At 39.8% G+C, this 144,179-nt stretch overlaps 2 protein-coding genes and 1 long non-coding RNA gene across 20 annotated transcripts; 1 reads left to right on the plus strand and 2 right to left on the minus strand.

The window, feature by feature from the left end:
- Positions 1 to 2,835: 2,835 nt before the first annotated feature.
- Positions 2,836 to 21,921, minus strand: agpat2 (1-acylglycerol-3-phosphate O-acyltransferase 2 (lysophosphatidic acid acyltransferase, beta)). 2 transcript variants are annotated; one of them, XM_047373275.1, is made up of 6 exons: positions 21,151 to 21,921; positions 12,734 to 12,867; positions 8,558 to 8,733; positions 8,357 to 8,452; positions 6,222 to 6,294; positions 2,836 to 6,138 (listed from the first exon to the last, which is right to left on the minus strand). In XM_047373275.1, exons 1-6 carry the CDS (start codon positions 21,330 to 21,332, stop codon positions 5,981 to 5,983), a joined length of 819 nt encoding a protein of 272 aa, XP_047229231.1. In that variant the 5' UTR covers positions 21,333 to 21,921; the 3' UTR covers positions 2,836 to 5,980. The 2 variants fall into 2 exon arrangements, with proteins under 2 accessions (XP_047229231.1, XP_047229232.1); XM_047373276.1 differs by lacking the exon at positions 21,151 to 21,921 and adding an exon at positions 15,314 to 15,425.
- A 9,690-nt stretch (positions 21,922 to 31,611) lies between these two features.
- Positions 31,612 to 109,635, plus strand: LOC124872371 (formin-binding protein 1). Of its 17 annotated transcripts, XM_047372275.1 has the most exons (20): positions 47,277 to 47,444; positions 57,692 to 57,807; positions 64,373 to 64,429; positions 65,497 to 65,644; positions 72,986 to 73,048; positions 75,706 to 75,810; positions 80,443 to 80,571; positions 80,830 to 80,976; positions 86,119 to 86,310; positions 88,442 to 88,630; positions 92,665 to 92,757; positions 94,981 to 94,995; positions 95,300 to 95,335; positions 100,679 to 100,788; positions 100,881 to 101,013; positions 102,375 to 102,496; positions 102,613 to 102,788; positions 104,508 to 104,666; positions 105,497 to 105,548; positions 106,353 to 109,635. In XM_047372275.1, exons 1-19 carry the CDS (start codon positions 47,292 to 47,294, stop codon positions 105,505 to 105,507), a joined length of 2,154 nt encoding a protein of 717 aa, XP_047228231.1. In that variant the 5' UTR covers positions 47,277 to 47,291; the 3' UTR covers positions 105,508 to 105,548; positions 106,353 to 109,635. The 17 variants fall into 17 exon arrangements, with proteins under 17 accessions (XP_047228237.1, XP_047228231.1, XP_047228232.1 ...); XM_047372281.1 differs by lacking the exons at positions 47,277 to 47,444; positions 105,497 to 105,548; positions 106,353 to 109,635 and adding an exon at positions 31,612 to 31,919 and having other exon boundaries at positions 104,508 to 105,488; XM_047372282.1 differs by lacking the exons at positions 47,277 to 47,444; positions 105,497 to 105,548; positions 106,353 to 109,635 and adding an exon at positions 54,936 to 55,248 and having other exon boundaries at positions 104,508 to 105,488.
- Positions 109,636 to 123,968: 14,333 nt separating this feature from the next.
- On the minus strand, positions 123,969 to 125,865 carry LOC124872253. Its single transcript, XR_007039234.1, has 3 exons — positions 125,728 to 125,865; positions 125,590 to 125,647; positions 123,969 to 124,555 (listed from the first exon to the last, which is right to left on the minus strand). It is a non-coding gene; the product is annotated as an uncharacterized LOC124872253 (long non-coding RNA).
- Between the last annotated feature and the right edge of the window lie 18,314 nt (positions 125,866 to 144,179).

The raw sequence follows: 144,179 nt of genomic DNA on the forward strand, positions 1-144,179 counted from the left end.
TGAAATGGTTTAGATCAAAGTATGTTAATGTACTATAATGGCCCGGTTAAAGTCAAGACCTAAATCCAAATGAGAATCTGAACCAATACTTGACAATTGACCTTTATCTCTTTATCTAATCTGACTGAACTTGAATTATTTTGCAAACATATATGGGATAAAAATTTAGTCTCTTGATATGTGCAGTTTATAGACATACATGCATGTACCTTCTTGCCAGTTATTCACTACTCATTTGCTGCTCCATCATGTAAAATCCCACTAACACACAAGTATGTGGTTGTAGTGTGAAAAGTTTAATAGGTATGAACAAGGGTGTAGGAACGAGTTAAACATGGGGGGGGGACACACACATTTTGAAAACCTTACAGATCCATAAAGGGTTTAACATGTTTTATTGGTCAAAAATGCCTCAAGCCCTTCATGTCCCTGCATGGCATTACATTACATATGGTACAAAAGATTAAAAAAAAGCAGCATCTCTTGGTTAGTTTGCTGCTGAAAATGTGGACAAACCAGGGAAATACTGGCAAAATATAGTCTGGTCAGAGGAGTTCAAAGCTGAACTTTTTGGATGTACAAACCATGGTTCTGCACATCAACCTGAAAACAAGAAGACAAAAGGTGAAATCTGTAGGTAGGAACATCATTGTGTGGGCTGTCTTACAGCATATGGTACAGACAGACTTATTACAGGTCCTTCTCAAAATATTAGCATATTGTGATAAAGTTCATTATTTTCCATAATGTCATGATGAAAATTTAACATTCATATATTTTAGATTCATTGCACACTAACTGAAATATTTCAGGTCTTTTATTGTCTTAATACGGATGATTTTGGCATACAGCTCATGAAAACCCAAAATTCCTATCTCACAAAATTAGCATATCATTAAAAGGGTCTCTAAACGAGCTATGAACCTAATCATCTGAATCAACGAGTTAACTCTAAATACCTGCAAAAGATTCCTGAGGCCTTTAAAACTCCCAGCCTGGTTCATCACTCAAAACCCCAATCATGGGTAAGACTGCCGACCTGACTGCTGTCCAGAAGGCCACTATTGACACCCTCAAGCAAGAGGGTAAGACACAGAAAGAAATTTCTGAACGAATAGTCTGTTCCCAGAGTGCTGTATCAAGGCACCTCAATGGGAAGTCTGTGGGAAGGAAAAAGTGTGGCAGAAAACGCTGCACAACGAGAAGAGGTGACCGGACCCTGAGGAAGATTGTGGAGAAGGGCCGATTCCAGACCTTGGGGGACCTGCGGAAGCAGTGGACTGAGTCTGGAGTAGAAACATCCAGAGCCACCGTGCACAGGCGTGTGCAGGAAATGGGCTACAGGTGCCGCATTCCCCAGGTCAAGCCACTTTTGAACCAGAAACAGCGGCAGAAGCGCCTGACCTGGGCTACAGAGAAGCAGCACTGGACTGTTGCTCAGTGGTCCAAAGTACTTTTTTCGGATGAAAGCAAATTCTGCATGTCATTCGGAAATCAAGGTGCCAGAGTCTGGAGGAAGACTGGGGAGAAGGAAATGCCAAAATGCCAGAAGTTCAGTGTCAAGTACCCACAGTCAGTGATGGTCTGGGGTGCCGTGTCAGCTGCTGGTGTTGGTCCACTGTGTTTTATCAAGGGCAGGGTCAATGCAGCTAGCTATCAGGAGATTGTGGAGCACTTCATGCTTCCATCTGCTGAAAAGCTTTATGGAGATGAAGATTTCATTTTTCAGCACAACCTGGCACCTGCTCACAGTGCCAAAACCACTGGTAAATGGTTTACTGACCATGGTATCACTGTGCTCAATTGGCCTGCCAACTCTCCTGACCTGAACCCCATAGAGAATCTGTGGGATATTGTGAAGAGAACGTTGAGAGACTCAAGACCCAACACTCTGGATGAGCTAAAGGCCGCTATCGAAGCATCCTGGGCCTCCATAAGACCTCAGCAGTGCCACAGGCTGATTGCCTCCATGCCACGCCGCATTGAAGCAGTCATTTCTGCCAAAGGATTCCCGACCAAGTATTGAGTGCATAACTGTACATGATTATTTGAAGGTTGACGTTTTTTGTATTAAAAACACTTTTCTTTTATTGGTCGGATGAAATATGCTAATTTTGTGAGATAGGAATTTTGGGTTTTCATGAGCTGTATGCCAAAATCATCCGTATTAAGACAATAAAAGACCTGAAATATTTCAGTTAGTGTGCAATGAATCTAAAATATATGAATATTACATTTTCATCATTACATTATAGAAAATAATGAACTTTATCACAATATGCTAATATTTTGAGAAGGACCTGTATACTTGGAAGGACAGATGAACAGAAATTCAGGAAATACCGGGTTAAGAACCTGATGAAGAAGTATGTGTGAATTTACATACAGGTATCTTGAAGTTGACATTAGGAAGGGCTTTTCCACAAAGTGGTTAACAAACTTCCTTAAGTATGTTCAGTACAGGGCGTGGCATGGAGGACTCAGTCCTTGACTCAGCCGTCCCAGGTTCAAGTCCCGTCCTCTGACACCTGTGCTGCATGTTTTACCCCTCTCTCCCACCCCCTCGCTGCATACTTTGGAAAAATAACAAAAACAATAGCTACTAGTATCAATACTTTCCTGCATCATTCCAATTTTGTATACACACATTGTCATATGTAATCAAATTTTCTGATAAATGAAGATTATTCTTGATGTCATCATACATTTAACCACATTAAAGAGGGTATGTTCACTATTAAAATTGAAAGTCATTTACAGAAACATGTCACTCTACAGTTTCGGTGCACTTGTTTAGAGAGATGAATGCAAAGCAATAACTTCCATAGAGCCACCTAAGAAAACATTTTTTATTTTCCTTCAATGCAAAGCATTCACTTTTACCAAGAACAGGGCAACAGAACACACATACATCCATCGCACAAGGCTCTGTAGGATGTCTGCTCCATTTCCCCTAGGCATCCCATTTTCCCTTTGGTTCGAAAAAAAAAAAAACAAAAGGAAAAAACTTTTTTTTTTTCCCATTTCCAAATCCAGAATGAAAAATGCTTTAATCAAGTTGGGAATACTTAAAAGTATTTCCAGTATCTTACATATTAAAGAGGTGCCTAAAAATTGCTGTTCCCGATCAACATCGAGACACGAACAAAACAAAAAGAAGGAGTACATTAAAACCAGGAAATCCGCTGGAAATTAAACACTAACAGAATCTATAGGATATACTTCTGATTTTTGGAACAATCCAGTTTGGTAGAGTGCTGTTCAACATTTGGACAAGTTGCTGCAGAGTTCAAATATTCCATAAGAAAAAGCAATCTACACTAGTAAAGAAAGAAAGATTAGTTATTAGTACTACTGGAGTATATTCTTCACTGACCTTCAGCAACAAATACCATCCTGACTTCCTCATGTAGTTGAAGCAGGAATTCCTAAAACGACCTCTCCACTCGACTATAAACATCAGTGTAGACTTAATATCTGCTTGTATAAACCCATTGAGTTCCTCTGATGAACTGTGTGCACAAGTTGGTTTGAAATCTACAGCTCAAAGAAACAACTTCTAGATTTTACTAAAGAACAGAATGATCCAGCACCCTCCGTGTTTATTGGCACCCTTCTTACAGATGTGCAAAGAGCCTTAAGAAAAACCCAACTTTTGAGTACATTTATTTTATTATTTTACCTCCAACAGATCCTAGATCATCCAGAATTTGGACAGTACCTACATGGCAAGAGTCACCCCAGAAAAAAAAAACCAAAAAAAACCTTTTCTATCATCACAAACTTAAAAACATTGAGTTCGTTAAACTCTACTGGGACTTTAAATGGAACACAGTGATTTAGTCAAATTAGACCAAGATTGAATTTTTTTGGTTTAAAACAACACCTCATTCACCCTATGAGCTTTTGGTAGAGGACTTGTGATACTGTGGGCCTGTTTTTCTTCCAAATGTCCTGGGAATCTTTTTAGAGTGCAAGGCACCATGAACTCTGAAATACCAAGACAGTTCAAATAAAAATCCTATGGACTACCTGTAAACTGATCTTTGGGTCTTTCGGCAGAATAATGATCCAAAATATTTGGGTAAAATTAACAAGAAAGGTTTCAGACACAAAGCCAACCTTTGTTCAGGTTCAACTCAGCCTCAAGTCCTAAACCCTACAGAAAATCTGTGGGATGACCCATAATTCTGGTCAATCTAGAGACCGTTTTCAAGGGGACTGGTCAACGATTCCTTACTCTGAATCCTCAAGCCACGTGAAACGTTAGAGTAGGACTTTCTTAAAATTTATGTTTTACTGGTTTAATACGGTGAGAGTGCTGAGGAACTTTCATGAGTAATCCATGGCCTTCTGTTTCCCTGGTGCATAAATACGATGAGACACAGTGGGACATTTCGACAAGCCACTCTTCAAAATGGGAACAAAACAAAACAAATAAATAAAGCGCCATTTTTAAGGATTTCGAACCTATTTTGGGGGGTTGCCAATAATTTGGAGGGTGCCACAACTACAAAAAAAAACAACAAAACCAAAACAAGATCCTGAACGCTGCAGTACATTCTTAAACCATGTTTGACGGGCAAAACTGGTGATAGTGTGAAGGCAGTGAGTAAAACCTGGATGAAGAAAATGAAAGGATCTGGTTAGCAGTTAATGTCAGTACATAAGACACTTAAAAAATATACAGAAAATTCCAAAGTGCGGCAGCAACAACCAATCAAACATAAGGCCAAAATCTTCACAATTTCTCTAGTGAAGTCATAACTTAATAAAAACATCCAACTAAAACATTTTTCGGATGAATAAAATAAAGAAAAGTTGACTTCAGTCAATTGAAATGCATTTTTAACTTACTAGGTACAAGTTGGCTAATCAAGTGAGATAATAATTAGTGAAAACACCCATTAGACTCGCTTCATATTATTGGTAAAAGGTAATTAATCAGGATTTTATAGGAAATGTCATGGCACAGCAGGTAGCTTGCACTTTGGAACTGTGATGCTAAAACGGCATCACTTCAAGACACAGAGTCACCTTTTGACACATCTTAAATATGCCCTCAGAATTCTTCCTAAGGAACGAAAACATGCGGCTGCTTTTAAAAAGCAAGAAAACGGTCTAATCCTATGTGGAAACAATAAAGCAAAACACAGAAGACAGCCAGAGGAAACGTGCCGCTAATCGCTGCATGACGGGTATTTCTGCTGTTTTGCAAAGAACACAAACACAGAACACTGATCAGTTTACCAAGCTCATTAATTCATCACAGATGGGGTGTGATTGTTAAATACGGCGTCTCGCATTCCTTGCTTTCTGACGCCATTGAGCCGAAAGGCAATATGAATGTAAAGTAATGAATTTGTAGTGTTTCTTCCGCTCACTCCACCTCTCATGGAGATCCCGCTCCGCTGGCCGCTTTAGCAAAGAGACTGGAATGCAGAAAAGTCAGAACACACTAAAAAGCCAAGGATGGAAGAAGAAGGGGTACTTTGAGTATATCCTTGCATCTGAAAAATAACTAATACTAATATGAGTAATATGAGAGGAAGACATAAATATCTAGAGACATTATGAATAGCAGAAATAAAAACTGTCAACGTTTATCCACCAAAAAGAAGGCAGATTGCTACAAAAGAGGGGAGAAAGACAAAAGAACGTAAAAAATAGTTATAAATCGGGTAACCTAAGTAGAAAGCAACTGTAATGGTGGACAGAGTCATCCAAAAGGCATGCATGAACGACACACAGCCATACTGTTCGGCTTGCCGTCCGTCAATCCGCTCGCGTCGTGCAGAGCAGCGCTGAGGGTCAGGACTGACTGAGCTGTACGATCGGGCCAGAGGCAGACTGGACGAGGACAGACCCGTCCTCACATCGTTTCCTGGTCAGGCCATGGGCAAACCTGGCGAAAGCAGAAAGATCTGGGGGAGGGAGGGGTCTCCGACAGGGGCAGGAGAAGGACTATAGAGTCCAACATTCAGTGCTTTAGGGGCCCGTTGCTCTGGGTTATGGAGCCAGAGATTTCCAGGAAAGCGGTGCGCATCAGGTTATGCGATTGGTCGGACAGAGATGACACGTCCTCTGAGGTCATTCCTTTAGTCTCGATCTTTGGAAGGATCTTCAACCTGATGGTCCCTGCAAAGGCACAGACTTCAAACATAAACTGTCTCTTTAAAAGCTGGTGCACCAGTGCTGTGCAACGTTTAAAGTGAGGATACCTGATTTGAACTGCTTTTCTTTCTGAAGGTAGAAACTGCTGTAGGAGGAGAAGACTACGGGTACGATAGGAACCTGAAAAAGAGGCAATGAAGACAGTACAAAAAAAGAGCAAGAGATGTCAAAATATTGTCACAACACATTCTATGTAGACAAAAAAAACTCAGCATGACTCTAGCTATTTTTATTTCTATCGCTAAAAGGAGGCAGAGAAGCTCTTGAGGCCCCGAGAGGTCCTTCGACGAGACAGCCTGATCCAAACGTGTCTCCCCCTGGGGGCTGTCCTGCTTCCTCTCAATCTGGCAGAGTACAAACAGAAAGACTACAGAACGCCTCAGCAAAGTCCAATAAAGAAATCAGACTGATCTCAGGTGTTGATGGAAAAGTACAAACCCGGTTTTTCACAGAACACAAATAAAGTCATTCTTCCGCCACAGTTAACAGAACCTCATGAAAGCATTTATACTCAAACTTGTTCACATTCTGCCAGGTTAAAGCCATTAACTTCAATGTACTTTATTGGATTCTTATGTAATAGCTCAACAAAAACTAATGCATAATTGTGAAGTTAATGACACATTTTCATTTTGAAGATTGTGGTGTGTAGTTGTGTCCGGCCCCCCTTTACTCTGAGAAACCCAAATAAAATCCAGTGGAATTACCTCCTCTGCATGGCATCAAGCCCTGCAGAGGCCTGGCAATCAGCCTTTCCTTCAGGTGTTCTGAGCCAGGGAAACATCAAAAGCACATCAGAATTCAACTAACACTTTTCACATCACCCCTACACAATCCCAACAGTGAAACATGATGGTGGCAGCATCATAGGTTTCACGTGAGGATGGATGAAGCCAAACACAGCTCAGTCCTTGAAGAAGACCTGTTAGAGGTTGCAAATGACTTGACTGGGACAAAGGTTCATCTTCCAGCAGGATAACCAGCCTAAACATACAGCCAGAGCTACAGTGAAATTATTTCAAGCAAAGCGTAGCTGGGTGGAATGGCCCAGTCAAAGTCCAGACCTAAATCCAACAGAAAATGTGCACAAGACTTGACAATGACTTGAGAATATATCTAATGGGACAATGCAAAGATGAAATGGAAAAAACTCCTCAGCTTCCAGGTGTTCAGCATGTAGAGACATGCCCTCAGAAGACCTCCAGCTATAATTGCAGCAATGTTTTAACACAGTAGGGCAGAACAAAAATGCATACCACACTTCAGATTGTTTTTGTAAAAACAAAATAAAAAAAATCGAAACAAAAAATGAAAACATGTATCCTTCTGACAAATAATCAAATAAAACTCTAATAAGCTGTCCTCAAGTCTGTGGTGGTGGGAAAATATAAAAACAGCTTAAAGAGGTGTTAATACTTCTGCAAGGCACTGAACTTGCATAGACCAAGTAGTTTCTTTTTAACCAAAAAAAGAAATGTCTCAGTCCTGATGCACACGTAGAGTCAACTGATACCAACCCTTTAGCAGAAAGTTACAAAACTTTTAGCTTCACACACATATTTAATATCATTTTAAGGGTGAAGAAACCTGTGCTTTCAGGTCAGATTTTATTCAATGTGTTTTTTAATTCATTCCATCTGTGTGAGCCTGCATGTTTGCTATGAAACACAACAGAACAGAGACCTCCCACCTGCAGGCATGCAGAGATTAAAGTTCATAGGCGCACACAGCTGAGCTGTGAATTACACGGCAGTCAATCTGCGCTGAAAGCTTCGTTCACCCTTCCTCTAAAAATCTGGGGTAATAAACGCATAGAGCACAATGTGCCCGGCAATCAAGGCAAAGATTCCTTAACAAAAGTACTGCAAAAAGATTGAGCATAATGTAGATGCTGTAACGTATGGAGTCAAAAAGGCTGAATTATAACTTGGCTGTGCTCCACATAGGGCTTCTGGCTCCCCCGTGTGTTGGTGAGCAGCCTATTGCTCTTTTGTGAGCCAACATTTGAAAGATGTTTCCTGGAAGAACGCCACAGCTGTCTCAGCCCCTTCAGTCAAAGTCAACAGAACAAACAGGATGAGGGTGTGAATACCAGCACAGACAGACTGACTTCAGTCAGTTTGAGAGGACACATGGGACAACTCCAAAAGGAAACAGGAAATCTAATGTGAAATAGACTTACTTGTGCCTGCACTGCCAGGTGGAAAGCCCCCTTTTTAAAGGGCAGCAGGTCACCGTTCTGGTTGCGTGTTCCCTCTGGGAACACCCACAATATAAGCTAGAGAGGTCAAAAGAAGGGAGAGCGTGACTTAAAACCAAATCTCTGCCAAAAAAAACCCTCAAGATTAAGACATGCCCCGTGTTGCCTGAACTGTTTCATTACCTGCTCGTCAAGCATGGTTTTGGCAGTGTCGACCATGACGCTCTTGGCATCGCTCGTCTTCTTGCGGTTGATGAACACGATGCCAGAAAGCCAGCAGATGAGGCCCACCGTTCCGGCGTAAACTAGCTCCTTCTTGGCTATCGTGGTGCAGCGGTCAGGTAGGATCTCCATCATTCCTGAGAAACATAGGTTAAAAAAGATTGTTGTTCAAAGACAGAAACACTACATAATGTTTTATTTACATTCAATAATGTGCAAAATGATACTTAGAGGAGAACCAATAAGTTGATTACAAATACCTGACTTCATGTGTCTGCATGAGCACAGGCTGTGTTTAAACACCTCTTACTTTAATAAAAAAAAAAAAAAAACACAACCATCGAGCCTGATAAGTTAGGCCGACTGGGAAAGGTTTTCAATATTTTCTTTAGATAGCCAGCAGGGGGCGACTGGTGTGACTTTTAATCACAACCCAGTCCTTACATGATTTATTACCCCAGCAAGTATTTTCCTTCAAAGTATCTGGTGTTCATCAATAATTTCTACATCCTCTTCCATAGAATGTGATCTTAAGCATCACATATAGCGCACTTCAAAAGTATTCATTCCCCCACTCTGATGCCCCGAAATCCAGTAAACAGAGCCCCACCTGTGTGCAATTCATTCTCAGTATAAATACAGCGGTTCTTGGGTTTGGAAGTTAGAGAACATTAGTGAACAAACAAGGAACACTATTGACAGGTCAGGGATTTAGTTTAAACCAGGGTTAGCTTAAAGTGGAAATAAACCTGATATAAAAGCATAACCCCACCTCCAGACAAATTTGGAAAAACGCCACCAAAGTGGGCAGCACCAAGAGACACCGAGGGGCTCGGCCAAGTGTGGGGATGAGGGGGTTGAGCGGGGGTGTGGTCGGGAAGACGACGGAAAGTGACAGCTAGCTTAATTTGACATATTGAACGTTGGAGAGTGAGCAGAGCGACTCTGGTAGTTCAATAAAGTACAAAACTTTGCAAAACCCTTTACTTAAAGATTACAGCATATTTAAGTACAGCAATATGCAATAAATCAATAAATTACATCCAAGGGTCTGGAATGAACTTCGCCCTTTCCTACTTGGAATCTGGTTCAATGAAGCTAAATATCTGGTTAAAGTACGCTGAATGTGAAAACACAGCCCATATCTTTATTGATGGGAGTTATCCTCATGCTTTAACAACCTATCTGTAGTGAGTGATATGCCAGAGCCGTAAAACCCAGAAAAAGGGAGACCGCGTCGGGTAAAGAAAGGATAGGAAGCAGAGAAGAGTGAATTTCTGCCAGCATAGAGAGAAGGAAAACTGATCACGGAGAGAGAAAATTACACAGGAGAGAGCGGTTGTTTTAAAATGCAGCCCCATCTGTGGAGGTGAGGTGACTATTTCAGCAACAAACAATCTCACAACACCTGCTCTAGGAAGCGCTCTGCTATTAATGACCAAGTGTCGCTGTTGGCATGGTTACTTGGACACCGAATCAGCCTCCTGCCGAGCTTTTTTCTGAACTAATGAGATGCCTGGCTCTCCTCCTGCTCTCACTACCCTGGCCATGAGTCTGCGCTCATCCCTCACCGGCACAGAGAAACGCTCCTCCTGGATTGTAACGAGAAGTAAACACACCTCTATTAAATTAGCGTCACTTCGCACTCAAGATTTAGGACTAAGCTGAAAGTTAAAAAGGCATTCAAACTGACAAATACAGCAGCGGGACCAAGATGATGGAAATCACATTTATAGCCAGGTATTTTAGATCGCTTGTCTTACTAAATACATCAGTTTCTATGTGTAGCAACGTAAAGCCAGAGAGAACAAAAATATTCTCTGCCCTGATTTTAGTAAGATTGTTGCCAAACTGACCCTACAATCTGTCTTCAGAGGGGCAAACAGCAAGGGTAACTGTTACAAGAAAAAGCAGAGGTCTAAAGTCTGAAAGTACTTGGCGGGCCTCGAGATCGGATTCACGAAGTCACGGTCTGCACTGTGTTTCTCTGAATGAACAGACAAAGATATTAAATCTCGGATGGTTACAGAAATGATGTATTCAGCAGTCCTCGTTGTCCTTAGTCTACTTTTCTACAGTTTAGCCGGAGATTTAAAGCAGACTGTGACGACGTGCCGGCCTCCACAGGGTCGGGATGAGTTGCGCTCCAGATCTGCAGCGGTTACAGCAGACAGCAATGGCCGCTCTGATCACAAATGTTTTCTACTGCAAGAACGTTTGCAAAGAAGTTGTTGAAATATGTTTCCGAGCACGTTTCAGAGCGAAAGACAAACGCTAAATTTGGTCCCTGCAAATACCACACCACAGCGTGACACAGATGGTTATTTCATAATCATACAATTTTTGGACGGAAAGAAAAAAAGAATTGTTGGAAAAATACAATCACTTTAAACAGAGAAGTGTTCTGGAGGGCTGACCAAAAAAAAAAAAAAAAACCTGAAACAAAGCCATGGCAGCATTGGAGGGGAACCAGTGGGTGTGGACTTGTTTTCACATAGACTAAGATTTTCAAACCATTAAACTTTCCCATACAGGTTCTATAGTTTCAATGAGAAGCCAGAAAAAGAGGAGGGATCAGAGTATTTCTTTCCTTGTGTTTAGAGCTTGGAGTAACAGGGCTACCCCTCCTCCACCTGTTGATGTGCAGCGTCTGTCAGCTGGCTGAAATGAGGCTACTGCATTTACCACTGGCTTAGATGAAAGATATATTTGATTATGTGGAAATATTTGCAGTCACTAATATTACAAACATCCAACCCAATACTCTTATTGAGGAGTGACTGTTTTAGGAAGCCATGAGAGGCAGGTATTTCAAGCATCCAACTGCAAACTGGCTACCAGAGCAGATAACTCCACTAACTAACCTGCTAATATCAGATCATATACTTGTGTTACTCTGTAACCATTTCACACAAGTTTGTTAACTCAACAAATTAATTGCCACCTTATATTCAGCTTACTTAATACCTTAAGCAGCTTAATTATGCCTTTTATCCACTTCAATGTGTGTTTTTCAGCTGGGGGGTGTCCCCAGTCCTTTTTCCCTTATAAGTAACCCAACTTTAATTCCCTCCATCACAGTCTACAGTAAACTTCACAACTTAATGTCAACACCCATAGTCTGGACATATTTAAGACGTTTGAGATATTTTATTTAATACTTTTAAAAACCCAGAAAACCTCTGATAACAGAAAATTGATCCGAAAACAGCAACCTTTAAGGTTAAATGCTTAAAGTGTTAATACTGTATTTATGATTCAAATTCAAGCTTAGAGATAAAACGATTATAACTGTAACAATCCCTGTGCTGTTATATTTTTGAAGCAGTGAAAAAAAAAAAAAAAAACTCCCTTTATGATTTAAATAAAAACAAAAGTGAATCACGTTACATTTTTATTAACATTTTCAGTAAATCCGGTGAAACTGAGGTATTTTAACTCAAGGTTATCATGATGATACCATCTTAATAAGCAGAACACAGAGCAGCAGTCTTGGCTTAATGCAATCATCTACCAATAAGAAAGAGATGTAGTCCTTATTTACTTACCTACATTAATATTAAGGACCAATTTTGTTGAAGCAGGTCAAACTGAAATATAATTGTACAGTTTACAAATTATAACCCATGCCTGAAGGTTGAAAGAAAAGAAACGCTCCACGCTGCCTAAAACGAGCCAGTGGAAAAGGGGCATAAGGTCTAACCCTTGTTATGAAGCATCTCTTGACTTAAACTTGACAATAGAGCCTTTAGCATCATTAGAAGTGCAGTCTTGAAGTGGGACCTCACCACTCACTGGTCAGAACAAAAGCCACGTGTCATACAAGCCCTCAAACATGATTTATTTCAAAGCGTAATCAATTGGCTCAAAGTGCTATAATAATAATAATACTAATAATTGGCTTGTACCATAATACTGATCTTATAAAAAAAAAAAGACACAACTGAGAAGCTACTGTCTGCTCAACCATCTTGGATGACTCTTCATTACAGACCAAGTCTTATAGCCTGTGGTTAAGACAGGCCGTCTTTAAAATTTAACTGGCTAAAATAAACCAAGTCCTGGTTCAAAGATGATCTGCATCAGAAAAATATATGAACAAACTTTTATGGTCAAAAAGGAACCACAAGTACCTACCCAGAACATCCAGGGAGCTCTGGTGGTTGGAGATGATGACATAAGGACTTTCTGTCTGCAGATGTTCCCAGCCGCTGACTTCAATACGAAGGCCAAGCAAGTACTTAACATGGCGGACCAAGGCGCGGATAACCCTAAGGTGGCAACGGGGACAGAAAAGGTAATTACAGTGCTGGTAAGGTGCAGTTTTACTGTTGGCATCCGACTCGTACAGGCTTCCTTTTTAAGCTACTTTCAGAAAAGCAGTGCTCTTCATTCATCTGATGACAAATGAATGTGTTCGAATCATATCTGAATGAATTTGTGACTATCTAGTCAGGTTGGACCATGAGCTTTCAACAAAGATGGAACAAGTCTGAACCCTTAATGTTTATAAAGATGCACACAAGGCAGCTAATTTGAGAATTCTTTGGCTTTAGTACATAAAAATCTGGTTAAGCAGCACAAGTGCAGTTGAGGGAACATGTTTTCAGGAGGACATACAAGTTCTAGAACATCTTTGGTGTTCAGCCACAGCTGACGTAACGCTGAACAAGGCAAATTAAGAGTCGAGCGTACAAGGCAAAATGCTCAAGTTATGCTGTACTTCCCACTGCCCTGGCTAATGGCTATGTTATCAAGTCAGTTTCTTTACAATCACTTTATTCAGTCCTGTTATAAGAAACAAAGAAAGACAAGAATTCTCAGCCTATTTCTGTTAGATTTATGGCCATAAAGGGTGGAGTATAGAAGCATGCAGTAAATACCACTGTTGTTCCTGGTGACTCAACTTTATAAATAATTAAAATAATAATGAAGTCTCTAAACATAAAGATAACACAGGAAATTAATCACTCTGCTAAACAACTTGAAAACACTCCTTTCATCTCACATAACCACAATTACTACAAATGGCGACACGTACTAATCAGTCGTCCAGGAGTTGGCTGCTCAGTCAGCTCATTCTTCCTGGTATTGTGGCTCATACCAACCCTCCTGTGTATCATCTCCCACTATAGACAAAACAGGTCTCTTTAAACTAATAAAAACTTACCGTAATCACCTACTAATAAAACTTTACAGTAATACGTTGAGCTTCTGTCTGAGTCCCTGTTGTGGCAGCCTATAGGAACAGTTGACATGTTTCTAAACACATTTTTTTGTTTCTTCTGGCTTAATTTTCTAAGACTTCACTGATCCTTAAAATTACATCAGTTTCAGACTAAACAGTGTTAGTAGCAGGAACTGGTGGCACCTCTGTGTAGTGCATTTGCTGATTGGGGTCGAATTACTTGTTTTCTTACCGGCTGATCACCGACCAGAGCTGGTCCTATGTAAAAATCTTCTGGTTTCAGTCAACAGTCAATTTCTTGCTGCATCTCTGGTTAACATTTTTCAATATTGTCTTTAGAAAAAAAGACTAATAAACCAAAGTTCATACTGTCAACTCTGAAAACCCTCGTCTCATCCTCTCAGTGCTGAACTACAGAATTGCTAACAGAAAATGACTATAAAAGTGTTGCAAAATATGTCACAAATATATCATCATCGCAATATCTATGTGTGCAATATTCATATTGGAAAGGAGTGTTTGGAGTGCTATAATGCATTTTACACAATAACGTAATATTTAACTTGTTGGACAGAGTTTGTGGTAGCAGATGCTCACAATGGACACAAATGACATAAGGTCAAGGAGTGTGGAAAGCACAGATGAGAAAGAGAACAAGGAAGAATATTGCTATATATCGCAACTGATATTATCATTGCAATAATTATCAATATTATCGCCATACAAGATTTATTAACATTGTGCAGCCCTCATTTTTACCAAAGGTAAAAAGTTCCCTTAAAACAAAAAGCAAGCTCCTGTGAAGTTTATCTGTAAGAGAAATAACTGAAAGCTCTGTTGTTTCATAATCTGACATCAAAACGTATCAGATTTGAAGCCATGTCTGCACTCAAGCAAAATTTTTTCATGATGTTGAATTTAATTCAGTTTATTTATTTAGCGCCAATTCACAACACCTGTCGTCTCTTTACAAAAGGCACTTAAAGAAAATAAAGTCAAATCAATTGAATCATACAGACAGATTCCAGATCAAGGACATACACTCCAAATTGATCCTAGTTATCAAAGAACGCAGTCAGGACCATGTTGACACCAGGTCTGGTTTTGCTCATTTGTTGAGTTAATTTCACAATCTACACAGCCACCCTGCCAAATTTAGTGGTTCCTCTTCCTCTGCAATCACTTTCTCCAGCTGTAACCTCATGCTACCTGGATGCCCACAAGCAGCCAGGTTTGCAAAGCCATACTTCCTCTATTGATTTTTAGTATTTGCTCCTCAACCTCTGCTCTTTTCCTTGCGACTCTGTCACCGTCAGACGATTCCTCTCACTTTGCATTCTCAGAGGACTAACTGCACCAAATGAAAAGCAAGGACGTGACAACCTGCCAGAGATTATATTAGCCAGATACATACATAAATGCCAAAACAGAAACAAAAAACAAAACTGTTTCTCTGGCCTGTAGCTAGAGACAACCAGGTGATACCAGGAACTAGGAGAAATGCTAATGCAAAGGTAATAAGTTCTGACCTTGCAAGGGTCCCCTGAATTACATCCAGGAACTTCGCATTAAAGCCTTGACTGCATGTACCATCTAAACTGCAACTCATCCCAGCCTGCAGGTATGTTTCACTATTAAATCGTCTGTTGTGATTACATTTTGTTGTTTGGTTATTGCACAATTGCACAAACTAAGTCTGAGGGCTGCATGTAAAGCATGGATGTGACTACAGAACCTCAGATGTGAAGTCAGAGAGGAAGTGTTTCTAAAAGAAGACAGTATCAGATTGTTTCCATTTTTGTTCACTCTGGTTTTAGATGTCACTCATGTCAAATGTGTTTATTTTAGGATAGTTTATTTTGGAAAAAAAGACCAGGAGGGGAAGCCCCATGAAGGCTGTTTACAGACAAACATGGGTATGTCCTTGTAGTAGTTTTTCTCTTTGTTATACTCAGTCCATTGGTCTAAAGACAAACTTTCGTTTAGCAAGCAAGAGAAAAAAAAGATTAGCATTAAAAAACACACACACCAACAGTGGCAACATTTTCTGAAGGCACGGGGTTCTTTCTAGTTAAGAGCAAAAAATATGATTAATTACATGTGAATAAATGTTATCTTCCTTTATTAGGGCAAAACCAATGAGGTAGGGGACAGTCCAGTCCTTGTTTACAAAAATGTATAAGTTTCACTTCTCTGATTGGCCAAACAGCGGACAAAAAAAAAAAAACCATTTAGTATAAAACGGGTTAATTCTAGTTGAGTATTCAAGTAAGTGAAACAGCCCTTAATCCAGCTACCAAATCAGGTAAGAGGTTCATTTTCTGGCTGAACTAATTGACTGCGTTGGGAAGTTTAGAGGCTGTGAAATCCTTTGATCGGCTCCTCCACATTTAATTCATAATACATTTATAGTACAAATATAAACACTGTAAATGATTTAGCCTTAACTGGGAGGATGTAAAGCTGTGTTTCCTCACTGGCAATTTGGCCACGACTTTAAGGCAACCTTTCAACAAGACGGCGTGGTGATAAAGCGCTCAGTACAGTGCAAAAGCCACTGACACGCAATCACTCCCTGTTGCAACAGCTGCAAACAAGAATTTTACGACCAGCCCAATGTGATTTCATTGGGGTTAATTTCTTCATTAGTCTGCAAGTAAGAGCCTTTGAACTTATGAAGTGTGAGTGTTTTTGGTTAAGAACAAGGTTCATAACACCTGGACAGGGAATCTGGCCTGCGACTCACTAAACTAATGAACTGGCAAACGACATATCAGCGCTAAGCTTAGTCAGCTTTTTTTACAAGCTAAAATGGTCAAAGTTGTCCAGGGCAGAGCCGTAACTATGAGGCAGGAGGGACTGAGCAAATGATTACTTTAACCAGAAATGTAAGAATCAGGGTAGTTGACGCAGCTTTGCACGTGACTACAGGATCAGGTCAGATCCCACCCTTTAAACAACTAAGGAAAAAACAAGTATGGGCAATCATCGTACCATTTAGATTTATTGAGTTTTTAAATGTTCACAGTTGGATTTACTGTGACAATGATAAACTCCACAGTGTGATGTTTGTTAACCCCCAAAAGCACTAAAAGCATCGTTGAGCCATTTTTTTCATAACAGCAGCAATAAACATCAAAATTTTCAGAGATAAAACAACACTAAATATTCTGATGTAGTCTTTTTGATGTTTTATTTAATTTTATATATATTTAATAAAAGTTTCTGTACCTCCCATTACAATATTGCCAAAAAAACAGACTCCAACAGGTTTTTTTTTTAAATTATTTTTTCCATTACTTTTATAGTTATAGCAATAAATACAATGAAATATTATGAGCATGGACCCCCAGGTCACTAAATGATGCGGGAAATTTAACATCTACACAATTTGCATGTTATGCTGGTTCCCACTTAAATCCCTCCCTCTGTTGTGCAGCCGGCTGTGTGCAGCATCACTCAGCCTTTACGATGCTTCCAAACTGTATCCCAGTGCTTTCCGTTATCCTTGCAATTTCAGACAACTTGAAGAATTCTTTAGAAAGGAATTGGATGGAGCTAAATACAAGTTAGACCTGGAAGAAAATCTGTTAGAAGGTTGTTGGGACTTGAGACTGAGGTGGAGGTTCACCTGAGTGGTTTAGATCAAAGCATTTTCATGTGTTAGAATGGCCTAGTCAAAGTCCATATCTAAATCCAATTCAGAATCTGTGGTGAGACTTGGAAGTTAGTGTTCACAGACGGTCTCCAACCAATCTGACACGGCTTAACCTGTTTTGTGAAGAAGAAAAGGCACAAATGTCGGTCTCTAGATGTGCAAATCTGGTAAAAACATATCCCAAAAGATTAGCAGCAGTCATTGCTGGCTGAATACAAATGCATGCCACACTTTTTTGATTTTGATTTTTAAAATTTTATGAAAACCATGCATAATTGTCCTTCGGCTTTTCAATTACGTACTACTTTATTAGCCTAACACATACGAGCCCTAAAAAATTACATTCAGGTTTGTGGCTTTAACATGGTAAAATATGATGTTCAAGGGATATTAATACTTTTGCAAGGCAACGTATGTCTGATCATGAACACCAACATCCTCTGTAATCCTCTCCCACTGACTTTAGTAAAATTGCACAATATGTAACTTGAGCTTAAGTGGTGGGTGGGAAAACCAAGCGTCTATCTTTAATTGTTATCATGTTATCATGAGATCCAACGGTGATAATGAAGACTCATCTGATACCCAGAATATAGGAGCCATTCATGGAAATTCCCTGGAGAACAGCACGGAAACAAAAACAGAGGCACATATTAATTGTAACCTTTATGGGTGCATTTAATAGACTGAAGAGATGGGAGATTGTTTCGTCCAGCGGGTTGGAGATTGTTTCGTCCAGCGGGTTGACTGAATACATTCCAGTGCTCTAAGTCAGCTGCAGAGTCCCTAGTCAAACCCAGAATTCAAGCCTTTGTGTGACAGCAAAATGCCTCTGACAGCTTCCTCTGTCCTGGTGAATCACTCGGCCCTTCCTGCAAGGCCTGTGCACGGCGGCAGAACGTGCTCCCACAAAACTCTGTTCACCCTCTGTTCAAGGTATGACCCCAAATGAGTCGCTTTGTCACAGTCAACAAGTCCAGATAACCTTTGAGCCGACTGCACAGTACACGGGTGCAACATGACACCACCTCTACAGCTAAACAGACTGCCAAACAGTTATTTCAAGCACAATGAGGCAACTCTTCGGGTCTGCTGTCAGCACATCAAGACCCAATGAGGTTACGCGGAGGATCAGCCTCATAACTATTCAGTAACTCAAATCTAATCAGGGAAAATTCTCCATCTGGCATCAGTCTCTTTAAGGTAATTCGTGGAATGTGTGCAGGGGTCCACCCGCGTAGACAAACATTAAACCAACTACAAAAAGCTGACCCCCGGTCATATGACCCAGACACTTTGCTCTACTGATTCTTTCCATTGTCAGGGATGAGGTGCGGGTCCCTCCCTGTCTGTGTGAGCTCTAGATGAAGAGATGCAGACTGCAAAGGACAAGATGTGAGAAATTTAAATACAGCCAAGCATTAAACTAGGGCTGAAAAATATCTGAAAAACATGCAGTTGTGGCATTATGCTTGGCTATAGCATTGATGATATTGATTATTAACATTTCTACAACATTTTTCCTTTTCCCCATCATCCAGTGAGAGGTCATTTCTTTTTTTCAGTCAGTGAACACATCGTACCTAAGCACTACCAGCTTTTGCTACCCACAAAACTCTTCGCTCTGGAAGCGGGTACTGCAGGGGAAATACACAAAGTTAGGGATTTTCAGTGTTAGTGATTTTCAGTTAAAGTGTTAGGAAGCAAGAGGTCAGAAGATACTTAAGAGGAAACTACATTTTCTATGCAGGCATGTCAACAAGGAGCTAGACTTTGATTGGCGCTGGTCTTTTTGCACTGATGGCGGTTCGTAATTTTTTAAGTTTGGTCACTGCGTCCCGATATTTTCCAGGTACAAAAATAAGCCATCAAAGTGGCAAAAGAGCAAATTGAAGATAAGATGCCAGGAAAGCTGAATGAAATAAAGCACATTTTTCCCAGTTTTATCATTTTAAGCTTCTCTTCTGCATCTCATACAGAATTTTGGATTTGGAAATGTCGCCAGCCTTTTGGAATGTCCGAGTTAAACTACGTGTCAGCATTCTCTAGGGAACACATACACAGACTGTGTGCACAGCTAATGCCTGGTTCACACTGCAAGATTTTAAAATAGGGGTTTGATTTTCAAAACCTGCAAGACCCTACACAGGATTAAAAAAAAATAAAAAACTTACATATACCAGGTTTAGTCCTACAGTGAGTGGTGTCCAGCCACACGACATGCACAACACACCGCATTCGAACACATTACATTCACGAACATTCAGATGTCAGATGGGAAACCTAACAAAATCTTTCGAGTTCAAACGTGAGTTCTGAGTAATTCTCCTCCTTGTTTGAATCACTTCGCTTCCTGATTGGCTATACATCACATTCAACAGGCTCGTCTGTCCTTAGGGAATACCCCACAGGGTGGGATTTCGGGCCAAGACGATCCAACATGTTGAATATCCCCCAGGTTGGAGCGGTCCCGACGTCCTTCCGAGCAGACTAGATAACTCAACACCACACACACCGCAGGAATATCTCAAAAGATAATTTTAAGAGACAACACCATGATTGGGGCACGTCGGAAGGGGAAGATAGGGTCAAAATTCGGCATAAAAATCCTGCTGTGTGTACCAAGCATAAGGCCAACTTTGTTAAAACCAATCATTTGTATTTAGCTGCGCTTTCTTTTACACACACACACACATTGTGATGCCCCTCTGCTCCAAATATGTAACACAATAATTGTTCATGAAAGGAATGCAAGAAAGAAATATCCTAAATACGTATAATTCCTAAACAGAAATCTGGTCAGGGCTTTACAAATATCAGAGATCAGAAACTGGTTGCAGACTTCTGATCGGTGCATCCCCAGTGTTCACCAGTCTCTGTGCGCTTTAGTTTCTCATTCACTTGAGTCTATATCAGGTGTGGAAATCAAGGACAGTGAAAGTCCATCCAACTGGCCAAATGCATTTATTAGCATGCAGAATAAAGTGCATGGCAACCTCCCAAATATGGCATCCCAGCAGTCCCTTCAGATTGCATAATTGCCCACTGATGTTGGTTGGGATTTGATAGATTGTGTAGCTCTACAACAAACTGTTTGGCACCATGTAGAGGTTCTCTCCGAATGCAACACCAATACTCCCAATTTGAAACTGAAAAGGCAATGAACTCTTTGTAAATGTAGTATGCATAGTAAGTGAAAATATTTAAATGAATTATGCTGAAGAATATTCAGTACACATAAATATCAGTAGCAACATATCTGTGGTATGTTCTTGTTTTGGAAAGGAAACTTTGCTTTCTTAATGTATCAGATATCAGGCAGCTGACTGAGATTGTTGTTGGAAGTTTAAACAGGATCATCTTTCCTGCCTGACGTTGAACCAAACATGAACGTTACATGCCCGAGTTAGCAGCGTCTGCTAACGGGAACACATTCCTCCTGCCAATGTGCGAACCGGGCTAATATAGCATATGTTTGATTCAAATGCACTGACTTTTATTTGGTTTTCCTCTCCAACAGACAAGTTAAACGTTTAAATATATTAAACTTTCACATACGGTATACACTGGTTAATTTGATATTTTCCCAAAACTTTTGGCTAAAATAAGAGCCCAGACAACCTTATCTGAATGTTTCATATCAACAACTGCTGCTGCTAAACGGCTAGCAAGCTAACGCAGGCTAGCTGTCAGACATTTCCAACTCACCTCATGTTTTCCACGTCTCTGCCTCCGCTTTTTAGTAAACAGACGGGAATCCCCAGCAGGGCCAGGAACATCATCCAAGCCACGTAGAAGAAGTTTTTGAAATAGAACACAAACGTGCTGCTGGTCCACATCAGGAGTGGAAACAGCAGCAGCAGCAGCGGCGGCATCATCCACATATCCATAGCGATGGACTGGAGAGACCCGCTGCCAGCGGAAAGCGCCCGCAGGTCGGATGAGGAAGCCGCCAGCTTACGGTCCAAGAAGGGAAAAGGGGCGCACCGCGACCCCGACAAACATTACACAATCCTTTTTAATGCGCAAGTGTGCAGGTAATGCTTTTGACTATGGGCTGCACGAAATGAACATGCAGCGTTGCTCATCTGTTGCTAAATGGCATCATGAGGTGGAGTCAAATCGTCATCACTTTTGCTTATTTTTCTATTTCCGGTTGCTTCATCGCGCCTGCCTGGGTCAGATGTCACCAGCTGCATAGATTTTTACAGCACTTAGACGGATTGTTCAAACGTCAGTCAGCAGATGTTTAACTTTCACCGGGTTTATTCCAAATCATAAAAGTTGCAGGCAGCAGAGCACCTAGTTAAAGTCTTTTAAGGCCCCAATTTCACTTGGCGGGACCCATTTCTACTTAAATTCACCATCTAACTTCCCCTTTTCTTTGATTTAGACACAAGCAGCTCTGTCAAGTTATATTTTCCCTTCACAAGTAACATTAGCGCCAATAAGGAGAAGCCGAGCAATGCATATCCTTTTAAAATGTATTTACTTATGTATCACTTAGTTTGTATTTTCAAACCTAATTCTACAATTTACTTCTATCACTGCTTTTCGCCACCGGTATGTGTCCCTAACAAGTAAGCTTGAAAAAATGCGATCACTGACTGATCAACTAGAAATGGCTTCCCAGCTCAGACACGAGCAACAATGAATATTGCATTATTTCTCTCGGGGCCACCAGGAGGCCCTGAAGAGCCACAAAGTTAACTTTTAGCTTGGGCTGGACCTGTTGGAGGACTCTATACCGTTTATGTGGTTCACCAACCAAAATTACCCTAGTAATGATCACTGATGCCACCCTAAGCATCAGGGCAGATTAAAGCAGATGTGTAATTGGATTAGTGGTAATAATCCGATCCTTGGCCATAATCTGACAGTGTCCAGCAACCCTAACAAAGAGGTTTCAGCCACTTCAAGGAGCTCTACTTGACATGATTTGGAGGATTATGACGAAGTTGTAAATAACCCCTGATCTAATGTGTGCAATGATACTATTACTATTATTGACCTTCATCTGAACACAGTTTAAATACATATAGGACAAAAAAATGCTTCAGATTAGTTTTTTATTTTGAACCATACATAGAATACTTTTGTATATCTATCGCATTAAAACCACAAACTTTAAGGTATTTACTTGGAATTTGAGGAAATAGATCAACACAATGTAGTGCATATTTATGAAGTGAAAGGAAAATTATTCATGGTTTTCAAAACACTGTTGACCAACTATATTGGAGCTAAAGGGCAACCCTGGAAGTAAACATGTTCTCCAAAAGACTTGAAGCTGTGGATGAGGTCCACCTTCCAACAGGAAAATAACCCTAAACACAGCCAGACCTGCAAAAAAATCAAAGCAAATTCATCTTTTGGAATGGCCCAGTCAAAGTCCAGACATAAATCAAATTGAGAATCTTTGCCAAAACTTGAAAACTGATGTTTACAAATGCTCTCCATCCAACCTGAATGAGCATGAGCTTTTTGCAAAGCACAATTGGCAAAAATGTCATTCTCTAGTTGTGTATATATTTGCCTATTAATGGATGTTTTCCTGTTTCATCTTTTATATTTTGTTTCCAGGCAGGATGTACTGCAAGATAAAAAGCAGAAATTCTACAATCCAGATCATAGACAAATTTCAGAATTTCAGACAGATATGAAAAAGGGGGAAATAGGAAATTCTGCATTTTTACAGCTGCTTTGAGGTACAAAAACTATTGACAAAATAAAAGAAAGCAAAATGAGCCAAAAATTAAAAAGAAAACTAAATCCAAAACACATAGATCAAACTTAGAACAAACTCAATATAGCAGGACAGATTGCAAATTTCACAAAACACTGCAGAAAGAAATTTAAGGAAAAGGTTATAATTTCATAAAAACACTAAAAGGAATACACATTTACTGCTTTCATGAGGTGTCGCGATGTTAGATCTATTGTGTTTTGTACGTGGCTGTTGCATTGCATTGCTTGCTTTTGCCAGCATTAATAATCATATTACTGACAAATTATCAAATTATGAACAAATTGTTTTTCAGAAAAATGTTGACAAAGGTGACAAAATAATCTGGGTTTGGCTTGCCGTTGAGGAAATTATCATATGTGTATATTGCCACAAGTTTTGATAAATGGGATGAAAATCTTTGTCATGTTTGTAGGATTTGTAAAGGACCTAAGCGCAGAGACAGACTGCAGTAAATGATTACTTTAATAAATGAAAATAAAAGAATTTAAACAGGGAATCACCAGAACACATGAAACAACAGCAGGAACTAAGGCATAAAAATGGAACTAAGAACAAAGCAGGATACCACACCATAAGGCAACACGACTAAAGAATCCAGCAAGGAACAAATAGAAAACAGGAGCCTATATACAGAGGAAGGGAAGGAAACATGGCAAGCAACCAGAAGAGCAATCAGATGAGATGTGGAGCAGCTGAGGGAGGGAGGCTAATTAACACAGATAAGCAAAGCAGAGATACAAAAAGGGAAAAGATAAACAGAGAACTTACAGAAATAATTCTAAATGAACGAAGGACATAAGAAAAAAAACTAATAAAGTAAATACAAAGAAAACCTAAGGAACATAACAAGGAAATGATCCAAATAAACACACAAAAAAAAAATCAAAGCCCAAACGCCTCAGAATCGTGACAGCCTGAATATATTGAATGAAACAATACAATTTTTTTTCATAGATATTTTTTCTAATAAACAGTTTATTTATTTACTTCATCATTTTCATACATGGAATTTATAGCCTTCAAAAGGAAAACTGCCAAATAATGCTGCAACTCCTCGAGTTAAAGTCCACCTTCTTGAAAGTGAATAAAGTTTTTCAACATAAAACTTTTTCAACATAAAACTTTGATAAGTTGCTCACAACTTATTCAATTTTCATCCTTGATTAACAGATTCTTTACATTATCAGAACTTGCATGCTATGTTGAGGAACTCACCGCTCTACCATTGAACACTGCCAAAAGTTAATTACTTCTTATGATAAGAAGGTTGTCAATAAGATGTCCTAACTGGCAAGTAGTGAATACAACACCTATCTGACTCATGGTGTTACAATTATTAATGCATGCATTAAAATGGCAGAAAGTTATATCTGTCATTGAAACAGGCAACTTAACACCCAAACAAACACAATGATAACTTCAGCAACATTTCTGCATGAGCAGACTGACTGTTACGATAATAATCCACATTACCCATAAATCTTGACTTTCAGACTTTCATTTAATAAATTCAAGGTTAATTCCATACATTTAGACTTATGACATTACATAGAATAATTTCCTGAATGACATGCCATACCTGGGAACGTACATCTTTGAATTGCAAATATCCCAAATACATGCACCTTGTCTGGCCAATAAAAGCAATTGAGGTCCCCCTGTTGGTGTACAAAATAACTGCATGTATCTCGTCATAGTCCTAAAGTCAGCAGTTATAATATAAATTTAAACCAAAGTTGTTATTGAACCCGATGCATAACAGTATGTAAGATAAGGGATTTTCTGCATATGCCTAATATAGTCAGCCACCAAAAGACTGTACAATCACCTTGCTGGCATCAGACTTTAGCCAAGGAACGGTAAAATAAAAGGTACAGCTTGGAGTCTTACGTTGTCAGAAAGTGAGATGAAGGTTCAGTAGCTTTACGATGACAGTGGGACTGACAAATGTATGGAATACATGTCTGAAATCAAATGCAGACCCAGATGGGAAAAATCTAGTTATATTTCACACGTAATGCTATCATAATTTTTATTTTCGTTTGGTATTGTAATGCTTTGGCTACTGGACAAAACAATTGCAAAGCCAAATTTATTCCTTAGTTTTCGATTATTTTGCTATAAGAACACACACAAGTTGAATACAATTTTAAAGTGAAAGAAAAAAGATACACTATTTTCTAAATTGACAAATAAAAAGTTTCAAACGATTCAATGGTTTTGGGCTTATTATGAGATATACCAATAAAAACATTTTTACAAATACAAATCTGAAAGGTGTGGTGTGTATTTGTATTCAACACATAGCTATTTGCATGTAGACCAAATGAAATAATGTTGGTCTCATCTGAACAAAGCACCAATCTTCCACATATTTGCTGTGGTCCAAACATGGCATGGGCCAAACCTTAAGCAGGATTTCTTACAACATTGTCTTTTTTTCTTGCCACTATTGAATAAAAGCTACATTTGCAAGTGACTAAATGTCAGCATTTTTGACGCAGATCTCCCACGTGAGCGGTGGATCTCTGCAGCTCCTCCAGAGTTATCATGTGTCTCTTTGATACATCTCTGAATAACACTCTTCTTGCTCATCCTCTCATTTAGGTGGACAACCATGGCATATTAGATTTGCAGCTGTCCCATGCTCTTTCCTTTGTCAGATGATGGCTTGAGCAGCTCTTTGTGAGACGTTCATAGCTTCAGGTTTTATTTTACAATCCTACCCTGTTTTAAATTTCTCCAAAACTTTATCTCTAACCTGTTTAAATGGTAAATGGACTGAATTTTATATAGCGCTTTTCCAGTCATACAGACTGCTCAAAGCGCTTTACACTAGAGCCACATTCACCCAATCGCACTCACTAACGCTCACACATTCATACACCGATACGCAACTTGAGGTTAAGTGCCTTGCCCAGGGGCACATCGACACACATATATATACTGTGTTCCTTGGTCTTCCTGATGCTGTTTGTTTACTAAGGTTCTCTAGCAAACCTCTGAGGCCTTCACAGAACAGTTGGATTTATACTCAGATTAAATTATACACAGACGGACTTTGTTTACCGAGCAGATTCCCTCTGAAGGCAACAAATTGGGCTGGATTATTGTTCAGAGGATCAGATTAAAGTGTGCTAAATATAAATGCACACGCCAAGTTTCTCATTTTTCTTTGTAAAAAAACTGAATCCACACATCCCTGTCCATCTATCTCACAATCAAGTGTCATTTTGTGTTTGTCACATAAAATCCTAATAAAATGTATTAAAGTTTGTGTGTGTAACATGAGAAATAAGTCATTTTTTTGTGAATACACTTGCAAGGTACTTCCTCTTCGGTGTCAGTTAGGTTTGGTAGAGGATTTTCATTCATCACAAGTTGGAAAAAAGTTGGACTATATTAAAAGAATATTTTCTCAATCTTCATTGGATTTCACAAGGCATAATGTAGGTGCATGCACACTGCTTTGTTTTATTTTGTTATACAGGTTAAATCCAGTCCATAGGCTTAAACATATCCAGTTCATTATAAACTCGTTACAGTAGCTATTGCTACATATACAAATAACAGGTTTTGTGTCATATTAATGTTACATTGCAAAGGCTTTTTCATTACACGGTGGTGAAACAAATTCAGTCTACCTGGATTCTGTTTCCTGTCTAATTTGATAGGTCATGTGCACTTCTAGTCACATGCTCGATAAGTTTGTTAAATGTTTAGGTATTAGATAGATAGCATCTAAGGCAAGGTTCTGCAACCTGTGGCTCCAGAGCCACAAGTTGCTCTTTGGTCTTTCCACAATGACTTTGGCTAAACATAATAAAGAACCAACTAATGCGTTAAAATCTAGATATAATACTTAATGCTAGTTTTAGCAGTTTTTCGTTTTTTCCAGAAAATACTGGCATTCAATTTCCACAACGGAATGACACTAAAAGTATGAGTAATATTTTTATTTGATCTATTTTTTCTTATTATTAGGCCAGAAACTATGTGCTTCTTTACATCATTTTCCACAAATATTAACATCCCGTAGAAGAAAGTGTATCCATCCTCTTTTTGCAAAGGCTTTATGTTTTTCTTTACTTTAAACCTAACAAATGGAAATTAAAATTGTGGTTCTTTAAACATTTTAAAACAGATTTCCTTCAGTAGGTAATCATTAAAAATAAAAAAATTCTTTTTTCAAAAGATCATGTAACATTTTTGGTTCTAAACGAGTTTTATTTAGCAGTTTGGACTGTAAAGTTTGCAGACACCTGGTCTAAGGCAAACCCACCTACAATAACTGTTGTGTTTCTATTTTGTACCACCAGGTGGCAGTATTATTGAAGTTATAAGGGCCAGACCACTGACACCTGACAGAAATGTACTTATTTAACACGTTTCAAGATCCACAACCATCATCAGAGGAAATTAAAGTTCAGGTAATGCTTTGTGATAAGCAAGAGCAAGATAACGCCACAACTTAGGGGCGGAGCTAGAGGGGAGACTGGGGAGGCACTGGGGGCATATATACATGCATACATATATAGTCAGTCAAGCAGTCATTTTCTACCGCTTATTCCATAGTGGGTCGCGGGGGAGCTGGTGCCTATCTCCAGCAGTCTATGGGCGGAAGGCAGGGTACACCCTGGACAAGTCGCGAGTCCATCACGGGGCAACACACAAACAACCATGCATACACTCATTCATACACCTAAGGGCAATTTAGAGTGATCAATTAACCTAACAGGCATGTCTTTGGACTGTGGGAGGAAGCCGCCGGAGTACCCGGTGAGAACCCACGCATGCATGGGGAGAACATGCATGCATGCATGTATATATATATATATACATGTATATATATATATACATGCATGCATGCATGCATGTATATATATATATATATATACATATGCATGCATGTATATATATATATATATACATATGCATGCATGTATATATATATATATACATGTATATATATATATACATGTATATATATATATATATATATGTATATATATACATGCATATGTATATATATATATATATACATGCATGCATGTATATATATATATATATATATATATATATACATGCATGCATATGTATATATATATATATATATATACATGCATATGTATATATATATATATATATATATATACATGCATGCATATGTATATATATATATATATATATATACATGCATATGTATATATATATATATATATATATACATATGCATGCATGTATATATATATATATATATATATATATATATATATATATATCAGTCAGTCATTTTCTACCGCTTATTCCATAATGGGTCGCGGGGAAGCATGTATATATATATATTATATATATTTCAATTGTCAAATAACTGCCATGTATGATATGAAGCAATGATATTATTTAAATAAAAAATTTGACAGTTTGGTTGTTTTTGCAGTTTTTATTTAAAAGTCTGTAGATGGTAAGTGATTTATTGTTCGTCCTGTCCTAATGCAAGCAGCGGCTTTTTATGTCTGTGCACCACCTGTGTAAAATCTCCCAGTCCATTAAATCGAACGCACCAATCTCCTTGGCAACCGTTCTGTTTCTAGGTAAGTGCGCATGCGCTTTCGTGTAGTGTATGTGAAATCTCTGGTCATAAGCGGTGGTTTCGAGCTGTACTGTGTTGTTGTCTCCCTTTGCTTTTAACTGGGGTATTTAGCAGCGAGCAGACAGACATTAAACGTAGCGGTGCTCGTTTTAAACGCTGGCCGTTCACAACAGCCTCGAGCTCCGAGGGGAGAGAAGCAAAGCAAGAGCATTGAGGCTCCAGCATAGCAGAACAGTTCAGAAACAGTCTGGAATGAGGGGAAGATAGCTATATTTATAAACAGATTAAGTCGTGTTTTAGACTGACTATTGGTAGCGGATCTGATCTTCTTTGTGTGCTCGTGAATTTTTGCAGCCGTAACTGGTTCTGGATGACGGCTTCATAGCAGACAGCCGTTCTTCCCTCTTCCCGGTACTGCGTACGGCGCAGAATCATTTAGTGGTACGCAGTACCGGACCGGACAGTTATAGTGATGCAGTGCAGGACTGTAGGGTGTTAAAGTGAAACAGAGAAACAAAGTCAGCGGTATGGTCATTTTTTCACAATGTTCAAAGGGTAGTGAGATATATATGATTTATAAGATCGGAAATATCGTTACATCAGATATTGATATCGGCCTGAATCTTTATATCGGTGCATCCCTATACAAAACCCTTCTGCCACACATGGGATTTTGCATGTAGGCCAAAAGGTTCAGTCACTGATCCATCTAACCAGATCACCTTCTTCCAAATGTTTGCTTTGTGCTCTACATACCTTGTGGCAAACTTTTTTAAAGCCTTTCATCTTACCACTATTTCACAAGATAGATAAATTCACATATAAAGCACAAACTACACACCGCACCGCAACACATATATTGCTGAGTTGCTCAATAAAACACATATTGCACCAGAGCACATACATTCCAAACAACAACAAAGCAACAAATCAGACCAGGACGTCAACATGACAGTAATGTATCCTCATATTATATGCCTACCTTGTTTATTAATCTAAAAGAGGTAGGGAGAAATGAATTTTTCAATGTATTAGGTTTGCGAGTGTGGACTCTGTATTGTTTGCCAGATGGTAGCAATTCATATTGTAAATTGAGGATATGAGCAGTATCAGACTGTACTTTCTGTGCAAGTCTGAGGACAGAGTCTTCATAAATGGACTGCAAGGGAGGAGTTATCAGTTCCCCTATGACCCTCATTGCAGTCTGGACCAGTTGATTTAAGTTTAGATTTTAGTTGCACAGAGAGATTACCATACCATGCTGATGATACTTTGCAGTACAGCCTGATAGAATAAAAACAAAGCTTCTGGTTAAGACCTGAAGACCCTGAGTTTGCGTAAAAAATACAGTCTCTGCTGTAGGCAGGAGCACAACATGTTGACATGAGTTTCCCAACTGAACGAATTATCTAAAAACACCCAGATATTTGTAAGAACAGATCCGTTTTTTTTTTTTTTTTGACCATGAATTAAAAGCAGGGAGTTGTCACCTACTAACTTGGGGTCAAACAACATCTCTTCGGTTTTCCTAACATTAATAATGAGGTGGTGGTCATCACACCACTGAACAAAAGACTGAACCTCATTAAAATATAAAGAGGGTGCGTGCCTCCATGCAGCAAGCAGAGAATAGCAGTGTCAACTGAGAATTCAAAAACACGTTTCCCAGGACAGTTGCTAATCCAGCCATTTGTGTAGATAATAGCCAGGTTAGTGCAGACCATGGACTTCATGGCAGCTCGTAAGATGAATGCTTTCATTGCCCAGCATGTCGGTTTAGGTGGACAGCCATGTCTTGATAAGTTTGTTTTGAGCCATACTCTTTTCATTTTAAGATGCCCGATTGAACACTGCTCCATGATGTTCGAGGAGTTGGAATATTGTTTTAGTACCTAACTCAGCTTCATCCCTGTCTGGTGTGATTTTTGGTCTTCAAGATGCTTGTTCTTTAGCGAACTTATAAAGGCATTACAGCCGTATTTTTGGGATTCAATTACACACAGGTGGACTCTGCTTAATAAGTAGCTTCTGAAGATAATATGTTGCACAGAATTTTTATTTAAAAGTATCAGAGTAAAGGGGGCTGAATACAAATCACCACTCCTTTACACACATGCACACATAAGATTTTACATTCCAAGGATTAAAAAAAATTATAATTATAATTTTTATTTCATTTCACAATGGTGCATTGCTATGTGTTAATCTATCAAATAAAATCTCAATAATATACATTAAGGTGTATGGTTACAACTTGACAAAATTGATTTAAAAGGAACCTCTTGTCTAGCCATATATAAACAAACACAAACCATGAAGTCTGAAGTTTTGAATAAATTCGTAGCTATGGAGAAGTCAGATTACTATCACTGAGTACTCTGCGCAATTCTGTCGCCGAAAATTGTGCAATTTGAATTCAACATCCTGTGCGCGCAATTTGGGACTGTATAGCAAATGCAGGGTAAATGCTGCGCAAATGTACATGGAGCCATCGAACAGCTAGAGAGAAAGAGAGAGCGAGTCCCTAAAAGAGAAAATGGGGTTGCTCTCCAGGGGTTAGCATTTAACCCACTGGGGGTATTCAATTAAACATCTGTCACGGGTGATGACCTCTCTCTGAGCCTCCCACTACCCCCTACCGTCCCGCCAGCATTCATTCAAGCTCCAGCATTTCTAAACAGGGCCTCTCCCCTGTTCAGTTGCGCAGGAGATAGTGAGTGAGCAAAGTATTCGTTGGAGGGTTTATTAGACGGCCCCCGCAGTGACACCTCCCGCCATGCTACCCCCCCCCCCCCCTCTCTCTCTCTCTGCTGGTGCACGCGCAGAACAGCTGTCAGAGTCGCGCGCTGCATAAAGCGAGACTATCCACTTTGAAGATTATTATGCAGCAGCTTCCAACCAGCCAGCGTGATTCAGACACGATGAGGCTCTAAAAAAACCAGAGAGCGGTGATACGTTTCCCACTGCGTAGCGCTGGTGACAATACATCAGAGAGAGGAGGAAAAAAAAAAAACCCGTCTGTGTGCCGCCGTTTTCTCTGTGTGTATGCGCGTGTGTTGAAAGAAACACCTCCATAGTTGTGGATTATTCCGAGGACACCTCGCTGAAACCATGAGCTGGGGGACGGAGCTATGGGTGAGTCTCAGCTACACTTGTGCTCTTCTCTTATTCAGCCTGTGAGACTGTAACGGTTCTGAGATAAAATACACATGCTCCATTTTATTACTTTTGTTCCGCTAAAGCGACGCTTTCATTTATTAGCCTGCGCCGCTTTGCGGACGTCCAGCCTCGGTGACATGAAGGCTCATTTGTCGCGATAGTTACCAGAGCTTGGGTGTATTTTCCCTCCATGTGTCACGGTACTGGTAGGAAGGTACGGGTGAAATACCCCCGCAGCTAACGCTAGCTCACCATCCATTTTAGTTCACATTTGTGCGTTTCAAATCACACACCCCCTCACAACCACAATGTAACAGATCAGTTTAAGGACGGCAGGCTGTTCAGGCTGTCAGCTCAGGCTGCTTGGGTCTGTTGGTGTATGTTGTTACAATGTGATGAACATGTACCAAAGCAGGTAAATATGCACATGTGCCATGGCGTTTCGCAGGAAGTATCTTCACTGTGACTAGAGGAAGTACACAAGGTTCTCCCTTTTATCAGTACTCTGTTGTAGGCTGCGTCTGAGCTTAATGCACTTCAGTAACACTTATGATAATTTTAGCCCGTTTACAGTGCCTGGCAAAACTATTTATACCCTCTGAACTTTTTTTTTTACATGTTGTCAACTCACAAGCACCAGCTTTAATGTATTTTATGGGATTGTATACACTGACACAAATCACATAACTGTAAAGTGAAAGAAAAATGAAATGTTTCTTTTGCAAATAATGATCTGAGAGTGCCGTGGTGCAAAGCACAGCATGCATGCTTTAGCACTCTAAACCATTCTGTTGTAGTGTTGGCTGGATGTTTAGGGATGCTGAGCTGACTTCAGCTGATTCTCCACTTCAGTCTCAGATCTTTTGCAGCCCCTAACAGGTTGTCTTTAAGGATTGCCCTGCATTCAGCTCCATTCATCTTCTTGTTCCTCTCTGTCAAGCTTCCCTAACCTATCAAGTAGAGCAATTCCCACAGCATGATGCTGCCACCACCACATTTTCTAACAAACATCTGAGGCACCTTTACAGAACAGGCATATTTATACTTTGATTTAATAACACACAGCTGAACTTTGTTCACTGATCAGGCGACTTCTGAAAGCAACCGGTTGAACTGGATTTTATTTAGGGGTGTTAGAGTGTACAGGGTTGCAGACAAATTCAGCTATGCTTTAATTTGCGCTGACTGGTCATATAAAACCCTGATAAAATGAATTGCAAAGTGTCAAAATGTGGAAAAGTTCATGGGATACAAATACTTTGGCAAGGAACTGTATGTTTAACAGCAATCAAGAAAGATAACTAAGCGTTTTTATTTAAGTCTCAACTTTTTAAGACGTTATTCTAGGCTCAATATTCCAGATTTGGCCTAAATAACCAAAATTCTCATTTAGTGTCATCAAAATCAAGGCTGACCTTGTGTGACATCTAATATTCATCATGCTTATGCTGGTTCGTCATATTTGCAAACCTTAGTACAGTGCACAGCAGCAGAAGGAGACAAAGTAGCAGCCCGGTGACCTCACTGCAATACATACCTCTGGTATGATGTCACTTTTCATCCCACCGAAATCGACTTTCAAGGAGCCAGGTAGCCCTTTATGAAGCCTGCCTCTTTGTCCCTATTACAGTATTTCACCATATTTAGATGCAGGGTGGAAAGAGACAAACAGTAAATTAAGAAAGCAGCTCTGCGTCCGACTGTTTTTACGAGGTGATAATAAGCAGCTCCGGGGAGTGGAATTCCCTTTGTCTGGGATGTGTTTAAATACATATGGCTGATGTTATTTCATTGGTGGAGTGTCTGCTGTTTGGTAAAATCTTTCACACATTTTGAATAAAGGACATTACGTTTTTTTATGTGAATGTATGTTTAAATCTCAAAATGTTTTTTTTTTTAGATCTTCCTAAAATTCAGTTTCATACATGTCTTCATGCAACACCTGATCTAAAAGTGTAAAGCACTTCTTAGCTTTATGTTGTAGCTTAAACTCAATATTAGGCAGTTATTATGTTCATTTGACCAACAATAACAGTGTCTAAAGATGATTCCCCCAGACCAAAATCTCAGTGAAAACACATAGAAAGGTTGCCTTTGCCTTTTTCTAAACGAATAATGTGTAAATGTGGTTTAAATTTGATACTCTGTCAATATTTCATGTGTAATGATGTCTAGATGTGGTTGAAAACTTGCTAGGGTAGGTAGGGTGGGCTAACTAAGTAAACTCATCATGTAGGTTTGAGCTAAATTTCATACGGAATTGTGTGAAAAAAGCCAAGTTATCAACATTTTTTCCATGCTGAATTGGTCTCTTGACAGCCAACTTGAAATGGATGGCTGTCCATGGAGGGTTAGAAAAGGCATGTTTTTTTATTTAGTGGAAAATAAGAGAAACTCATAATGTGTTTGGGTCGGTAAGGCCACAGCGTTGAAGTCAGAGGTATCCATGTTTAACAACCGCCTCATTGTAGGGATAATTTTCTTTGTCAAACTATTTATCCATTTAAAATCGAAGAAGTAAAAACAAAGAATAAAGCGGTTTCTCACCAGGATATAAGCAATTTTTTTGTCCTTGTTGTACCCGACAGATTAATTATTTAAAGGGGAAAACAGCTTTGAGTCAATTAGGGTCTTATCCAATTGCTACTTACATCACATATCCATCAACAAGCCCTGTCATACTCGTTTACTTAAACCATTGTATACTAGTTTATTTCTCTTGATAATTAAGTATTTTTTATGTTTAGAGATAAATAGTCATGAACATTCTCCAATCGCATGTGAAATTTAATTGCATATTCTTCTGAAGTTTTTAAATTACACCCTAGTCACATTGTTCTGACGTTCGGATCATTATTTGGCCTAGTTGACAGATTATGACACTTATTAAACTAAAGTAACTATGTGTGACCTGTTGGGGGATTGCATTTACTTGACCCATATAACAGAGTACCTCATAAATAGTAAGAAACGTTGTTACTACACAGGTTAGACCATTAGTAGATTACCAAAGATCCCTGGGTGATGAAGCAGGACAGAAATGTCCCCTGACTGGGTTGGTTGCTGTAAAAAATCAGGTGCGAAACGTAATTGTTATTTCTTCTCTCCAGCTCCCGATCTGACTCACAGTTTTCTTTACCTGTGTTTGGCGCCACCTTTGGTTCGAAGTTTTATTGTCACGCTAGGGTTTGCTTGGACGTTTGCAGAGAATTCTGATACTCTGGTGGACAGATACAGACGGCCACATTTATGCCACATTCAGTGAAGCAGAAGATACAGCACACTAAGAGGTACGAATTTGCCCCAAGAAAACCTCTCAGTCCTCCAGTTTTTTTTTTGTTTTTCTTTTTATTTTCCACTGTGAGAATCACCACTGTTGCTTAGTCACAGAAGCCAGTATAGCCCCAAGCTGCTTCACAAGCTTCCACATGTACAGCTAAGTCTGAACAAAGTTTGCAAGTTTTTTCACAGCTTTAAATATTGCCAAGTGTAGTGTATCACAACCAGAAGTTTGCTTTGTTTCCTGAGCCCACTAAGTGGAGTCCAGACACTTGTTCCTTTAATCTCAGTCTGTTCAGTAAGGAAGGAGAGAAAGCTCAGGATATCTCCACAGGTGGCTTGTGCCACTGGAAAGTATGCACAGCTTGGTGTCAAAGTAGCAAAACGTGCAACCGTCATGTGGCAGCATCCATGCTTTCATGTTGTACGGAAGGTTAAAATGAAGTTTAGTCATAACACACGGGGCTGCAGCTAAACAATTTGTAATGTAAACAAATCACCTAATAACTGGCTGAATTTCATATGTAATACAAGACGAGAAGATTACAAGAAGTCGACTAATTGCAATCAACAACTCCAAATGTACCATGCCTTCCAGAATCATTGATGCCCGTTGAGGTTTTCTATATTTTGTTATGTTACAACCACAAATTTGGGATCTTATTTGAAAGACAAACACAAAGTCCTGAATACTTGTGAAGAAATAGAGAAATGAAACATGGTTTTAAAAATGTTTTACAAATACAAATCTGAAAAAGTGTGTCATGCATTTACATTCAGCCCAGATACTACTTTGTAGCGCTGCGACTACAGCTTCAAGTCTTTGTCTACCAACTTTGCCCAAATAAAGACTAAGATTTTGCCCGTTGTTGTTTCCAGAATAACTCAGTCAGAGTGAATGAAGAATCCTTCATTGCGTTTAGATCTGGTACCATTGTAACAGCTGAATATACTGTACGTTTATCTAAACAGTTTCATTGTAGCTCTACTTGTATGCTTACGGTTGTTCTCCCCCAGAAAGGGGATCCCTGAGTCTAAAGCCTTTTGAAGCCTTCAGAGTTTCTTTCTGGGTCACCCTGTGTTTAACACATTCAGTCTCCCATCAACTCTGACCAGTGTCCTTGTTCCTGCTAAAGAAAAGCATCCCACAGCATTATACTACCACCACCATGTTTCACAGCATGGTGAAACATGGTGGTGTTTTTGTGCTTTTGGAGTTATGTGCTGTAAGGACCAAAACGTTCAGTTTTTGGTCTCAGCTGACCACTCCCTATTGGCTTGTGGCAAGCCTTAAACTGGATTTTGTTTAGGTGGAATCAACGCAAAAGCATGGCATACTTTCCAGCTTTTTATCTACTTTATCTGCTTGTGTCAGTCTCACCTAAAATAACTAAAACAGAGGTTTGTGGTTGTAATGAGACAAAGTGTGAAACATTTGACAGGTGTGTTTTACTTTTGCAAGCTACTGAAGTATTTAGACCACTTTGATAACAAGCTCATCACATTTAAACAGCTTTGTTAACACTAAAAGGTAGGTTTGTTGCATATGTTAATAGCTGCATCTATAAGCTAATAATTCTGCTTGTTAAATTATTGTAACAGTTATCAGGCTCTGTTTTCACCGCATGCATAACACATTTCGTTGCACTCGTCCTGTTGTTCCTGTGCTGCAAACAGGAAAGCAAGTGATATTTCAGGAAGTGAAGTCAAACTAGAGCAGGGTTGCTCAACCTCTCACCAACACGACTGTGGTGAGGCTGTGCATACGTGTTGGACTGTGATATACCCTCTGTTTAATGTTTGAAAAAAGCTTTTGCATCCAAGTGAAACGTTCGAATAAAGACTATAGAGGACTAAATCTTAGCTGAATGACGATTACACCAGTGTTTATGGTCCACCGACAAAGAGAATAAATGTAGACGTAGAGCTGATTCTGATAGTTTCCCATCGTCTTCACCTTTTGTGACTTACCCGGAGTAACACAGCGGTCACTCAGCTCCAAAATGTAAAATGCCTTTAGTACAATATCATAGGACTGATTATAGTATTCGCTGGCTTTATAAACACAGGTTGGGCATGTTTGTTGTCTTCACTATTCTGTCCTTGAAAAAGTTGATACCGTCAGAATTGTTGCAAAAAACAACATTTAACTAAACTGTAGCTGTGGCTTGCAACATCAAATTCAGACAGAATTCAGATCAGTAAATTAATACTAAGCAGTTGGTATTAAGCTGAAGTGCACTTGCAGTTGCCATGTTTTAGGAAACTTTGTAGAAAATGCAGTTTGTTTATGTTTTATGCAAGCAGAGAATTGAGAAATTGATCTGAATCACAAGCATACAACCTTTCCTTAATAGGAGTTAGGTACAAATTCAGCCAAAGAAGAAGGAAGTAAAATTTGGTAGCACATGTGACTGGTTTGCAGTGAAACAGCGGAAAAAAAAAAAAATGTAATCGTACCAGAATATACTGTAGCTAAATAGAGACATCTCAGATCTAAAACCGGAATTGTATCAAAGCTCAAAGTATACAACAGCAAATTGCACCTATATGCTCCCCTAGATGTCTCACTTCCCACATGTGGTTCATTTAGTAAGTAGATCTATCTGACTTTTAATACAAATGCATGCAGTTGTCCTCCAACCCTGTGGAATGAAGGTGGATTTCTCTGCAAATCTCAATTTATTGATACAGCAGCATGGACAAGATTGAAACTCTGATCAAAGAGCAGCAGCTTAAGGTGGGTCAAACTCTGCAGGGTTCAAGTTTATTCACTTTTGCAAGTAAATTATGTTGTTAAGCATTTCAGAGCTTCAGAGGCAGACTTTACTGATGTTAATAGAAGCTATTAAACTGTGTGCAAAGGATTGTCTGGAAAGACTCTTGACACACTAGTGGCGTTCAACACTTACCCAGAGGGGCCTGGGCTTATTTTGGCTGTGCATTCCCAGCACTGATATGTCTCAGCTGGTTTCCTTGAGATGTTATTTAGACTTTGAAACAGCCTGGTGTTAGACTTGAGATTTCCTCAGTCTTTTCTGCTTACGTTTATCGTCTCAAGTCAGCCTGAACCCCCTCTGGGTTCAGTTGCATCCCCCCTGCTGCTCGCTTGACATTGCAGGAGTCCTGCAGGACTGAAACGTGAGCTACCTTGTTTCCATAAGAGACTGAAAGCCTTGCCAGTCTTCAGCAGACCTCCTCGTTTAAATCTTACACTCATCACCACACACCTGCTGACTCGGCGATACTACCTCTGGCCTATTTTCTCCTGTCCTCTAACTTCGAACCCATGTCAGTGAAACGAAGATGAACAGGTCCACATTTGATCTGAAGGGCAGTCTTGGGAGTGAAGGGCAAAAAGAAGTAGGCTTTACACGGGAAAATAAGATATGCAGATAAACAGACAACAACAATGAGGTTTGTCCAATTTGTTAAACATTGATCTGAGATTTGTTTTAAAGTGGTATATTTAAAGATTTTTAGTCACTGCTTTATTAAATTGTAAATTGTGTGTGGAGTAAGAACAGACCAGTATGAGATTCTTACTTTATAATAACCCTGGTTAAAAATACTAGAGATTCACTGTATTATGCAAAAAATGGTTTTAATTAAAAACAGAGAAGCAACAATCACCCTTACTGCTGCTGCAATAATCTAACATTAATTACAGTTATAATATCGCCATTATTCACATTTTGACACCTAGACTTGAGCAAAAATATAAAATAAACACAAGTTAAAATTGATTATTGTACATTTCTGTGTTTCTGCACTTTATAAAACAGAGCAGGTTTACCTAGAAAATTTAAATGTCTTGCAAAAAGGCAGTGTGAATGTTATAAGCTAAACATTGGATTCACATTAGGCAAAAAACCTGAAGTGAAGCAGAAATCCTTACCAGGATTAATTAAAAAAATGAATTTTGTTTTTACCGAAAAAAGAAATAAAATCTTAAAATCTAAACTGTTCAAAGAGCAAAGTTAATCTCTGGGTGTGGAATACATTCAAGCTGAAGATAAAGTCTATAGACAGGTGACTGGGGTCTTCTAGCTGCTGAGGCATTCAAATTCCTTTAGACACTGTTATCTAAATGGCAGACTATCTGAAGAGGGACAAATTGTCCTGCATTTTTATATAAACTGTTAAAGTAGTGTTAATGGTGTGGCAGCAGGAGGGATTCATTACTAAAAAAAATTTTGAAATAGAGCGGGTGATATTGTCAGCTTCAGATGGGAGAAAATACAGCATTTGACCAAAAACTTCAACAAATTTATTAGGTAATAGCTTTAAATGCCTTCAAAGCTCATAAGGTATTTAAATTATCTGTCTACTTTTGAGGCTAGGCTTAAAACTTTCCTTTTTGACAAAGCTTATAGCTAGATTGGCTTAGGTTATCTTGAGCTATTTCTGTAGTTATGCTGCTATAGGCTTAGGCTGCTGGAGGACATAATGATCACTTTCACTCTCTTCGCTACATTCTCACACTACTCTCCAATTTTACATTATTTGCTGTTATTTCAGCTTCTAACTTTATGTTCTCTCTTTTCTCTTCCTAGAAGCTACACTTGGCCTGGTTCTGTGTCTACCTGTGACACCTTTCTGGAGAGAGGCATCATCCAAGCTTCTGCTGGCAACAACTTAATGCTCACCTTCTACAGATGATCCACATGGCCCTGTCTTTCAGTGTTTAACCCTTTCTCTCTCCTAGACATAGCTACTGACTGAGCTTCTACTGTGACTAACTATGTGATCTCTTTCAGACTCTAACCTTGGAAACTGGCTCAAAGTTGATCTGTTCTTTCTTTTTAGATGAAACGACTAAAGGAGCTACATCCATCAACATTTACTTTTCCTTCCCATAGAAAGTACTCCTGGATCAGTGCTTCTTTGTTCTTTTTGTGTCTCTGCTCTGTTCTCTCAAACCCCCAGTCGGTTGTGGCAGATGGCCGCTCACACTGAGCCTGGTTCTGCTGGAGGTTTTCTCCTGTTAAAAGGGAGTTGTTCCTCTCCACTGTCACTACATGCATGCTCAGTATGAGGGATTGCTGCAAAGTCAACGCCAGTGACAGTCCACTGTCGCTACATGCTCATCCAGGAGGAGGGAATGCTGCAAGTCACTGACTTGATGCAATCTGCTGGGTTTCCATAGATAGAAAAACTTTTTATCCAATTTGAGTAAATAACTGAATCTGACTGCACTGTTCAATGGTTAGGATTAATTGGAATGTATGTACCTGACTTTTGTGAAGTGCCTTGAGACAACATGTGTTGTGATTTGGCGCTATAAAAGAACAAAAGAAAAGAAAAAAAAAGGCTTTTCTCAGTGCTGTTTCAATGGACAGGCAATCTCCCCCATCCACCCATACCTAATGTACTAAATTCTCCCTTTAGTGGCTGCCTCCATGATACAAACATTCACAGAAAAGCACCCTTCAACTTTCCAAGTTGATTGTAGCCAAAGGTATCGCTCAGGCCCTCTGGAGGAAGGAGAAGAAGATACAACAGAATGAATTGCAATTCACCTGACTTAGGCTCGTTGTGACTGACAGCAAGCACACCTTGATCTCCCTATTTTCACCAGCAAGCAGGTGGTACCAACTCCCCATAGACGGCACATGTATAAAGCAATAGAAAACTTGTTCAGAGACAAATAAATAAGTGGTATTTTTATATGATGCTTGTGCGCCCACTCTTTCAAATGCCGCCCTGGACAAATGCCCATATGACCCACATCAGCAAGTAGCACTGGCTTGGACCCATTTATTTTTGCTAGAAAAAATAATTATTGAAAAAAGTGATACATTTAAAACAAAGTATAAAAAAAAGTTGTTAACACCAGAGGTTATAGCACACATCTGCTGAATCAGCTGGATGTAGTTGATTGCTTAAATGGCAGAGAGAAGTCACATTTGGAGTAAGTGGAGCTGTTTAATCTTAAAACTGAATGATAGCTATACCTGGAATTGATTGGTCATGTTGTCTTTGGAATGACTCAGTCCCTTCCCAGCAGTTTGTTGCAGCCTCTAGTCTATCCTAACTGCCCTTTTCTTCCTGTTGTTTGCAAAGTCATCTCTAAGCACTGCTGTTATACTGTAAATCATACGGCTAATGTCCTGAAGCCACTGATTGAGCATATTTGTCTTCTATGTTCTCCTAATTACTGTTATACTGTTCTACATACTGTCGATGAGATTGGTTCTTTAGGTGGTGACTGTCAAGTTTCTTTAGCACTAGCAGTAGAGAGCATTGTTGGCTATTTATAACCAAGTCAACAAAAAGCTGCAACAAGCTTCTCAGTATAACCTGTAGCCTAAAACTATCCTTTGTCTTAGGCTGGAGTGTTGGTTGTAACTTTGTAGCTTTTAGGCCGAGCAGGCTCAAGAACTCTTGATTTTTTTTTTTTACTCCTTGCGCCAGAAAGAAGGAGGAAAATGTAACAGCAAAGACGTTTGTTGAATTCATCTTAATACATTTTTAACACTTACTTTTTCGTGTGCAACACGACAGCAAGAACGAGATCGCACTGTGATCTCCGTTCTCCATCTGTGCACATTAGTGGTTGGGTCTGAGGCCACACAAAGGTGAGTTTGCTGGTTCTGTAGCCAACTTGGTGTCAGTCTGCTTCCTTAAAATCTCCCTGTTTCCAGTAGGTGCCACATGTGGTCAGTACCTGTGCAAACATTCCACAGTTTTTTTGCTTGTTTTGGGTCAACGTGAAATGATTCGATCCTGTGCTGAAAACTGGAGCATGTCAGCATAGTCTCTTGCTGCCTCTGAGCAGTCGAACTGCTGAAAAGGATTCCTGCATTTACTCTGGCCAACCCTTAACTTTCCTCATGTTGCCTCTGCTTTTCTTTTCTCTTATGTGGCACAACTTAAGGAATTTCTTTATATCTTTTAAAACTCTACTTATCTTTCTGATATTATCCCAAAGACTGTGTGAACTTATAGTAGGATCTTGTCCATGTGCATCATGAGAGATGGTGACTTTTTCTTCTATTTTTTAACTCAAACATATAAAGCAGTACACTGGGTGTATCAAATTTAAATTATGGTAAACAATTGGATTAGACTACGCTTTCATTATTTGCTCTGTTGTCATTACTTGTATTCTAGTTGTTTCCACTGCAGTATACTATATATGATGAGATGTGTCATGTACAACGTACATTACGTGAAACTCATACTGCAAGGAAGAAAACCATCGTTGTTGTGTCAAGCAGTCTCATATTAAGTGCCATCTTTTCTCACATCCTTAACCGAGGCGTGCAAGGGTGGAGTAAAAGGGCTGCCACGTAATTCAAAGAAAGCCTGGGAAACTCCAGTGGAGATTTTGCTCATTTGGTGCAGTGTATTCCAAATTTCTCAAGTCCGTTGCCCCATGCCAAGTGGAAAGGTTTTGTTTACAACTGTTTTAGGTTTTGTTTACATCAATGAAAACCTGAGAAAGAAATGGTGGTACGGTTTCATGCCAGCTTGAGCTGTTAGCAGATTAATATATAGTCTTTTGATACTAGAGAGTTAAGATAAGAGAGCTGAGGGACTATATGGACTCAGTTTGTAGTTTGTATCTCTAGATCTACCATACATCAATTAAAGGTTTGAACTTATTTTTGGATCTGGTAATAAACTGTTGAATTCATGCCATCAACACACTAGTACAAATTTCATGTTTAATGGCAAACATTACTATCCTAAAACTACCATCACATTTCCTGTCATGCTGCATATGTTGATGTATCTAAAAATACATTTTATGGGTCTAAACGTGAATAAATTAAGCACATATTGTATGCATATTGGGTTAAAGGATTTACATTTCACAGTGTGCTCCTGTGTAAGGATGGAGTGGTTACTTTTTGACATGGTGTTTTACTTAATGATCACATGCCCAAGTTGTGTTGAAGGTTCGATGCTCTATACACAGTCACAGTGAGTGCCCCCAAGTGCTCAAATAATGAGGTAAATTACTCAGAAGACAAGGTCATCTCTCCTGAAATGCCAGCCACTCCTAGCCTTCGGCATGGCAAGGTGAGGAAATCTTCATCAGTGCAGACAAAACATCTGCACTATGTAACGGTATTAAGTAGAGTAATTATTAGATTGTGCTTTGGACATTAATGTGTAGCATAATAATTAGATTGAATTTCAAAATTCAACAACTTTCTATAATGCTCACCAAATCATAAGGAGTTTTAGCCAAACTATGTTTTTTATGTAATCTTCAGGAATAGTCTTCAGGCCTCTAAGCTGGTAGCGTTTTAAGACGTTTGCATGGTACGATGTGTTTTAGTGTAAGGTAGAAGATACAAAAAATTCTTTATGTGACTGTAGCCCCTGTGTTTTTTAGAAATGTTGTTTTATGGGATCTTTTTAAAGTTTATATCCTTAGAAACTTTAAACGGCAATGCTGTTCGAGTCAAGACGGGAAACCGACTGAAAGAAAAAAATGAAACATGATTTACTCAGAACTGGCAAACTGTGACTACATTTTTACAGACTGGGTTAACATTCAAGTATACAAGTCAGTAAACAGCTCTGCATGAAGTGGAGTCTGACATGACAGACAGAAACAATATTTCACTGATCTATTTATGGACTGAAACTGTACAGAAGCTTCGCAGTGAACCTTTAGTGTAAAGTGCGTAAAGAACATGTTTTATCAGGTCTCTCATTTACATCCACAGGATTTGCCAGCTGACTTAATTACAATCCAGTGCAGCTTGTTTGTGAGTTGGTTCTTTTTTTCAAGTTGCAAAATCTCAGCTGCAGTCATAGTTGGATTTAAAGACAGCTGTTAATCATAAAGGGTATATTTTAGCTCTGCAGAGGAACATACTGTTCTTTTTTTTTTGTAATTTATTTTTATTTCTTTTGCTGATAGTTTAACATGTCAAAGCAAATAACCCATTCCGACAAACGGAAAGGCTTGAAAACAAAAAAACAAAACAAAAAATGAGTGAGTAAATAGAAAACATTTAAAAAAAAAAACATATTAAAGTGGAACAGAAAGCAATAGAGACTTAGTTGACAACCAGATACCTTTGTACGAACACCTTACTGTGTCATAAAATAAGGGTAATAGGTGGGAGGATGTGGCTCTACATGAAGTCCGACCTTACAGGCTTTACATATTCCGACCATTTTGACCAAATCCTATAAAATTTATCTTTTTGTATACTGAGAGAAAATGTAATATTTTCCATAATATAAATTTCTTGCACAATAGAAATCCATTCCTCAATGGTAGGTGGTTCCGTTTTCAGCCATCTTCATGTGATAGCCTTTTTACTGGCTGCAATAAGTAAACCAAATAATTTTTTATCTTCTCTATCCAACTTTTGATGTACATCACCCATATACATAGTGATACATTTAAAAGGAATCTTAACTCCAAAAACATGTTCTATGTGACAGTGCATCTCCATCCAGAAGTGTCTAATAACCTGGCAGCCCCAAAACAGATGTTCATGTGTGGCTCCCCCAGTCCCACACAGTCTACAACATGAATCTCCACTGCCCAGATATCTTTTCTGGATTGGTGTGATGAAAAACCTCATAATGTTCTTCCAGCAAAACTCTCACCATACATTTGATGCGATGAAGGTCCACTGGAACATACTGTTCTAATGTTTTTTAGTGCAGCCAGGAGTGAAACATGCCACAGTATGGGGTAAGAACACTGTCAAAAACAATGTGTATGTAAAGATGGAAATGTGTGCATATTAGTCAATAGTTGTGCATAAGTAAAATCCAAAAGAGGTAATGTATATTTTCTCTATAAGAATACAAAATAAAATGTTACAGCTTCAAGAAATTACAAACACAAAGTTCAAGTTTACAGTTGTGGTTTGTTCTTTATGAATACAATATGCTATAACAGTTTGTGAATGCGATTTATTTTCTATGAGAATACGAATTTACATCAGCGACTTGGTGTCACGTGATCTCAGGCTGGTTAGTGGAGCACAGAGTTAGTCAATTCGCGTTGCGCATGCGCTGTCACACTCCTCACCGCCAGTAAACGTAGTGCCGGTATGGGAGATAATTTAGTCTAATAGGAATATTAGGAACAGAAGGGAGATAGGGGGGGAATCAAGAGTATTATAAATAAAGCATTGTTCTTATTTTCATGAAATACAAAACTAAAACATAGAATATAGTGGGTGGAGTTATACAATGATGTACAGTAGGTGGCGGTATGCACGTCTGAATTTGTTGCGAACCGCCAGCAGAAGAAGAAGCAGCAGCAGCACTAGGGTCAAGATGACGGATATTAACGATTTTAAGACATGTACAAACTTTTTAACATTACCTGGCTTTGTACCGTAGTTTCTTGGTGTGTCATCTTGGAGAAAATATTCATTACCTCTTTTGGATTTTACTTATTCACAACTATTGACTAATATGCACACATTTCCGTCTTTACATACACATTGTTTTTGACAGCGTTCTTACCCTATATCACAGCAGCATGTGGCTGGACCGCTTGACATCAGGTTTAGAGACACCTATGTAGCAATGGTACTGTAAGTAGGAGGTTCAACCCATTGAATTGCGCTTTAACTGCTCCCTTTGGCTCCCTGTGAGTTTTAGCCATTAAACATATACATGTGCTGTGTAACTCAAGGGCACTAAAATACACTCCACATAATTAGCATGCAGAGCACTAATGAATGGCACTTGAATTATGATATCCTACAGTCTGTTGTGAGCTCTGATATTATAATGTCAATAGCAATAGCATATAGTGTGCTGCACTATGGTCCACCTAAAGTGACAGCCTGTTCCAGGAGAGCATTTATTGAAGAAGCATCCAAGAGACCCATGGCAACACGCTATACCCATGATGAATCATGGCAGTGGCAGAATCATGCTGTGGGGATTGTTTTCTTTCACACATAAAGGGAAGCTGATCAGAGTTGATGGAAAGATAGAAAGAACATTTGTTAGAGGCAGCAAAAGACTTGAGACTTGGGCAGAGGTTCACCTTCCAGCACGGTAGTAACCCTAAACATACAGCCAGAGCTAGAATGGCAGGTGTGTAGATCAAAGCATGTCCATGTTTTAGAATGGCCAGTCAAAGCCCAGACCATAACCCAATGAGAATCTGTGGCATAACTGCAAAATTAAATGGACTGAGCTCATATACATTCACCCAATGACACTCACTAACACATTCATACACTGATCAGTAGGCAACTTGAGGTTAAGTGCCTTGCCCAGGGGTACATTGACATATGGCAGGAGGAAGCTGGAATTGAACCCACAACCTTCTGATTGCAAGACAACTACTCTTCCTACTGATCCACAGTCGCCTCAAAAAAAATCGGTGTTCACAGTTTCTATCCATCCAAATCCGACTATTTTTGCGAATGCGGACACATACCCTCAAAAGACAAGCAGCTCTAACTGCAGGAAAATGGGGTGTTGACCCGGGAGTCCCTAAGGTTGCATCACATTTTCAGATTTTTATTTGTAAAATATGTGTTGTGTTAATCTCTCATATAAAATCCCCCAAAAGACATCTGAAGTTCGTGGTTATAAAGTCATGGTGGTGAAGGGGTAAAGGTGTTGTTGCAGTTGATTGATATCAGGTTAATGTTAAAGTTCAAGGTTTGCTTCATTCCTGAGAGTATATTATATAAGAATTAAAGAGCCTTATCCTCACCAAAAGGAACAAAAACAGCTCAGCAGGAACAATGGCTTGTATGTGCTCGTTGGCCTAGTAGGATTAATCCACAGAGCAACCTAATGGGTGTTAAAGGGGGGTTTGGTAATCAGATTAATAACAGGGTCATTTAATCAACTTCTCTGCTGGTTGTTTCTCTCATTGTCCTTCTAGCTCGCAATCTATTTGGTGAGCTTCTGTTCACCCTTGTTAGATATATAAATATTCTTATTTTATTACATTGATTTATGATTAGCTTTAACATCACACTACTTTTTTTGTGAAGATTTAATCAATCTAGTTCAATCAAGACTTGTTTTTTTTATCCCTCTGAGATGGATTAACTTCATTAAGGACCCTGTTTTTCCTGTGCTCCCCTTGTAAGAAAACCTTGCACCATGTTGCGAAGAAGAAGCCAGTTTTTTGTGTTCATGGACAATGCTCTTTCTGTGAAAGCTGAGAAAGAAGAGGAGCAAAAAGAAGAGGAGCACACAGTGACCCCCTTTGAGGAGAATCTGCAGATGCTCCTCCAGTTGAAGATGACCAGTGCTGTAAGTGAGCAGAGGGGTGAGGAGGTACCCGTCTCAGAGAGGTTTTTCATAAAAAATATAGACTGCGCCGAAAGCTAGGTTTTCCAATTGAATGATTTTGCTGTCTGTAGAGTTTTATTCCTCCTCGTTTGTGCTCCTCAGTTTGTTTTAACCAAGTTACTTACTAACCACAGGGGGGCGTTTATTATCGAAGAAACCAACGACTCAGACATGATGTCTCACAATGCTGCGAACTAGGTAGGATGTTTGAAAGACAGGCGTACACAGGAAATGTGATACACACCACAGGAACCTGCTCTTATAATTTCTGACCAGCTGAGGTGTTGCTACTTGTTTTTCTTTTTTTTGTCAAACTTAGATGTTTTGGATCATTAAAACAGATAAATGTACCTTGGCTAAATATAAAGTACTGCTTTTAAATATTGATTTCATTTATTAAGGTTAGAAATCTGTCCAAATCATCTTTTTAGGCCCTGTGTGAAAAAGTAATCACACCCTAAACCTAATAATTGGTTGTTGCCACAAAGCGTTTGTGATAACTGGGAAAAGGTCTTAGTTTGCTTTACTTTGGAGGAATTGTGCCCAATTCCTCTTGGCTGAATTGTTTAAATTCAGTGGAGGGTTTGAGCATGTTTAAGGTTATGCCACAGCATCTCAGTGGCATTTAAGTCCAGACTTAGACTAGGCCACTTGTTTGTTTTTTTCTGGGCCAAACAGATGTGGACTTGCTAGTTTGCTTCAGATCATTGTCCTGCTGCATAACACATGTGTGCTTGAGCTTAATGTCACAAACTGATGGCTGGATAGTCTCCTTCAGGATTTTCTGATAGCAGAATTCATGGTTGTGTCAATTATGGAAAGTTGCCGAAGTGTTAAAATAGGAAAGCAGCACCAGACCATAACGCTCCCACCACCATGTTTCACTGTTGACATGATGTTGTTTGGGACACTGCTTTTTCAAGAATTTTCATTTTTGTTTCGTCAGTCCACAAAATATCCACCTAAATGCATTGGGAATCAACAAGATGCTTTGTGGGCAAATTTCTGAGTTTTTGTGCTGTTTTTGGTTGGTGATTCCGACCTTGGAACTCTGCCATGGATACACAAACATGATAAAAAAAAGTGACCCTAGGTTGTTTTGTTTGTGTGCGGTTGTTGTCTGATATTAGTTTGATTTGCCTCATTTACTCTGAAGTCACAGAAAGCTCATGACCACTTTGACAACCAGAACTAAAATATCGGATGACATGTGCTTCAGCTGTGCATATGATCGTCATCTGTCTTTGCGTGCGCGAGTGTGTTTGCATGGATCTGTTCTTCCGAATCCTCCCTGAGACAGTAGTTACACTGGCCTACTCAGGCTTTGTTCAGACCACGCTTTATTAGACAAAGCGTGGTGTGTGTTCGAGAGTGGGTTTGGCATCTCCATTAAATATTTTTTCTCGCTGCCGGACGCCCACCATCCTGAAGCGCTGTGAAATGCTGCTGCCGTCAGCTCATCTATGATGGCAGATATGAGAGGTTCTGGGTCGAGCAGATACTGCCTCGCTTTGAGTCTGGGAAGGGTCTGGTCAGGTGTGCTCAGGTGGTTTCTCTGTGTTCTGTTATGAATACTCGGTGAAAGAACAAGTCCAGATTTTCAGACATTTTGTGCACTTTTTGTTCACTGTGGCCAGAAGGGTTTTGCTGGAACTATTCAGCCATCTGTCAGTAATTTTAATAGGTTGGACTCTCACAGTCCAGTGAACAGATCTGGATCATAGCTGTTTATTTCTCTTCATTCTCATTCTCTCTGCAGATTTGGATTTGCCAGCTAATGAGACTACCTGACAAATGTTTAATAAAGTCAATAAAATCAAACTTTTCAAATCCACATTTTCTCATATTACATATACAAATATTTATTAGGATCCTGTGTGATAGACCAACACAAAGTAACTGGAATGAAAAATATGTTTTTCAAACTTTGCGTAAGGAAAAAATGTGAAAGGTGTGGCACGCATTTATATTCTGCCCTCCTGAAGCAATAGTCTGGAGATCCACCTTTTGCTGCAATTATAGCTGCGAACCTTTTAGGGAATGTCTCTTTCAGCTTTGCAGATCTCAAGACTTAAAGTGTTGCCCTTTTTTCTTGGTCATATAGCTCAAGCGCAGTCAGATTGGAAGAAATTTGTATGTAAACATACATTTTTAAGCGTTGCCACAGATTTCTAATTAGATTTAATCATTCTAACACAAGGAAACCGTTCCATTGATGCTCTGGCTGTAAGGTAAGGTTCTGCTGGAAGGTGAACCTTTGCCCCAATCTCAAGTCTTTTGCAGTCTTTAAAAGTTTTGCGCTACACTTAGCTCCATTCATATTTCTTTCAACTCTGAGTACCTTCCCTGACACTGCTGAAGAAGAGCATCCCCACAGCTTTGGATTGCTGCCACCATGTTTCATTGCGAGGATGGTGCTTATACAAGACTTCTTATGTTTTATTTTTCAACAACAGCTTTCTGTTGCCTCCAACCTTTTTTCAGCTGTGGGTTTCTGCAGCTCCTCCAAAGTAAAGAAAGGCCTCTTTGCTGCTTCTCTGAATAATGCTCTCCTGTCCCACCCAGTCAGTTTAGGTGGACAACCATGTCTTGGTATGTTTGCAGCATGCCATTCTCTTTCCGTTTCCGAATGAAGGATTGCACAGTTGATCGATTAAATATCCAAAGCCTGAAATGTTGCCTTAGATTATCACAGTTTTATCCCTGTACTGTCTCCTGTGTCCCTTGGTCTTCACGATTCTAGTTGTTCAGTAATGTTCTTTAACAAACCTCTGAAGATTTCACAGAACAGCTCTAGAATAAATTACACATTGGTGGACTGTATTTAATATTTTCTATTGATCTCTGAATGCATTTTCTAGCACTAGATGGTATTTAAGGATGCATGTTGTTCTTTAACTGAAAAATTGAAAACCATCTATCCTTTTCCTCCAACTTCACACTAATTCTCCACTTTGTGTAGGTTCACAACAGACAATCCCAATTAAATACGTTGAAATTTGTGGTTGTGATGTGACAAGCATAACTATGTCGCGTTTGGGGAAAATGACTCAAATGCAGTGCAACTAAAAGTGAGAATGTTTAACGCTAAAAAACTCCAACTCAAACAAACACAACTTACAGAACTCAAGCAGAACTGTCCGAAAACAACTGAAGTCATGGAGAAACCGAACGTGGAACAGAGAAACAGACCAAATGGCAGATTAAAAGAAGGAACCAGTGAGGGACAAAGACAACCGGTAAGTATCTATACCGGAATGCTAATCAGAAGGAATGAAAACAGCTGGGGCAGAGAGAAGGCAGAGCAATCAGGAGATATGTGGACCAGCTGAGACAGAAGGAAAGAGCAGAACAGAAAAGGGAAGGAAAACAACCAAGAATGGAGCAAAACAAGAAACGCTAAGGAAAAATGTCAAACTGAGATCGAACAGAAAACTAACAAAAATGTTTACAAGAGAAACACAAAGTAATAAACTAAAGGAATACACCTAACAATGAGCACAAGGACAGAACTGATATGGCAAAACACGAACGGGAACAATTAAACAGAATATGGCAAAACCTTTAGAAAGCTGTGGCAGAACCAAAACCTAAAAGAGGCGGACTGTGACAGACTAACCCACCTTACTCCTCACTCCTGAGTCAACATGCTGAACAGATAATAAAGAAAGAAAATGCCTCTTGTTACTACTTTTCTCATTGTTCTCCATCCAGCAGAACATCTGTCTTCTCAAGCCCTGTTGATCTTCCCATATTGTCTTTTTCTTATCTATTACTTGCTTATTATACCCACCCACTGACAGATGGGAGGAGGATTGATAAAGTTCACCACAGTTACATTCATCTAAAATATCCTCACTGTTGCCCTGCTGTTCGGGGAGAAAGATCAGTTTAGAGGGACTTTTCTTTCCTTGAATAATTCGTGAAACACAGGGTCAGAAAACTGAAAATACTATATTTTCTACCGACTTCCAATTGGTACATTTGCATATTTTTTAATTTCCCAGTCAGCTATTTCCCGTTCACAATGTCTGTTCTATCCTTTATGTTAGCCCTCAACCAGCTCCGTTTCCCCCCTTTTCATGTGTTTTTAATAGCATATTGATTATAGCTGTGATCACTAGAGCAGCAGACTGCCCTCTGCAGAGGTGGCTATACCCCATTAAATTTAGATGTCCCCAGAAATGTTGGCTCAGGGGTTCTAAAATCAGTACATTTCGTTTGCCATTATGTTATAAATTGCCTTGTTTCCCTTTAATGATGTAGCACAACATGGCCTTAACTTTCCCACGTCTCTTTCCATTTTTTCCGTCAGCTTTGTTTTAGGATTGAAAAAGAGGAATATCTAAAATTATTCTTATTTTGTGCATTTTTTATATGATCCATTTTTAATGAGACTCAAATGCACTTTTAAGTATTTTTTAAGTAATTTGTAATCTATGTATTTACTTAGTTTTGAGGAATCTACCCTCTACTGCCATCTGTGTTGATTATGGGAATTACAACCACCGTGGCACTCAAATTTAACTTTTTTTCCTGATAATAAACGGAGCAATCATGAAGGCTTTCTTTTATGTCCACCACCAATGACTTGTACAGTGACAGTATGAAACTATATGTTCAGCAGCCACGCCCCAAACATACTGTTTCTTGCTATGGGTTTTCAGTCCATGCTGGACTCTAATAAAGCAACTGAACTCCCTGCATGGCTGTGATTCAGTTATTTGGACTGAACTGGTTGCTAAATAATGAGTGTTAGTTCAGATTAACCACTAGGCTGATACATTAACCTGCACCATAATCCCCATCTCTACTTAGTGGGGAGGTTTGCAGGGTCAGGAGTGTGATCTTAAAACAAACATGCACTTGTTTTCCTTTCTTACAGTTAGTGGGGAACTTACATGTATTTAGCGACTGTTAAAATGTTCTGTATTTTCTGACCTGCTCCTAATTTCCTGCATGATAAAACATTTTTAGCCACAGGCTTCTATTTATTTTCCTTTCATGTTCTAATACAATAGTACACGCATCACAGTGATTGGGGCTGTGGCCTGAAATAACAAGCCGAGAGGTTCTGGAAGGGATCTCCCACATAGTGCACTCCCTTGTTTGTGAACAAGGTTAGGTGTCAGAGGCTGCAGATGAAAGGATGGAAATAAGTCAAGGTCAGGAGAGGGAATTATTAGGAGAGGAAGAGTAAGACTCACTAAATTCTGTGTGCAGGTCCGACTCTATTGCAGCCAAGTGTGACATAGTTACTAACAGTGTCTAATTTGCCTGCATGATCAGCGAACTTTGGATAAGAGAATTGTTTTAATTTTGTACTTGTAGTCAAAATATTTTTAACCACATGCATCACTGACACACTGCTGCATTGCAGTTTAAACTGGAGGCTTGCTGAATTAAAAAAAAAGAAATGAGTCATGTATTATTTAAAGAGTTAATTCTTTCAAGTAAGATTATGTAACAAGTTCATAAACAGTTCATATCTGATTTTCAAGTGGTAATTTTAGATTGGTGATTTAGATTTAAAATTTTATCACAAGAATTTATTAATTTTCAACGCAATCTTTCTGGTTTTAAATCGCTTAATAGAGTCAGATTCATACAAAAACAAATACTGGTCCAACAGTAATACCCAATGTCAAAATGGTATTTCACAACACCTTTTAGAACCGAGTGCAACCGAGCTACGAAACATTACAGAATAATTTCCCTCAGAAGCATGAATATTTACATATGAAATGGAGATAGGAGGCGATTGGAGAAATCTATAAAATCAATATAGTTTTCACTTAAACCGCTATTATATTACACCACTTTGCACAGTTGCTCTGACTGGAAGCAATTTAAATGTTGCACAGTGTGTTTCAAACAGGAAGGTTACTTATGATGCACCGCCTCCAAACTCCATTTCCTCTGTAAATAATCGTTGGGCTCTGTGAAAACACCTGTCCAAAACAAACACGTTGGCAGTGTAAATGTTGATAAAGTCACATTTCCATTAACCACTGTTGCAGTTTTTAGAACTGGAGTTGTTTTATGGCGGTAAAGTCTTGTTTGGTCTCAGACTAGCCGTTAGCTTTAGCCTCGACTTTAGCTAATTCGGATTTATTCTAAATAAAGACGCCAAGGGAGTTTTCCACTGCATGTACAACTGTAACTGCTTATAGCTTTTAACAGAACATCACTTCAGAAATCGATCCCTTTCGATGCCTGACTTGAAACTGTGGCTTGAATTGATGATTTTATTTCATCTAAATATGATTTGATTAGTATTTTTTAAAGTTACAGTTTACCAACCAACTGGTGTGAGGTTAGAGGTGGCCCAATTTTTCTTCATGAGCTCTGATCAGGCAGGTCAAAAATGTAAAAGATTCTGATGGTGTTTTTCTATTCATAATTCCCATCAAAACTAAGAAATATCAGCCATTTACAGTTTAAAAACACATCAACCAATTTCCGTGATTTTGTTTTTTTAAGTTGAAGAAAGGGTTAAGGTCAAATATTGTGTTGCATACATGAGGATAATCTGCTGTTTTTCTGTTGGATTACAAAAAATTATTACCCCTTACAAAGAACCTGGAGCACAATTCTTACATGTTACTGTAATTGAAATACTAGATCTAAATTGGTCAAAATCAGAATTTTGGTTATAAAAAAGTCTGTTAATCTCTATTATTTGTTTGCTTTAATTTTGCATATTGAAGACCCTGAAATTTATTATTTTGATTAAAAAAAGCCTGAAACGTGTTTTTTTCCCCAGCATCCAGAAAAAGAAAGGACTTCCTAATGCTCTTGTGCTCTCCTTTGCTGTTTTGTATGGATTTCTGTCACTGGATCGTCTGTCTATGGTCAGAGAGAGATAGACTCTGGATGGGTTCAAATACTTAACTGGCTGGAATAGCAGGAGGTTGATGTGATAAGGAGGAAGGTTGTAACAGTAGACATCACAATCTCTTCACATAATGTATTTTCTTTTACCACTGCCTGCCTGAGATTCATAAATTAATAACCTAATGTTTCTATTGTAGCCTGGAAATTGCTCCACTGATGGCTTTTCCATTTCCCTTCGCCAAGTGTTTCTTGATTCAGCACATCATAATAACTCATCTTGATCCGAACCAAAAGCTTTGTGCCATTGTTTTTTTATTGGTTTGCTGTATATTTTAGTAGATTTAGACAGTCGGGAAATGTTTGCAAACTTTAAGAGGCCCCCCACCCCCCACCCTGTTTAATCCCCTCGTGAGTAATCCCTCCTCCTCTGTCATCCCTACTCCTTTTAAGCCCCCTCCCTTTGTTTTGCAGCTCTCTCTCTATCACTGTCCTCCTCTCCCATCCCACTTATTCCACCTTACGCCTGATGGAGCATTAAACCTGAACGCTGCAGGCAGCCGTGGACTCATATTCATTTGGTTGTTGGGTGAACCGGCCGTGCTTTGGATCTTTCCCTGCACTCTGATTTTTTTGCTCCTTCCAGAAAGTCAGGAATTACCTAAACCAGTTGTATAGCTCATTTTTTGTGTATGGAATTGGGGGGGGGGGGGTCAGGATACTTTGCTTCCAACCTCGGCACGCTTCTGCTGATTTGCACTTGCTCCCACTTTGGATACCCAGACAAAGGTCTCGTGGATGACCTCTCAGAACCAGCGTTAGCTTTTCACCGTGTTCACTCGGAGGGTGGTGGATTGAATGGGCATTTTGCAGAGTTTGGATGTTTCCACGCTGAGAGCCACTGGATAAGATGGTGCCCCTGCAGAAAAGGGTAATTCAACAAATGTGTGTGGAGGAGGAGAGGAGGTTTTTATTGTGCATGATTTAGCTGCAGTAATGTGAGCTGTCCGTTGTTTTTTATTTTGTTCTAAATAGATGCTTTGTGGTTGTGATAAAGTAAATGAAGTTTGAATATTTGACTTGGAACAAACATTGGGGATTTTAAAGGAGTACAAACATAAATTTCAAAGGTAGTTGCTACTCCCAAAGCAGAGAAAGTCTTATTGTTCAGTTTTATCGAGTGACTTTTCTGACTAGTTGTCGATTGATGAGTGATTTCTCATTGAAACCGGCTAACAATGCAGACTGGAAAGTCCCCCTCATTCTATTGTTTTCTTTGAGTGCTTCAACTGAGAGTTGTTCATTTCCAGAGGGCTTCATTCAGGGGTGTTGGAGTGATTTTTATCACTCCTCCCGTGACAAAATTTAAGAACAGTAAAGCTCTGAAACTTTACCATTCAGCACAAATGTTGGTGTTCTTAAAAAGCTGTTTGGTTCTCTATAGCTACCTGACATTGCTTCACAGTGCTGCAGACTGAAGCACACCTCTTCATCTTTCTCATCACCACAACCGCTTCCTGTATATCAAAAGTGCTTTCAGTGCCGGATGCTTCATGCAGTCCTCCATCATTCTGCGTGGTCTGCTTCGAAAATCATCTAGGATTCTGTTTTGGAGCTGACACCTTCTCAGATTGTCCTCCTACTTGTCCTATTAGTTGGACTCACCGAAGACTAAAGAGATGGTGGAGGAGAGGATGGGGGACTGTTGGAGCCACACCAAGGTTGCTTTTAATTCTCCTTTATGGTTAGATTAGGACAACACTCGAACCGATGATACTGTCTGGTTTTAGACATGGAGTGTGTGTGTCTGTGTGTTGATTTGCCAGATGAATTGTTTGCTCTCTTTACTGAACTGATGACTTTCCCGACGTGACCTTAGCCAAGTCAAGGCTCATACTTTCCCCCACAAGTCACGAGCAGGTCTTAAATAACGACTTGAGTCTGAACAGCTGCTTTTGGTTATCAGCGCTGTAGACTGCTGGGGTCTGGTTTTACTATAAGCCCCTGGAAAATCCCACACTTTTAAAATCATATTTGGATCTAAAGAAGAATTCGCTGGTGAAACTGGTAGCTCTGACTTTCTGCTTACTGAGAGACAGGTGTCACGTCTCTGGTGAGCTGATACATAGCCTTCGAATAGCCTGCAAATGCATTGCGCAGATGTGATGAAACAGGCTACCCCCTGCATATAGCTCAATGATATCAAAAAGTACTGTGAGTGTGCAGAGACAGATATACAGTTTGGATTTATTATAGTGAGGTAATACCTTCCTGACCTGTAGTAGACAGATGTGAGTGGCAGTACGTTTTTTGTAAAAGCAAATACATCCTCAGAGTGGCAAAAGTGTAACAGGTTATCAGATACCCTTTTGTAATTTTGTTGATCTTTTCTCAGCCAAACAATGCCTGTGTTACTATATGAAGTGACATGAGTTGAGACTGAAGGCTAGTTTTAGCTGATAGCAATTTCTATCATTATCAGCATTCATTTTTTTAGCACTTTTCTGTGGTCAGTAATTGTTTTATTTTAAGGGCAGAGGTGACGTCACATCGTGTGTGGCTGTTTGAGAGAGAGCACTCACTGTAAAATAGGGTTTTGCTAATTTTAAAACAAACGCAAAATGATTACAGCGCTCATATTGGAAAGTCTTTTATCTTATATCGACTGTTAGCATTACTAAAAGCAGTCTTCGTGTGTCTTCCCTTGAGACAGTAGATCCATCCTAACTCAAACGTTTACACAAGGTTGTCAAACGTTCGAAATCCAGCACATTTGATGACAGATAGGCTGAAAACTCAAAGGAAAATGACAGAGCAACCTGGCTTCACAGCCTTCCTGTTATCTTCTGAAAGTCTCGCTCTCTCATAGCCTGAATAAACCACAGACAAGTCTCATTGCGTTGCAGAAAATAAAGTTGCCTTTTAAAAAAACACACCATACATCTGTGTTCTTCCTCTGACTTCATTCTAAGCACCCTACTGATCTTGAAAATAGCTGTTTGATTCATTTTTTACTTAGTATCAGTTTTCACGGCCTTTAAATACTAGTCAAGGCCGATCCGGCTGTAAATGGAGCACTGGTTTTCACATTGCATCTCTGTTCTACAGATTCCTCAAAACATAGATTTATAAAATTGTTTTTAGTTTTAACAATTAAATCAAAAATCTTGTCTTCTGTGAAACCTGCTCCGGTGTAATGTCTTGTCTCGTTAGTCGGATGTCTCATTTAACTGCAGCTTAACTGAAAAAAACACGATACTATGCGGCTTTAAAGTATGTAAACTGTGTGGTTTCCCCTTTAAATGTATTAGATGTGCAGTCATGCTAGACTCCTCTGATCTAATGCCATCATTTTGTCCTCTTGTTTTCTACAGGATCAGTTTGATAACTTGGAGAAGCATACACAGTGGGGGATCGAGTTTGTGGAGAAGTACACCAAATTTGTGAAGGAGCGATCAGAGATTGAAGTCAGCTATGCAAAACAAATTAGGTGAGTGCTTTAGCTGACTTTTGACCCCTATTCAATGTTGCAATCTGAAAAAAAAAGTGGACTAATTTCTTTCCCTCAGAAGGATTGCTGCAGTGTCCTTGAAATGAGGAAATGAAAGAAATCTTCTAAGGGAACATCAGAACTCAGAGATATGCCCACACATTTCTTTTGGTTCTGATTATTTTCTTACATTTGAATATCACAAACCCAAATATTTTGAAAAAGCAATTCCGAACCACTTTAACGATGTCTATTATTGTTAGAAATCTTAAAGGTTACATGAGGTTGCAGTTGTAGCTTGTGCTGATGTCATCTTTCACATTACATGAAATTAAATTAGAGGCAACAGCAGGATTTCCTTTCCTTCATATTCACGTAAAACTTTGTAAACAAACCTTGTTATGTTGACCCCTAAATTAGGTCTAATTAGATTCCTCTGGATGTAAGGCCCATTGATGTTAACCTACAGCCGGGTTTGATTAGAGAGGCAATGTGAGGGTCACAGAAAGTTTTTCTTTTAGTTAAAACAAAGTTGATGGTTGTTTTGTTTGGGAGATAAAATACTTAATGATCTGATGAGTTACTAAATCTTATAAAAACACACACTATGCAACTAGGTAAGCTAAAGCCCCCTGTGCATAACTTTGTATGCATGCAATGTGCAATATGTCCACACAATGTTGCAGTGAAGTCGATTTCCATTTTTCTCCCACCTACTCTTTACAACATTTAATGCCTTTTAGCAATGCTAGCTGTCTGGACATCATGTGGCATAATTTGTGTGCAGCACTCTCAGATATCTCTTTCTTAGATAGGAAAGTATACCCAGACTCCAAGTGTTCTAGCACCCTAATACTTGAATTTCACTATGTATCTGCAAGTTTCTCACTTTATATTTTAGAATGCACGCAACCCCAATGTCTGGGCAGAGCCAATGAAATAGGTCAATGAGGATGTCTGCTGGACTCCTCTTTCCATCCTTTTTTAGTCTCGTTGTAACTCTGTCTGTCTCCTGCTCCCTCTGCATGTGAAGCTGTGTTGTCATCACTTGCTTGCAGGTTGTAGGGGGATGGGGGCGGGGCCTTTGTTTCCATAGTGATGACAAGGCATCAGCATTATCAACCCCAGGTCTGACCCAGATTTCTTTTTTGTTATTCCACCAACCACGTGTCAGCTCCTCCTCCTCTGTTCTTCTCCACACACACTGGGTTGTGGTACAGTCGCTGATTTTCAAAGGCAGTTTTTGGAGCATGAGCAGTGCTGCTCTGAGAGGATCCATCTCCTCAGGCCTCCTGCAGCTCAACCAGATACAGAGGGAGATACTCCCCCAAATCCGCATCTTCATCCCCAAAGAGGATGGTCAATATTGCTAATGCCCTAAGCATTGACTTTAACCCGCCTATTTCAGACTGAACAGCTAATACCAGGACAGGATTCATAGATGCGGTGCAGACATTGCCTCTCCTCGTTTTTGGAGGGTCTGCTTTTGGTAAATAGACTAAATACATTCTTTAAGCACATATTCCTCTTTGACGTTCTGCTTAGATGCACATTAATTGGATTCTTTTTATTTGTATTGAATTTTGGTATTTGATTTGTCTTAATTCTCTCTCTCCTTTATTATATCTGTTAAAACTGTCACATTTTAATGAGCAAACTTTAAAATCTGATAATGATAGATGAAAAATAAAAAGCTTTTTTCCATGATGTTTCTCATATAATTACATCTCCTTGTATTTTTGGGGGGTCATGTGCCTTTCCTTAATATGCTTTGATCTAAACCATTCCCTTGTAGCTCTGGCTGCATGTTTAGGGTCAAAGGTTCCATTCTCTTCATTCAGGATGGGAACCTCTACTCCAGTGTCTAATCTTTAGCAGCTTCTAACAGGTTTTCTACCAGGATTGCAATTAATTTAGCTGCCTCCATCTTCCCATCAAGCCTCCCTATCTGTACTTAAGCAAAGCACCCGGCTGCATAATGTTTCCACCTCCATGTTTTGCTGTGGGGATGGCATCTTCAGGATGGTGACCACCACTCATCCTTTTACATGTGGGGTAAACAGTTCAAACTTTGACTCATCACACCTCATATGACCCCTTCCATATGTTTGCTTTGTCCCCTACATTGTTTGTTCTTTCAAACTATGGATTTCTTCATGAGATGTTAAAAACCAGGCCTGTGTGCTGAGTTCCTTGGTCTTCATGATGCTGTTTGTCCACTAGTGTTCTTCAACAAACCTCTGAGGCCCTTGTAGAACAGCTGGATTTATACTGACAATAAATTACACCAAGGTGTATTTAGGTAATGGCTAAAGGTTCTTTGTTGCACTGGATTTTATTTAGGGGTATCACAGTAAAGGTGAATCAACGCAAACCTCTATCACCCATGCCAGAGTTTTATTTGTAAACAGAAAACATTGCATAATTGTCCTTACTCTATTATGTACTAGTTTGTGTTGGTCTATCGCATACATTCCTAATAATAAGAAGAATTGGTGGCTGTAATGTGGAAAAAGTAAAAAATAATTAAAGGGCTAAACAGAACAAAACCAACAATATTTGCAGCTCTGATTGTAGCTGCTTGTTTGAGCTCACATATAAAGGACATTTAATCAGTCACAGCATGCGCCTGCAGTGTGTTGAGCTCATCTCACCATTGTAGGTTTATTAAACTTGCTCCACAGATGGAGCGGATGTTTTCACTCCTTTATGCTTATACAGAGGGGCCTGCTGTCGAACTGTCTGTTATTAAGTACATGATCGCATAAACAGACGTTTGTGCTTATTGGTGCGCTCGTCAGAAGAGGCTAAAACGTGAAATATTTTGGACGGAGACAGAGCACAGCTTGAGTCAGAGTTTCCAGGTGCATTCAACACATCGTCTCTGTCTTCTGGCGCCACTTTGTCATACCTAAGAACTAATTATCCTTTGTAATCAACTTAGCTCATGAGATCCGGTTTAATCTATTGACCACACTCATACCAAGAGAAACACATAGCTCTTAGATCTAATAAACTAATGGAGCTGGCCCTTTGATATTATTCCTCTGTCTCTGGGCTGTGTTGTTGGGCAGATTTCCTTGACTCTCAGGTGAACCTTCCTTCCACAGCTGTCATTCTGAGTTTAAGCAAGATAATATTCATATTATTTTTAGATATACTTGTGCCAAGTTCTAGTTCCTAGCTCACTGCTTTAATTCTCTGAAACAACCATATATCTAGAAATGGAATAATCAGTGGGGTTTGTTTTGAAAAAAAAAAACATTGAAAAAAAACAATAATTTTAAAACAAATAATACACTGTACTGTAGACAAAATGGTCGAGGAAACATTTGACTGATTAATAATGCAAAAGGCCAGCAGAACTGTGTCAGTTATGATGGACTGAATATCGATCAGCAGTTCTATAAGCGAGGCCTGTAGTTTGGAAATAGATGTTTTGTGAGTTAGAAACATGTTGAAAAATCCCATCAATGAAATGTTTTCAAGACTTTAACTGTACTTTTCACCCTCCTTGCTATTACCATACCAACTACATACTCATCTAATCCACGATTAATCCTCTTCTGTTGCATTGGTGCTAATGGGCACAATGCTTCAGTCTTGTCTGTGCAGCGTGCTGCATTAATGCCTCCTCCCCTAAATTGTAGTCTGGCGTAATCCATAATAAAGCAGGAATATGGTCCCACCAACAAGAGAACTAGGGTGTAAGTGTGATTTATAGACTGGTTATGCTGTCAAACAACAAGTCAGCATTTATTTATACAGTATATATATATATATATATATATATACATATATATATATATGAAGTAATATTGTGGCATGCTTGAAAAAATAACACATCGAAGACAGGAACAGCAGTTTTAATGTTTAATAAATTTTAGAGGAGAGAAAATGGTTTGACCCACAGTTGTGTTCACGTGACCGCCGTAAATGAATAGGAACTGGTGCTATAATTAGATACGGGAGGTGAGAAGGACAGAGCACAAGACACATAGATAGATCTGCCTAGCAACAGACCAAACACCACTGGGGAGTCAAGGCGTGGGGGGGAGGCTGGCAGAGGGAGATAGATGGAGTTCTCCAACACATGCATCATTTATTAAAGCAGGAATTATGAGTTCTTCTTGAGAACACCAAAGAAGAAGTGTTTATATTCCATCATTGATTAATGTGCAACATCCTCACTATACCAAGATAACAGTGAATGTAATCAGCTTTTTGCATGCCGTGGACACAGATTTTGCACGGAATGCTCATGATTTTAAGGCTTTGATTTGATGCAATCAATTAATAAATATATAGATTTTATGGGACCCCTGGTAAAGATGTGTAAAAACCCCAAAATACTTCCTTTTATGGGGGGGAGGGGGGATCCCAAACTAAGATATAAATGTTTTTTTTTACTAAATTGCCAGTGACACAATTAATGGCACCCTTTCTATAAAGTTTCTACTTTCGTAAGCTGTACTTTACTTTTTCAGTGGACTGTCGACGATGCTTTGATTATTAATCTATGACTCCCTGATTCCCTGGGATAATACCCTAAAATGATAAAAAGATACTTGTCCCTTGGAAAGACAAGAGAACATACCATTTAAGTAAGGAAGATGTGTTTTGATCCACACAAGTCAGGTTAAAGGCTCCAAGAAAACAGATACTGAACTAAGCCTGCCCACATCTGCTGTCAGAACAATGCTGAGATGGACCCAGATTCATCTGGATAGTTAGAAAGGTAGTAAGAGGGGTAAAGGATATTCTCCAAAGGTCAGAGTGAGACAAAGAAAGCAGAAAGTGGCACATATGGCGTCACCGTGGCAACGATTGCAATCTGGGTCAGTTGTTTGGGAAGCATGCCAAAACAAGGCCTTGACCAGTATCACAAATACTTGTGGGGTTTGCAAAACCCCTCAGGGTTTAAACTAAAAACTGTGGTCAGATGAGACTGAGGTTTTACACCTAATAGTCCTGTAAACTTTTCAAACAAACCAGACGTTGTGAATGTCGTGTTCCCCTCCTCGCCTGCGTTGGCACTGAAAATGCCAAGAATGGCATCTAATTTTTAATTCAAGGAAAATGTCCTTTTTTCTTCTATGCTGCATGGGCGGATACCACAGACTCCATTTTTTAGTGAGTTACGTAAAAAATTGAATTATTCATGCAAGTTCTTATCAGCAGCTGTGATCCTTTCATCTGACCGTATTTCTACCAAACTTTATCCTCGTCCTCACTCCACTTATCTTACCGTGAGCCATTTCTCCCAACTGTCTTGCTACAAACACATTTGTTTAGTTGTGTTTACCCACAATGCTCTGTGTTGTAGTTGGCTTCCTGCAGTTTGTTCACTTGAAGCTGTGACCGTGCAGTCGCACACTTCCCCAAATAATCTTTTAAACAAATGAGGCAGAGTTCAGTTCAACAGGGCTCGTGCAAAAGCACCCTAAGACTGGGTTTTTTCACAAGACTCTAGGTGGGGTTGGCATGAAAGAACAGATAAATGTTTGGAAATGCACTTTGCATCCATGCATGGTGGAGGAACTGTGATGCTGTGGGCCTGCTTCTCTTCCCAACACCAGATTTCTATTTGATATTACGTGAAACTGACGAAAGAAAACATTGAAAATAGGTTGCCATTGGGTCTTTTAGCAGGGAAGTGACCCAAAACTGTAGTCTGCCTGCCCTAATGCCACAGTCAAAATTAGATGGTGTAGGAAATTGTTGAATGGGTTTTTTTCTTCAATGTATGAATGTTCTAAAGGTAAAGGTTGTTCTATTTTTTGTGTGCTATTGTGCTGCTGCTGCTGCAACAAAAGACACATTTAGTGCCAATAACATTTAGAGTGCCAATAAATGTGGAAGGTGCTCCATTGTTTTGTGTTGGCTATCCATTCTTTATTTGAAAGCAGGTATAAACTCACAACTTACACCATCATCCATCAAAGCACGGTATACAATTTTACACTTTGCTGATAGATCTGGTGGGTGATGTTTGTGCTACTATGTCTAAATGAAAGAATTTGTCACATAATTTAATGTAGCTTACAGTTCAACATGGTGGGGAGGTTAATAAAAGGACATTGAGAGACACCACTGTGATGGCTGCCTAATCCAGGTAGCTTTAATTCACCACAGATGGCACCATGGCATATTTCATTGATCCATACACAAGCTGGCTTACTATACATTTCATTTTGTGTGTCTTCCTCACTCCCATCTTATTTCACAAACATACAGCCACAGTCAAAACAGGGGCAGTGGCTGCTTAAGAGAAACATCAAGTCAAGTCAAGTCAAAGATACTTTATTGATCCCCGAGGGGAAATTAGAACATGCTAGTTTTCTGGCGACTTGCTCTCTGTGCACCCTTCTGGGGTCCAAGGATTTATGACATGAAGGGAGAAAACGAAATGTGCTCTGCAGGACTGAATGGTGAACCACTGGGTCCTCTGGGGGGTCCATAAGGTTGGCATCAGGGAAACATGATGGGAATGGGGTCTGCAGACTGTTATTTGTAAAGATACAGTGAGAAACATCTGACAAGGCTGATCATTTTGTCTTCACAGGAATCTTTCAAAGAAATACCAACCCAAGAAGAATTCACGGGAAGAGGAAGAGAGCAAGTAAGTTAAAGAACTGTGTAGAATAATGTATAGGGCCTTGCAAAAGTATATATTTTTCACATTTTGTGACATCACAACCCAAAACTTCTGTGTATTTTATTGAGATTTTATGTAATAAATAATTTGTAACTGCAGGGGAGGGAAAACCGTACATTCTTTCTCAATTTTTACTAACAAAGAATGGGAAAACATGCATTTATATTTGGCCCCTTGTGGTCTGATGCCAGAGTTACCATGAGTCAAGAGGCTGTGGTATCTGGCATCTGATCAGGATGCTCTCTGGGCGTGTCCCTTCAGAGGTTTTCCGGGCAGCTCCCACTGGAAAGAAACCCCAGAGAAGACCCTTGTATAGTGCTTTATCAAGTTTGAGGACCCCAAAGAGCTTTAGACTGGCAGCATCATGCTGTGGGTATAGAAGACAGATAGCAGTAAACGACAACCCTGAAGAAAACTTTTTAGATGCTATGGAATAAACTGAAGAGTTTAGATCAAGGCCAAGTCAAAACCTAAACCTAAATCTGTGGTGAGACTAGAAAATGTATGTTCTCAGACATTCTCCATCCAGTCTAACTGAGCTTGAGCCACTTTGCAAATGAAGAATGGGCAAATAATCAGTATCCAGATGTGCAAAGATGATAGAGACTCAAAAGACTTTCAGCTAAGGGTGATTTTACAAAATAAAATACATAAAAAAATAAAAGACATTTAACTGTAGAAGTACTACAAGTTGAATACTTTTGCAAGGCACTGTAAATTGACACATCAGCTCAAACACTGTTTAGTAAAAAGAAGAGACACGTTAAGAATACTATTGTATCTGTGTCCTAAACTATGTGGATAACAGTCAAGGTGTAAAGGTCACATGAAAACTATTGCTGTCTTGTTTTCACTGCACTGTAGAGCTCTCATTTGGAAAGTTAAACCCATTTCCTTTCAAATCAAACTGTTCCTTTAAGATGTTCCCTTTTTCAAAGCAGAAATCTCTTTCTGATGAAATGTAACTCCTATTCCATTTTGATGTGTTAGACCGCCATGTTGGCTCTGACTTCCTTTCCCTTTCTCACCAGGTACACCTTCTGTCGAGCCTTCTTCACGACCCTTAATGAACTGAATGACTACGCGGGTCAGCACGAGGTCATAGCGGAGAACTTGACATCCCAAATCATCACCGAGCTAATGCGCTACCTGCAGGAGCTCAAGACTGAGAGAAAATCGGTGAGGAACATTTGCAGAGTTGCTTTCTTTTAATGTGAAGTTTGACATGTTAGTGATTTCAATCGGACATGGTTGAGAATTAAGCAGCCAACTCCCCCTCCATGCTTTCTTCTCTGTGAACAGAGGTCATTGCTGTGTAAATATAGACGCACCCAAAGGCTTAACAGAAGTGTGGGACGACACTGATATAGTCTTTATGAAACACAGTCATAATCCAACAATATAGCCACATTTCCGTGTATTGAACCAACTTTGTACCAATGTGTCTCTTCTTATATACTGTATAAAATGGTTTGAACAACTGGTGGACTAGCGTGATGAGTAGATTACACTATGGCGGCCGTTAAAAACAGCAGAGTTAATAAAACAGCCGTGAGAGAGAGAGGAACCCATCTGGAAAAAGCCAGTTTTAAAAAATATGTTGTGAGCTTTTCATCTTAGACAAGTACAGGAAGTTAGAGTGGAAACCTTTGACTGTTCCTCAAGAATAGGCTACATTCATTTGCATTTGCATCAAGGCTGATGCAGTTGCTCTGTCTTGATATGAGAAACTACGAAGACTCCTTTTTTTTTAGATTAATTTTAGATACAGCTGGTTCAAAAGCGAAAGGGGAATTTCCGGCCCCTCTGAGGGGGAATCCTCCTGGCTTAGATTAGCTTGATATAGCTATGATCTGATACTGTGTTCACAGTTGTATCGTGTCACAGAGAATCCTTTGACAGAGCTTCGATGGTCTCATGCTATGGGATTACACTTTCTTATCCATCTTCCTACTAATCTTCAGGGTATCACATAGAAACAAGACAGTATAACATGATCTAATTGCTTTTATTTAAATAAAAAGGCAACACTGGTTCCTACCGCTGCTAAAGTAGTTCAACAGGTTAAATATTATTCCCAATACTTTTTATTATTTTGGCATTGATATGTTGACCTGAGAAAAAAATCAGGATAAACACCAGCTATACTGAATAGTTTTAAGCTCCTATTGCCCAGACCTTCAGATTATTGCAGTTTGGATGTGTATACTCATGCCACTGCAAGAGTAATAAGCTGATATTAGTGATTTAGCTGTCAGCTCAGAGATGTAGCTTGCCAGCTTAACAAGTGTAATAGGTGGTACTATAATCACATAATAATGATATCAACATCATTTATTTATCGTTATTTTGATACATAGACTTTAGCAAAATATAAAATAAACACTGGGCAAACTTAGTAGTTTCCAAGTGCTTATTGCATAGAATAATATACCCTTTTGACCTTCTGCTCTTTGGTAGCAACAAGCTAACATTAACTCGTTATGGCTACAAGCTATAACGAGCTATAACTAGCTAACCTGCAGTTGGCTGCTTAGTATACAAAGCACAGAACGCCTTTACCAAAATAATAGTGGTGGGTGGCACTCCTTTAGTTTCTACATCATGACCGGTTGGGTGTTTTGCTCCTGAAATTTCTTTCAAACAGCTGAGTTTGTCTGTTTTTATGAGCAGCTGACTGGCAGTGTGCAGGAACAACACATTCTCTGGAATCTCATCGAAAGGACTTAGACCAGTGGAATGGTACGATGGCTTTGGAACAGTAACCGTTTTAAACCGTACTGTTAACCAGCCTATTCCTGTTCCCAACTGAAATCTGAACCCTCCATGTTTTTTTCTTGGAGCAGATATTGTTGGTAGTGTGTCGTGTGTCTAGTCTCGGCTGTATCAATTCAGTTAGCCAGTGTTGGAGGTTTCCATGAATAGAGAGTTGTACTGTCTGCAGACATTAAGCAAATCATTTCTCTGTCACACTCAGAAGAGTGTCCTTACAGCAAAAACGTAGGCCCAGGCATTTTTAACACATGTAGGCAACCAGTGAATGGTGCCATGTTGAAAAGGCTATTGTGAAAAGGAAGTCCCTGTTATTCGTAAAAGGCCGTGCTTGATTAAGAGTCATAATGAAAACACTGGATTTTACAGTAAGTGCATTCATGTTAATGTTAATGAGAAAGTGGTAATGATACCCTGAATTGTGATTATAAAACAAACAGTCATGGTTTGTGTTCCCAGCTTCCTTCATTTAACTGGTTTCCTTTTTTCTCTCCTCACTGATATTCAAGTGTGATGAAGCCCTACTGGTATTTTCATCTGTGTGCATGTCAGACACAGCTGTGCATCCAGATCCAGACAGTAGGATTAGTGGGCCAAAGGCCCACCCACTCCTGGCTTTACAGGCTTCTTATTGGCCAGCTGAAATCTACACCACAGGCATACAAGGAGAAAAAAAGCCTAATTAATTTCCCATACAGGGTTTTTGTGTAACTGTTCCCACCTCCTCTTTATTGTTCCCTAAAGTTGACCTCTTGCTAAGCTCAGGAGGAGGTGAGATGTAGAAACATTTTCATGAAAGGAAACTTCATAGCTAAATCTATTTTAGATTTAGTGTTGGAGGAGATCTTTAAACTATAATGACAGTATGCCTTTGCAATGTGTTGGTTAATAGCTTAATAAATACTATTACATGGGGTGGTGAGGTTAATATGGGATGAAGAGCATAAGTCCCACTGGACTGTGTTGTGCTGAGGAACCATAATAAGGTTGGCACCATGCTGCTGTCCTGGCCGGGGCTTAGTTGCCTTTTCTAATACGGACAAATAAATACCCTTGAACAGTTTGCACGACCTCCCAGTCCAACACTTGCAATTGGTGCTGACATTTCATGATGTCCCAATCAAGATATTTTGCCCCCAGATACCGACCTGAGTCGTTTAAGACTAGGAAGTGCTGAGACAAAGTCTGTATATTTTTTTATCGGTAACATTAATATTATGTCCTAAGTGGAGTTTTTGTCAGACGTAATTTTCTACTCCAGCATGTTTTATGATGTTCTGATAATGTGTCACCTTAAACGTATGGTATATCTGCCTCAACATATTCTGTCTTTACAACCCATTAGTGCTAGGCTGTTAGCAATGTTTACTCTCTGTTTTGTTGGTGTGTGTGTGTGTTGATAAATGCTGTTAACATATTTAAATATAGTTCCAATCAATCACCTGTGGAACAATGTTACAGCAGTTTATTTGCCTGTGTCATAAACCTTTCACTGGCAAAAGAGAAAGCTGAGGCCAAAAAAAGAATTTGTAAATCTTAACATAGAGACTACTTTCACATCTTAATTTAGACTGAGTTTGGTACAGACAGCATTTTCTGTTTCAACATTAATGGAGGCTGCTCGATGTTCTTGACTGGAGGTGGAAATTCTAATTAACCAGGTCTGGTTAATGAATCACTAACATGTTCACCTCTTGACAGAAGTGAACCCAATAGGCAAATGTTGTATTACAGCAAGGCATTCCTTCCCTTTAGATTGATCAGATTGCAAAAATGCCAGTTGACTAATTTGTTTTTATTTTGATCAAAGTTTATCGCACAGCTTGTGGATCTCTAAAGTGTGGAACAGGAAAAAAATAAGTAAAAAGAAATCTCACTCACTAATAGATCCAGAAGTGGTTATTGTCAAATAGTAAGGTAAGCTAACTCCTTACTTTATCTTTTTATTTAAAAAGATAAAAGGTTTTGTATGTTACTTATCAGAGAAAACAAAAACAACAAAAGATTATCTTGAATTATTCTGTCTAATTTGACCAGTATATATACAGAATATAACTTCTCTAATGCCAAAAAATGCACTGAAAATGCCCTGTATTTAAACAAACAAAATAAAAAGGTTTCATGGTCTAAGTATTTAAGATTTTGAACTATAGATGATCAAATGCAATCCAGACTCTATAAAAAACACCAAAATCAAAACTTGCAACTAACAACCAACGTTTTTGTGTGCACTTATGGCACCCCTCAGGTTTTGCTTCCCTGGGTGGTGAGCCAAATCACCCACATCAGAAAAAAACACCTGATTAGATTTATGTGATTTTATTTCCACAACATGGTTATTTCATGAGAAACTTAAATGAACAATGTTATTCAGAGGTGGGGCATGAATTAAATCTTTCTGTGAAAAGTGTTTGACAGAAAAGTAGAATATGACTCTCTAGGTAACTGAGAGCGGATGGGGCGGGTTAGTGATCCCCGTCTGGTGTTCCTGACAGCAGTCATATGCTGTTTCAGACCACGATGAGTGGCAGACTCCATGAGAGCTGGATGTACCACATAGGACAAATTTATTTCTGGAGTCTATGAATGTAGGGAGCCAACATCTCAGAACATCTGGATGATAAGTGAGTTTTTCTTTCACCAAAACACCTGCAGCCCAGATGGTTGATGGCCTATTTTATTGGTTTGAAAGTAGGCTTGATCATGTATGGTTTGGTCTGTTCATCATGTGGTGAACACGTTTAAATCAGATGCCGCACTTTTGTCTTCGTAGTTTATGCATGGATTTTTCGTTCAGCAAAATGTGATGGTGGAACACTATAAATAAAAGTTATTATGAAGACAGAAATGTAAATGAAAGGATGCTCTACATTAACACAGACGTCATTGATTCTTCTCGTTATGTAATCCTCGCTTCATAAGACATATATTCACAGCACTGGGAGGACCTCCCTTATCAAACAGGTTGCTGAAGGTGAGGGTCAGTAGGTGCAGAAAACAAAATGCTGGATTCTACACTGGATTATCAGGACTTCAACAATGCCTAAAAGTCTCGTTTCTGGTAGACCTTAAATACTTCCTCTGAAACTCGGGAGCACTTCCCATTTTCATTCAGCTTCCCTAACATTTTTGGGAAATGAGAAGTACGAGTATTAGAGGTAAACCATTTCTCACAAACTTTTCTCATGTCCAGTGTTTATCAGGTGAGACAACCCTTTAGGTCCCTCCACCTCACTGTTACTTTCATGTCTCTTACGTGTATCTGTCGGTACACAGACAGAACATAGCAATGACTTCCTTCTGAAGCCCAACCACAAGCCCAGAGTGTGTTTATAATGGCATCGATATTCAGCTCAGCTACTGAGCATAGCAACCGCAACATGTGTAACCAAGGGACACATCATTGACAGTCTAATGCCTGTGTAGGCCTTTGATACTTAAAACAAGAAGGGAATATTTCTATGCTTAGGCTTAAGTTTTTTTTTCTGGTTGTCTATGTTTATACTTTTGTTCTGCTGTAGATAGTTGTAGTTTGCCTTTGGGACAAGAGGGATGAGAAAACCCAAGCAAGGCTTTGTAACGAAACAGACAGCGTATGTTATGTGGGAGTTTAGGCCAGCAGCTGGCACCGTTTGGCTTCGTACGAGAGGCCACACTTGGCATTGCCAAGATCCACGATGAATCCAATACTATTACTATACCTGGTTTCTTCACTATTGATTTCCTTTATTTTTTGTTTATGACAACCTTCTGATGTCTCAAATAGCCATTTTTCTTAAACTGTTCCTTTCATTTGCTTCCCCTGATGACCCTGAAGTTGGTGTCTGGTACGATTCAACACTAAATTAAAGGGCTGTTTCTGTTTTGACTTTTTTTAAGAAGAACATAATGCATTTGATGAGCTCTATGTCAAAATCCTAAATACTCCAGTTGGTCTGATCCTAACTGAATGCATTGATTACAGATTATATAAAACACAATTTGAGATTTATTTAACTGTTATTCTGTTTGTAAAAACACTTAAATAAAAATGTTTTCAATGCTCATTTGGCACTAGGACCATCTTAGACTGACTACCCCTGATGTGAGTCTCCACCATATCCCAAAGGAGCTAGATTGGATTAATGACTGATAATTCAGTGAACTCGTTGCCATGTTCAAGCAACCAGTTTGAAATTATTTGAGCTTTGTCACATGGTAGATGTAGCCATCAAAAGATTCATGCTTTTATGATGTTTACAGCATGTCTGGTACCAACAACCATCCCATGTTTAATATTGCTTAAATCCCCCTTCTTCACCATTTTTAAGTCCACTTTGAACTTCAGCAAGTTGTCTTCATCACCTCTGAATGCCCGTAACCTTCGATCCCTCAGAAGGAACTGCATTAAAAACCAACATCATTCCATAATGGATATTACCACATGGGCTTAGGAACACTTCAGAAAACCATTGTTAGTTAACACAGTTTGTTGTAGGGCTGAAATAATTAATCGGTTTAATCGTGATTAATCAATTATTGAAATAATCGTCAACTAATTTAGTAATTGAATAATCATTAACTGGAGAATACAGACTCTAAAACAACCTACTAAGAGCAATAATTAAGCCAAAACTGTACAAAAAAAAGAATTGGAAATAATTCCTCAAAGCCTCAACAATTAGTGCCTCGGTTCCCAAACGCTTATTGGGTGTTGTTCAAAGGAAACGTGATGTAACACAGTGGTAAACATGAACCTGTTGCAAGCATCAAATTCAAAATGAGTGAATATTAGCAAGAAACCATTACAATGTATATGTTTGAAGATTAAATATCTTGTCTTTGTAGTGTATTCAATTGCATATAGGTTGAACAGGATTTACAAATCATTGTATTCTGTTTTAATTTACGTTCAACGCAATGTCCCAACTTCATTGTTATTGGGCATGTAACTCAAAGTTTGTCAGTAATCTCGCTCACAGGAAAAAGAAAAAAAAAATACTGTATATAAATGTCTGATTCTGATTTAAATAATCTTTTCATGCCAGGCTTCACCTAGACAGGGGATTTTTGAGGGTTAAACAGTCATTGTGTCTTCTTGAATTTTGTCACACTGTGATAAACTTCCACCTGAATTCTGGGGAATTACCACGATTATTAAAATAAATTCAGATGGGCAAACCTCAATTTCTGTTGCTGGTTTCTCTTCCGATGTTTGACATTTTTGCTCTAGAAATGTCTTCTTTCTAAAACACAAAAGTCAACCTCACTGTGATCTAAACAAACAAGATAAAACAAACTGTGGGGATCTTTAGACTTCATCAAGTTGAATCAGTGGAGAAATGATGTGTAAAAAATGTCTAATGTTAATCTTAATTGAAGCCTATATATTGTATGTTTTGTACAAACATACGATGTTGAAGCTTCATGATAACACCAGTTTCTGTTCTCCTTGCTCCCCTGCGGTCATTGTTATTTCAGCTCCTAAATGTTTAAGTCCTCTTGTTTAGAAGAACAATAATTGATTTTATCTACAAGTGCTTCAGTATGCTTCAGTATGACCTAAAAGTGTTGTACCGATTCTGTGGAGGAATGTTGAATTTACCAGGAATAATATTCACAGCATTTAGCAGTATTGTTGAAAAAAGCCCTTTTACAGCTTCCCATTTGTAATCTTTAGTATGTCAAGGTCAGGCTCGCCTGCGTTTAAATCCATTGAGTATCTGATTAGAATGATGACATTAATCATTTCCTTGGTTCCTCCCACAGCATTTCCAGGATGGACGCAAAGCACAGCAGTACATTGAAAGCTCGTGGAAGCAGCTGGAATCGGTAAGAGGCTCCTTTTTACGGGTTAACATACATTTCAGGGGTTTTAATGAAATATCTTTGACAAAATTAATAGAGAAACAAAATCTAAAATTTCAATAAGAAATGTAAAGCCCTCTTCAAAACATCTGGTTCATGTAACCCACTTTAAATCTTCAAGATATATCTCTTGATATCTTGATATAGAGCTCACATTTCAAGGTCAAGGCAGATAATTTCATTGATCTATTTTCAATAGCCCCGCAGTAGGTAAAATGGTGCTAAGTCCAATCAAAACAGATATCCCTTAATGTGATGCAACATCTACTCGCATCCAATAGGGAGCAGTGGGCAGCTTGGCAGGGCCAAGGAAACATTTTGGGGCTAAGGATCTTGCTCAGGGACCCACAGTGGGATTTGAACCGGGTACTTCTCAGAACGCAAGCCCACTGCTCTAACCCCTAGACAACGTCTAATAAAACCTATACCCTGTATAAGTCTAAAAAAATCTACTTTACCAAGCATTAAAGTATCAGACAAGAGTTTATTGATGTTGCCTGGTCTAATATTGTTAATGCTTTCCACCTAATGAAAGATTTTCCAGATGTTCCTGATGCTTCACCATCTGTTTTTCTTCACAGCAAAATATATTTTGTTCCATCCCGAATGTCTTTTCTTCTGTTGACGATGTTTTCATACGGAGCCATATCCTGAAGCGCTAGGCTAAAGTTGGCATGTTTATTTTTTGTTTTGATATGACTCAGACAATTTGTTGATTAGCGCTTTAGTGGCAGCTCTCCATAGACAACTGGGGATACTGAGCACAAAGCACATGACACCGGGAGCTGCACCAAGCAATACAGTCTCTCTTTTATTGTAAGCATCGTTAGAAAGGTGAAAAGAGACTAAATCTTTGCACTGTATCAGCCAGATGGCCTGTTAGGGGTGCAGCTGATATAAAGTCACACACAGAACACCAACAACAGGTTATAGGGAGTAGGGATGGGTACCAAATGCGATACTTTTGTAGGTACCGACCGAATTCAGTCGGTACTACCGAGTACCTATTAATGTAAAATTAAACGGTACAATGTTTCGGTACCTAAACGCGTCATTGTTACACTAAGGCAGTGGAAAAATGGATGATTATCCATGCTGGACATGAACACAGCATTGCACGCGCAAGAGAGTGATGACATCGGTAGCCACTGGTACAGTCAACAAAGCAAGTATGTCTGATATAAAGCACTGAAGAGGATGTCTGCGTCGCATTTTTATGCTCGCTGTAATATTTGTGACGTGGAGTGCAAGGCCAGTGGTGGGAATACTTGTAATCTGAGGAAGCACATGATTAAGCACAAGATTTTTCTGAAGGCTGAAGAGTGCACAATTTTCGTCAGCCTCAGATCTACGGCTACAACTCCTGCATTTGGCTCCGTTAGCATGACTGCATCCGTTAGCGACTCGTTGTTTACAGCCAGCAACATGGAAGAAGAAATGTTTGAAACAATTGCGATGTTACAATACAAAAGCTGGATGTTGTTTTGATATATTCTATATTATAAGTTTATATATTGAGAAATAAATGTTAAATTGAAAATGTTTTTAGATTTTGTTATTAAAGGAATTAACATTTATTACTACACAATACACACACAAAAGTACTGAAAACGGGTACCGTCGAGTACCGATACTGATTCCTAGTTATCGGTACTGTATCGGTTCAAATGTGAAAGGTACACATCTCTAATAGGGAGTTGAGTTTTTTCAATGACTCCAAAAAAATTATTTGAAGACACATTTTATGCTACTTGGGATCAGATCAGGACATCCCTAATCAAAACCAGATGACACAACACACATGCTGCTTCACACACTAGACCTGTGTGATACAAGTCACCATGAAGAAGTGACGGAACATATTGTCAACATTAACGTCTCGTATCTCTCCTATCGTACAGAGTTTACAGTGAACTCTTGTTCCAATTTTACTTAAAAAAATTATTTATGTGCTATTTATTTTATGAAAACCGAGATGATCTATTTACCAAGCAAATGAAATGCAACATATGAGGTAACAAAAGGACAAATCCCTATATTATAGTGGCAGTCCACATTGTACCAGCCAATTGTCTATGTAGGATTCACCTTTGCCAGATTAGAAGTTCTCTATATCACATTAATATGTATAAATGCTAAAAGAAACAATAAGAGAGAGACCAGGGTTGTTGTATTTGTTTTAGTCTAAGTTAAGGACTTACAGGAGAAAAATCCCAGAACACCACTCCTTATCTGTGCCTGGCCCCTTTGACGAGGGAGCGGAACAGTGAGAGAAATGCATAACTGCCTTGCCCTCCTCAAACTTGTCTCTGCACTCAATGATACTATTGTGTGCAAGGCGGAGAGGCATAGTTCAGAGTGCACACTGGCCCTACAAACAGTGATTGTTTGGTCAGAGGGTTGGATGAATGCTTGTTTTTTCTCTCCACAAATGACCAGCATGAATATTTGTTTATTCTGCAGTCTGCAGACGGTATGGTTTTGCGGCACACAATGCTGTACATAACACATACATGACGTGCACATATAAGCCATGACGTCCATTTTATGTCCATTTAAAGGTCATCTTATATCTAGTGTTTCTGGTAACCGGGATTCTACTGCGTTTCTTCTAATTTCAGAGTAAAAGAAGGTTTGAGAGGGACTGCAAAGAGGCAGACAGAGCACAGCAATACTTTGAGAGGATGGACGCTGACATTAACGTGACTAAGGCTGACGTGGAAAAGGTATGTGTCATGCTGGCCTCTCCCTTCTTCCCACTTTCCACTTATTTCCTTCTTTGACCCCTTTTTTTGTCCAATTCTAACCACCAGCCCTAATTTGTCATCTCCACTGAGCCTGAAAAAAATTGAGTATCTGTGTGTCTGATGCCAGGGATGCTGCGTCAAAGCTGGCATTGTCTTAGCAGCACAGAGATGTGCACAACTCAATGCTCATTATCATTGCAGAGAAGCCGCCAAACACTCTGCAGAGCTGTATGAGAATTAGTCACAAAAAGAACTGTGTTAAAGCCGGGCTTGTGTGTGCTGAGGTAAATTGTTGATTATTCATGGTGGTGCAGTTGCTTTTTCATTGCAAAGAAACAACGTGCAGCTTGATGTTTCAGACATTTTATGAAACACCATCCAGCGATTATCCAATTCTCACAGACCGTCCTCCCCTCAGCCCCCATGGGCTTGTAGCTGATGTCATTTCCTGTTGTCATGACCAATTAAAAGAGCCCTAAAGAATCTCTGCCCATAACCCACTCAGCTCCCACGCCCGCAAGGCATCATGGGTCAGCAGCGCGTGCTCCTGTTGCTTTCATCAGCTGCTGAGGCAGAGCTCAGGCTCCAAGTTGACACGGTTCAGATGTGATTATTATGCAAATTTAGTCTGGAAGAAAGAGGCTTTCTGCACTCTGGACATACAGCCAAACATCTACCAACAGATTTAGGGGAACTCTGAACTCCTCTGGAGAGATGCTGCACGACGGATCAAGAAGCTAGTCTTAAAAGAAAAGCTGCACAGTCCCTGACAGCTTTGGACCAGTTTAACTGAAACAAGAATGATGCAAACATATAACAAGAATGCAGTTAAAACAAACGAAAGATTGTAACATGGTTTCAAGAGAACAGGTCAACAAGAGAATCATTACTATCCAGCTAAACATGCACAAATTGCAGCTTTTGCTAAATTTTCTAAAAATATTTGTAACTCTTGAACTATTTCCACATTTTGTCACGTTATGCCCCCAACCTTTAATGTATTTTATTAAGATCTGATGTTATTGACCGACAAAAGCAGTACATAATTGTGAACCTGTAAGGAGTTAATGAATCATTTTCAATTTTGTCTCTCTGAATACAAAATTTCAAATGGTAACCTGCATTCGTTTTCAATCTCTTTACCACTAAATAAAATCCAGTGCAACCAATTGCCTTCAGGAGTCACCTAATAGGTAAATAGCATCAAATGGTGGGTGGTTTATTCTCAGTATACATGCAGCTGTTCTGTGACGTCCTCTCAGGTTTGTTAGAGAACATTAGAAAACAAACAGCTTAATGAAGACCAATGAACACAGCAGACAAGTCAGGGATGTGCAGAAGTTTAAAATGGGTTTGGTTATAAAACAATATTTCATGGTTTGAACATCTGGCAGAGCACTTTTCTATCCATCATCTGAAAATGGAAAGAGTATGGAGCAACTGTAAAGCTACCAAGACATGACAATCATTTTAAGATGACAGGCTGGGTAAGGAGAGCATTAATGAAGGAAGCAGCCAAGAGCCCCAGGGTAACTCTGGAGGGGCTGCAGAGATCTGCAGCTCAAGTGGGAATGTCTGTGAATAGCACAACTGTTAGTCAAACTAAAACCAAATCAGAGTTGATGGAAGAGTGCCAAGAAGAGTACAGGTGTCCTTTTAAAGAAAGCATAAGCAGTCCAGTTACAAGGTGCCCTGACCAGATGAGACCAGAATTGAATTTACTGGCCTACATGCAAAACACTTGTTTTTGATAGAAAACTAATGAGGTAAATCGACCTGAACACACCATGCGCATGGTGAAACATGGTGTTGGCATATCCGTGCTGTGCGACTGCAGGGTGTTGGGTTAAAAACAGAACAGGGCAACAGTGGATGATAACTTACAGTCAGCACTATAGTAGAGGGTTTAGATCAAAGCATATTCATGTGTTAGACTGGCCTAGTTTAAGTGCAGACCTAAATCCAAACTAGAATCAGTGGCAACACTTAGAAATGGATGTTCACAGATGTTCTCGAACCAACCTGAGCTTGAGCTGTTTTGTAAAGAGGAACACAACTCAAAAAACGTACAGCTTCAATAGCAGTACAAGGTGGTTCTACAAAGTATTGACTTAGTGGGGCTGAATACAAATGCACGACACTTTTGTGAAAAATTAGATTGTAAACCATGTGTCCGGTTCACTCCACTTTGCGATTGTTCGCTACTTTGTGATGACCTAACACATATCTAATTAAAATACATTGAAGTTTGTGTTTGCAAGATGATACAATGTGAAAAGATTCAAGGGGCATGAATATTTTTGTGAGGCACTGCAAATACATTTTAAAACTATTATGGAAATCATAAGCTTTCCTACAAAATCTTTTGTTAGTAGAAATAAACATGTTGCTTGAGTTTTAAACAAATTTTAAAGCTCCCATAGAAATTGACAGGTGTTAGTAGTGTTAGGAAACGGATGGAGGGTTTGAGGTTCCAGTAGTTGCTTTTTTTCTAAAATGTTTTGTGTTCCTTTTAGTGCAAAATAGCTTTTGTTTGTTGAGTTGAGGATTTTGAATTTTTGTTCAGAGCTGGAGAAATAACTTCTTGCATCTTTCTTCCAACATCTGAGAAGCAAATGTCTCAATTTGAGGTTTGGTTTTGCAGCCCAGACAGTTTGTAAGGCTGTTGCCGATCTGTTAGAAACCCTCGGCCCTCACAAACAAACACACACACACACACACACACACACACACACACACACACACACACACACACACACACACACACTCACACACACACACTGTCCTAATACCCCAAATCTTGACTACTAAATAAGCATATTAGACTCCTTATTACTTCTGATGAGTAAGAACCACCAAAAGCCCAAATATGTGGTTCACAAAGCCTGTATTTCATGTAGGTGGTGTATATGATTGTGTGCAAACTCCCCATTTAAAGTGAAGGGACACTTTGTGGTTCAGGAAGTGCATCTATGGCAACATCTTGTTTAGCTGGAAACAGCTAACAACCCTTCTGTTTGTGTTTGTGTATTTATTCTATGCCACGCCTTGAAGCGAGGGTTCAACAAGGTAGGTCAAGTGTGCAGGGAACCTTTGTATGTGGGGGGCACACACTGTCTCAAAATGTGGCCTTCACAGCCTAAACCAGGTCTGTCCTGTCCTGTCTCACTGTGATCCGTGCAAACCTTTTATATGTGCAGAACAATCAAGTAATAAACAATAAAGTCATGGCAAATCAGTATGTAGTGTAAGGTGGTACTCTTTTGGATGGATGGATGGATGGATGGATGGATGGATGGATGGATAGATGGATGAACTCTTCAACCATTTCTTGCACACAGGCAAATGAAAGCAAAGCTAGTCATTTCTGGAACATGACAACAGGATGTGATGTGGCTGCAGCACAGCAGCCAGTTTCAGAGTTATGCTACCTGCGTTGCTACTATGATTATAACATGGGCCCACGTTGCTAAGGACAATCTGCACAGTTTGCATGCACCTACACCAGCATGGCACATGTGCATATGCTGTAAGCAACACTACTCTGTTGATTTTACTTAACTACGATTATAGTTTTACCCCCAAGTGTTATATGATCCCTTCCTTTTTTAAAACTTTTATTTTCTCCTAACAGGCACACACACACAATTTAAACATGCACTACAATCCAACTTGGTAGTAGGGTACTCCAAGAAATTAAATTCTGATCCCCCTGAAATGGACCGAACCAACTGTAAACCTGCTGTTACTTTAACCTCCTGCTGTCTGTCACACGTACCGAAAAATGACCCTTGTTACCAATGTGCCACAATCAGCCGACCCTCCTGTCTATTTTTCCCATAAATAACTGGAAAAGACTTGTCTCTTATATTCATATGTAGGCGAAACACGTCATGGCTGCCTTTCCTCAGCTGCCTTACAGATATTGGTTATTTGCTTGCCTTTTGTTTCTTTCATTTTTATATACATATGCATGTATCCAGTAGACCAAATGCTGGTCACAAACACAGGCTCATCAAGGTGAGTCTTTCCTGTGGACAACCCATTGATTACCAGTTACTATTTATGTGTGGATGGGCTCCGGAGCTGATGGAAAGAGGAAACAGATATGAGTACTTAGCAGCATGTGCGCACTCACACACATACACACACATGGTCTAGCTGAGATTATCTCATCTCCATCTGCTTGCTGTTGGTCAGTAATAGCCTGCTCCTGCTGAGTTTCTGACTATGTGCCTGCTTCTCTTACTCTAAACTAGCCTAAAATAATCAACATTACTGACGGTGGACATGGCCAGATAGGGCAGGCAGACAAATCCAAATCCTCCTATTCTGTCCACGGTGCCACCTATGTTTTTATTTATATATTTGTTCTGGCCTACATATGATCAAGGCCGTGGCGACTTCCTGACATGGATTTGCACATGCCTCTGTGGGTCCATGAGCTTCTTGTTTATGTGTTTGTCAGTGCCCAGGCTTATGAATAGAAATGTTTTATTTTAATCTGTCTGTGTTTAACCCATATGTCCATGTCAATCAGGGGGCACTGAGGTTTAGTGAAGAGACGTGCCCGTGATGTTCATGTCTCTGTGTAACGTTTTCTACCTTCAGGCACGACAGCAAGCTCAGATGAGGCACCAGATGGCTTCTGATAGTAAGAGCGAGTACTCCTCCTACCTGCAGAAGTTCAACCAGGAGCAGAACGACCATTACTACACAATTATTCCCAACATTTTTCAGGTAAATACGACAAGAGGGCTGCATTCATGTGCAATCACCTTGTATATTTAAAGCTGCTGGCCCCCAGTCATTTCAAGGTTAGCTACTAGAACCACATGCATCATTCTTTTATCACCAGGTTGCATGAGCCACTTTTAAAGTAAAATTAAACCTATACATGATTTTCATAACCTAAACCCCACTTCTCTAGACTGACCCCCGCATCAAGTGATGCCTAGATATGCATTTATGTATGATTACATCTGAGTTGTAATGCAGAAACTTCAAGACATGGAAGAGAAAAGGATCGAGAGAATAGGAGTGTGCATGAAGACGTTTGCAGAGGTGGACCGCCAAGTGCTACCTATAGTGGGGAAGTGTTTAGATGGCATGACTACAGCTGCTGAGTTGATCGAAGCCAAGACTGTGAGTATACAGTGTTATCTGTCGGTGCACACAAACACAACCATGTGGGACACATTACTCACTCGACCAGGCTGTCAGTTACAACCCAAACACTGTCTATTAGGGCATCACCAAACCAAAAGTGTGCAAGTGAAATGGGGCTCTGGGGGGTGTTCTTTAAGTAAAATAAAAGATTCACCTGTGCTTTCGGACTTATTGTTGTTTAGAAAACACAAACCCATATTCAGTTTGTGTGCTGGTCTCTTTTCCATTCATCCAAGGATTTGTTTTATCACATTTACATGTTAAGGTACGAAATTCGGACTTAAGTCTAAAACTTAATTTAAAAAAAAACTAAATTTAACATACAAAGCTAAATCTAACAATAAATAGAAATCAGTAAAAATATATGCAGTGAAGAGCAACAAAAAGAGAGATATTCACAGTTAAATAGTGATGCTGAAATGAACTTTACAAAGTACTAAATACACATGTAAGGCATGAGGTAGTCCATAATATGGCACTTATAAGTGAGTGAAATATTGCACCTTGATGGGTGAAGTGTTCAGCGCAGGTCAGTGTGTAGTGAGAGAGTCTACAGAGTGTGGCTCGAGTTCAGCAGCTTCAAGAAGGAAGCTGTTTCTGTGTGATGATGGTATTGATGATATTGTATTCATAGTAAGGAAACAAACAATTTAAATTCAGTGGTCTCAGCCAAAGGGTCACTTTAGATTCTACACACAGAGGTCACTGAACTTGTTATTAAGAGATATCCACAGACATACCAGATTCATGGGAACCATTCTTTATGTTTTTAGGGGAAGCCTTCCCCGAACTGAAAAAGTACTTGGTGCTGTCACAAGGATGGTCTCGGTTTTGGCTTTGAGACTTGACATTTTTAACAAAGCACCTCACTTCTGTGGAGGAGGGCTTGAGGTCTATGAATCCTTTACTGAATTTTTGATCGGCTTTTAAAATATTCCTAGTTTATGGCACAGATCTACTCCAAATTTGTAGATCATTTTTGAATCCAAATCACCCACTGATGTGGCGGTCAGTGTTGTAGGCCAAGTATTTAAATATAAATGATTTTAGAGAAAATTAAAATGGATGTGCTCATACAGCAGCTTTATATTTTCAGGAAAAAAGTCTCCCTTTTTGGAGTGTTTTGAAGTTAGGTTCTGTGAACAGGGTTACCTGTAGTCAGTATCTTACCTGCAGTAGATAGCGTTTTTAAAGGGATAGTTTACATTTTTTTAATAGTAAGATTTGTGAGCTTAGTAACAGTACCTGTAGTATATAGATGTCATATTACGTTAAGCTTAAAAAATGTTAGGATATCTTCAGAGGGGTGGGAAAAATAAAAGTTATTCTGATGCTAAATGTTATTTTCCTATACCTACCACACATTGATAAATAAAAACCTTATACACAATGTTAATTTCTCGAGAACCAGACGAGATTTTTGCAATATCTTAGGGAAATTATTTTTGCTTTCTCTAATAAAGAAAAGCTTTTACAATGAGTCTGTTATTACTTCTCATCCGACCTTTCAACCTGATCTCAATCTGAGATCATCTTAATGCCAAAATGCTCTAAAAAGTCACTTTTTATGGGATTTTAAAATATATCTAAATGTTCAAAACTCTCAAACTGTGATTTAAATCATCTCTGTTCAGCATAAAATTATCCTGTTCAGGTTTGACCAATTTAAATGTTTGGGATTTTTAACCACAGATGATCAGATGCAGTTCAGTCTCATAATAACGTAGAAGACAGCCCTTCAGTTTAGCAACCATAAGAAGCTGTGGAGGAGATTTTATTATTTAACTGGAGTGGCTAAGAGTTAGCTAGAGTCTGTGCTCCCACTGCTCTTACAATTCATTTGTATCTCACCTACTGCTATATCTATTTCATACTAAATGGTGCCACACAAAAAAATAAATATTTAAAAGCAGTGGGGGCTATTTCAATGCCAATCTCTGACCTAACCGGTTGTGTTAACCCTGTCGATACAACAGGACAACTAAAGAACTTCTTCCTCCTGTTCCTCTGTATTCCATTAGGAAAAGGTCTGAGAGTCAAGGCCCACCGTCGTTATCTGGTGACCACATCTTGTTGGAAAGTGTCTCAACTCTACATCTCTTATAACTCTTTGAAGCTCGTGCACATTTGTTGGCTGAAGTTCTGTCACTGCTTATTATTCGTTTTAACTTGGATGCAGAGATGGAATGTTCAAAAGAAACAGAACAATGTGATAAATTAAGATGTCATATGCTAGTTGCCTGGTGTATGATGACAAAAAAAGGGCAGTCCCCAGAGATCCCATCATGTGTGTGTGTGTGTGTGTGTGGCGAGCGGCGTGCGTGGCCCAGCTCCAGGGAGCTGACTCCAGCCTGGAACTGTTCTGCTGAAGTAAACAACGGCCAGGGATGACGTATCACACGTTTATTCCTCTGTCTGTCTCTCCTCCACTCTGCTTTCTTTCTTCTGTCATACTGTATATGGAGATAGTAAATTTTTAAACCCTGATCCGGTTGAACTCCAGGCAGACTGTCTAATCAGTTCAGATAGTTCATTGTACACTGCAAATGATTCATGAACTTCTTCCTGTGTTTGTGGTCGCAATGATGGGGATTTTTGGGCATTTGTCTTCTTTTTTTCATCCACAAACTGAATTTTCATCTGTTTTATTTAGAAAATAAAAAAAATACAGTTTAAACCAGATATTCACCTACAGGGTTTTTCTCGCTTTCTGACATTAAACCTGACTACGCTCTTTCTTTTTAATGTAATTTAGTATTACCTAAATTAGCTTTATTTGCTTAGTACCAAAATAATGAGAGAACAAATGTTTAAGATCTTGTTTTTCCTTTCTTGAAATTCGGAAGTTTTACTTTCCAATGGTTACTATGCATTTCAACATTTTGGGAAAGCCAAGATGGTGATGCCATCGCTTGCAAGCTTTTGACAGGTTAAATCACAACATTTAAGTTTAATGGAAGCACACCTGTAGATGTACTTTAAGGCAACACTTCAAACACACTGCTGTCTTAATTGACGCAGTGGGAAAAAGAAACCCAACAAGATATCAGGTAGACAACTGTGGTTCTCCACAAGTCTGTTTCTTTGTTGGGTATAATTTCCAGATCTCTGAAGGTGCCACGTTAATCTGTTCTATCCCAGAAATAAGCAGGTTTTGGAAACATTGTGAACATGCTCACCAATACTGGTAAGAGACTGACATTATACACTGAGAAATAAGTCTTGTACTTACATGGGCCAAAAGGACACTCAGCAAAGAAGAAGCCATTACCCAAAAGCAACATGAAAAGCCAAATTTCTATGGGACAATAACTTTCATTTTTGGAGACCTGTTCTGTGGTCTAATCAAACTAAAACTGAAGTGTTCAACCATAGTAAGAATCTTTTTATCTTTGAAGGAGGGGGAGGCTTACAAGCCTGAGAACGCCATCGCAGCTATAAAGTACGGGGGTGATAGCATCATGTTGCTGGGGTGATTTGCTGCAGGTGTCACGGTGTGGTTTTGGGGTGGACCAGAGTGCAGACAAGAGTTCGGTAGCCGCATTGTGAATAGGTCTTCGATTTATTTTCACAGGTTATAAGGTGAAGCAAAACGTAGCAGACACACTGCAGGTACAGGCATGTGGATTGTCAAACACTTACTTGAATTCACTGCAGGAACGTAGCAAAACACTGAACATAACCAGGGGTTGTGATGGGGAAGAACCAGCAAAGAACACATGAACCAGACTAACTAATATACAAAGGGAATACAAAGGGCAGGTAATCAAAGGAACAGGGAACAGGTGTGACAAGAGGCAGGAAGGCAGAGGGAGCAGGTGAACCTAATAAAACTAAAGCATGAGGAAAGGGACTAAATGACAAGACAGTGAGCAGACCTAAATAAAACTATAGACCAAGAAAAATTAAAGCATAAGAATCAAGAATAAACATAAACTGAAGGAAACTGAGAAACTGGAGGGAACACAAAAACCTAAGAACTTAGCAAAACAAACCATAAGAAACCCTGACTACAAAAGTAAACAAACCTAAAGCAACACTGATAGAACAAACTGAGAATGAAGCAGAGGAAATGAGGACTAGAATAAAAGTAAACAATAACTAAAGCTAACCTATAAAGGAGGGACTGGAGAACAAAGATGAACTAGAGGAACAGGAGAATAAAGGGAACTAAACCAAGTAATAAATAACTAAAAGAGGAAAATCATTGACGAGAGGAGTAACAGAAAAGAAACTTAGAAATAAGAGAGCGCAAGGGAACCAGAGAACTATAAATAATAATAATACCATTCTAAGAAAATGAACAGGAAAGCAACGCCAAGGAAACTAGGAGCAACAGGAGAACACACTGGGGCAGAAGAAAACCAAAACTGTCAGAAAACCACAAACAACATGAATACAAAATACAAACAAGAAACATCTAGCTAAAAGTAAACAAAACCAAAAACAAAGTCCGAAATGTCACATCCTGACAGCAGGAGGGACTGGTACACTTCACAGATAGATGGCTTCATGAGGAAAGAACATTCTATGGACATATTGAAGCAACATTTGCAGACATCAGCCTGGAAGTTGAAACACATACAAGTCTTCTAAACGGACAATCCTAAAAATAGTGCCAAATTAGCTATGAAGTGGCCTAAAGACAACAAAGTAAATGTTTTGAAGGGACCATCAAATAAACCTTGATCTTAATCCCATAGAATATTAGGGTTTTACTGAAAATGTCTGCCTACAAAACGTCAGGAGGAATGGACCAAAGTTCACACAAAGAAGTTTACCCAAAACATTCGACCCGAATCATACAGTTTAAGATGCAATTCTCCCAAATAGTCGGGAAATGTATGTAAACCTCTTAATTCCAGGAATGTAAGACAAATATCCGAAATAGGCTCTATTTAAAGTTTAGTCCCATTTAACGCCAGAAAGTGAGAAAGAACGCTATACGTGTTTTTTTCATACGGAGTATGTTAATATTTGGTTTAGGATGTAGTTACCGTGATGATGAATATAATCACGTAAAATCTTGACAATCGGACATTCTTGTTTATGTACCCTTATCACACTGTATAACAGAAGAAACTTCCACTGACTAGTGTGGCCGATTTCTCCCACCAGGACTCCAAGCAGGTGGTGGAGGCGTACAAGTCTGGCTTTGAGCCCCCAGGCGATGTGGAGTTCGAGGACTACGGTCAGGCCATGAAGAGGACGGTGTCTGAGAACAGCCTGTCTAACTCCAAAGACAGCAAAGAGAAGCCTGCTGGAAAGAGCAAGACCAAACTGTGGCCTTTCATTAAGAACAAGAACAAGGTATGAATACCTAATATGAGCTAAGTTCACTCATTGTATTCTTATGGAGGTCATCCTGCTCTTTTGGAAGCATTTTGTGGGATAGAGGACTGGATTGATCTCATAGATTTTTATCATTATCTGAAGAGAAATCATTGTAGTATAACTGAGATTTTCTACATTGATTGAAGTGTATCATTTACTTTTTTTCTTTAGAGCTTTTGATCTTTGTTCACTATTTTAAGCTGGTGAATTTTTTTCTAGTTCTTTGTTACTGTTGCCATTTTGGTTGTTATTATTTGCCACCCGTTTCCTCCTCCCACGCAGTCACCCTCACTGATGTTGGGGCCTCCCTTTTTATAACAAACACTAATGGATTTCTACCTTTGCTGAATGGACAGACTCAACCGGCAGATGATAACCCGCTGTCCGATCCGAAGTAACACTCTCCTTTTACCCTTTTTGTTTCCACTGATTGGTCACCAGTTTCATGTAGCTTTCCTCAGGTTCTGGCTTAGGAACTCTAAAACTGACCTTTGGCTGTCTTATGGGCTGGTAGCACCGTTAATATTAAATTACCAAAGGCAGCAAGTGAGTAATTGTGTGTGTGAGCGTGTGGCGCAAAAGAGTGCACAGGGCATGAGAGCAGTGCTAATATATGATATATAACTTTAGGCGTATATAAGTTTTTTTTTTTTAAAATAGAGATGCACCAGTTTGAAGGTTTGTGGTCAATATCTGGCTTTTGTAAAGTTCTGACCCGCTAATACTGATTTTAGGTGATTTTGATTTGTCTTTAGGAGACTTAATTTTAAGCGTTCAATTTTTTTTTCTAGCCTTAAAGCTGTTCGCAGCCATTAATTATTTATATTAAAAGCAGTGGCGTTTTCACACCATGTGCATGTGTGAGCGGTCAATGGAAATTAGGGTTTTACCAATATTCTAAAAGAAAGAGACAATTACAAAATTGTCTTCAACCTCTTATACTGGCAATTGTGGTTAGCATCAATTACTGTAAACATTGTCCATTCCACAGAGAATGTGAATTGTCAGCTAAATTCCAGTATCTATTTGCTACGGCAAAATAGATTAAAAGCTCAAAAGGAAAAAAGACAGCAGCTTTTCTGTAATATACTCAGTCTTCCTGTTATCTGCTCGTAATCTTGCTCTCTTTAAGTAGCAGCTTGAATGAAAGGTCAACATGCCTCCAATTGAAAATACAGTTTTCAATTAAGCAGCTTGTTACACATTCTGTTCTCCCTCTGACTTCATGTATTCATCTCAGTGATACTTTATATCCCTTGAGTCTTCTTCACTCAGTAACGTCTTCAGCACCTAAGGGGCTAGTGTTTTAGCCCGTTAGGTGAAAGAGTTTCAGACTGGCCAGTCTTCGGTCAGGTCCGTTCAAGCTAGAAATCAGCCTTTTCTGATCACCGGACGATTTTTCTGTGCATGTCTAATTTAAATACCTCAAGCACATCTGCATGCAGGCATAACAGACACAAGCAGAACTGTGGTTTCTTTTAATTTAACGGAAAAAAGCAGTCTGTCTAAGTAACCTGTCTTTGCATGTTCATTATATTGTCTGGAACCTTGTCACTGCTTCATTGTCTCACATCTAAATCAGTTGAGGAGTTCTGAGGTTTTAGGATAGAAACAGTTAATTAGCCCTGTCTGCTGATGACCTGAAATCCAGTGATGGATTTCCTCTGGGATGTGGTGAATTAAACCTCTTGATTGAACAAAAAAGTGGAAAAGGATCTCTAAAATAGAATCCGGGATGCGCTCTGAATCAAACTCTTTGCTGTTTGCTTTGTTGCAGCTGCTTGCTTTAACACATTTTGCACCCTAAACTCACGCTGGTTGTTTTTTTCTATTTATTTTCTTTTATATGTTTAACTGTAATTTTGTTCCCGCAACATAAGCACTCATACACTAGGATTGGCATTCCTTTGGTTGTCTTTTACGTTCTGTTTGGCTTTTCCGTTGTGTGTTTATTTTTTAATATTTGTAGGAGGCTTATTTATTTCATTTTGTGTTCCCTCCTCCTTTTCCTTCTTTGTCTGTTTTTGGTTGGATTCTCGCCCCTTTCTTCTTCTTCCATGTTTTTCTTCCTTCTCCTTTCCGAAACGGCTCCCTCTCACACTTGTAGCTTATGTCCCTGTTAACATCCCCCCACCAGCCCCCACCTGCCCCCCCAGCCACATCCCCGCCCTCACCCTCTGCTGTTCCCAACGACTCCCAGTCTCCCAAGCAGCAAAAGGAGCCCCTCTCCCACCGCCTCAACGACTTCATGACCTCCAAACCCAAAATGCACTGCCTCCGGAGCCTGAGGCGAGGGGTAAGTGTGTGTTCAGCAAGCTTTGTGCAAGTGTTTATGAGTGTATGTCTGCCCCTGTACCTGAGCTCTTCACCTGCAGCGCTGGATGGGCGAAGCAATGCAAAGGCTGAAATCTTTGTCTTTTTTAAAAGTCTTGATGCCTAAAAGCGATCATCATTAGCAGTTGCAAAATATTCAAATCCCTTGAACCCCCCACTCATTTTGTGGTTCTACAATCACAAAACTCAATGTATTTTTTTGTAATAGACCAAGAACAAGTTGTGGATAATTCCGCAGTGAAATTACACTGTTATTCCAAAGCTGTCACAAATTACATTTCTAATACACCTAAATAAAATTCAGTGCAACCAAGCACATTAGTGAAGACACCACTTTCTACACCACTCAGAAAACAATGCAGCCTAAAATCTCTGTCATTCTAACACGTTGCCTTTATTGAAAAATAATATTGAAAAATAAATCCTGTTAAAAGAGCTTACATCGAATAATTAACCCAACAGGCCTCTCAGCTTCTCTCATGCAGTGCTCAGCTTCTCTGCTTCACTTCTGTGCTTCTGTAGTGTATATTTACGACTCCATGTTACTCATCTGACTCACCAGCAGTCTCTTCATCTTGTCCCCATTCACATTTCATATCTACTGTGCCCCCAATGACAGACCCTCTCACCTACCCTCACCCTGGCAGAAATATGCAAAACGCCTGAGCAGTTCCTGGCAGCAGCATGGAGCCTACAGTAGTTCCCCTCATATGCTCCTCTCTCTGCAGCCTATGCTGGCGACAGATTGTTTTAGTTTTGTTTTTGATGCTGTGATATGAAACAAAGGGATTATGAGCTCATGATAAGAGTCAAGTGATGGGAAAAGTACAGGAAAGCGGGGTTTTAAAAAGGCTGTTAGGTGGGTGGTTTTATCAGCACCAGCCCAGTGTCCTGGTTTATGCCATCACCAGTTCCTGTTCTACAGTCTCAGCATGAGTTGTAATGGAGATACTGGGTGACAATCTCTGGGGAACTTCATCGCAAACTTTCCTGTCAGGCGACCACCCCCTCCCATATCAAGTTCTCCCTGACCTCAGGAACAGGCAGTCACTAGCAGTGTTCCTTCCGGGCAAACATTTGTCATGTTTTTGTGGCTTGTGTTCATGATTTAAAAGGCCGGCATGTACCCACTGTAAAAACATACTGTAAGCACGACTCGGTGCAAACATGGCGCCTGAAAAAGAGCAAACATGGTGCGGCAGGCTAACATGTGGGTGATATCGAGGAGGAAATGATGGTGGAGAGTGCAGAGAAGGCGGAAGTGTGAAGTTTTTCTGCCTCTGGACACATCAGGAAGGCACGTTTTCTGAAAGCGGAAGTACTGCAACAGCTCTCGAGAAGAGAGATATAAAAAAGGATCAAAGATAAATCGGAGGCATTGTTTTCAACTGTTACAGACCTTAAAGAGATCGAAGTTTAACCTCACTTTTATATTTCATAGCAGGATGAAGGATTCTGGGGAGGCTAGAGGTTGTAAAGGAAAGAAGTTGTTCAAACTTGCTTGTTTAGTTGCATCTGGGTTTTTTTTTCAGTATGTAGTTTGATGCTGAATTTAGACAACATTTTCACTGTTCAAAGATCTGCTGTTTGGGAAAAAAATCAGCGGCAAAGAAAATGGAAAAAAATATAAACTATTAAACAAACCATTGGAGGACACCAGCAACCTTACAGACTTTAGTGGCAGAGACTGTGCTAACATTTCTGAGCAGCTACCGGTGTGAGTGCACTTCCTGTTTGCTGTCTTAAGCAAGGTTCAACTCAGAATCAGCTACAATGTCTTGCAAAAGTATTCTCACTCCAACCTTTTCAAATGTTCTCACCTTACCACCAAAATCAACAGTTTATTTTATTAAGATACATCAACATAATTTTCCTTAACTAAAAAAACTAAATAAATGGTGAATGCATTTGTGTTCAGCCGCCCTGAGTCATATTTTGTAGAACTGACCTTTGCTGAATTTACAGCTGTGTGTGTTTACCAGCTCTTCACACATAAAGTCAAGGTTTTGCTGAGTTTGCCAAAAAGTAGATTAGTCAGACAAAATGAAGAACATCTATGGTCATCAGTTTTTCAGGTTTTTCTATAGATTCTCAAATGAATTCAGGTCTGGACTTTGACTGGGCCATTCTAACATGATTATGTTTTGATCGAAGCCATTCCATTACAGCTAAGCTGTATATTTAGTAGTGGTTACTGGATATTAGAAAAGCACAAAATTGCAATATTATTGTTAACATTGCAATACCAGTTCTGACCCACATTGTTCTCACTTTTTTCTTTCTTTTCCATCATCATGATGTCCCCAGCATTCTCCTTGAACTTTGGCACCCCAGCCACTAACATCTATGACAGGTTTTTGAATCAAACATGGTAAAAGTCCATCCAACTGGCCAAATATTTGCTGTTAAACAGAAATTGAATGCATAACAACTGAAATATAACAACTTATCAGTTATTATCCAAGTAGTCCTTTGTGATTGTCATATTGAACACAGATATTTCAAAAACGACTGTGGTTCGATATATTGTGCAACCCTGTTATTGTTCTGCTGAAAGGTGAACCTCAGTCCCAACCTTTAATGGGTTTTCTTAGCTGGAAAAAAATCTGAATTTTAGCTACAGAGAAAACAAAAAGCCTGATGCTGCCACCAGTATGTTTCCACAGAACCACTGTATAAATACTAAAACCATTGTACACACAGGTGGATTCTACTTGCTACTTAGATGGAAGGAATAAGTAAAACCTCATTTATGTAGCTACGGTACTTTCAAGACATAGATTACACAGTGCTGTACTCAAGAAAACTTCAAACATTAAACATAACTTAGTTAATTAGAAAGGAACTGTAAAAAAAATTTGTTTTTTGCCGCATCTTAAAAAGCTTAACGGAGTCCACAGACCTGAAACTAAAGGGGCGAGAGTTCCTGGGGCTAAAGCTGAGAAGGCCATGTCCCCTTTAGCTTGTCGGCCTCGCACGTGGCACAACCAGCGGGTCCTGTTCACAAGATCTTATGGACCTGCAAGGAACACGCAGATGTAAATATTAGGACCTTGAAGTGTGCTCTGAAGTGGTTGGGGAGCCTATGGAGCTGGCTGAGTAGCAGCAGTGTGAGTAGGAAAACGTCTGTGGTTTGCTCAGAAGTCCGACGGCACAGTGGGCTTTGTTTAGGCAGGTGAACAATGAGTTACAGTGGTCGAATCTTAAAGAAAGAAACGCACGAATAACAATTTCCAGCTCTGCTCGTGAGATAATACTACTGAGCTTAGCAAGACACTAAGCTAAGAGGGGCCGAATACAAATGCATGTTTTTTTTTGCTAAACGTTTTGAGAATCATTCTTTTTCTACCGAATCAAATACTTTGTGTGGCTCTGTCTCATGAAATCAAATATAAAACACAATCAGGACTGTGGCTCTAAGTTGACACAAAGGGGAAGAGTTAAAGGGGTATAAATACTTTTGCAAGGCACTTAATGTTCCTCTGAATGTTTCTTGTTAGAAAGGTAGTTCAGCAAGTCTTATTTCATCATTTTATTTAAGAATAACATGGGAGGGTGTAGATCCATGCAAAAGCTGGTACTTAAACATTGATGTCAATTATCATCTGTCAATCCATTCATCACTTTTGTGGGCTGCTACCTTGTACATGTCACATTTATTGAAATGCTTCCATTAAGTAAGTCGATTTCTTTTATATTTGATGCCTTTTGGTTAGTAAAATGTCATTAAAACATTTACCTTGAAGAAACCTTTGTAGAGAGACTTAACAAAGACAGATTTAGTTTTACAACCTACTTCCAATATTATTCCATGTTTAAACCTATATGAAAGTCAATTAGAACTATTATATTTCTCTGCCTGCTTCCTGCAAGGAGAACACAGTATTACACTGGAGGTTAAAGTGCCTGTGGAGGTGGATAGTTGTGCACAGCGGAATAAGTATAAGATCTTGTTTACCTGACTTTAAGCTTCACTCTCTCTGACTGCCACCACAGCAGCAGTCCCCGCGCTCGCTCATTTATCACAAAGAGCTCATGAAGAGGACTCTGGGTCAACCCACATATGCTTTCGAAGCAAGGCAATATGTTGTAAGTGTGTGTGTGCGTTTGTGTTAGGAGACAGTGAGTATCACACCACGTTTATATGTGCTTGCAGCAAAGAGCGAACAAGTATTGAATGTGAGTGTGTTTGTGATTAGTAAGGCCACATAAAATGCAGGCAGTAGCCTCTTTATTTGTGATGTGAGGATACTGTTGGTCCTGATTAATGGGGCAAAACAACCTCACAAAGGAGGCTAGTGTCTGTGTCTGGCTCCGTGTTCATCTCATGGCTGTGTCACGTGTTAGGATCGAGACGAATGATCAGAGAAGATTGTGATCTCATTCCTCATCACATGTTATCAGCTTGAGGTTTTGCAGTGTCCTGCAGCTGTCGCAGGGCATCCCCGCTCTGCATTTGCAAAAGGGGTCAATTCACAAAGTGTCGCAAGCACCTGAGGATGTGGGAGATTGTGGATGTGAGGATGTGTAGCTACCCCCAGCCTGGTCAGGAATCAGCTCTGTGTACCAAATGGACGTCCTGTGGAGATGCATGTTTGGACAAGGTGTTAGTCACACTTTGGATCTGGGTTCAGCCAGCAGTGCCAAGAATTCACCCCTCCAGGGCTTTCTGTGTGCTGGTGTTCCATACTTCAGCGATGCTATCTGTCTGTAAAAACCATGATATACTTGTATATCTGTGTCTGTCTGGAGTTTAAATTAAGCTTGGAGTACATGCTAATTCAGGTGGCACATTCATTGTGATTAGTCACATGAAAGTTTCAGGATTTATTAGATTTCATTTGAACCCGTGTAGCAAAGCAGATGCACTCTGAAAGCTAAAATCCATAAGTCCATATACTGCAAATCCATGCAACCTATAAACCGTCCTGTTTATTGTAGATTTGTAAGAAATAAGGCTGTTAATTGCTGTCAAAAACTTCTCTTTTAAATTTCCTGTGAGACCACAATATTTCTGGGGTTGTATGTATACATTTTAGTTTTCATGTATAACTCGATTACAGGAAATCGCCAACAAATTTGAGCTTGAGCATGCAATTTTTGTTTTTAAACTTAGTTTTAGTTGCAGAATCTTTCCACCTTGAAAAAAAGAACAATTCAAATGCATCTTTAAATACCTTAAAATAATACATTTCTACCCATGATGACTAAACTAAAACATCTCCCCGACACCGTGGGTGTTTGCAAACCTTAGTAATCACATGCACAACGTACATTTAGCGATATCCAGAAACCTCTAGGAGTATGTGAGAGTAATTTATGCGCGTGAGGTTGAGGTGAAGCTCCCAGGGCCTTGTAGTGAGGACCATAACAAGCCCTTCCAGGTGGATGACTTGATTAGTGCACTAATGAGAGTGGAGCTCGTCAGTGCGTGAGCCTGTAACAGGATTACAAGTCATCTGCTCCAGCTCTACCAGCCAATGGTTGTTAATCAGATCTCAGCTCTGTCTTTGGTGTTCAGAACCCAACAATACCTGCTTTAAATAATCTCTCAGCCAATCATGTAAAAAAAACAAGGTTTTTGAGCCTCTTTGGCAAACCTTTCCTTTTTTGTTCTCACTTGTTAATTTAGGCTCATAATTTTTCTCATGTGTAATTTAAAGGCTTTTTTTCACAACTGTGAGTCTGAACACATCTCTTCAGCCTGTCTCTGTTTAGTTTCTGCCTCCATGTCAACACAAAGACCTGCTAATGTGAACACTGCCTTTTGGCGCCCTCTGCTGCCCCTTTTGTGTCACAATATCAACAGTAGATCGTGACAGAGCAGTAAAAAAATAAAATCCCTTCACCCCTGTTTACTTCTCCTCTCTGTGTTTGCATTCGTCTGCCATCACTTTAAATTGATCTCACTCTTCATGCTTCATGCTGTAGATGGGCCTCTTTTGTTTTTTCTGCCGGTGTACCTCTCATGTTTCATTAATCCATCATGCCACGAATGTTAAACTTCACCACTTTGGAAAAGAGAGGAGGGGCGTCATAACTGAAATATTTTCTGAAAGAGCTTATTTATGGCACAACAGTGTTTTCAGTAAATCTAAATCCTTCAGCCTGTACGTGCTTTACTCTCCTTCCCTCATGTAGTGAAGTCTGGCACAATAAACCATTATTGTGATATGAAGGTTTGTTTGTTTTGGTTTGTTTTTTTCGGAGAAGAAATGGCTGTAATATTTCACTTGGTGCTGACGGTTATCTGTTGTCTCTTTCTCCCTTCCTGCCCCGCGCCATTTTTCTCTACTGTCCCTTCCCATGAAGCTTTCTCTCAAGCTGGTAAGCATGACCGTATAACTGCACGTCCCCCGTAGAGGCATGACTGAAGCACGCATGTCACCTCCCCCACCCAGTAACAAGTCGTTAATAATGTTTTGTTTGCTGTTATGTTTTGTTGTGCTCCCCCCCCCCCCCCCCCCCCTTTTTTTTTTTTTTTTTGCTTTAAATATGGGTTAATTGTGTAATTGATTTGCTGTGACACTCCAGTGAACCTGAGGTATATGTCATCTGTGTGCTATTTTGTTTGTTTTTTTGTTTATATGTTGGTGTGTTCTCGTCCTGTCTCTCCCAAACATGTGGGCAGATCACACTCAATTCCCACGTCCGGAGTCTCATTGAGGTGATCAGATTTACTCTATGTTTCTGCCCGTTAGTACCTCCTGTAATCCTCACTGTCTCAAGTAAATTGCATATATTCATAACAAATACTAATCTGACTGAAAGTAGAAGGTGTTGTCTTATGTTCTCACACTGCATGTCGTTTTGTGACGTTAACACAAGAAACCTATCTGGTGGGGATGCTTACGAAGAAAATCCACTTGTTTTTAATACTTCTGTGAATGAGGGATTATTTTCTGATTGTACAAAACAGTTTTGGGAAATACTTTTTCTTTATTTTTTGTGTTTCTGCAGAACTTGGTTCTTTTTTTATATTTAGTGTGTACTCCAGTCCTTAGTCGTTATATTCTCATTCCCACCATGCCCGAACCACGACGCTTTGTCAGTTGGCCTTTGTGTCACATTTTAGTGCCTTCAGCACAGTTAGCAGTCATGTGAGTCACACCACTATTACTATTATGTGATAGAGCAACACAAGGTATCGCATAGCTTTGAAGTGAAACGATGTAATCAAATTCCCCTAAATACAAACCAGTGTAAGAAACTGCCTTCAGAATTCAAAGTTTGCAATTTAATCTCAGTATAAATCCAGTTGTTTCGTGAAGGCTGCTGGAGAACGTTAGTGAACAAGCCTTATTGTGCAGACCAAGTTGTAGTGCTTCTAAAGCACTTTTATTTTTGTAGAACAATATCTCTGACCTTTTGCATCTCATGAAGAGCTCTACAATCCATCATCTGAAAATGGGAAGAACATGGCACGATGGCACACTTACAAAGACAGGCCACTCCACCTAAACTGGCAGGCCAGTCAAGGAGAGCATTAATCTAAGCAGCCCATGGAGCTGCAACTCTGGAGGAGCTGCAGAGATGGCACAAGCTATGTAGGAGAAATGGCAAACATTTAGAAGAAAGCGGTCTGGTTATATAGGATTTTCTTTTTTTACCAGATACAGGGAAGCTAGTTGGAGTTGATGGCAGGATTGATGGAGCAAAATACAGGGCACACCTGGAAGAAAACCTGTTCGAGGCTGCAACGACCTGCTACAATAGCATGCTTTAGATCAAACCATAGACCCAGTTAAAGGCAAGACTTTAATCGGATTGAGAATCTGTGACAAGATGCTAAAGCTGCTTTGCACAGATGCTATACATCCACCTTTACTGAGCTATAGCTGTTTTGCAGAGAAAATATACAAAAATCTACTAGTGTCTAGATGGACCAAGCTGACCCAGATATACTACCCAGGAAAAGATCAAACTAGCAAAGCCAAAGGGTGCTTCCACAAGACATTGACTCAGGTGGGCAGGACACACATGCACACCACACTTCTCAGATTTTTATCTGTGAAAATGTTTGACATCATAATTCCTTTTCATTGCACTTCTCAATGATGACATCATACTTCATGTTGGTCTCTCACATAAAAGTTTATAGTTGCAACATGAGGACGATTGAAAAAGTTTTAAGGGCTATGAAAACGTTTTTACACTGCTCTGTATACCCCTGGGCATTGGAAAAGACACATTAGAGGTCACAACTATCCTTTAAATGACTTCCCATTTCATACCAATGGGACAAGTCTTGTAATTAAATCAGCTAATGTATTCACATTCAAACTCAGGAAACTAAACTCCCATATTTGTTGTCAGTTTCTGTGCCGTCGGCATCAGCATACGAAGAAAATGAGGTCCCTGTATGTTAAAATGTGACACCAAGGAGGCGTGATGGAAGTTGAGAATGTTTTGTTCGACAAGAAAGGTGAAAAAAAAAAGTGTTTCCCAGAAAACTTACTTTTGGGTTGTTTGATTTCATGAAGAAGAATCTGTCCAACATGTTCTGTCCAAATCAATCATTCAGTCCAAGAACAACTTTAGCGAAATCTCTATAGAATTATAACATAGTTACACTTTTTTTTAGACAATAGAATTTTCATGTGTTGCACATCCTTAAGATTTGTGATGAAGACGCATGATATCCCTGCATGATGACTGACAGAAGCTTGTAATGTTGCATGTCGGGTTAGTGTTGCATGGTGATACGGTGACAAAGGGTAAGGTTCCCATGTTAACCTAGCTGTTAGAATTGACCTCGAGTGTGTAGCTCCAGCTGTCTCAGAGAGATCTAGCACAGGCCTTCACCTCTTCAGTCCACACAGGCAGCCGCGTTACTGAAGTCAGAGGACTAAAGCACCAGAGCAAAATATATAGACATAAATGATCTGATTGGGAAATTCTTTGGAGGTACCGGATCTTTAATGAAAACTTTGTGAAATATTGTGAAATAATGAATGGCAACATTGTGAAACACATTGCAAAAACGTATAATAAATCAATGTAATTCTCAAGGAAATTAGGCTTTTTAGGACGTTTTGTAATAATGGAGATGACCTTTTATCAACTGCAGCACCCTCCAGAATTATTAGCACTATCTCAATTATTGGTAACAATATGCTAAAAGATTTAGAAAAATGTGAAATTCATTTTGATTACATTTATTCAGTGAATAGAAAAACGCAAAAACATTAGGAAGTATTTTTAGTTTTCACAAAATCAACAGTTTCACAATTAAAGGCACCCACTTTTGCTTATGGATCAACTGTGAGTCTTATCTTACATTTTAAAATGTTGGAGCAGAGTAAGAAAGGGATCTTTGACAATTCCTCTAGATTGATCTAGATCATTATCTCTAAATCCTCCTTTATGCTCTCTTCCGCTCACCTCACTGATTTAGGATTTAGGTCTGCAGGGCTAAGATGCTAATGCTAAAGACCAAAGATGACCCATTTTCAATTTCCTGGTAGAGTTCCCCAGATGTTCAACAGAATCTTCTGGGGTTTACAACGCCTGTTCAAGGCACTCTGACAAGGTCCTTAGAGCCTTTAGAAGATAACCAGTTCCTACCATACTTAACAGGGGGCATCACGTGTTTTTCTACATATTCATCCTTTTTTATGCCTGACCCACACATGAGTGTTTGTTACTGAAAAGCTGGGTCTTAATCTGATCTAAGCAATACACATGATTCCAGTTAAGGTCAATGTGCCAGTCAGGGAGCTTTGGAGATTTGTTAACCATCTTCCAGCTAAGCGTGGCAGTAAACTATCTATTTCTCCTCATCCAGTCTTGTAGCTAGTGTCCATTGCCTGACTCATATAGACCAACACACACCCTCCTTACTTGAATTGCATTTTCTCTTACAGATACAGGGGTTGTACAATGAAACTGAAACACCTGGTTTTAGACCACAATCATTTATTAGTATGGTGTAGGGCCTCCTTTTGCGGCCAATACAGCGTCAATTCGTCTTGGAATAACATATACAAGTCCTGCACAGTGGTCAGAGGGATTTTAAGCCATTCTTCTTGCAGGATAGTGGCCAGGTCACTACGTGATACTGGTGGAGGAAAACGTTTCCTGACTCGCTCCTCTAAAACACCCCAAAGTGGCTCAATAATATTTAGATCTGGTGACTGTGCAGGCCATGGAAGATGTTCAACTTCACTTTCATGTTCATCAAACCAATCTTTCACCAGTCTTGCTGTGTGTATTGGTGCATTGTCATCCTGATACACGGCACCGCCTTCAGGATACAATGTTTGAACCATTGGATGCACATGGTCCTCAAGAATGGTTCGATAGTCCTTGGCAGTGACGCGCCCATCTAGCACAAGTATTGGGCCAAGGGAATGCCATGATATGGCAGCCCAAACCATCACTGATCCACCCCCATGCTTCACTCTGGGCATGCAACAGACTGGGTGGTACGCTTCTTTGGGGCTTCTCCACACCGTAACTCTCCCGGATGTGGGGAAAACAGTAAAGGTGGACTCATCAGAGAACAATACATGTTTCACATTGTCAACAGCCCAAGATTTGCGCTCCTTGCACCATTGAAACCGACGTTTGGCATTGGCATGAGTGACCAAAGGTTCGGCTATAGCAGCCCGGTCGTGTATATTGACCCTGTGGAGCTCCTGACGGACAGTTCTGGTGGAAACAGGAGAGTTGAGGTGCACATTTAATTCTGCCGTGATTTGGGCAGCCGTGGTTTTATGTTTTTTGGATACAATCCGGGTTAGCACCCGAACATCCCTTTCAGACAGCTTCCTCTTGCGTCCACAGTTAATCCTGTTGGATGTGGTTTGTCCTTCTTGGTGGTATGCTGACATTACCCTGGATACCGTGGCTCTTGATACATCACAAAGACTTGCTGTCTTGGTCACAGATGTGCCAGCAAGACGTTCACCAACAATTTGTCCTCTTTTGAACTCTGGTATGTCACCCATAATGTTGTGTGCATTTCAATATTTTGAGCAAAACTGTGCTCTTACCCTGCTAATTGAACCTTCACACTCTGCTCTTACTGGTGCAATGTGCAATCAATGAAGACTGGCTACCAGGCTGGTCCAATTTAGCCATGAAACCTCCCACACTAAAATGACAGGTGTTTCAGTTTCATTGTCCAACCCCTGTAGATCTCAAAAATTAAGCATGTCTTGAAACATTTTTTAAAAATGTCACTCATTTCATATAATTAAACTCATATTAAATGGATACATAGTGAGAAATATTTCAAGCCTTTATTTCATTTTGATGATTGTAGTTTACAGATAATGAAAACCCAAAATTCAGTGCCTCAGAAAATTAAAATATGACATAAGATCAATAAAAAGAATATTTCAAAGAGAAATCTTAGGCAGACAGTGATCTAAAGCAGAATAAATGTAATTGAACAAAGTTTCCTAACAAATAATATAGTTTTCTTTAACTTTGCATGTTTTTTCCGGGTTAATATAGATTGCGAAACCAACCCCAGAAATCTGACCCGTTCAGGAGAGTTTGACAGAATGTTCAGACCGAAAACAATCAAACACTCCTTTTCCACCACATCAGGAACATTCAGTCCTGTCAGAGAGTAATCACACAGCTGCAAACCCATTAGCCAACTCATGCTAACACAGTACACGCTAGCTATATAGGAAGTGAGAATAGTTTTATTACATGTCCGCCATGTTCGCAGAGTGCTAGATTAGATGTGGCGACTGAACAGGTGAAAGGCCTCATGCTTTTACACAGACAAACATCTCAATTTTAATTTTCAGTGTGTCAAAGAAGGACTGCTGTATCTCCTTTTACTGAGCTGTGTAAAAGCTTTGTTTATTAGAGCTGCTGTCTTGTTTGGTGTTTGGTAAATGGAGATACTGCTTCTAACTAGACAAGATTACTCTGAAAACGTTAGCTGAGAAATTATATACGGTACTGTCAATGTTGCCCATTTCTTACAGATTTTATCTATCCCTTTTTCTTTTTGTCTCCTTTTTTTCTGCGTCTTCGTCTCTCTTAGGGATCTGGACCAGAGGACTTCAGTCATCTGCCACCAGAGCAGAGGAGGAAGAAGCTGCAGGGCAAGATTGATGACCTCAATAAAGATATTCACAAAGAGATGGACCAGAGGTGTTTTTTCCCACCTAAAGATTGAAAGCATGCTTGGTTTTTACCTCTCTTACCCCAACAACAATGACTTTAATTCGCTCTCGTCTTCCCAGGGATGCACTAACCAAGATGAAAGATGTGTACTTGAAGAATCCCCAGATGGGAGACCCAGCCAGTGTGGACCCCCGCTTATCGGAAATAGCCCAAAACATCGACAAGCTCCAGGCTGAAGTGCAGAAGTTTGAGGTTAGTTCCCAGCCAGATGCACCTCTCAACTCTCTTGAATGTTAATGTTGGCAGGGCGCAGATGTTTGTAAATTCAGAGCAGTAAATAATGAGGCGCTCAAAAATGCACATAAAGCTGGTTTAGGTCCAAAGATGCTCACTGCCTGTCCATATTAGGACAAGATGCTGATGCAGATGGTGTGGTTGGCAACACGTCCCTGCTTTATTTTTAAAGGGGTTCTTTATACATTTTAGGTTGTCATACTCTGGAGTGCACAAATACCATGCCTCCCAAGAGTATTCATACCACTTAAATGTCTCAGCCTTTGTCAAACAGAAACTTTTGTATGTTTTGAACGGGCCTGTCTTTGTAAGTGTGCAATTGAGATGGGAGGTGTGATAGACCAACACAAAGCAATGCTTAATTGTGAAGCAGAGAAAATGAATACAATGCTTTCCGGATCTTTTACGAATAAAATGTCTGAAACGTGTGGCACACAGTTTTTATTTAGCACCCCTGAGTCAATAGTTCCACTAGCTTTTGCATGATCAAGAGACTGAAATTTGCAAGTGTTTGCAAAATAATTCAAGAACAGAGAGAATCCACCTATAGAACATCAAACTTCAAGCCTTGCCACAAGCCACTTTCACAGAACATTTGAGTGATAAATCTGAGCTCCTTCTGGTCTCTTAAAAATCAAGTGAAGTCGTCAATTTCAGGGCTTTAAGCTTTCAGAAAACAAGCTAGCCGTGATGGTTGACAGTAGGTGTCAAAACAATGCAGAAAATCTGTATCTCAAGTCTCCCCATGCTGTTCTTTTCAAGACAATAATGGCGGACTAACTGGGCGTAGCATTCCCCTTGTTCGACAAGCAACGCTTCAGTTTTAATAGATACATTTAAATCTCACCTTGTTACTCTTCTCGTAGGAATTTCGGTTTCTTGTTTACTCTTGGAAGTCCTCATTTTCACTGGTCGCACAAACCATATGTCATTACTCCCTCACCCCAGGCAGCCGGTGGCTGTATTTAGCTTCATATATTTTCCCATCGTTTTACCTGGTTCCCGGTTCCTGCAGTAGAGTCCCCTCAGCCAGGAGGCCAAAGTATTACACAGAGTTACTTTTTAATTAAAAAGAGCTGCACTGTAATGACACCTTCTGAAGGCAATTGGCTACACTGGATTTTATTTAAAGGCATTACAGAGTAAGGGGGGCTACTTACAAATGCATGCCACACTTTTCAGATTGGGATTTGTAAAGAATAAAAACCAAACCATGTATCATTTTCCTTCCACTTCACGGTTATGTTCCACTTTTCATTCTGGCAAATGAAACACTGTACGTTTGCACAACACTGAGTGGTAAGAAACATGTGTTTCAGGGCTGGTTAGCGGAAGTAGAGGAGAGGATGCCTTCTAAGAGCGACACACACCGTAGGAGCGGTCTTTACGAAGCCCAGAGCACAACCACCGTGACCAACAACTGTGCGCAGGACAGAGAGAGGTATGGTATACTCAGGCAAACACCAGTCCTAGGAAAACAAGAATCAGCTGTTATTTATCTCATTATTTTGGAGGGAAACTGCATATGTTTTCACTGTATGTTTAATGTGTGTGTTGGCCCCTGAGCAGCCCGGATGGCAGCTACACAGAGGAGCAGAATTCAGAAACTCAGGTCAAAGCCAACATCAACCCCACCACCATCCCCACCACCGCGCCGGACTTTGATGAGGATTTCGACGACGACGACACCCTACCCACTATCGGCACCTGCAAAGCTTTGTACCCCTTCGAAGGTAACTAGCCGCCGTGCAAGTTTGTGATGTAGTTTATGCAAAAACAGATAACCATTATTGGTGAGCTGCTGTTATAGGCCTGTCATTTCTTCTGGAGGATGTGGACAAGCATAGGGGTCTGATGTTTCCGTGAAAATGCATGGAGGAGAAATGTGAATAGAAAACATAGACTTTTCTCTCTTCCTCTTTTTTGTAGCAAATTTTTGAGCGCTGTCCAGAGCTGTTTCGTTCAAAAATCACACTCAGTTGGCCTCCTTACAAGAGAGGCGTTTAATTCTTCAGAAAAGCAAAATAGAAGCTTTAGTCATCTGCTAGAGAAAAAAAAACTATGCTGCTATTTGTAGTTGGACCGGATTCTGAACAGTTGACATAGATCTTTCTAATTAGGAAAAGAAACATTTTTTAAAATTAATATGTTGTGCTTTCAGGTTGACAACACAAGTGCAGCATAGTTCCTGGTTACCTTCATTTGGTTTCATATGTTCTCCTTTCCAACCATCTCTAACCTTTCATACCTCGATGCAAAGTCTGATTGCGCTCTCATACTGAGGTCAAAGCTTTTGAACAGCAAATCGAAGCTTGACGGCATTTAAAGGCAAACCATAAACTAATCGGAGTTCAGCTTTCTCAACCAAACATTTTTAGTTTGTAACATTCTCTGTCCTTTAGTTCCTTAAAAGGTAGTTCTGATTGGTTTTTAAGTGATAGACCACCACAAAGTAGTGCATAAATGTAAAGTGCTAGAAAAATTAGACATGGTTTTTAAAGTGTTTTACAAATAAAGCTTAAAAACTCTGGTTTTCATGTGTTTTCAGACCCCTTTATTCTTATGTCCCTAAATAAAATCAAGTGCAACATTTCCTTTATTAGTCACCTTATTAGAAAATACATGGATAGATGGATAGAGTTAAATCCAGGGCAGTTCTGTAAGAAAACCTGTTAAATGCCCCAGGTAGTTTGAAGAGGGGTTGAAGGTTTACCTTTCAACAAAACAACAACCCTAAATATACACATAGACCTACAATGGAGTGGCTTAGAGTAAAGCATATTGTGTGTCAGAATGGTCCAGTCAAAGTCCAGACCTAAAGCATTATTAGGATCAGAGGAAAGATGAAGAAGAATGAAAACAATCCATCTCTAACTATGCAAAGTTGGAAGAGTCACTCCACAAAAGACTTTCCACTGTATTTACTCAAGGGGTGTCTACACCTTTCAGATTCCTATTTGTAAAGTAAAAATGAGAACCAGGTATCCCTTCACTTCCTGTCCACAACAATGCACTAACGTATGTTGGTCTGTTACATAAAATGCCAATATATGACATCACGGAGTGTGGTTGAAACGTGACAAAACTGGGAAAAAACAGAGTTTGATATTAAATAATTAGCCCTGACTGAACTTGGCTCCTAAACTTTAGTTTTCCTCAGTCTTTAGGAATGTGGTGATGATGTCAGATAAATCAGCTCTGACAAGCTTCACCTCGCATGACTGAGCAGGTGGATGTTATGCTGTTTTATTGCAAGCTGATGCCAGGAATGTTTTGCTCTTATCTCATGCACAGTGGAAGCCATTTTGTGTAGATTTAGATGAATCAATGTTTGTTTATGGCTGCCTTTTTAACTAATCTGTTTGAAGTTAGCAGGTACTAATTCATCAAAGTCCACTAACTTAAAGAAACTACGTTTCCCTGACTTCTGGTTTGTTTTCCACCTTGTGCAGGTCATAATGAGGGCACCATTGCCGTGGCAGAGGGCGAACTTCTGTATGTCATAGAAGACGACAAAGGGGACGGCTGGACACGGGTTCGGAGGAACGAAGAGGAAGAGGGATATGTCCCAACATCCTACATTGAAGTTAATTTGGAACCAAATGCCAAAGGTGCTATGACGTATATTTAACTCAGCAAGTTCACCCTATCACAGGTTTTTTGTTAATCAGTACGTTTCCATTCACGTGCTAAATGACGGGGGTCAAAAATTGTTATTAGTCGCTTGGAAATATGCACTTCCTGTCTCTGTAGAGGGAGGGATCAGATTTGTCCGCTGTGCCTCATGACAGGTGTTGCAGAGAGTTTGAGTGTGAGCAAAGCCCTTAGTGTATGTTTCTGAAATGCAACACCAGCAGACTGGAAATGTGTTAAGACTCTTGAGGACAGGCTTTTCACTGCAGTGCCACCTAGTGGTTATACAACATGAGTCGTGATGTGACACCTTCAATCAAAGCTTCTGACAATTTAGCTGCTGACAATGTTCACTGATACATTTCAAACACAACCTCTTGATTACACTTTAATAAGAATGTTAAATGTCAGACAATGGAGATGGACTTGAACTAACTTAATGTTGATCAATCCACAACCTCAAAAAGTCGAAACCATATTTTTGTAACTTTTTGCACCTAATAGACAAACATGCTCAATGTGCAATCATACGAAATGCTGTTTAGATCTCCTGTATTAATATTATGTCTTCAGTTACTTTTGTGGGTTGACCATAAATAGAAAGGAAATTAAATCCGCGACCCCAGCTCTAAAATGTTGCATGCTTTTAATATTAGAGATGCTACTGTATCAGTAATTGTGAAACCAATTTTATAAGAATATTAATCAAATTTACAGCCTTTTTCTTCTTTTAAATTGCTCTTTTTCCCCTTTTTCGATTCACTTTCTGATAATGATATTGTTGGCCTGCTCTGGATCTTTTTTCCAGGCCAGTGGTAAAGGAATAAAGGAAAAAGAAATAAGCTGCTCTGAGCTCTATGGTGAGACGAGGCTGAGATGTGGAGCTGAGAGTGTGACGTTTTAAAGCTCTGTGGTGTCTTGCATGGGTCTTCTAGCAACACCCTCTGTCATTCCACTTCACTGCCACGAAATACGTAGCCCTGCAAGACAGACTCACTATTTCTCAGATTAGTAAAACGTCTTCAGTTTGGCTTTAGTTTGCTCCAGGCAGAGCATGGGATGTCACTTTACATGAATACTTTAAATACAACAGTACTTTTTACCAGAGAGTATTTTGAAGTGTTGCATGCTGCAGCATCTGTTTTGTCATGACTTGGATTTAGCATGTTGTGACAAAGTGCGGTGGCTGCTTTCTAACGTGAATTTGTGTCAGATAATTAGGCTGAGACGATTGTAGCTTTATGAATATAGCTTTGGTTGATCTACAAACATGCAGTGCCTTGATTAATCAGTCATAGCCCCTAAGCTTCTTTCATATTTTATCACATTATGACCACAAACTTCAAATTTTAAACACACAGTATATAGGTGATCACGCATTGAAACCCAAACACAATACATTATTGTCTGTGTTTGAAGACAAAATGTGGAAAAGCTGAAGGGGTATGAATAATTTTGCAGGGCACTGTAAGTGCAGATTGCCTCCAGGCACTCACCACAATATTGTTACTTTAAGCAGTTTCACATGTACCACAAACCCTCTGTCCATATTTAAATATTTGGGTTTATCTTGAGTTTTCTTTATGACTAACGTTTTCTTTTTTTGTCTTTTTTTTTTGTTTGTTTCTTTGTTCGTTTGTGTGTATTCTCCTTTCAAATTGCAGATTCCTAAAAGCGAGAGGCTGGCTGAGGAACGGCAGGGCAAGCAGCCTCGGAGAAAACCACCGTGTGAAAAAGTGAAAGATGGGCTGAATCTTAAAAAAATCTAAGAAAGAGAGAGAGAGAGCGATGGATGATTACAATGCAGCTGAAATTTATAAACATTTTGACAAAACAAGAAATTATCAGCAGTGTCGAGCTTTCTCCGCTCAACAAAAAGATCAGTTTTAGCTCTCATAACATTGTCCATTTTAACTCCCCACTCAGATGACAGTACACAATTTGCTCCTTGTTGTTTTACAGCAGAGCTTTGCTTCTTAATGTCTCTAACTCTGCTTGCAGCCATGAAGAGGCTTTTTGGCATCCTCGCTCCTAATGCCCCTCGCTGCCCCTTATCTGGCTCTGTTTTTTTCTTACCCCTGATCCTTTTGAAGGATGGGAAAGCGTGTGGTCAGAAACAGGACGGAACAGCAGCAGGAGCTGTTCAGAAGAACAATCATCCAAGTCTCATCTGTGAGAACATCACCTGCACCTTTCACTCTAAATAATATAAAATAAAAAAACAGCCAATCATTTGCAGGTTTCATCCATGCTGAAACCGGAGGAAGCGGCTTTGTTTTTGGTGTTTCTGTTTTGTTTGTCAGACAATGCTCAGGTTTTCTACCACTCTCCATCATTCTCAGATATCCAGGATGGGCCGGAGGTCACAGATCCATTTCCTGCCGTCTCTCTCATCCACACACAATACTTGTCTTGTCACTGGTGTCTGCTCCTCTCTCTGACCACACCCTTTCCCCACTCTCTATCCCGCCCCCTCAGGCAGCTAAGGCCACGTGCCTTATAGCTGTTTCGAGGCCCCGCTCTCTTGTTTTTTTGTTTTGTTTTCAATTTGCAATGGCTCGGGGTGCGTGGTGTGGTGCATGCTTGCCCTGTCTTCCTCCCCGTGCCCTCTGCTGGTGGCTCGGAGAGGCGGCTTACGCTCTCCGTCCTGCTGCTGCTGCCTCGAGCCCTTCTGTTCAGTTAACCCTCATTGCCTGGTCACACTGTTCAAATTAACCTGAATGCTACTGTTTGGGTTTCAGTGCCTGTTTATTTTTTTAATTTTTTTTTATATTTATGTCAATTTCTTTTCTGTTTGTTCAGAAAAGCATGTTTCCTTGTTTTTAACTGCAAATATGTGATATTTTCCTCCTCCTTCTCCCAGCGCTCCGAAGTGGAAGTTAGGGAGCCATAATGTTGTTTTCTGATCAATCTTACAGACGTCTTGTGCATTTCTTTTACTATTTGTTTGTAAAGCTTAAAGCAACTTGTGGTTAGTTTACATACACTGTGAGAAATGTCTCTGCTTCGTTTAGGCAACTCCAAAAAAACAACAACCCCTTTTTCTACTGTATATGAAAATGTACTGTGATGAACATTTTCTGAAGTGTGACAACATGCAGATCATCGCCTGATTTGAGCCTTATCCGGGTGGGACGAAAAAGATGTGGTCCGATTTTTTTAATATCATGATGAAACTGTCTGTAGGCATGGGCTGGATTACTGCTATCAAGTAGAGGCGCGGTTTTCTAAACTGCAACAATTTTCCAACATATTATTTCGATAGTTTAAAGTGACTGGAGTTCTCCCCCTAAGTATAATGAGCATACAGAAACACTGCCCCCCCCTCCCTTTTGCTGCACACTGTCAATCAGCTGATTGAAACAATGCTGCTGTGATTTTCCCCACACTGAGAATAGATCAGTTCGAGTGTTTGCGCTCACAAACAGCAGGTGCAGTAAAGGTGTGGAATGTAAACACATACTGTCACACTGTTTGCTATCTCACCATGCATGCTGACATATTGAACATACTACATTGTAGTATGTGTGTCACTTTTGATGTGCTGCTGTTAGGAATAGTGCATGTGTATTGGGATCAGGGGTGTGGCATTTCCAGTGTTCTGCTGGCTCACGATTGGGTATGTTCCTTTTGACTATATGTCACCATCATTTTGTTCATATTTAAGGATCAGCTGACCATCTGGAAATAAAATGTAAATTCTCCAAGAGTCTATCCAAGTGGTCATACAATTATATGCTGAAATAATTAACAGTTCAATCAGAACATTAATTTCACTTTGAATTTTAAGCATCCAGCATGCCGAGGTGAGCGAATCTTCATTAGTGCAGACAGCAGAGCATGGCATGAGATTGATTAATCTTATTCTTGGGTTGTTGTGTTTTTGAGCTGTGGTAGTGTCAATTCTTTAGCAGCAACACACTTGAGGTATACATAACACGCAAGAGTTGTGGCAGACAAGTGGCAGAGTTTTAGTGTTAAATGCACAGTTTGGTGATGCCAGATGTCATTTTCCTACAGCATTGTATCTTCCTACTCCAAGGAAAGCCAGATGCCCAACACTGTGACTGGGAATATATAGGAGCACAAGACTGTTTTAATAAAAAGCAGTTAGGTCACGTGGTGCATTTTTATTATAATTCTTTGAGCTAATACCTTGTAGTGTTTTAACTCATGGTTATCCATACCGTACGAAACTCATACCGGCCCATGCCTAACTCTCAGACTGGAAGACTACAACTCTTCTCCACATTCAGTGGCACATAGTGTACAAGATTTTAACTTTAAAAAAAATATATGTTCTTTGAGATTCTTCTTTTTTTCCGCTGATTTCTTTTCGTTGGAATATTCTGTTGCTACCCATCCCACCTAAACGGGACTCCTCTAACCACAAACATAAACAATACCACTGTTTTTGGGTTCAGTATCCATCTGATGCAGATTTTCATAAACACTTCCCATGTGGAGGAGTGGTGAGTGCGATGATCACTTTTCAAGGAGGGAATGACAAACTTACAAGTTAAGAAGCGGTATAAACAGGCTTTTTCCCTCCCATCTTATCACATGTCAAGATGTTTTGGGGTTCGTTTTTTTGTGGTAAAATGATGAGAGGCAGCGATCTGCCTCAACACAAATCTTTTAGCCCTCAGAATCGCCTGCCTGTACAGAGGATGTGACATGATGGAATTAGAGAGAGTATATATGACTTTATTGAAAAAAATGTTTTAAAAGGAAAACATCTATTTCAACTGTGGAGAGTCTTACCACGGATTTAATTGCTTTGACTAGTAAGACGTCTTTTCCTTTATGAGACCTACCAAATGGTGTGTTTTTGCACTTTTTCATTTGTGTTCCATTTGGTGGCCCCATGCTTGTTGTTTTGGAGCACTGAATACTTTGTATTGTGTTTAATTTCATGTGCCAATTAAATATGCCTGAAAACAAAAACGATGCTTGCTTTTCTTTCTCATGGCAAGTCAAACACAATCACGAGTTATTACTGCGCTAATGTGCATTTACAATGATGTGGTTATGTGAACACACTGTAGCTGTTTATACGCAGATAAGAGTGTGATTATTCGGCTTTGTGATGTAACCAAATGAAGATTAAACTAGAGAGCCAACTCCTTTTTTCTAGTTCATTTATTGACTGATATCTCCATAAAATGTTTAAGATGAAACAAAGAACAGAAAAACAGCAAATAGTCCTTATATCAATAAAGTGCACTGACAAAATGAAGGCAAGTTAGTGTAGAAAAAGTAATTAATTAGTTAGTCAAGACATGGGTTCATATTTTCCCACTATGGATCAGTAAGAGATTCTACTGATAATATTTACTAGTTGCGGTCGTACGTAAATTTCTATTTTTTTATTTTATTTAGTTTAATTAGTATCAAATATGTATTTCCATACTATATAGTTGCAGAAATTATATAAACTGGGTTTACTGCAGACAATGGAGTGCTTTGCTGTAACATATACAAAAAGTTCTCATGTCATTGAAATAAAACTTGAAATAAAGTATAATACATTATTATCAGTTTGAGAAACCTTGCTTGAAACGTTTCTAACGAACCTTACCTAGGATGATAAACCTTGGTTGCAAATCACGAGGTGACCAGCAGGGGGTAGACATGTTCCATCTAAAACTCCAAAGTTTAACAACTTGGGAAGAAGGTATGAAAAAGTACACGATGTTCCTCCAAACTGCGTTTGAAAAAATGAAGTTATATCTTTGGAAAGACCTAAATAAAACTTCTGGATCTGAAATAAAAAGAGTAAGAATCTGATGCGACCAGTTGATATGACCATTTGTGATTTGGTTGCTTTGTATAGAAAACAATAGGCTACGTAATATATTAGGGATTGAAATAGTCCTGAACTGCATCGCTCACTATTCAATGTTACAAATGATTTTATAAAAACACAAATTATGTTTTGGTTTATTAAACTTCTGCACACAAAGAGGACATATTTTGTACAACCAAAGGCCCCTCTACAACGCTCGGATGACCTCATTGCAGCCTGGAACTCGACACAAGTGGATCAGAATGGTTGCAAAACAAAAAAATTGCTTCATGTATCCTCTGAGGCAAACTGAGCTTCTCTCTCCAACATGATTTAGAGCTACTTCCAGTCTGCACACCTAATTGATGTATTTGGCAGGGACAGCCTGCTCATCAATTTACATTATTTGCAGGCGTTGGGTTAGAATAGCTTTTCATCAACGCTCCTCGGGCCAGCTTGGTTCAAAGACCCTGTTTAAACTTTATCAATACAGCTTGAAACATTGTGAGATAATTTTTGTTAGAACTGTGCTTTATGGTGAAACGTTCTGAAAAAAAAAACCAAATTAGATAAACACACTAACAGAGGGATAGTTTCACAATACATCACTATAACAGGCAGATTTGTGCTGGTTAGACAGCATCCATCTTGTAGGTCTCCATTGTTTCTTTTGCATGATTTGTTTTTTATGGCTGCCCAATGTAGTGTTTGCTATGAGATGTGGGAAAACTGATCAGCAAGAGAGCTTGACCTCATAGTCACCTCTCAGTTTTGTCTGAGCAGGCAGCACAGAAGTATAGCTGAAGGCCCCTGGTAATGTGAGCGCTCGGGTTAAAGAGGTCTGTGGAGTCTCGTCTGCCAGCAGTGAGAGGAAGGAGCTCCATCTGAGACAACACATCAATTTCCACTCATAGTTCAGGAGCGCAGGATGTCAGGAACTGGACGCAACACACATGGCGAGTGCTACAAGAGTCAAAATCACCATAATGGCAGCAGGTTAGATGATGTATATTTTCTTGCTGTGCTTCAACATTTTAATTAAAATGCATCTCCTGAACAAGGATAACTTAATGGTAAGATTGGTGATCTGTTGTTTTCTCAATGACATGCCATTACTGGTAAAGACTTGTAAAAAGAACAATGAAATAATTGGCTTTTACTGCAGCGCTCTATCAGTGAGCTTTGGATACTTTTCTTTAGCACTCCCGCCATTTGCTCCCTGTGCACTGTAGCAGAATAAATTCAGGGTCTCATCCAGCCTAGTTTGTCATAGTTCCAGTTGTTTTAAATTGTATAATTATTGCAAGTAGCTATGATCTTGTAGCTGTTTCCTGATGCACATCAACACAGACCAGTTTTATTTAAATGACATGTTCTCTTGCCTTGCCCATTTTATGGAATGACACAGAGAACTGGGCCTATGTATCATATTTATGCCATAGGAAGAAATGACACAAAAATTAAAGTTCCTAGGCACTGATCAGCTTAGCATAAATTACAAAAACATGGTTTGTTACATTTATTTTGTAGGAATTGTTGGGGCGCCAATACACAAGACCGGGTTTTTGTAGAAAAACAATTGTTCAATAAGAGGGGGGTGTTTTCTTACTGAAAATAATTTACCCAAATTAAAGGTTGGATGTTTTCTAGATTTTTCAGTGTAAGTTGATTTCATTTTTTGGCTTTTTAGGCATCAAGTAAAATCACAACTTTGTCATAAAAATAATTCAGGAAGAACCGTTTCAATTGTATTTATTCATCAGGCTTCAGTTGTGGTTTTATTTCTTTGTTCCAAGGTTGAAAATGTGTTGAAAATGATAAAGACTGACTTACTACACCTACTGCAATTCAGCCAGCTTACATTATCATTATGAACACATTTGACGCCATGATCAGATTAGCAAAGGAGGTCTGCAAGAAAACATGCCCTGTAGGAAGCAGTAAGACCAATGTGCAGAAAAAGAAAGGAAATATAAATCACATGAGAGGCAGAGGGAATGTAAATGAAGAGGTGTATGTCCAAGAGATGCAATATGATACATGATATGTAACAGAAACAAAAATACATCAAATGACCACAGAAACATAGCTGCAACATGAAAAATGTAAAGCAACAGAGCCAGTTATTCATTACAGGAAAGCAAGATAAAAAAAACAATACAAATGAAAACAATTTTATAAAAGATCAAAATATAAATTAATTACAATGGAGAGATACAAATTGGCAAGAAAATATCCACAAGAGTAAAATCAGAAGCATTATGACATTAATGAGACAAAAAGTCAATCAAAGAAATGCTAAGATCTAAAAAAAAACAGAAAAATGAGAACAATGAGGATATAGAAAATGAGAACCGAGATTCGGTAAAAAACAAACATCTTAAAAATCAGCAAACTGAGATCCATTATGACATAACAGTGAAATAAAAAAAATGTCTCATAATGAGTACTGCACAGCAGAAGACAAACCCAAACCCCAGGTTGCTTCTTCATGGAGTTATTTTAAATTGGTCTGACTTGCTGTTAGCCTTCCTCCGTTCTGAGGTTTTATCTACTTTTCTACAAACTCAAAGCAATATATCTGTCTACAACAGGAAAGGGAACTAATACTGGAAACAACTTCAAATAACCTCACTTTAAAAGACCCAGATGATCCATTCAAGTCTGGTTGGTGGGCCTATCTTTCTTGGTAAGATAAGTAAATGTTATGGTAAGAGTTGTGAGCAGTATTTACTTGAAATATTACCTCAGCCCTTATTAATCCCTGAACAGCACTGTCAGCGCTCAACAGTCCACTGTAGACTTTTGTCTGATTACCCGATTGTGATCTTACCTGCGGCTTTCAGTCTGCTCCATGACTGCTGAGCTCCTGTCTGGACCAGAGTGAAAGGAACTGGCTGCCTGATGAGGAAAGCACACCTCTGGAGATGCAGTCCAGTCTAAGTAGACATTGGTGTTCGGTTGAGGCTGGCTTCCCGGCTGTGGTCTGCAAAACGCATCAAGCTCCTCACTTCATGCCCGTCAGGTGTTTGAATCATAGAGACTGAAACTTGTGTTTTTATTTTATGTTTTATGCTAGTATGCACAACATTTTTAAAGAAAAAAACCCCCCACTTTTTTCTTTCCTGAGAAGTATATCAGTTATCTAGAAATGAGTCCTTTTGATTTAATCTGTCAGATGGCCCTGAGCATGGAAGACTAATACTGCTTTGGCTTTTTCTTCTTCGAAAAAGAAGACCTGTCCTTGTAATTCTCTTTGAAAAGCACCATTTAGACTTCTGCTACTCTTTCTCCCTAACTAGACAACCCTGAACTTTAAGGAATTACCTAAAGCCAGATTAATATGAAAGCAATCAACAGCCATGTGAGATGAATATTATACAGCACAGTCTTCACATTCAGACCACTGTAATTCATTTAGACACAGATATTTATCCAATGTAAAAAAGATTTTATGTAGCATCAAAGAAACAAATATTTGGTCAATAGAGAAAAATCACCTGTTCCTCCATCTGGAAATGTGATGTTCTCAGCAGAGCAAATTGTTAGAATTCAGATTTTGATGCTCTAGGATTTGACTCATGAGTATTAAATCAGCTCTGTGTATTATCCTGATGGTTATGCATCCCTATCCTTTGCAAGAAATAGTATGCATTGCAAAATTATTCATGCTACATGAACTTTTTCACATTTCTGTCAACAACCACAGATGGATTCGTTTTGCTCAGGTTTTCTGGGCTGCTTTGTGTTGAAAAAACAAAGCAGCATGTGATTGCGAGTAGGGTTAAATGATTCCTTTTTCACAAATCAAATGTTTGTACTGTTAAAACATTTGAAAAAATGTAAAATATTTATTCAGTGCCCCTGAGTTTTTGTCTTGTAGAACCACCTTGTAGTTGCAGCTGTAAGACTTTTGGTGCTAATCTCTACTAGCTTCTTTGCTCAAACTGAGTCCGATTGGATAGAGTTTAAAAATCAGTTTTAAAGTCTCACCACAAATCATCAATTGGATGTAGGTCTGAACTTTGACTGTGCCATTCTAATGGGTTAATGTCCTTTGATCATTCTCAACTGATGGGTCTGGACCCAAAAGAGGGTTGTGAACCTGTTTATAGCAGGTCAATGGGCCTTTGCCTGGACACAAAATGCCAAGGAAAAACATCCGTTATGTTTTGTCTATCCACATTCCTTACAGCAGGTGGCGACAAAGTTGTACAAGTGTGATTTGATGCTGAGCGGATCCTCCTCTTGGAGAAGTGTTCCTGTGATATCAGGACACAGATCTCCACCCATTGCAATGACTGAGTCCAGAATGCAGTAAAAACCAGAGAAATAAGATCAAAACAATGGTAAAACAATCTCCAATTGTTTCATAGAGGTTAAGGTTTAAAACCCACGGGCTAACACTCCAAACAGTGTGGAAATGTAGAGCTTTGGATTTTAAAATCAACTCCACCTCTCCCAACTGCTGAGTGGGGAAGGAAAAAGCTGGGCTCCCGTCGGGATTATAGTCACCTATGTAAAGTTATAACTTATGACAATTTTATAGCGGTTAAAATCTAAACCTAGATTTAAACTAGCTTTAACTCAGAGGAAATTTGTAATAATCCACAGACCTTAATTAGGCCTTTAACTTGTGGTGGTAACTGGGCAAGGAGTGAAAAGATTTAAGTGATATTAATACTTTTGCAAGACATTGTGCAGGCAAAAATCATTTAGACTAAAGTTATCTACAAATGTGACCTCTAACAAATCCAGAACAATTTGTCCTGTCAGAACTTCTTGAGTCAGATCAGTTGGCAGGTCATCGATCTATCCTATATGTTTATGCAAGGCCTGTGGGTGTGTCGGCAGATGCGTTTCACTTTCTGCGCCTGCAAGCCCTGGCTGCCGCTCCACTCTCAAACTGCTCTCTAATTACCTGCTGCTAATTAGAGAGAAAGACGTGCAACCGTAGGTCAAAGAACATAAAACACCCTTCAGTCTGGGGGAATTTCTCTCTTATGCTTTTATGCACTCTCCCTTTTTCATTTCATTTCCTTTCCTTTTCCCTTCTCTCTTTCCATTTTTTCCCTCCCCAGGCATCAGCAGAATTCTGATGGATCCCGTTTATTCTTTAGCACAGAAGTGGAAAATGTGCTGGCACTGAGTGGGGGAAAAGTTGAGCGAAGAAAAGCTCTCAAAGCAAAAAAGGGGGTGGCAAGTTCAGCCCCTGTTGCATTTGTGCTCACATGAATTTTATCTAAACAAATTCTGATCATGATCAATCTTTAGAAGCATCATATCACTGAAGGAAATCAAAGACTCCCAAGACAATAGATGCTATACAAAGATTTCTATTTATACCTCTATTTATTTCCAAATCGATGCTGTAATCTTGTGTGGTTGTGGGACAGAGATCTGAAAGTCTTCCCGTATGCAAAGGAAAACCCTAACAATGACATTCCTTCGCTGACCTCTCCACCCTGAGTTGTAATTTGGTTTCAACTGTGGCAACAGGCCACGCCACACAGTTAAATTGCAGAGTGACATGTTTTTACCTGGGGGCTTGTTCAGCACCATCACCCCGTCTTTGATCCAAAGATAAGTCACACGTTCACACAGATTAACCGCTGCAGAAAATAACATTTGAACAGAAACAGTGAGTACTCACAGAGAACACCACGACACACGAGTGCCTCCACCAAGGCACAAAGGAACATCTGTTGCTCCAGCCGCTCTTTGTAATCTTGCATTAGGTCCTTTTCTCACTCACTATGGCTACAGCTGTTACAAACCTCCACACCAACTCTGACTCAGGGGTTGAAACGTATTCTTTATTATAATCCCAATGGGGAAACATTCATAGGAAACATTCACTGAACATAAAAAGAGAAAAAAGACTGACTTATAAGTTGCTTTTGAGGATGAGGAGCGCTAATAAATAATACATGCACTAAACCTGGATATAGTTCTTCCTTCTTAGGAGACTTCCATCCATAGCTGAGTGAATGCCCAAAACTTGAATCACCCAACAAAGGCTTTGTTGCCAGAGAAATCTCCAGCTACCTGCAGGACGGCAGATTTAGTTTCTTTAGTTAGTTTCTTAAATGGCTCTTGGGGCAGCATGTTTTGCCTCTGAACTGATTACCAGTCACAGAAAAAAGTATCTTGGGTTCTTTAAGGAACATTTCCATGAATCTAGTATTTCATGTTTTTTTTGATATATCAGATAAAAGACAGATTATGTTAAATAAGTATTGTAACAAAACTGACCACATCTCTACCTTAGAACGTGACAATAGTTGTGCCAGATCTGACTGGATTAATAGATTTTGCAGTCTTTTTAACCCCAAAAAAGACTTTGTGTATTTTCATTTCTTTTCCTGGATTGGCAAGAAGTGTTATGATTCTGGCAGGTCTGCTCTACCCTGTCTCCCTGGCTGCAATCAGCAGATTAGATGCACCTGGTGGCTGCTGCAGTGTAGTGCAATCTGTGGAATGCAAAGCACCTGTGTCTTCCCTGATATATACTGACTCTGACAAGCAGACGGTGCCAGATTTTTGAAAGCCATCGTGTGAGTAGATATCCAGCGTTCCTTCCTGTCTGATCATTGTTCTTGACCTTGCCTTGTTTTTTGGATTTATGCCTCTGCCTGCTCCATGCCGGACTATTTGGATTTTGTTTGTCGACCTTGTTTCCTGCATCTGGTTTATGCCTCTGCTTGCCCCTTGCCTGACGCCTCTTGTTCCAATCGTTGACCCTGTTTCTGTCCTTGGATTATTGAGCCAGCCTAGCCCTCGGATTATTCAGCCTGGAGTCACTTCTTACCTGTGCTGTGGAGATCACCGCCTGCCGCCCACTGAGGTTTCCCCTCTGGGTTTCAAGATCCACTCAAGACAAAAGCAGTGATTCCTGGAAGCTGTGAGGAGTGTTACCTGTGTGACGTTTTCCTGTGGCTGAATATACCTTTTAAACTTTCAGTACTGTGTCTGGCTGAATCTTGGGTCCACCTTTTTCTGATTCATAGCAAGAAGTAGGTGTCATCCTTAGAACGTACTAACGGCTGAGTGCTCCTGTTTAGCCTTGTTTCTTTCCAGGACCAAGACACTGAGAGGCTATTGTTGCCTTTAACTTTGTGAACTCCATCTTTATTTCTTTCCATAGATAGTGCTCCTGGCTCTGGGCTTCTGTGTTTATGTGTTTCCTTTCCTGGATAGGAAAGGGACAAAGCTACTACTGCCAGGAACCACCTTGTATTTCTGTGCTTTGCAGATGTTTTCTTTTTAAGTATTTATTTCCTACTCCTGCTCAGGATGAGGGACTGTTGCAAAGCTGACTGAAATGTAATTGGCTGAGCTTCTGTAGATAACTTCCCAACTGGCATTGAATGATCAGCTGAGTTTCACGATATAGTATTAAAATTTGGATCACATTGGACTGTATGTAGCTATATCTAAATCTGACAGCATTTTTGGATTGTCCTGGATTGAACTGAACTGATTTGCTTTGAATTTTGTGCCAAGTAAGATTCTATATAACTCAATATTAGCTGGATTTTTTTAATATGACTGCAAAGCAAATCTCACTGTAAGAAATAACGTTTTGGTTTTTGTTTTTTTTTTGTTTATGGTTTTGTTTTGTGTTTTTTTTTTTTTTGTATCCAGGCATTTTATTTAAAATCATTCACTGATTTTTGTTTATAATGAATTTAGATAAAGTGAAGGAAGTCACCTGGCTTTTCTGGATGTCAGCTAAATGCCATCTGTCTTGTGCCATAGTGACTATTCTATTGGTTGTATTTTCTGTCTGTTTTCTTTTCCCTTCATGATTTCCATGTTTACATCTAGATTGTGGTAATTCCAGGTTTATTAGGAAATTTGATTGGTGGACAATTTAATTTTTGACTAATTTAAAGGGCTCCTAACTATACATTTCCTCCAAACAATACACAGAACATGTTAAATCATGTTAAGACACAACAGATAAACTTGTAAATCAGAATTTAATCAAAATCTGAGACCTTTAATTTTATACTACATGAGCAAAGTACTCCCACCCCCAAATATAGGAATCAAACTTAGAAACTTCACACAGACTGTAGATTGTATTAACATCTTTCAATACACCTTGCTGGAGAAATGTATAACTTTAAAAACTTTAATTTAAAAGGGATTTGTTTAATGTTCTTTTCACCAGTTGATTACTACGTTTATTATCTGCTACTTGTCAGGCTCTGATACATTATGTTAGAAAATCCCACATGTTTGATAATCAGTAACTGTGTGCAGGCACATCTGCTCAGGGGCTACAGAATTGTTCTCACAGATGAAAGAAAACCTGTTTTTGCAAAACATTGATCTTTAAGTAATTTGTCTGTTCCCCACAGGTACTCAGGTAAATCCTTTCTCTTTAACAGCTTAACAGATGATACACAATTTTTCACTGCAATTAAAGGTGGTATACCAGCAACATAAAGCATCCAGGAGCATAAAGTGTTCCCAGAGAAGCATCTCGAGGATATTCTCTCCTTTACTCTCACAGAAAAATCTCATTCATCTTTTTGTTTCCTCCAAGATAATCTTGGTGTCTGGCTGAACCCTTGTCTGTGTAAGAAACATCAAGATTTACTTGCCTTGCTACAATACCAGAGCAGGAAACATTGGAACAGATTTTCCACTGTAGGACCGAAGACGCGTTTCATCACTAGATTAGAAAAACCCCCAACTTTTCTCCACCTCACCAGCCAGCAGTATTCCTTCGTCTGGCTGTAAGCTATCTTTGCTGGACCATCATGTAGTGCTGTTTCAGCAGCTGAGACATGGGCAAATATACATGAGCATGTTCATGCAAACATTTGGAAACTGAAGAAATATTTAGAGATTTTTATGGGCTAAGTTTGTGGAACACTTTGTATATTTGCAAAGCATTTGAACATGTAGGCTAAAAAGGTCATTTTGGTTAACAACACTTATTTCAAATTATTCCATGAGTTTAAAAAGCATAATGCTTCAGGCAAATATAGTGCTTAAACACTGACATAATTCTCAGAAATACACATTAGCTGTTGCTATCACTTGTTAGAAAAATCAGGATGCCTTTCAACTTCTATTTCTACAAAGTTAACCCTTCTTTGGATCTATCACCTTATTTACCCATACACACTTGTCAGATGGACATAACACAAGTTATTGCTAGAGAAAGCTGAGGTACTTGTTAGTTTTGATCAGTAACTTATTTTCAATTTTGAGTAGTAATGTATTACTTTTAGCTGCAATCATATGAAAGCCATGTAGTACTCTATATAAGATGTCTAGAGCCTATGTTAATGTGGATCAGTTGGATTTTTTTTTTTTTTTTTCCCGCTGAGGCAGGACATGCTAACAGAGAAGCTGGTTGCCTACATGCGCCAGACCTGTTTTGCTGTACAAAAAGGACATCTCAAGGTGGTATCCTAATTACGTGGTAGACTTTATTAAATCACGCCTCACTGATTAAATAGGAACTTGGATTTGTATGGCTGTCAGGCATTTAGATTGTGTGTGTTTGCCTGTATCTTACAAACTTTGAGTAAAAACATCTGGAGGACCTGCTGTTGTTTTTGCCATTTTCTCCAAGAAAAGAAGCACAACTGTAAAGACAGATTTTGATATCCTGAAAGGTCTGTGAGGAATGCAAATATCGTTGGGGTCCAAAGCCAATATGATTTAATCTAATACTTTGATAAATAGAAAGATTTTAATTGTTATAGTAAATGTACTGTATAATGTAGAGTGACTGTAATTCAGACTTATCTTGTCTTTCTGATATGAGTAAATACATTTTTTCTGAAATACAGAAAGGCTAGAAATATCTGGTAACTTGAGATTAAAAACCTTTTAAGATATATTTTATGATGCTGCTGATGAAAGGAGGCTGGGCAAATGAGCCACACCAGCACATAGATGATGCAACAAGCAGTGTAGAAGGGCTTTCTCCGGGCTTAACTCTACAAACTTTGAACTTCAAAGTCAGATGTTGGGAACCACTGAAACTCATGTTCCAGTTTTTTTTAGAAAGCTAAAGCCATGTGTGACATTCTCAGCATTTTCTTGCATCAGATTTAGAAATGTTAGCTTAACAGTTTACTTGTAAGGGGGAATGATGAAGCTCCATGTTAGTTGCTTTAGCTGGATGATTTGATTTCATTGCATTACTAGAACACCCATCAATTAGGAAGAAAGTCAAGATTTGCTCATTTTCTTAAGCAGACAATCAAATAATGCTTTTTCTTCCATTTGAGTTATTTATTCAAATTCAAAAATACTTTATTAATCCCAAAGGGAAATTAAATGTTGTTGTAGCTCATATTATGCAGGTTTGTTAAAAGAGCTGTTGTAGAAGCTAATGATTGTAGGCAGGAAAGATCTGTAGCAGTCTGTCTAACAGCAGATATGGAGAAGCCTCTGACTGAAGACACTCTGTTGTACAACAGTCTGATCCAAACCAATCCAATCCGTTTTATTCTAAAGCACTTTTAAAAACAAATTGTTTAAACCAAAGTGCTGTACAAAATCAAGACACACATAGTAAAAATCGTGAAATTTTAACCACAAATAAAAAAAAGTAAAATTACAACAAACTGAAGCAATAGAAGAAGAACCACAAACCAACTCAAACTGTGTCAAAAGCCACTGAAAATAGATGTTTTTAAGAGAAATTAGAAAAAGTTTTGCTCTGACATTTGCAAGTTCAGCTTCAGCGAAACATCACTAATTCAATTCCCACAGAGAGATCTGAATGTTTTTTCCCACTCAAGCTTTGTTTCCCTTGTTTTTGAGCTGTGAGGAGCTCTCTGGTTTAGTTTCTGCATTATGTAGGTCACACACTTGTGCAGTGGCAACATGTTCTTCACACAACACTGACATCTAATGAGGTGAACCTGTTGAACACCATGTGCTTCAAAACAGGTCCAGGCCTGCTGGTGTAAGAAAGTGAGGGAAAGATCTGCTAAACTCTTACCTGGTTTGCAACTCTTTCTTTTCCGATGATCAGTATTGTGGCATGTAGCTCATACAGTGCTAAGGAAAGTATTCACAGCTCCGCAATTTATTTCCATATTTAGTTATGTTACCGTCATATTCGAAATGGTATCAAATCTCTTTCCTCCAAATTCTACACATACCCCATCATGACAATACGAAAACAGTTTTTTTGAGATTGTTGCAAATTTATTAAAAATAGAAAACTAAGAAAACACATTTACACAAGGATTCACAGCTTTTGCCATGGAGCTCAGAATTGAGCTGAGGTGCATTCTGTTTCCACTGAACATCCTTGAAATGTTTCTACAGTTTAAATGGAGTCCACTTGTGGTACATTCAGTTGATTGGACATGATTAGGAAAGGACACACCTGTCTATATAAGGTCCTACAGTTGTCAGTGCAGGTCAGAGCACACCAAGCATGTCAAATGGATTACTCTGTAGACCTCAAAGATAGGGTTGTCTTGAGGCACAAATCTGATAGAAGATACAGAACAATTTCTGCTGCTTTGAAAGTCTCAATGAGAACAGTGACCCCAATCACTCGTAACTGGAAGTCGATTGGAACCACCAGGAGTCTTCCTAGAGCTGGCCCACCGTCAAAAATGAGATTGAGCTCTTTGGTGTGAATGCCAGGCATCATGTTTGAAGGAAACCAGGCACCTCTTATCACCAGACCAACACCATCCCTACAGTGAAGCATGGTGGTGGCAGCATCATGCTGTGGGATGTTTTTCAGTAGCAGGAACTAGCAGACTAGTAAAGATAGAGGGAAAGGTAAATGCAGGAAGTGCAGAGACATCCTGGATAAAAACCTGCCTCGTTTTCTGCTCCATCTGTTTTTGAATCAACTCTCAGCAGCTTCCCCATTCTTAGCTGAAGAGTAGCATCCTCACAGCATGATGCTGCCATGGCCATTTTCTCTAACAAACTTATGAGGATTTTACAGAATAGTGTATTTATAATCACATTAAATTACACTCTCTTTACACTCCATTACCTAATTAGTTGTTCTCTGAAGGAAAGGGGTTGTACAACAATTTCTTTAGAGGTTTAACAATAAAGGGGAATTTCTGATTTTTGTTTGTTAATATTTTGAAAATCAAGATTTCCATTAATACTCCCAATAAAATGTATCATGGTTTGTGGTTATAATGTGACACAGAAGAAAAGGGTTTAACAGGTATGATTACGCTCACTATAGATCCAAAACAATGTGCTGAAATAAACTAACTTCCAGGTTTTTAGAATAAATCATTCTTGATTCTGATTACTAGTAATCTGGAACCTAAAATATCTGCAATTTAAACTTACACAGTCTCACTCTTTGCCACGTTAAATATTTCCGACGCAGAAGGTCCATGTTCTAGTTTTAAACTTGATGGTGCATATTTTAGACCCAGTGTTTTCAAACGCACAAAGAAGATTAAAGTCCTTTTCTTTAAGGTGATAGAGGAGTTTTCTGCTTACAGATGGTGTCTGAGGCTGTGTCCAGCTGTGGCTTTGCAACAAATATTGGACCAACGCATGAGCTCGCAGGCAGGCCTCATGCTGACAGCCATGAGTTTACATGACCCTTTTTCCGCTTGCAGTTTATTTACTCTGCAGTTGTCTAGCAACAGAAACAACACTCTTAACTTTTCCTCCTGTCCCCCCCAATTCCCTCGCCATGTTAGTGGTAGTTAAACCCCTTCTGAGCCAAGTCACAGCTGCTGAAAATACAATGACTTGCAAAAGTATTTATACCCTTGAACATTTTTGCATCTTGCCATGTTACAAACACAAACATAGACCAACCCAAAAAAGTATATATTTGTGAAATGGAAGGAAAGTGTTACAGTTTGCAATTGTATTCAGCCTCTTTCACTCTGATTCCCCTAAATAAAATCCAGTGCAAGCAGTTGCCTTTAGAAGGCCCTTTTTTATCAACTGCAGCTCACCTGTGTGCAATCAAGGTGTTCTTTGAAGGCCTCACAGGTTTGTTAGAGAACATTAGTAAACAAACAGCATCATGATGACCAAGGACCAGAGCAGACAAGTCAGGGAGAAAGATGTGGGATTTAAAAGTTTCAGCGCAGGATTAGGTTTATAAAACAAACATCTAATGCTTTGAGCATGTCACAGAACATTGTTTGACCCATCATCCTAAAATGAAAAGACTATGGCAAAATTGCAAACCTACCAAGACGTGCCTGACCTACTAAACTGACAGCCCCGGCAAGGAGAGGATCAATTACAGAAGCAGTAAAGAGAGCACCTGTGCTGTAGAAACCCACAGCACAGGTGAAAGAATATTTTGACACGACAAATATGACATTTATGGAAGAGTGCAAAGAAGAATGCCACAAATCAAAGAAAGCCAGAAGAAGTCTGATTCAGAATTTGCCACACATCCTGTATGGGACATGTGAAAATGTGTGGAAGAACACATTTGTCTCAATAAGAGAACGTTTTGGCCTACATGCAAAACATGTATTAAAATGAACAATGCAAATCAACCTGAACACACCATCCCACAGCGAAACATGTTGGCTCCACCATAATACTATACTATAACACTATAAAACTGTGGGGATTCAACATTCAGAAGGATGGAGCAAAGTACAGGATATTCCTACAAGAAAACCTTATAGAGGCTAGAATGGCTCAGTCAATAGACCAAAATCCTATTAAGAATATGTTGTATTACTTCATAATTAATGTTTGAGGTGCTCTCCATTCAGTCTGATTGGTATGATGCTCAGGATGCTAAGGTACCACTGGTAGTTTAGGTGTATATTGTGTAAAAATGTTGAAGAATTACCATTTAGACACCTTTTCCAGACGCTGTAAGTTCTTTTAGGTGATAACCCTGTTTGGAGTTTATGACAAGCCGGCTATGATTAAAAAAAACCACTCCACTAATCAGAGGGCAAACTGTCTTGATTCAAGCATTGTTCATCCACCCTGTTGTCTGGGAACTTATCAACGGTCTGCTCTTCCGCCCCTCATCTGAGCCGAATATTTTCTGGAGAGGAACAGAGCGATAAAAAGCCCAGTGCCTCTGGTCTGCCATTACATCATCCCAGCACACATCTGGAAACGATGGAAAGTATTAGTGAGTGAGTGTGTGTTTGTGTGTGTGTGTGTGTGTGTGTTTGTGTGTGTGATAGAGAGAGACACAGAGAAAGAGAGAGAATGGGGAACTGAAGGCAAAGAGGGAGGCTGGTGACACATCAGCAACATAGAGAAGAGTATGAGAAAATAAAAAGCAACTAAAATATATTATAAACACAGATCACCATGAGATATGAAACTAAGCAGTATTAGAGCCAGGACATTTTTAAGAGCAAATATTATCTGTGTACATAAACATAAAGCTAGTTGTTAATAATAAAATAATACAAAAATACTTTGGGGATTTAATCACGGATGCTAGCAGTTCAGTATAACTGACAGGTACATATATTTATGATTTTGAGAAATTTATGATTTTCTCTTTAAAATAAAATGTTTGAAAACATAAGAAAGTGAAAAGGTTGTTTCTCGTTCTCACCACTAGAGGGAAACGGTTCCCCTTGTCTGTTTCTAGCCATTTGATATTGTATGAGTGACAGCTTAACAGATCACATAATCAGAGGCTGCTAATTATTATTTTAATACAGCTAAATGGGAATAAACAACACTAATCAGAGTCTCTACATGATCATGTTGTCATAATATGTTTCATGTATAATTCATAGATTAAATATAGAATGATCTGTTGCATGTGGAGTGAGATTCAATTTGCATTCATTTGGATTTAAAAAGTGGAAAAACAAAAGTAGGTGCAAATAAAAAGAGAAACCAGGATGTTGGTCAGGGTAAAGATGTTTGCCAGATGTTTGTTCCAACATGCTTCTTGCAAACCAAAATCAGAACCTAAGCTTTTGTTCAGAATTTTATGATCCACTTCCAGGTTTAGATGATGAAAATCATACAGACTGAGTTGAAACACCATTAATTTAAAAAAAATCTGTTTTCATCTGCAGTTAGGAGCCAGTTTCATGACTGACCATGCTGTCTGTAGTTTAATAGATGGATTTATGTGGAGATTAACTTAAGAAAATTGTAAACCTTTTTTTTTTTACCTGACAGTGGCATGGCCCACTCTTCCAGCCACAGCAATGTTGTGTTCTCCAGTAGGGCCTGCAGAGCACAGTGGACCGCAGTAAAGCAATGCTTTCCAGAACTCTGATCCTAACCTGTGGTGCGTTAGGATACATTACCACCAAAGCCACAGTCACTGATTCCTCAAGTCTGTCTGTCACCCCTCCAGATCCGTCCTCCTCTTCTACTTTTCATGTCCCCTCCTCCTTGTCCTGCTCTTTTTTTTTTTGAAGGGTGGGGGTGGGGGATGTATCACGGCAGCAGATCCCAGCCAGGACCTATAACAACAACAGAGGCATTTTATCCTTTGATACTCTCATTCTTTTCCCCTGACCATCATCCACCCCACATGGTCACCACGCTCTCCTAGGGGAAAGATGCTGTGGTGGATGCTTGTGGGGTTATTGTGGTAAAACCAGCCAACCCCTGAATCTGTCAGAAGTAGGCCTCCATCTCCATGGGCTTATGCTTTTTTTCAGTCTGGAAAAGGGGAAAATTATCTGACTCACTGGGTGATAAATTCCTTTCCAATGTTGAAGGATTCCCCAAGGAAACCATTACTGCTATGAGATTGTGCAAGTTGCCAACTAAATAGGCTCTACTAATATCTGAATATTTTAAGATACCACATTGTTTCTGTGCTCCAAGGTGAGGAACACTCCTTTAATTATTTTCTTCTGAATATGCTGTTGGAGATTTCTATGCTGTTTTTATCCTAAATTTTACACCTGATGTATTATTACTGAATCTGTGCAGCAGGCTTTAAAACATTTCATGTTGTGCCTGGCTCTTGCAGAGGCTTTACACAGATGTGTCATGCTGAGTTATTTTATGTTTCTTGGCTTGAACATTCATTGAATGGCACTGATAGTGACACGTTGAATCACTCAAGTAAAGCAAATAAGATACTTTTTGTGCTTTTTTTTTTAAAGTCCCTTAAAGAAAGAGTAATATTTTCAAGATGACAAAATGAATTTCATCATATAGAAAACACATCCAACAATGAGCGAGTTGAAGACGCTGTTTATAAACAGCTGTGAGTTTATAAATCAACTCTGAATATCCGTAAAGACAGAGAAACACAATAATTCCCAGCTGCGGTCTTGAGTCAGACTTGCCTTCATCTATCCTTGAAACGTCATGGTACTAAGGACCAGCAAGCTGCTTTTAATCAAACAACAGTCTGTACCTTGCCTTTGCCTTTCTATCATCTCCTGCTGTTTTTTTTTTTTTTTTAACTCTCATGCAGATAGAGGGAATGCAAGCTGTAAAAACTGTCTTTCTAAGGCTGGGAAAAAATACCCAGAGCCTTTGTGAAGTTACAGTTGATAAATGCCAAGAGCTGAAAAAGACAGAGTGGTCTCCTAACACTTGTGATGTTATGCAATCAAGTCTGGCAAAAAGGCAGCCATAAACCACAGAGGAGGATTTCCTGAATATTAAATAATTAGACATGCAGTTGTTGTGCTTCATAAATACCTGAAAACAAAATGTGGTTTATGTGAAAGATGGATTTAAGAAGGGTTAAATAATCCCAATAAGATATCACTTAGTCTTCTTCTGAACATTTCTCAAGGTTGTGGCACAATGAAAGAAGGATCTGTGACCCCTCCTCTTTGGATCTTCCAGAGTTCTGGTTCCCCACTTATGCATTTTTTGGCTCGCATCACACGTTTTTCTTTCCGATGTAGGTCTGTGATGGACATGGAACAATGTAGATTTTTGTGTCTGATAAACAGTTTCCGTGTTGGTTTGGCCATATGTTGTGAATTATTTTCTTGTTGAAAGAACCAATGATGACCCATTTTCAGGTTTCTGGCAGAGGCCAACAGGATTTTATTTAAAATGTTCAACTTTTTCAAATAGTCTATCATACCATGCACTCTAATAAGGCTCCCAGTGGCATTTGGAAGATAAACAGACCCACAGCATCACAGATACCCACCATATTTAAATGTGAGAGTAAAGTACTTTTTCACAAATGAACCCTCTGTTATGTACCAGACCCCCATAGAGTGTTTGCTGCTGAAAAGCTAAAACCTATTTCCTTTCAGGTCCTCCCTTCAGTCCTAGATGTTCAAGTTGTCTTCATGCCTTACAGTCTGCTGAAAGGTCCTGACATGAAATGGGGGGTTAAAGATGATCTATCAAGATTACTCTGAGGTTGTCACAGACCTCTAATGACTCTTACAGTGAGATGGGATAACAGAATGAGTGTGATGTAGATATTTTACATGGCAAAGGCAGCAACAGCACAGTCCACAAACAGAGCAGAAACATCGAATCATTGTTCAATGTTCACCCAGTCTTGTACAAACATTGAGAACCATAATTTAATACAGATAACACATTGAGGACTGTGTAAAACAACCTTTCTTGGATTTGGATGCACTTCATGAGAACCGACACAGAGCTCAGGTCAGTACTTCTGACCCCTTGGTTGTCCGATTCAAGCTGGATGTTCAGAAATTTTTTCTACCTCTTTTACTGTATGTGGTGGCAATATGTGTACAATTTATCATACAATGGTTTAAAAATACCCTCTTTGACACATGTAAAAGTTACTGCTATTGTAATGCAATGTGTCACCACATGATGGCACCACTTGCCGATTATTATCAGAAGGTCACCACTTTATTCTTCTTCATGTGCTCTCGCCCTTTGAGGTGGATTTCTCCATGTGTACGCGGGCAGGTGTGCTCCCCAGTAATGTGTGGTAAAGCTGACACTTTATGTATACTCCTTAAAATAAATAAATACTGAGGGAAGTTATAAGTCGTTGCTCATTCGCTGTCCATCTGCACACCTCCGCAGTTGATGTCATCCCTGCCTCACGTTAGACACAACATATTTATAACTCAGTAAAACAGGAAATCCTATTTAAAGCTTCCTCAGACCTATTGGGTGTGTTTGTGCTAGTGTATCATTTATGCTATTTCCTTTGTGAATCAGGTGCTGAGATGGAACTGTAAGCCGGTACAAACGATGTGCAAATAATTTAACTCCTACCAAAAGCATCAAGTTGATAGAAAATGTGGGCCTTATTGTCTGCAGTCAGTCACAAAATGCAGAAATGTCACTGCTCTAATCAAATGAGGCACAGCAGAAACTAGTTTAACAACTTGAAAGACAGGCAGCAGGTGATACAGTATATTATATCTTGATTGTTTACATATATTTAAAACAGCACATATGCTTCCAAATTTAAGCCAATTATGAAGTTTAATTAGGCCTGAACACCCTAAAGTTTTACTTTTGACTGATCAAAATGAGGAAAAACACACTAATATGCACTGTGTGTTATTAAAAATCAGTCTGAAGAACATCTTGTTACAATGCTGTGAAAATGTATTTTCCCTATTAAGAATTTGTTGTATTTTTTGTCACACTTAAAATACATTTTAATATCAAAGATAACCTGAGTAAATACCTAAAGTTGAGTTCAAATTATGATCTTACCTTGAATAATTGTTTTACGTCTTGGATGAGTTTGTAGCCGCCCTTATAAGTCTTTTCTGATACACAACTCCTTCCTGCTGTGCCCAAAGCTGCTCTAAACTATCAGCTCATGACTGGCAACTGGTCTGCTTGGCCTGAGCTAATCTGTACCCAGTAAGTGCTGTTCTAATGTTTTTTCCTCTATGTGGCTGCTTCCATGATACACAGAAACACATAAACGTTTCCAGTTTGCAAAGGTGTAATTTGTTCAACATGTTCGGGTTTTGCCTTGCTTGACATTGCACTGAAGTTTTCTAGCTAAAGGCAGAAATGACGTCTACCCCAAGTGGGTTCAGTTTGATTGGCAACACATCCACGCTTCCTGAAAACTAATCAATGTCCAGGAAATCCCCTCAGAAATGATGGGAAGCCAAATTGTGTGACTTGATAGCACAACCTATTCAACACGTGGGGTGCCAACTTCACATTGGTAGCGCATGCTGTACAAACTCATTCAGGTTACAACTGAGATAAAGGAGGCACTCTTTGTTTTTGGCGTAATTTGTGGCTCATACACCCCCCTTCTAACAGCGCCCTGGGTAACTATCCTCATTGCCTATGTCAGAAACTGCCTATACTTTTAAACCTTCCCTGGAGTTGCCAGCCTATCAGAATTACTGCAAAGAGTGCACCAATGACTCATCCCGGAGGCAGGCAGCAACGCAGGAATCACTTGCCTCAGTTAAGGTCAGTGTTCATGATTCAGCAATGAGAAAGCTTCCAGGCAAAGACGGCATCCATGGGAGAACTCCAAGGCCAAAACCATTGTTGACCAAATATAACACAAAGGTGTGAATTTACAAATACAAAGGATGATAACCAGTGTGCAGTGGTATTATTGGAAAGCTAAGGTGTAAGCAGCTGTGCACTCTTCAGACCATCCTTTGTTTCCACCGCCATCAAATTGTAAAACACCTTTGGAGAACACTGATATGTTCTCTATTCTGTCTCCTCCCACAACAACGCACTTCTTTCCTTTTTTATTTATTTTTTATTTTTATGTTTTTTTTTACCGTGTCCTGTCCAGCAGAGTAGCGCTCAGAATTGTTGTCTGAGTGCCAAGAAATTGCCCAACAGATTTACTTTCACAAGTGGAGCATCACAGCTACTGCTTTAAAGCTCTGCTTGATATTTCTAAAATAAATTTTATTATAAACTTCTTTGGGAATATTTCAATTATTACGGACACGGAGACTGAAATTAAAAGGAAAAAAGAAGCTCAAAAAAGAGAGAGATGGGGCAAAAGGGAAAAAGGGGAGAAAAGGAGGAAAGAGTGGAGGAGAGAAAGAAGGATGAAGAGAATACAAGATTACACCCTGCTTGCTTATACACCTGGAACTTTTTTTGTTTAACAAAATAGTACATGGTACTTATGAATATAAAATGTACTTAGTGAGAGGTGCAGCCCAATATAGAACATCTGTGTATCTGTCAACACCTGAAGCTTAACACCTGTGAGTATGGGTGCGGACGCGCTTTTGTATACAAGGTTTGTCCACAAAAATATGCAATAGCGAGTATGAGGACCCACAGGCCTGCCCCATTGTCCCTGGACGGACACTGAGGAGATCCGAGCCACAGACATCCAAAGGCCCCCCAAAGCACAGGAAGCCCAGGAGAACCACTGCCGGGACTACTCCAACCCTCCCAGAGAAGAGCAGTGGAGAGTCCAAGGGGAACCACCCAGCAGCGACAGTGCAGAAGCCCCAGGGAGCCGCAGCGACAAGCCCACAGGCCCCGCCGGCAGCCGTCCATGCCCGAGCAGATCCAGCCATGGACCCAGAGACCCAAGACCCCGGGACACACCACCCCCCAAGCAGAGGCCCGACAGAGCCCAGGGGGCCAGGCCCCCGCAAGCAGCCACCGTGAGTGAGCCAGCACACACCAAAACACCCAGCCCCAGACACAGAGAACAACAAGTACACCGGGGGGCAGAGACACCAACCACCGGCAGGTAGTGTGGGGGGGAGGAAATAGGCCCCACATTTGATAGAGGGCAAGCAGCTACCGGGAGTGAGCCAGCACACACACCAAAGCACCCAGTCTTGGACACCGAGAACCACAAGTACACCAGCGGCAGAGACTCCAACCACCGGCAGGTAGTGTGGCAGGGAGGAAATAGGCCCCCATAATATGGGGGGGCCTAAGCTGATCCAGGAGATGGAGCAGTCCAAGACCCAACCTGTCACAAAAAAAACAAAAAACAAAAAAAACAGGCACACAGTCACAATCAACCACTCCCACCCTCATGCATACACATAAAATCACTCGCACCCAACATAAAGACAAACAACAATGGACATCATACACTCACTCACACTCCCCATGCATACTCTATACTCCCAAGTCCAGGCGCCGGTACCCCCTAGGGGCAACCAGCCCTCGGACCCAGGAGGTGGTCCCCTTCCCTCCTGGGGTAGAGACAGGCAGACAGCGCCCCCCCGGCCCGAACCCAGTCCCCAACAACCACCTCCGGAGAGGGGGCTATGTACAAAAGAGCGGTCCATATGGCTCAAACCAGCCCGCCAACCGGAGCCACCCCAGGCCAGTGCAGTCCCGACCCCCCAATGACCTCCAATCCCAACCCCATGAGTCTCCCACCCCCAGTGAACCCCAACATGAACCTCCCCACAGGGCCAACCCCAACAAGGACACCGATATCGAACACATGCCCCCGAACCCAAACGCCACGAAGCCCCTCCCCCACAGGGGCACACCCCCACAGGTGAACTCCATAGCCGAGAAGCTGATGAAGCCACACCCACACAGTGCAAGCCCCACACACAGCCCCGGTCTAAGCACCCCCGCCGCACCCCGCTCCCCCACCACACAGCGTGCCGCAACAGCAAGGCAAGGGCCCCGCGCACCATCACCCCCTGCCACTGGTGCAACAGGGCAGACCCCACCGAGCACCGCACCCACAACAGGACCCCGGATCCCTCACCATGACGGGACAAACTCACCCACCAAGAGGTCTCCGGCCAGCGGCATGCACCCAGGGCCAGTGTCCCCCACCATACCCCCCCCAGCCACAAAAAACACTACATCACTGCCACTGCAACGACCACCCAGGGAGAAACACTATCCAGCTCAGCTCCACCATCGTCGCCCAGCCGATCCAAACGCCGGTGACCCCACATCTTAGAAGTGGACACAACCCCTCCACCCCAGTGGCCGCAGCCCCTCCACGCCATCCCCCAGCCCACCGCCCCGATCACAGCCAGCAGAGCAGCACACCTCCAAGCCCGCCCAACCCCCCCAGACAGCGCCAGCAGCCCCAGCCCACCAGTCCACGATAGGGATACATGCACCAGCCGGGTACCTGGGCCATGCAGGCCAACCGCTCCAGGCCAAGCACAACCCGCCAGCCGCCCCAGTGCAGTCACAAGACATGCTCCGCCGCCCCACCTACCTGACCGCCAACCACAGCCCAGCGCCCGACCATGGACCAGAACCACAGAAGGAAGCAGTGGACGCCCTTCTTTCAATTGCACTAGACCAGGGCTGTCAAAGTCCAGTCCTTGAGGTCTGATGTCCCGCAACTTTTAGATGTGTCTGTACTTCAACACACACATCATTAGGTAACTACAGGGGTTGGACAATGAAACTGAAACACTTGGTTTTAGACCACAATAATTTATCAGTATGGTGTAGGGCCACCTTTTGCGGCCAATACAGCATCAATTCGTTTTGGGAATGACATATACAAGTCCTGCACAGTGGTCAGAAGGATTTTAAGCCATTCTTCTTGCAGGATAGTGGCCAGGTCACTACGTGATGCTGGTGGAGGAAAACGTTTCCTGACTCGCTCCTCCAAAACACCCCAAAGTGGATCAATAATATTTAGATCTGGTGACTGTGCAAGGCCATGGGAGATGTTCAACTTCACTTTCATGTTCATCAAACCAATCTTTCACCAGTCTTGCTGTGTGTATTGGTGCATTGTCATCCTGATACACGGCACCGCTTTCAGGATACAATGTTTGAACCATTGGATGCACATGGTCCTCAAGAATGGTTCGGTAGTCCTTGGCAGTGACGCGCCCATCTAGCACAAGTATTGGGCCAAGGGAATGCCATGATATGGCAGCCCAAACCATCACTGATCCACCCCCATGCTTCACTCTGGGCATGCAACAGTCTGGGTGGTACGCTTCTTTGGAGCTTCTCCACACCGTAACTCTCCAGGATGTGGGGAAAACAGTAAAGGTGGATTTGCGCTCCTTGCACCATTGAAACCGAAGTTTGGCATTGGCATAAGTGACCAAAGGTTTGGCTATAGCAGCCCGGTCGTGTATATTGACCCTGTGGAGCTCCCAACGGATGGTTCTGGTGGAAACAGGAGAGTTGAGGTGTACATTTAATTCTGCCATGATTTGGGCAGCTGTGGTTTTATGTTTTTTGGATACAATCTGGGTTAGCACCCGAACATCCCTTTCAGACAGCTTCCTCTTGCGTCCACAGTTAATCCTGTTGGATGTGGTTCGTCCTTCTTGGTGGTATGCTGACATTACCCTGGATACCGTGGCTCTTGATACATCACAAAGACTTGCTGTCTTGGTCACAGATGCGCCAGCAAGACGTGCACCAACAATTTGTCCTCTTTTGAACTCTGGTATGTCATCCATAATGTTGTGTGCATTTCAATATTTTGAGCAAAACTGTGCTCTTACCCTGCTAATTGAACCTTCACACTCTGCTCTTACTGGCGCAATGTGCAATCAATGAAGACTGGCTACCAGGCTGGTCCAATTTAGCCATGAAACCTCCCACACTAAAATGACAGATGTTTCAGTTTCATTGTCCAACCCCTGTAGCAGGACTCTGTAGAAAATGTCTGCATTTTGAGGAGACAACTCAGCCATTTGATTCAGGTGTGTTGGACCAGGGCGTTTCTAACAGTTACGGGACACCGGCCCTTGAGGACTGGAGTTTGACACTCTTATCCTAGATCTACACATTGCACATAACTCTGCATGTTTTTTTATCCTCTGTCTATACGGGGAGTGGTGGCCTAGTGGTTAGAACAGGAGGTTTGTGTTCTGGAGGGGACACAAGGGGCCAGGTTTGTATCCCACAGATTACCACTCTGGGTCCCTGAGCAAGGCCCTTAGCCCCAGAATGCTCCTCGGGCGCCACACAATGGCAGCACACTGCTCCCTGTAAGGGATGGGTTAAATGCAGAGGACAAATTTAGTTGTAATGTACATGTGCAATGACCAATAAAAGATGATGATTATTATTATACTGTATATTGTCTAGCTACCATATCGCATCAAATCATATTTACTTTAATTCTATGATTGCTATAATTACTACCACTACTATTAGTACTACTATCATTAATATTACATATCACAGCTATTTTACTTGAGTACTACTATGTTTTATGTTTAAATTACAATCTTTAAGAACATTATCATTTGATAGATTAATGCTTGTCTTTACCTTGCTGGTATCAAGAGGGATGATGATGAAAAGCCAGGCACTGACTTGGCTTTCAGATAAAATTCTGAAATAAAATTTATAAATTTTGATTAAAAGTTTTCTTTTTAATTTCTATTTTCAAAAATAGCAGTATGTCAAACATCTTAGACAAGTTGGAAAACTATGTTTAAGTCTATGGTTTTCAACATGTTTGTCACAGCAGATACAAAATACAGAATTTTTACATTTTTACTGTGGTTTAAAAAGCTGTTATGCAATAAAGCCTCCTCTGATTCTGCTCCATATCCTTGAAAGAGGAAGAAATGAACATATTCTTGGATGCAGCTCATGCTGAAGATGATGACATGTTCATTAAGCCAACTAGGAACCTAACTTTATGTTGGTTTTATTTTGCTATTGGAAAAAGCCACTTCTGCTGGGCCCACCTTGTAGAAATTGAAGATCTTATAATAAGAGTTTCAACTTTGTTTGCTTTGTTTCTGATATTATGGTTCTGCTTATAGAAAGGTAGAAAGTTCAGTGGAACAGATGTTATATTATAGTTTGAATGTTCTAGCTGTGCAAGCCAATAACCTTTCTTAATCACTTCTACTTGGCAAAGAAAATCAGATGGCAGTCATTTTCAATCAACACACATTTAAAGGGAACAGTATCCATAGGCAGCCAAGTTTTAGAAAATCACCATTCTCTCCTGTTTCAGGGACTTTGTTTTTCTTTACTATACCAGCTCCCCCGCAGATCCATGGGACCTCTCAGATCGGAGACATCTGACCCGCTGTTTTTGGGCCCTTTGAGCGGCACTTTTGTAGTGGCTGGATTTGATTTCTTTTTGAAAATAAACAAATGCACAATATAGCTACTCTTAAAGGAAAACTAGCATTTTAGGTCTTTTCACAATTCGACAATCACAGCTTACTCATGTTACTTTAAACAATTATGGTCAGTCGTGAGATGCATTTCGTTGTTACAGTGAATGATGAAGTACGTGTTTTCTTGACTGGATTTATGTCTGAGCGTAGTTTATAAAGATGCAAAACCTCGCTGGCCTCCCTGTGAACGAGTCAAAAGGCAGATATAGGAACTCAGCACTGTCTCATTATCTGCTGATTTGGGTAAATGTCTGTCATCCCTCATAACCCCATAACCACAACAACTTTTGCTTTTGCTGTTTGTTTCCATTTCATACCAGTATTCTTAACCATCACATGCCAGCTGGATTCTCTTTGCAGTATTTGTAATGTATTTACGAAGATCAATTATCAGAAAAATGGTCAAATTTCATGGCTTCATGATGGTGTTGTAGTGCAGTTGGTAGCACTGTTGCCTTGCAGCAAGAAGATCCTGGGTTCAATTCCCAGCCAGGGGTCTTTCTGCGTGGAGTTTGCATGTTCTCCCGTATACGTGTGGGTTCTCACCGGGTACTCTGGCTTCCTCCCTCAGTCCAAAAACATGATTGTTAGGTTAATTGGTCTCTCTAAATTGCCCATAGGTGTCTCTGTGTTGCCCTGCAATGGATTGGCGATCTGTCCAGGGCGTACACTGCCTCTCCCCTGTAGACTGCTGGAGATAAGCACCAGCTCCCCTGTGACCCACTATGGAAGAAGTGGTATAGAAGATGAATGAATGCTCAAATTTCATATATTTGTGTTTGTTTATACAGAATGTTATACAACACACTGCAGTATTTATATTGTTTATGGTTCTGATCACCCAATTAGACCAGTCATTAATGAACTATGATGGAACATGATGCCTGACTAAACCAAAATATCTCTAATCAACCTCCTGCTGAAACATTATACTTGATGGAGTTACATTATCTCTATCCTAACAATAGCCTTCGGCCGCAGCCTTACAGACTGCTCTAAACCATCAGTCAAAGCAAATTGACACACTGCTTAAACAAAACATTCAGGGGCTATGGCTCCCTGTTTAACTTGAAAATGTTGGGTACGGAACAACCAAAACGGCAATGGGGCCAAAGGGCCAACACCCTCTTTGTTACTGTCTGTCTGGCCTGGGTTGCTGAAAATAGAAAGGTTTATTCTTTGGTCAAATGAAGGTTAAGAAGAGCAGACCAAACTACTAAAAAACACAACAACAAAACAGTTAAAAGCTACATTTTAGAAACACTGACCATTAAAAACTGGTGAAAAAAGAAAAAGTTACATTAGAAAACAAAAAAGAAAACCAAAACTATTCTTATTTGTTTTGAGCTTTGTTCTTTTGGTGTTGTGTCTTTTTTGTAGTTTTTGTACACTTTTCTTATTACCTCTGAAAGGTTATGTTTTCAGTTGAGTTTGTCTGTCTATGTGTGTGTGTGTGTGTGTGTGTGTGTGTGTGTGTCTTAGTAAAGGGACTTTACAGACTTTACAGACTTTACAGACCTACAAACTTCATGTGCCCCTCAGTTTAGCTCAAGAGCAGTATGTAGAGAGCTCCTACTTTACCAAGTGCCATACAAAGCATGGGATGCAGTGGTGCAAAGTATGCAGCCAATAGACTCTAGAGCAGTGGAGACGTGTTCTCTGAAGTGAAGGATCATGTCTCTCTGTTAGGCAATCCGATTGACCATTCTGGGTTTGGAAGGTACAGTACAGCAGCACTCGCCTGTACGCATTGTGTCAAGTGTAAGGTTTGGTGTGTAGGGGTTAAGTCAGGATTACTCAGTGTCTGTGCTTGCTGATTACTGGAGGGTGGTAGACTGTTAAAACCCACAATGAGGGAAATTACTCTGTAAGCACTCTATGACTCACTCCTGTAGGAATTGACTTCAGTCTTGTCATACAGTGTGTCTCTGTTCCCTGCCTGTCTCACGATGGCTCTGCAGAATCTGTATCATGTGTTTTAGATGGCAAAGAGTCTGGGATGAAAATGCTCACATTACAAGAGTTTTTTGTGTCTTTTGGTTACCTTTTTTTTTTTTTCTAAAGAGATATAAACTAAAAAAAAAAAAAAGTTGGAAAGTGTGATTCAACTGAAAATGGTCAACTCCCTCTCCTCCCAATGCACCTCTGGAGCTCCCACTCAAAGAGCTTACCGGAGTCAGATCAGTGTAATAAGCAGGGGAAAGGGGGTGGGGTGGGGGGGTACAGAAGAGGAGGTATGGTTTTGCTTGACCCATGAGGCCGACAGAGGTGGAAAGAATGTGCTGTCCAGCTGGTGAACACGTTAACTCAAAGAGGGGAAAATCATCCTACAAGCAGCTTTCCCACCATCCCAAACCCCCTCACCCACAGTATATACATGGAGAGATGGAGGGAAGGGAGGGAGGAGGAGGAGAAAATAAGGATGGAAGGAGGGCTAGAGAAAATGCAGGCTGCAGAGAAACAGAAAAGCCACACAATACTTAATAGAAGATGGTCATGGTCAACCATATAAAGAGAGAAAACAGCTTGAGGATGCAATTTAAACTGAATAGACAGATGAAAAACAATAGTGGACAAACATTACCTGACTTGCAGCCAGGTATGTGCACAGCAGACATGCTGGTTTCAGCTCTTTGCCAGAGCTCAAGGAGTTGTGTAACAATTTAGAAGAACAGTCCTACAACTTTGGAAAGACATGTATTCATATTTTTACACACAAATAAAAAAAGATAGAAGATAGCTCTTTCTCAAATTTTCGACTCCCAGCCTGTTGACCATGTCTTCCCTTCTCTCTCTCCACCACATTTCCTGTCAGTCACCTTACAAAATAAAGGCCACTAGTGCTCCAACAGTTCAAAAAAAAATATATATATATAATAACAGAAACAGAAAGTTGAAAAGTGTTCCAAACAGTAACAAGAACTAAAAGTTTTCAAGAAACATTGGATCAGTCCTCTAGTACATCTGTGTAGTTCACTGACTGCACACAGCTGATCCTGCAGAGGGAATTTGCTAAATTTTTGCAACTAAACCGCCTGCTTAAACACTTCTGTGGCCAGATAAGGCCAGAATGTCGAGTGTAAGTGACAGTGGCACTGATGAGTCCTAAGTTGAGTGACTCCAGTACTTTACCTTTTTATCACTCACTGGTTCCATGTCCCCAGAGCCAGATTATGCACAATTAGCATACAAAGGCCTCACCTGCCACCTGGCTTACATTGCACCTGATTCGGACTTTCCTCCCTGCAGGTGGTTAGCCCATGTGGAGGATTCTTCCTGTAGCTTCTTCAGGCTAAGTCCAGTCGAGCACCTGACCTCAATCTTCTTGAACACCCTTGGGATAAATTGGAGCAGAGGCTGCCATTCTGTGTTCTCATCTAACTATGAACACACCTCTAAACCTTGTGGAAGATGTTTACAGGAAATTGCTATTGTTAGCAACGGTGGGTCCCTCAGAGAATTGTATCTTATAGATTAAGAATATGAATATATATATATATATATATATATATATATATATATATATATATATATATACTTCTCTTAACTCACTATCCTCTTGATGTATCAGTCACATTATTGTTGGAGGTTTCTTCTGAAATCTCCAGTAGATTGTGTTTACTTAAAGGCTGACCTCAATTTATTTGTATCCTTGCCCTTGATGGATCTTTGGGTTTCCAAATGGACTGAATTTATACAGCACTTTTTCAGTCATGCAAATCGCTCCAAGCACTTTAAACTATAGCCACATTCACCCAATCACATTTACTAACATGCACACATCCAAACACTAATCGGTAAGAAACTTGGAGTTAAGTGCCTTGACCAGAGGAACATTGACATGTGACAGGGGGAAGCTGGAATCTAACCCACAACCTTCAAGACAACTACTCTACCCACTGAGCAACAGTCACCAAAAAACTTAGGAAGAAGATCTATAGCACCTGAAACCCTGAAACACACTGTTTCTCTTAGGCCCACAAAAATATAGTCTCATTTAACATTTTTCTTCCGTCTGAGTCCTTCAAAACTGACTTTTAATCAAATAAGTATCACTAATAATGTATCTGGGAAAACAGTTAGTTGTGATGAAGCTCTGGCATTCAAATTACAGCTTTTGCACAGCGCAGGAATAACTTTGTTTCAAATTTTTTGTTTTTTTTGTTTTAATGTGTTCTGTCTGGCACTCAGATTTGTTGTCTGAATGTCTACGCCGGAGCAGATACAACCATGGACTTTTGGACCTGAGACCCCAGGGCACATCACCTCCCCAGCAGAGACAGGCAGAAAATGTTTTCATTGTTAAACTTGAGAGTGAGTCATATTGACTATAACATCAACATGAAAATGACGTCAGGGGTGCCATAGAGATGGGAAGCAGGTTTCTGTATATTGCTTGGACAGACATAAGTTATGTTTGGTTGGTTGGTTGGTTGGTTGGTTGGTTAGACAGTCGGATTGTTGGTTGTGCATTGGACAGTTTGATGATTGGTTGGGTGAAATCACTGATGAATCACGGATGAAAAACATTCCAAATTTTCAAACTCCATAATAGGGATTAAAGTAGGAATTTTAAAAGCATAAAACTTTCCGTGTGTTAGAACTCTGACTGTTTATTTAATGATGAGTGAATGCTCCCATTACATTTGTTTGAACAAATCAGATTTCCAAAATGGTGATAATGTTTCCTGTTGTTTTAGCAAATGGTAGGCCCACCCAACCAGCTTTCAGGGGTCTTTGTTTATCTAGTGTGTGCCTGCAGACACACACACATACTTTCTCTCTCTCTCGCGCACACACACACACACACACACACACACACACACACACACACACACACACACACATGCATAGGTGTCAAGTCTCCTCTGGGGATTGGTCTGTGTCCCTGTTGGAAGCAGTTTATATGGAACAGACCCCCACCTGTTTGCCTGCCTCCTGGTTCTGGCCGTTTCCGATACATAGCTTCAATCTTTCACAATGAAATCCTCTCAAGTTTCAACTGGAGCCAACATTCTGCCTTCTTCTGATAATTTGGGATGACCTCCCAGAAGAGGTTACATCCAACATGTCTTCCAGGAGTGCCTTTGGAAACATCGTGTTCAACAGAGGCAGAAGGGAGCAAGCCCAGGGAGTCACCAGGGAGGGGCCATAGGGGTCCAGCCCGCCCTGAGTATGGCTCCTTTTGCCTGGGATGACTCAACTCCAAAGTATCTCTTCTTAAGGAAAACATCCATGTCAGCGCTCTCCCTTGGAGCCTTTGGGTATTTAAAGTTTAGACTGAATTCATTGATTCACAACCCATTTGCTCTTATCAGTTTTTCTATATGCCTTCATGTTTGTGAAGCCCATGAACCAATGGACTTACAGCTGATTTTTTTCTGCCAGTGTGGGAGAGTATTAATTTGAGAACTGGCATGGCAGTGATTGTGTGTTAATGTTCTTGGAAGTGTTGATAGCAGAGGGGAGAGTGCTGTAATGTCTTTAACACATTGTGGATTCTGTAAACAGAGCCTTTCAGCCCTCTGAGCTGCTGAGCCCAGCACCCCACATCACACAGCCTCCCATCCTCCACAGTAAATCCCATCATAACCATTGCACCTCCTCATTATAACCCATCTTTTTCCTCTTTTCCATTCTTCTGGTGGAAAATCTGAACTTGAAGACTACCCAGAGCTGCCATGTTAATTTATACTTTGTACAAATAACACACAGTGCCTTGCAACACCACTCGTACCCATTGAACTCTTTCACGTTTTGCCTCATTACAACCGCAAACCCTTAATGTCATTTTATTGAGATTTAATGTTATAGACAAACTCAAATTGTTGCAAAAATTGTAACCAAAAATAAAAGTTGACAGTTTAAAAAAAAGATTTTCAATAGAAAAATAGAACAGTTTTGTGCATCAGTATTCCCTCTTTTAAGCTAATATCTCTAAATAAAATCTAGTTAATATAGTTAGACTCCGCCTGTGTGTAATATTCATGTAGATACAGCTGCTTCCTGTGAAGGCCTCAAACGTTTTTTTTTTAGAAAAGCTTTGTGAAGAACAAGATTAGGTTAAACAACAAAACCCCAGGTCTGAACACCTCATGCATCTCTGTTAAGTCCGTCCTCCAACAATGGAAAGTATGGCATAGTTGTGAAACTACCAAGATTTGGCTGTCCACCTAAAGATAGATGGAAGGTAATAAGAACATAATCACAAAAGATGCAAAGACGTCCATGAACACTCTGGCGGAACTGCAGGGATCAATTGCTCAGGTGGGAGAATCTGCTCCAAATGCAGTTTATCACAAGCCAAGTAAAATACACAGTAAAAGTGAGATGAAATGTAAACTATATGCAAAGACCATCACTGATCCACCCCCATGCTTCACTCTGGGCATGCAACAGTCTGGGTGGTACGCTTATTTGGGGCTTCTCCACACTGTAACTCTCCCGGATGTGGGGAAAACAGTAAAGGTGGACTCATCAGAGAACAATACATGTTTCACATTGTCCACAGCCCAAGATTTGCGCTCCTTGCACCATTGAAACCGACGTTTGGCATTGCCATGAGTGACCAAAGGTTTGGCTATAGCAGCCCGGCCGTGTATATTGACCCTGTGGAGCTCCCAACGGATGGTTCTGGTGGAAACAGGAGAGTTGAGGTGCACAATTAATTCTGCCATGATTTGGGCAGCCGTGGTTTTATATTTTTTGGATACAATCCGGGTTAGCACCCGAACATCCCTTTCAGACAGCTTCCTCTTGCGTCCACAGTTAATCCTGTTGGATGTGGTTCGTCCTTCTTGGTGGTATGCTGACATTACCCTGGATACCGTGGTTCTTGATACATCACAAAGACTTGCTGTCTTGGTCACAGATGCGCCAGCAAGACGTGCACCAACAATTTATCCTCTTTTGAACTCTGGTATGTCACCCATAATGTTGTGTGCATTTCAATATTTTGAGCAAAACTGTGCTCTTACCCTGCTAATTGAACCTTCACACTCTGCTCTTACTGGTGCAATGTGCAATCAATGAAGACTGGCTACCAGGCTGGTCCAATTTAGCCATGAAACCTCCCACACTAAAATGACAGGTGTTTCAGTTTCATTGTCCAACCCCTGTAGATCGTATCAGTAAAAATAAAGCTAGAGTTCCAACGGCCCTGTCAAAGTTCAGATAGAAATCTAATTGAGAATCTGTGATCTGAAACACTTTGCAATTGATGTTCTCAGACATTCTCAATTTAGTCCCAACTGAACTTTTGCAAATAAGTTTGGGCAAAGATTTCAACCTCTGGATGACTGGTAGAGATATGAACCAAAAGACTTCCAGATGTAACTGCAGCAAAACGTTCTTCTACAAAGTATTGACCCAGGGGTTCCAATGTATGTTGGCACATCAAAAAAGTATAATGCTTAAAAAGAAAAGATTTGGTGTTTGTTTGGATACTTTGACCTAATTTTGTCTGAAGTCCTATCACATCAAAACCCTATTCTAAAATCCAAGTTTATTTTCATTTTCTGTGGCAGAATGCAGCATATCTTCTTATTTGACTAATACATCCAGCCCTCTGTTTTCTATTTCCATATCTCTAGTGCAGCACAAGAAATACTGACATTGGCTTGCTTTCCCTTTTGTCTTGAGGTAGTAAGCTGTCCTCCCTTTTAATATTATTTCAACATGAAGTGTGGTCTCAAATGTGTGCAGCTTATTTCTCATGGTAGCTATTAGCAGAGGCTATTTGCACACTCAGTTAATGTATGACAAGTGCTCAGTGGAATATTAAATTTTATTTTAAGAGGAACTAAAATTTATATTGCTAGAGTCCAAGATCAAGACTAAATACTGAGACCAATACTGGCTCAGATGCACCATTGGAAATCCATTGTTCCTTCTGTTACAGTGGTTGTCATATTATAGAAAAATTATTGCCTAAGGTGATTTCCCTTCAAATTTGCCATTAATTGCAATAATTTCATTTTGTGTGCTAATCCAGGGCTGAGGATGAATCACTGACATAAATGAACAATTAAAAGCTTAAAAATAGGTAAGTGGCTTATCATCATGATTGGTTGCTTCAGTATAGAGAGGAAATATGATCCAGGAAATGTAGCTCAAGATTTGTATGACTTTAAAATTTTAAATAGACAGACATAGACAGAGAAATATTTTTACACCCCTTTAGAACTCTGAATGGTTATTTTCTTAATCACAGTTATAGATGTGAGGGAGAAAGCTAAAAAGGAACATTTATGTTCTAAAACACATATGTCAAAGTCAAGGCCATAGATAATTGATTCGCGGGCCGACTCCGGCCCGCGAATCAATTATCTATGGCCCCCTGGATGATATTTAATTACTATTAGAACCGGCCCGCAGGCCACAGCCTCCCATTGGCGTTTTGCACGCACCAACACTACCTTCCCCACAATGCAATGGTAGTCCGCGAAGTCACTGTAGCGCGCACAAGCGGCTTCATTGTTCATCATCAATCACAGCAGAGATCAACTTTCAGGTACCCCGCTCCTCAAACATGGCTAAACGTAAGGTGGACGCTGAGAACAGGGGGTTTCAAGCCAGGTGGGAGGCAGAGTACATGTTCACGGAGGCAAAAGGCAAACCTGTGTGTCTTCTGTGTAGAAAGTTTGGCTGTAATGAAAGAATATAATGCAATATAAAGTTTATAATGCACACACTTTTATTTATGTATTCATCTTGATATCAAGAAACATACTTTGTTTTTCAAACCAATTAAATTT

This window comes from Girardinichthys multiradiatus, chromosome 8 (genome assembly GCF_021462225.1).
Source record: "Girardinichthys multiradiatus isolate DD_20200921_A chromosome 8, DD_fGirMul_XY1, whole genome shotgun sequence".
Lineage (NCBI taxonomy): Eukaryota > Metazoa > Chordata > Actinopteri > Cyprinodontiformes > Goodeidae > Girardinichthys > Girardinichthys multiradiatus.

Coding starts and splice junctions, on each gene's coding strand:
- agpat2 (XM_047373275.1), bottom strand. CDS start 21,332: ATGGATATGTGGATGATGCCGCCGCTGCTGCTGCTGCTGTTTCCACTC. Junction 6,295..8,356: donor ACCTGGCAGTGCAGGCACAA/GTAAGTCTATTT, acceptor CCTCTTTTTCAG/GTTCCTATCGTACCCGTAGT. Junction 6,139..6,221: donor AGAAAAGCAGTTCAAATCAG/GTATCCTCACTT, acceptor GTGCCTTTGCAG/GGACCATCAGGTTGAAGATC.
- LOC124872371 (XM_047372275.1), top strand. CDS start 47,292: ATGTTGCGAAGAAGAAGCCAGTTTTTTGTGTTCATGGACAATGCTCTT. Junction 86,311..88,441: donor TCATTAAGAACAAGAACAAG/GTATGAATACCT, acceptor TCACACTTGTAG/CTTATGTCCCTGTTAACATC. Junction 95,336..100,678: donor ACGTCCGGAGTCTCATTGAG/GTGATCAGATTT, acceptor CGTCTCTCTTAG/GGATCTGGACCAGAGGACTT.